Genomic DNA, 114222 nt, shown 5'->3' on the forward strand with positions numbered 1-114222 from the left:
CAAGTACGAGGGCGCCATCAGCTGCATTGCCGGCGTGTCTGTGGTGTGTTGCGTCTTCACGACGAGCCTGCGCGCGTAGCGGCGGCGGCAGCGGGGCCGCCAACTCAAGACAGCCATCGAGGCCACCTCGAAGGCCGCCCAGTCATCGAAGGGCGAGGGTGCGCTGGCGCCGCTCGGTGGGGCCTTCGCCGTGAAGCGCAAGGATGAGGGGGCGGTGGTGCGCCGTGCGCTGACGCAGGTGGTGCCGTTGCATTCCCGCCGCGCGGCGCTGGAGAAGCGGGCGCGGCTCGCGCACGTTGGCCTCTGTGGCTTGGCAAACGCGGTGGATTTCGGGGGGATAAAGAGTTGCGGCGTCAACCAGCTTTATGGTTGCTTTTTGTCGACCTGTGGTTTTTCTTTTAACGGACTGACTGGGCTGCCCATGCGGCGGTGCTGTAGCTGGCCTCGTTGCCATTCGCCAATGGTGTGCATGGTGGCGCCGTTGTGGACATGCCAGTGCTCCGCCAGCGAGAGGTGCGAGAGTGTGCGGTGCGTGAGGCTGCGCCGGACGAGAGACGAAGTGCCCCTAAGGCCTTGCGCACGGCGTCGTGCTGCATGTCGGTCTGGCAAGTGGACGGGACGATGGCCTGCGAGCGGAGGGCGAAGCCTCGGCTTCTCCCTGCGTGCTTGTGAGGATACCGATACAGCTGCGGTGCCTCTGACGACATCTCCCGACGGCGAGCCGTTGGGTGCACACCTCGCCGCACGGCTAAGCACCGCGATGTGGGGGGGGGCCGACAGCTGCGTGCGAGTGCGGGTCTGTTGCGGAGCACTTCTTGCGGGTCTTGTGGTGACAGGCGAGTGGAGGAGGGGAGGAAGGGGACGCTCGCCCGCTGCAGAGGCTCAGCTGGCTGCGCTTAGAAAGCATATGTGCATCCACAGAAAAGGTGCGGCTTATTCACGCGGTGCGTGTGCAGTGCAGGGAATGAGTCGCTGATGCATGCGCATGCGTGTGTGTGTGTGTGCTGTGAAGGCGAGTGCGCCTTCGGCAGCAAATGCTAACGGGCAACTCAAGCCCTCTCCTCCTGCTTGACTCCTCCTCTCTGCCCGACGCCGGCAGGTGAGTGCACCGGTCCCTGCGGAAGGATGTGGACGCACCGCAGCTCATCAGTACCGCATTCCGTTTGACGGCACTTCATTTTGATCCCTTTCTTAGGCTATTAGGAGGTGTGCCGGCGAGGTGTGCTGCGGATGCGGCTGTGGTCTTGACGCTGCAGAGGTGGGCGGGGGGGGGGTGCGCGCGCGCTGAGCTGCGTGGGGCTAATTGCGGAAAAGCAGCTGTGCATGGGCATTCTCGTGCATGGCCAAGCCTCGCGCGGCCTCACATTGGCGGGGCTCCTGGCGGATTACGTCCGCTACCGGTGGCACCTCATGAGCACCGAGAACTGGGGAAAGGGCGGGCGCCCTGCGCACGTGGGGATTCTGACTGCGGATGGCTCGATCACCATACTGCTGAGGGAGGGGTGCAGGTGTCGGAGGCGTGTATCCATCGCCTCGAGGCGACTGTCAGCCGATTCATGGACAACCGCCTGCGCCCGCTACCGGGAGACGAGGCGGATGCTGGCATGGGGCGAGTGGCGGCGGGTCTGGGAAGACATAGATGTCGCCGTCTCTGAAGAGCTCCATCGCCGATCGACACACCCACGGAGGAGGATCCGCGGGTGCTCTTCCGCATTCCCCTCCTCCGTGTTCGACGCGTGGCATGCACGCAAGGCGTCACTGCAGCGCGGAAACAGCGTGCGCCGGCTCATTCTAGTGGTGGCATCGAAGGCCGAGCGGACGGATGCTTCGCAGGCCTGCTGCTGGAAGTGCGATTGCGCTGCTTGGCAGACACCTCCCGCTGTTTGCGCTACTCTGGTGGCCTGATCGTCGGCCTGGACGGCGAGCAGCTGCAGGTGACACTTCATCTGGGGACTGGCTTGTTGACGTGCCTCGCGCAGCGGGCGACCCACTACCACCGCGGCTCCATGCCGCTGTGGGAACTGCTGCGTGCGCGACCCGACCGGCGTGCCGGCCCCACAGAGCACGGCGACCGTGTCGGAGGAAGGTGGCGCAGCGCTCAGGGCGGCCGACATGATGGAGCGCTGCAGCTGCCGCATCTGTGTGGCCGACTGCGCCCTCTCCGTGATGGCTGAGGAAGAGGGTCTGATGAGGAGACGGCTCATGCTGTGGCCGCGGAGGGATACATGGCCGGTGCCTATCTGGACTGCTCGCCGTGGCTCTTCGTGCTGTGCAAAGTTGGTGGAGTGGCGGACCGGAAAGCGTCCCTTTCCCCGGGACCCATGCCTGAAGGGCCAATGCCCTCAGCCGTGTTGGGCGCCGCTGGCGGGAGGGCCTATCGGCTGGGAGCTGTGCCAGTGGCGTGAAGCGTTACGCCCTGAAGCGATGCAGGTGGTGGCAGCACGGTTGGCTGGTGGCCCCCTGCAACGCCGAGCGACGTGCTAGCCATGTGCGAGTCGATGTGTGGACAGACCGCATGCGGAGTGCAGGCACGTGTCGAGCCGTGAAGCAGGCAGCAGGGTCGGTGATTCAGGCGGCATGCCGGTTGAAGGTCACTGTCAATTGGGACGAAGCTGAGGTCGCTCTCCCTCAAGTGTTGCATGGGTGATGTGCCGCCGCGATGCGAAGGTCGTCTGCTTTGGAGGAAAAACTGTCGGGAAGCTGCGCGCGGCGTCACCAGGACATGTGACAATGGCATGGCCTGAGCGTTCTTGCGATGACTGCGGCACAGTGCCGGAGCTGTGATGGTTCGTGCTCACTTATTTTTGGGATTTCTCCAAGGTGCAAGGTGGCTGCCTTTCAAAAACTCGCGTTTTTTTGTTGCTGGGTCGCCGATAGCCGGCCGCGCTGTCCCGGGAGCGCTCAGGGTGAGTTGGACAAGCGGCACAGGTGGGCCGCAGTGAATGCACCACTGCCCACCAGGCCGCCGCCGAGGATGACCGGTGCCGTGTGCGGCCTCTGCGCCGACGCGACATTGGGCGGATGGGGAGCCGCGTGCGTGAAGCGGGCGGCAGAGTAAGCCGCCATGACGGGTATGCGAGGAGGACACGGCCCCGCCGACCGTGTAGGTGCGGCGCCTTTTCTGCTGAAGCTGCAGCTTACATTCATGTGGGTAGCACGTCTGCCATCGCTGCTTTCCACAAAGGCTGTTCACGGAGTCATGTAGCCATTGCAGAGCTTCATGGGTGCATGCCTCTCTTGCCATGCACGATGCTCGGCGCGTTGCATAGAATCCAGCGCGAACTCCGTCGACAGGCCGAACCGTGATCACGCACACCAGGCGTGAAGAGGTACGACGGGCGACTCGTTAGTGTGCGACAGAAAAACTGGACGGACAGCTGGCTCCGTACCCCCGTCGGTACACAAGCACGAGCATATACGCTCATCGATGCTGTTGCATGAAAAGACGCGCTCGATATGTGCCGATATGGAGCCCTCTTCGTTGTTCAGCGGCCTCGATTTCATACCCTTTGGCGATGAGATCGACGGAGACGAATACGGCGACCCATTCATGGCCTTGGTGTAACTCTCTTGCTCTTCCACATCTCTTTCATTGCTTTTCTTCCCCCCTCTTTCTCTTTATCACTCACGTCGGTGAAGGAAACGCTGTCGCCAGCTGCACCCACGAGCAAGAGAGGGACATACACTCATCGACACACTGTCCACCACGCGCTCTCTGGTTCTTGGATGCTCGCCGTTTTCTTCTTCCAAGTAAAGAACAACGAGCCTCTGTGCATAAAGACAAGATTTAGCGCTCCTTACCATCTTCGAGGAGACAAATCTGCAGACCTGTCGTAGGGAGAAAGGATAAAGGAGAAGCAGCTAGGGAACGTCCCTCTCGCGCCGTCATCACCTCAATCGACAGCCACAAGGGGCAGCAACTATTTTCACCATTCATCGCCTTCAACTGGACTTCGTTGGTTCTTTGCCCTTTTTTTCTCGTTCCCGGTCGGTGTGTGTCCCACACCTTTTTCGTTTTCGTTTTCCCGGTGTGCTGCTATTATTGGGTTCTTGTGGTCTCCTTTGTGCGTCTCTCTCTTTCCTCCTGACCTCTTTGTGCTTGAGTGAGCTTCATTGGGAATGTTTGGTTGTGTTGTCCACGAGTCCTACTTCCCTTTCAGCTCCTTTAGGCACTATCTTGCGCTGACGTGTGCACGTGTGCTGCCCCTGTAGCGTGCTCGTTTCACTAACGTTCTCCTTTGCGCTGCTTTTCTTGCTCTTTTCCTCCTTGATCCGCCTAAGCAGGCACCAACATCTTTTCGAATTTTTTCTGTTCAATTTCTTTATTCTCGCCCTTTAGCTCTTCTGTTTTTTTTTTCCTTTCTACGTTGTTGACGCTCTCGGGCCCGTTCCTGTGTGTACCATTTTCTCTCATCGATTGCTACCTGTGCTTTCTTATTATTTGTTTGCTTGCTCTATGCCTCTGTCCGTGTCTCATCCTCTTCCTTCTCCTCCACACCCCTTCCTCTCTCTTTTTGTTAAGGCTACCTTCTTAGTTATTTTGGGTTTTATTATAAGAAGGACGTAGCTCTTTTTTCGTTTTTTTTTTTTGTGTTTGGTTGCTGTCTTTGGTGGTTTACCCGTTTATTTTCTTAGCGGGTGTGGGCTCTCCTCTCTCACTCTCTCTCACTGTCACTGGGCGTGCCTTGCGCTTCGCTCGTCGTCGTGCCTGCGCGGAGTACTTCCGCCTCCCTTTAGGTCTCACGCACTCGCGTATACGTCCGCACAGAGAGACCAGCAATCAAGCAGACTGAGTAGTGGAGTGGCGCTCAAGGAGGAGCATACGGACACAAATCCACACAACAAAAAAGAACAGTACCACACAGTCGTGGCGGCCAGATATCCACCCATCCGCTGTGACACACTGCATCTCTCTCTCTATATAGAGACGCCCTGGCACACACACCTACGCGCAGATTCATTCAGGTATAAGAGTAAAACATCTTTTGCTCTCTGTCTTTGCGCAGGGGAGGGTTTGTGCGACACGGAGTCCCGAAGCTCAACGAAACACGAGATCAACAGGGGACAACAGGAGTAGCAAACCGAAATCAGAATACAGAAAGAAGCAAGAAGAAAAGCCAAAAAAGAAACAACCGGAAGAAGGAACTCGGTTAAGAGCTGAGAAACGCCAAGCGACAAGAAGAAGCTGTGTGTTTTCGTGTGGGAGCACAACCATCGCGAAAGGAAAGTTAACATTACGTTGCGCTTTCCAGATTTGTGTGCTCTTCCCTCTCCCGTCCTTTTTTTTGGCCAGCCTTTTGCTTTTTTGGTTTGAAACTCGACTCGCATGCGCGTTGCGAGTTTGTGCGATAACGTTCTGTGCTTGGGTGTGTGCATGGGTGTGCGTCTATTTCTTGCTCAGCCGTACTTGTACTTGCTTGTATATATATATAGTTTTGCGCCCCTTTCGTTGTCGTCTTTTTTCCGCTGTGAGCTGCGCTCTCGTTTTATTCCTCGTTTGTTTCTCCTTTCTACGTCTCTTTGTTTCCCTACTTCTTGAATTCGCGGTATTTTTTTCTTTTTGGATTACTTGTTGGCCGATCTCTGGTTGCTGTACTTGTGTCGTTCTTGTGTCTCCTTTTCTGTTTTTTTTTTTTTCGGATTCGGCTCGCATCACAAGCGTTGCTGTCTGTTGCTGTTCTACCTCTGTCGCTTGTGATTGCGCCTCTGTTGGGCTCAAAGTGTGTACGAGCCCTCTGTCAATCTCACGCTCTTTTTATAGGGCAGTGTGGTGGAGAGCCTTTCCTCCTCCTCCTCGCTCTTCTTTAAGTTTGTGTTTTCGCCACCGTGTTACCCGGCGTTGGCGTTTTTCCCCTCGTCTTTGTTCCATTTTGTGTATATCTCGTACTCTCCCCCCGTTCTTGATTTCTCCCCCTTTTCCCCACTTGTTTGCGCTTTTCGCCCCTCCCCCCCGTGCCGCCGCTGCTCGTTTTGCACACAACTTTCTCATTCCGCAGTTCCGCCCCTCTCTCTTATATTTTCTGATTCCGTGTGCGTGTTTTTCGTTTGTTTTTTGTTTGGTGTGTGTCTCCCTTTTTCTTCAGCTGTTTAGTTGTGTTTTGGTTCCATTCCTGCCCCCTTCTTCCTCCTTTGCCTTAACCCACACGTACCTTCTTGTTGTCATTGCCCCCCTTTTTTCGTTCGTTCTACGTCGGGTGTTTTTTTGGCACCGATCTACCTCTCTTTTCTTTAGGTCGTTTTTCCCCGATTTGGTATTGGGCTCGCTCACCTCTGACCCCACTGCATCCACTCTCTCACCACCTCGTTTGTTACATATATATATATATATATATGTATTGTGTTGTTGTTCTCGAAACAGAGACCCCCCCCCCCCTGCGCGAGACATTTCTGCGCACCGATTTGGAAAGCAAACAAGCATTCACCAAGCAGGGATTGCTACCACCACCTACCCCACAAGCCGACTTCTTCCTGTACACGCATTTCTCTCGCACGTTCTCCGCTCCTTTTCTCTGCAGCCCCACCGCCTCGTCACCTAGCCCGTCTATTTGCATTCGCTTGCTGACTGCCTATCCTGTTGCTCCTTTGTTGGATTTTCTGTTTTCAGGGGTGGGGTTGCGTGTCGCTAAACCGTTGTGCCCCCACGGTGGCGGAAGAGGAGAGGCCACAGCGGCGCCGCAGCGGTCCTCTTTCAACGACAGCTACACGCAAAGAAAGACTGTGCTGGAAGGGACAGCAAAGTCACAGGGGGAAACGAAAGCAGAAGAATCGGAAGCAGTTTCTGTTTTCTTGTCAACGGGTTTTCACTCAGCGGTTCCGTTGGTATGAAAACTTTTTTTTCACCGTTTTCGAATTTCCTTTCCTTTGTCGTTCTTTCGACTCCTTCTCATTATCTCCACCTCTTCTCTCCTCCCGTTTGCTGATCCGGCAGAGCCCAATATCCTCGACTCTTTCCTGCCCCATATCAGTGGAGCATCGTGAGACGCCGCGAAAAAAAAGTGTGCTTTCTTTTTGCTTGTCTTTACGAGAGTGCCCGTGCTGCGTATCTCTTTCTTTGGTTCGCGTTTCAAAGAAGTCTTCGAGGTGGACGAGGGACTCCAGCAACAGGCGAAGAACGGGCGAAACAATACGTAAAGACACACAAAAAAAGAAAAAACACAAGTAAGCACAAAAGAAAACCCCGCACATAGTGGTGAAGAGATTGACAGCACGCATACCCTTCCCCCTTCTTCCCCCCTACACACACACACACACACACACACACACACACACGTGCATACGGCACTGAAAGACGTCAAGAAAAAAAAAGAACTTGCAACAGTATCACTTGGCCTTGGTTTTCTTTTATATTTTCTCTCCTCTCCTCCTATTCGTGTGCCGCGCCGCATTTTATCTTCTCTGCCTCTTATATATTTTATCGTGTCTGCTCTGCCCTTCTCTCTCTAGTTTTCATTTTCCTATCTATCTATTCATATTACAGCCACAGTACTTTTTTTCTCCTTGCTTGGCCGCTGTTTCACTTTCTTCGTGAGTATCTGTCCTGTATTGAGTGCTCACTCTTGCCCATCCCTCTTTTTCTATTTTTTTTTTCAATTTTGGTTTGCGTGCTTTGTTGGAGGATATTCTCCATCGCTTGTCTCTTGCTTCGCCGCCTCCTTTCGCCACCCATTTCCCCATTTTTGACACGCCCGACTGACAACGCACACCAACCAGACCGGCACGCAAGAAAGACAACGGATAGGCGAAACAAAAAAGGTTCTCACGCAGACGTTATCAAAAGCAGCAAAAACAAACAAACCAATAAACAACCACCTCAGGACCACCTCCTCTCCCTTGTTGATTCTTCTACTGCCGAGTAGCCCTTGGTGTGCTTTATTTTTGCCTTTTTTTACTGTTTTGCTCTTACGTCCTTCCACTTCTCTTATCTGTCTACCCTGCTTGTACTCTTTTTTTTTTTTGACTTCGCTCTGGCCTTTTTCGCTTTCCATTCTCTCTCGGTATTCCGCAGCCACGCTGCACCTCCTTTTTCTTGTTATCGGTGTCCCCTGAGCGTAGGTCTTTTCGTGGTGCAGTGCTTGTGTGCGCGCACTTTTTTTCTCCTTTCGTGTGCCCTTTTTATTTTCACCCTCCTCTCTCATTCTCTCTCACCATGCAGACACACCACATGCATTCGATTGTGACGGCTTCGCCTATTCCCATCGATGTGGAGCAGCAGCAGCAGCAATCGCATCCGCGTAGGCGATCCTCCTCCTCGCCGGGCACCCCACCAATGAGCGCAACAAAGCTGCGCCATTCGCCCGGAATGGCGGTACCCACATCGAGCCAGTCACCGATGTCTGTGCACATACCTGCGGGAGGAGGCGGGGCCCACGCAGGTTTTCCAGGCCTGTCGGTAGGCTACGTGCAATCGGCAGATGTGGTGCAGTCCTCAATGATGGTGCCTGCCAAGGAGCTGGCTCCGCGCCAGTACACGCAGCAGCAGCTCCGCACGGACGCCATCCGTGGCCGTTCCCCGACTAACTTCGGCGCCGCTGGTGGTATGGCGGGCTCTCGCCCGATGCCGACTCTCTCGGTGGAGCGTCTTGGCGAGCCGGTGCTGATGCCAGGACCCCCTGGCACGACGGCCTGTGCGGCAATGGCCATGAACTTTGTGACCCCCCTCTCCGGCGTGCTTGACACACCGTCGACGCCACCGTCGTCTGCCACCACGCCAGGCAACACGAACTTCTCGATGAGCGAATACCCGGGCCTAATATCGACGTCGCCCGTACCAACTCCCGTGACGCCGACGGAGCACAGCAGCACGAACTTGATACTCTACAACATTGGCCCCCACATGACAGAGGCTGCCTTGCACACCTTGTTCGACCCGTTTGGCGAGGTGGTGAGTTGTGCTGTGATGCGTGACATTCACACAGGTGCAGGCCTGGGCACCGCCTTTGTGCGCTATTCAGAACACATGGATGCGTGCCGCGCGCTGGAGGCCTTCAGTGACCGCACGAACCCTGTGTGCGTGCATGAGTCGAAACCGCTGGTGGTTCAATGGGCGCGAAAGCAGCACGACGGTACCCCCGCCGGTGAAGCCCGCAAGAAGATCATGAAGCTGTTTGTGCGCAACATTCCCCTCGACTGCTCCATCGAGGATTTGGAGGAGCTGTTTGGGGCGTACGGCAGTGTGCGCCAGGTGACGCTGCACAAGGACACGTCGCCGGTGCAGGATGAGGCGATGGTGCGGCTGATTGCGTTTGTGATCTACACCGAGGAGGGCGCGGCGGAGCGGGCGGCGCGGGAGGTGCACAACACGAAGCCGTTCGCGTCGTGCAACGGCATCCCCATCATGATTAAGCTGGCGGAGAGTAGCCAGCGGCGACGGTTCTTGAAGAACGCGGAGGCGACTGGGCCGATTGTATCGTTAGCAGGCCCGATCGGGCTCCCGGCTGTGCGTACGTCGCCCATGACGCCTGGCATGTCCAGCTCACCGTTCGACATTGCTGCGGCCTCGCAACATCATCAGCACCTGCAGCAACAGCAGCACCCGACTGCCTCTCAGCAGGGCATGTGTGAAACTTATAGCTTTGAAGCATCCCCGTCATCGTACAGCATGCCCGTTTTCGATGGCACCGCTGCGTACGCGCCGCCAGATCCTCGCGAGGCATCCACGGGCAGCTACCAAGGCACGCCGCAACGGCTGCAGATGAGCGTCTCTGGCGGTGGCACTCCGGCTTCTGTGACTCCGCTGGCGTCGAACATCGTGGGAGGCTCACCGGGTCGGCATCATTATCCAATGCCGACTTACGTAGGTGATAGGGAGGGCCGTGTTAGTCCTCACTCCTCGTCGGTTGCCGCGCCGATGCCGGCGCACTCTTATCGCCAGGCCGCCTCCCTGTCCTTTGACGTCAACGCTGCCGCCGCTCATGGTGGCCTCTCGGCCCCCTCGAAGCTAAGCGGCCAGAATTTGCCTGATGGGATGGCGGGCGCTGGCGGTGCGGGCGGTTGCCCAAGCGGCAGTTTCTTGTATTTCAGTAGTAGCCCGAGCGACGCAAAATTCACGACCGCCACAGCTGCGTCTAATGGTGGGTCTCCGCAGGTGCCGGCCAGCGGCCCGTGGTGCGAGACCACCGGCGATGACCCCAATCAGAGCAGCAGCCTTGTGGCATCGACGCAGCCTACCCGAAAAGGCATGGAGGCGAGCTGTTCTCCGCCAGCCGCTGGCTCAGCCCCACCACCAGGGCCGCTTCGCCCGGGCTCCACCCCGTCAATGACATTCTCCAGTGCCCATGGCAGCCCGCAGCAGAGCACTGGGCTCCATCGCACCTCTCCAACGAGCATGACTGCACCGGGCGCTGTTGCGACAAACCGCCCCGTGCCCGGCGCTTTCGTGCCGATAGGTGTTCCAACGAATGCAGCTCCTCAGTCGGCTACAAGGCTGCCCGTTGCGAGCAGCGGGAGTACTTCCGACATGAACTCTACCCTACCCAGCAACAACTTTGGCAGTGGCACCACGCCTATCAGCGGTGCGGCGCACAGCACGGAGTCGCCGACGGTGCGCATGGGTCCGTCCGAGTCGTGGCGCCGTGCTGTGCGGACACACGTGCACAACGCAAAGCGGCAAAATGAACGCCTCAACATGAGCGGCTCCCCGCCATCCATGCCCTCGATGAGTGCGAGTTGCAGCGTCCTAGCACCGGCGGCTTCACCACCGACGGCAGTACGAAAAGGAAGTATGCTCTCCATCAGCTGCAACGAAGCCTCCGCCCCTAGCACCACACCGCCCACGTCGCCCATCTCGAACTCGACGCTGTCAGCTGATCAGGCTGGCACGAAGCTCACCAGCACAGGTACTCCTTCATCGGGGCGGATGCGATACTACAACAATCCGTACTCCTCTGAAAGCACCAAACTTTTCTGCTGATACCGCCACAATCCACATATAAGCTCCGTGGAGCCTTCGACAGTGAGAGTGGAGGATCGGAGGGGGCGTTCATTGCCAACACCCGCAGCAGAAGGCGGGCCTCAACATGCAGCTCGCTGCTGAGGTGCGTTCATTTGACCACTTTTTCGCTCTTATCTGCAACAGACGTAAGCAAGAGCAACGGCGTGACTTTTTAGCAAACACGACACCAGTGGTGGGATGACCTTTATAGTAGGTTGCTGGGGGCGGGAGGAAGAGTGCGAGGGGAGGTGAGACCGGCGGAGCCGACAGCACCCGTAGGTGAGTGTATGCTTGTATGCATGCAGCGCAGACGACTGCGTCAGCCTGCCACAGCGCAAGGGATGACATGGTTTTCCTACACCGGCACTCTTTCGCGCTTTATACTTGCATCCCAACCCGTGCCCTTCTTTGCCGCAGGTAAAGCGCCGTCATTTTCTTTTCAGAGTACCTTCATGCACTTGATACTTCGTTTTTGGCTCTCATGTGCAGGCCCCTCGCTGCCCAGTCGTTGCTGTCTTTCCCTCGCCTCTTTCTCTCTGTCTGCCCGTCTCTCGGTAATGTATCTTCCGCTTGACATCTTTCGTTAATACGGCCTTTAAGGCTTTTTCGTTTCTCCGGCTCCTTCCTCGTCGTGTGTTTCGTCGCCACCCTCTCCCCCTTTTTTGCTCTTCCTTTTCTCCTTTTTTCTCTCGTTGTTGTTTCCATTACCGTCTTTGTCCTCCCTTCCCTTCCACACCGTGAGCTCGGTGGCCGCGGTGGTCGCTGTCTGAAGACATCCGCGGCCCCCCTCCTTCATCTTTGCTCGCTCTTTTGCGTTTCCCTACCGGGGCAGCTCTCACACGGGGGCATGCAGACATGGAACCCTACTGCGCTCCGCACGCACACACGCGCCTCTTTCATGCAGGGTGGTTGCCTGCGCTTCTAAGCGTCCACTCCCTCACGGGCTGCGGGCGCACTCCCCGGACGAAGAAAAACGAGCGGCATGCAGGCGGCGACTCGCCCGCTTTGCGAAGCTCCGTTGCTCGCTGGGAAGAGATGGCGCGGCGCACATAGACATCCAGCCAGGAGCGCCCGCGATGCGCCACGGTATAGCACCCATAGATGCAGCGACAAGACGCTGCGGCCGCGCCTCGTCTGCAGCGATGGCGCTGAGTGCGAAGCAACGGAGCTGGGGCGCGACCCTGGTGCGAGGACACCCGGATCGGCCAAGGCACAGGCAGACAAGTGTGGCTCTTGCCACGGACTCGGTCATCGGTCTCAGGCGTCAGGCCGACATCCCGCGAAGCCGCGCTGCACGAGGCGACGGGAGACCATGCTCGCTCAGTCCCGTACCGGCGCCTGCCCGCGCCGCGGATCCCTGCAACGGCGGGTGACTGGCAGTGGCGGCATGGGGTGCGGATGGTGTGCTGCCTACTGCTGCGCTGGCGCATGCTTCTCCGCGGGCCCCCTTCCTCTCCACACACCCACGCCTGCGAAAGGCCTGTGGGCTCAGCAGAGAGCGGGATGCCCCCTGCTGCCTTGCCACACACGCATAGCGGCGCCCCACCTGTGGGACGGCACGTGTGGTCAAGCGGGCCAGCCACGCCCTCTCCCCCACCCCCAGGCAGCAGCGTCGTCCTGAAACAGGCACCGAGGGCGCAGGAATGCGAGCACTGTGCGCAGGTGCTGCCAAGCACAGCCGGCATGGCGTATCACACCCAGACAAGGCATGCGCACGTGAGCAGAGCAGGAGCGATGGGCGAACAAGGCGCGAGGAGACCCAATATACGAATCAGCCGCCGCCCCCCTACTCGGCGCATGTGTGCGGAGCGTGCGGTGACCTCTACGTCCGGCCGGGCCTGCGCTGATGAGGCGCAGATGCCGGAAGCATGACGGGAGCACCCTCGAATGGCACCAGCGAGTCCTCCAGACGCGCATGAGGCGAGTCCCCACGCCACATTACGGCATGCCGCGGCTTGTGGCGACCGAGGGAGAGGCATGGCATGCAGGCAGGGCGTGCAAGGTCTCGGAGGGCCCTGGCCTGCGTGTGGCCGACTTCCTTGCTGCGCTCGCCCGGCATGCCCCCTTGATCGCCACCCCCTTCTACCCGCACGGCAGACGCCACGGCCTCCGCCCACGAGCGGGACCCTGAAGGCGGCCCTGCTTGGATCAGGGCATGCGGTCCACCCATGCGCGTGTGCCGCCGGGTGGCGCGGCATGCGTGTGGGGGAGGGCAAGAGAAGCCGATGGGACGCATGGCCCGATTTCGACGGCAGAACTGCTCGTCCTGGTCGACGCGGATGTGGCGGCAGTGCGACAGGGGGGCGTGTGAGCTGTGGTTGAATGATATATTTGCCGACTTGCCCGTGACAGAGTGCCAGGATGACGGTAGAGGGACGATTTGCGCGGCAAGGACGTGGTGTGCGTGGGTGCTTTGTGAACCTGTCTGTGCTTGTGGGGACTCCGATTGTGTGTGCTCGTATCTCTGTGTGGGCTGCGTTTTCGGGTTCTTTCTGCAGCGCTGTTTTCTGTTGTGTTGTCCGCCCAGGCGCATGCTGACCCCCCACGAATGGGCTTGTTCTCGTTGCATTCGCCAGTCCATCTTACTCGTTTTTGGTGTTTTTGTCTCTTTTCGTTCTCGGCTGTTGTAGGCTCGGCGTCGTCTCCCCTTTTCGCGCTTTATTCGCTTTTCAGTGATCTCCCTCGTCTCGCGATCATCTGACGTCTTTGCTCAGCAGTGGCTTCACTAAGGCGGTATTTCTTGTGCTGTGCATGCTTGCACTCGGGATGTTTTAGCCTGTGTTTGTCTTTTTTTGCATTAGTCTTTGTATGGTGCGCTCATTCACTTACTTTTGTGTTGTGCTCTATGCTTCGACGAGGCCCGAGCGTACCTGTCGAACCCGGATATGCTCTTCTCCTTGTTAGCCTCCACTGCCTCTTCTGCGTGAAGCTCTTCTTTCCCGGCGTCTGTAGCTTCCCATGGCCTACGCCCCGCACTCTGTGTCTAGTCCCCGTCATGCGTTGCTGTATTCGGCTTTGCGTTCTTTCCAATGGATACATGTGCTTTATGCTTCTTTTTTTTTGCTGTTCTATGCATACAGACGTGCTTGTGCTCGACCCTGGTGCTCCCCCTTCCGTACTCCTGGCCCATTCGCGTGTGCACAGGGTTAGGTGAGCACGCGCGCGTTCTCTGCCTTCCCTCTCTTTTTTGTTCTTCTTTTGCTTGACTTTGTCGTGTGCATGCGCTTTCGCTCGTTGCCTTTTTCTGTTTCGGGTGTCTGTCTTTTTTTTTTTGTCTGTGTGCGTTCGTTCGCTGTGTGTCTTTCACTTGTGATGACTGTCGATCCTCCTCACGTGTGGGGTTCGTCTCCGGCATCCTCGTCCTCTTTTTTTTTCCTCCTCTTAATCCTTTCCCTTTTTGTTGTCCTCCTTCCTTCTATGTGCTTTCCGTCTCCCTCACTATCTCATCAGGTCTCTCATAGGCTTTTTGTTTTGTCTGTGCTTTTCTCCATGAAATGTGGGTACGGCATCCAAGTGCGCGGATCAGTGTGCTTGTGCTCTTGCGCTTGCGACGACAGCAACAGCAGCCATGCACTTGCAGGCGGCCACTCCCGCGAAAATAAAAACAAAAAGAGACGCAGTCAAAGAAGAAAAACACACAAAAAAAAAGACATGAGCGCACTGCACTTCGACATGCGCACCAGCCACGGTCCTACATGGACTCATATGAGAGACACCTTGTCTTTGTTCTTTTCGTAGCGTTCGCCCAGTCGCTTTACTTCAGCGACTCGTTCTCCGTTTCACTTTTTCCACCCCTGTGCTCCACCCTCATTGCCTTTACAGTTCTCGTTTCCGTGTTAGGTCTTCCCCATCGAGCGCACGCACGCGCATCTCCGCGTTTGCCGGGGTTCAGCAGCGTTCCTGTCTGTCTGTGCCGCGCGCATGCGAGAGCCTTTGTGAGGATGTGGCAGGACGACCTCTTCACCAAGGAAAAGGAAAGTAGGGAAGAAGATGTGAGGAAAGACATACGACGCACCGAAAGCACCCACCGACCACCAGTCAGGAAAGGACACCCTCTATAGGCGTTACTCGTGTATTTCTCGTTTTTTGTTGCTTGCGTGCAAGAGTGCGTTGCAGTCGTCCTTCTTCACGTCTTGTACAAACTGCCCCGCTGCTGTGCAAGAATCGGTAGATTCAGGGATTGCTGCCATATTCTTTTCCTTCTCATCTGACCGTTCTCTACCTTCCCCCTCTTTTTCCGGCGCGTTTCTCTAGTCTTCTCGCACCCAAGTACCGCGATCTACCCCTCGTGCTTCAGTCCTTGTCGTGTCCTTGTTCGGTAAAGCTGAAGATGAGCCAGTGCAGTCCCTACCTCTTACGCCCATTTCCTTTCGAGCGTTCGCACATCAGATGAGGTCCTTCTTTTTCCACTCCACCCACCACACACCACTTACCGCTCACCTTGCTCGCCACACACACGCACGGTATATGTGCATACGGAATGAAGAAATCATTTTTGTTTCACATGTGCCTGTTTTCTCTCCTTTGTGTTGTGCCCCAGTGCCAGGAAGCGATTCGAGCTTGCTCGAATTTGGTGTGCGTTCTCTCTCTCCCCCTCCCTCTCTCTATAAAATGTACATATATATATATATATTATATGTTTCTGTGCGTGCGCCGCCTCTGCTTTTATGCTCAACTGGAGCGTACAAACATGTCTTTGTGGTTAAGTTGTTGCTTTCTCGTTTGCTCGTTTTCCTTGCGTGCGTTGTGCGCGTGCTTCAACGCACACCAGTTGCAGTGCTCGTCTGTGCGGGTGCTGCTTTGCTTCCTTCTTGGTCTCTCTCTCTCGTCTGATTCGTTCTGCGCCGGTATGGCCCGATCATTCATCTCCACGCCGCTCTGGTCTCCTCCGCTCCCTCCGCCTATCCTCGAGAAGCTGATGGCCATGCGCACGAGCGCATACTCAGTCGCACTACACAAGCGAGGTCTATCGCTCTCCTCCTTCCTTTTGTCAGCACTTGTTTTTCTAAATATTCCCTTTAACATGTTGTCCTCTTTCTCGTCAGTGCTGATCTCGTGCGTCGTTTCTCTTCTCCCTTTCCCTTCCAGGGCCGTATGCACGCGTGCGCGTGTAAGTGTCTTTGCTGCACTTTATCTCTTTCAGTTCGAAGCCCTTCGCATTTTGTTTAAGACGTGGAGTGTGCTAGAAGAAGATGCCTTGACCCCCTTTTTTGTTCTCTTGGGCCGCCGTCGAGATGCCTCATAGCGCTCGCTCTTTGTTCCCCGATTCCATGTGCCTAACACGTGCTGGACTGCTTTTTCTTCTCCTTTTCCGGAGTCAGCTGATACGCTCCCTTTGCCGTGTACTTTCCAGATTTCGAAGGCTGTTGGCGTTAACAGCATCCATCTTGCCGGGGTTGCTCTCAGTTTTCGTTGCTCCGCCTCGCTGCATCCACCTGCTGCGCGTTCTCTCTCTTCTGAACTACTGCAGAGGCACTCGCGCACACCAGCGACATGCGCACCCCTCCTTGCTACTGGAGGCCTTTTCGGACCACCTCCTTTTTTTTGTGCTGTATTTGTATGCTTCTGATTTACTTGGGGCATGCGTATGTGTGTTTATGTCGGCGCTTCTTTCCTTATACTTGTGCGTGTGCATTTTTTTTTTGTGCGTGCCTCTTAATTCGACGCAGTCGCTTTTGGTTGGTTGGCTGGTTGCTGCTCCGCTTATTCCCTTCGTCGCTGCTTTCAGCGGACCGAGGGCGAAGGGGAGGGGTGCGACTCGAAACGAAAGAAAGAAGACACACATGCGTTTCTTCGATGTCTTATTGACTGTTTTCTTTTTTTTGCCGGTTCTTCTCTTGTGTTACTCTCCGTTCTCCATGTGTTTATTTTTTTTTGTTGGATGCTTTCTTCGGTTGCCCACGGCTGCTTGTACCGGTCGCGCCCCTCTCTCATCCTCCTCGACGCTTTCCGATCTCTCCCATCCAGGTATTTTATTTTTTCTTTCAGAGCATATTATCCTTTGCTTGCCCCACAGACGTTTGATCTTGTCGCTGCTTTCTACTGTCTGCCAGTCTGCATCTTTGGTGCGTTGATGTCTTTGATCTTGTTTGTGTTGTCATGTAGCTGCTCTGCGATACCGCCCCCTCTTCGCTTGCTTCCCTATTTTTCATTTAGCTTGTCCGCCACTTTTCGTTGGTGGGTCTTATCTCTTGATCGCTCGTCACCGGCCTCTCTCGCTTGGGGCCTCGGTTTGGCTTCTTCCGCCTTCTGGCTTCTATGGTTTGTTCGCGTACGTTTTATTTTTGTTTGCTCTGCGTCACCTTAACAATTCTCCATCATCTCTGGCTTATTGGACCTTCTCGCGCGCCTCCTTTTGATGTGAGCATAATACGTGAGCGTGTGTGTCTCTCCTTGGCTTTATCGCTTGTGTGCATGCGCGCGTGAGTGTGTTCGTGTTGCTCTGATTGCTCTCTTCCGCTTCATGGGTGCGTTGACTCTGTTGCTTGCGGTCTGTCTCCCCTTCTTTGCTGAATTCTGGAGTCTCCTCACCGACGCCACCGCAACCGCCGCCGCCGCCATCGCCAACGCTGCCCATCCCCCGTGCTTTGTGTTGACCCTTTCCTCCTTTTGTTGGAAAGACTGCGTATTGCATTTGTCTCTCCTTTCCTCTCGATTTCGATCGCACTCGTCTTCTTGTTCGCGTCATCCCGGCAGACGCACAGTGCTTTCTTATCTCCCCCCTCCCTCTCTCTCTCTCATTTTCTGTTGGCGCAGCTCTGCTCGTCCTGTGAACGGCAAACGATGCCTGCATGCGCCACCTCGCTTGCATTTTTTTCTGTTTCGCTCGCTTTGCGGTTGTTGCGTTCAACGATCTTGCGGCCCCTCGGGACTCTTTCTCCTTTCTCTTGTTTCTCCCCGGCGCCTCTTTTGCTCGTGGTCGATTCTTTTGTTGTTGTTGTTGTTCGTGCGCGCGTGCTTGTGTGTGAAAAGCATCATTGCTTGATGAGAGGCCTGGAAGGCCAGCTTCTGCTGTATGACCAAAAGCGAAAGACGGATAAAAGGAGTGTGCTGCGTGTGCGGTTGTGTCTGAGAATGTGCCGTGGCGAGTTGTTAGGAAGGCGCAGTCTTACATGGCCAGTTTTCACGGTCGCTTGTTGCGCTTCACACCGTCGCCGGTGTGAAATCGTGGAGTGATCAACACGCGCACATACACACCTTACAACCCTCGAGAAGACGTTGAAGGGGGTGTCTCGGCCCTTTCGCCTCTCGTTTTGCGGCCTTCACTCGGGCCTTTTTCTTCGCCGCTGCTCCTTTGCTTTTCCCCTCCGATTGTGCGCCATTCGGAAAGAATGGGGAGGAGATAGCAAAGGTCATGACAAGCTTGCGTAGTGCATCACAAGTCCCACCTCCAGGCCGAAAGTGCAACGAAAAACAAAAAAGGATGCGCAAGACTCCACACACACACACACACACACAAAGAGCAACACTGTGACGGTAAGGTAGATGACGTTGACTAAGAGGGTGGGGACGGCAAGTATATGTAGGTATATGTGCTCGTAGATGGAGGGCTTTGGGTCGCACCGATTGCTCGTAGCTCTCGTATAATAGACTCTCTGTACCCTTGCACTGTCTGTGTTTGTGTGGTTCACAGGTATTTTGGTTGTCAGAGCGCCTCTGTGCGCGTGTGTGTGTGTGCTGCTTGCTGGTAAGCTATATATACTTTTCCTTCTAAAGTGAAAAAAAAGCGGTGATAGTGCTGGCAGTAAGCCTCCCTTTCCTTTTTTCATTTTGTTTTCGCTCTGATCATTCCTGTGTGTACGTGTGCGTGTGCGGTTATGTGCATCTGCGTTTGCACGTAATTATGTTTGTCTCGAAGTGTTATTATTATTTGGTGTTATTGTTTTCTCCCCTCTTTTTCGGCCACGACTGTGGGTTTCGTTCTCGTTTTCGCCGTTTTTTTTTTGGGAGGGGGGGCTCGGTGGCGGTGTTTTTGCTTACGAAGGAATGCCAGGAAGAATGCCCACACCAAACATAGGTCGAAGAGTAAATCCGCAGGAGAAACAAACAAACAAAAAAAAACGAAAACGTCCCTCCCCCCAAAAAGTCGGTCAGGTATTAAGCGACGCTGGCGAGGTGGCGCACGTGTCAATAGGAGACTCTCTCTTGTAGGGAAGGAGAGAGCGGCAGTGGCCAAAGCAGGCTACTCCTCTATTTTTTTTTTTGCGCTCTTGCCACCGGTGTGAAGTGAGCAGCGGGATGCAGTTGCAGAAACACCTGTTGTGCTCGTGCAGCACTCCAATAATGCAATTCCCCGGCTTCCATTTCTCCCTCCTTCACGATCAAGTCATGTCCGTGTGTGGGCGACTGCTCCTGCCATACCCCTTAGCCATTGCCCGCCTTCTGCGTCTTGCTCTGTGGAAAAACATTTTTCGTTCGCCTTTCCAACCCGACTTCTGACATCTCGTCCTTTTTCTCCCCCTCTCACGCCGATGCACGCACGCACACACATATACATACTCGCGCACATCAACACATCCGTGCATTAATCACCGGCTGGCCATCACCCCATAATAGACCCTGTGATTCGGCTACCCACATCAAAACGCAACAACATCCATATGTCTTTTTTTTTTGCCATTATCTTCGCTCCGCTGCCACTTTTACGGGTAGATTACCTAAAAACCGAAAGCACAAAGACCATAACGCCACTCCCCCCCTCCGGAATCTATTCCTGCCTTGCTCACTCACTCGTGCTCGCTTGTGTATCTTTTTGCTCGTCTTTTTTTTTCCCTGTTGCACCCGTCCCCTTCTCCCTCCCTCCAACGATCACAGAGCCGCGGTCGTGCACTTTGGGATTTGACGGATCTTGAGAAGGCCAAAGAAGCACCAGAACGCAAAAAAAAATGCGCGCAACAACAGCACACACCTTCAGCCAGCAAACAAAAAGGTCGGAGAAAGGGAAGCGGGAATATCAAAGGCTGAATGAAGCCACCCACCCGCATGCACATACAAGCATACATCTCTCTCTATATGTATCCATATATCTAGACGTATAACTATATATATATATAAACAGATAGAGATACACATATACAGATAGGCGCGTAAACTAGGACCAACATATCCCTCTCAGACACTCGCCCCACACACCTCCCCAGAATGCCCCGACGTTTCTTCCCTTAGCTGTCGTTCACTACGGTGTAGGTGTACCCAGAAACGGTGAATCATGACAAATCTCTATTCTTCTGTCTAGCAGCTAGTTGGCGAGATCAGCTCCATCCACTGGAACGAAAAAGGAACCAAACAGTTGGCTTCGTCCGAGTGGTGCCCAAAGGGCTGCTTTGCTAATTTTTTTTTGCTAACGTTGGTGAAACGCGCATGTGAACTTCTTTCTCGCCTTCTAAAACGTTTTTCTCGCACGCTTCAGTCGCGGGGCCGGGTGTTTTTTTTTCTGCTTATTTGTCTCGTCACGTTCCCACTGCGAAAAAAAAAAGTGTCGTGCCCTCTTGTGCTGGGGGTCTCTGCGGTTTCTTTCGGCCGGCCTCCGGCAGCGTCGCACGAGCGTGCGTTCGTGTGTGTCGGTCGTGATAGCTCCTCCTTTTCCTCTCTCTATGCTGAGTAGGATGCGAACTGTTTCTGCTGGCTTGCGTGCTAGGTCGAGTCAGCTCTACTGCGGCCAACCCCTATCATGTCGGCCACCGGGTGAGAGATGATGGATAAGGAAGGGTGAACCCCACACTTGTATAGAATTCATGGAAAAGATAAACAGCGACTTCGTGAGAGAGAAATGCCGATTTCAACTTCTCTTTCCTTATGATTTTCGAACTTGTGGGCATCGCCCATAATAGGCTCGATGCATGGGGTGGGAACTCCTCCAACACGATGGTCATCCTCTGCCCCCCTCTTGCCCCCCTTCTCTCTCTGGTCTCTTTGATTTCGCACTGCTGAGGATAGAAAATATTCATCTTCGTCTTCTTCCATCTTTCCTGTGCGCCGTTGACGTCGAACACGTCAAACACATCAAACACACACACACACACACGCACACACATAAAAGGAAAAGAGCAACAACGCCCTCACCCCCTCTCTCCCCCTTCCCCAAAGAAGAAACACGCGCGGTACATGCAAAGAAAAAGTGCGAAGGAAAGAACGAGAAGAAAAAACAAACAAGAAGACACACCTCACTCCATTTTTTCTGTCGTTTTGGAGGATTCTCTTGTTGCTTCTTTCCCCCTCTAGGCGTCTTCCTTCTTTGTTTTGTTGTCGTTGTCACGGGCTTCCTCCTTCCCTCTCTCTGTCTGTCCTCAACACACGCGTTCTCTTTCTCTCTATCTGGAGTCCTCGGCCACATCAAGAACAGTAATCATACGGACTATTATCTGTCTCCTGCGTGCTTCTCTCTCTGTATATTTTTTGCTTGTAATTTTCACCTTTTTCTTATTTCTTACTGTTCTTTACTGCTTTTCTTTGCGCCCTCTTGATTTTTATTTTATTTTGTGCTCTTCCGTATTTCGAGACGCTTCTGTAGGAAGTGGTGCATCGAAACAAAAAAAAGGAGAAAAGCAACAGCCGCAGGAAAGGAAAAAAGAAAAAGGAAACAACGGCAATCAGAAACGCCGAAGACGAAGGACAGTAAACATAGCACACTCGCGCAGACTCACGCACGCAAACTCGGATCTTGTGCTACCGCTCCTTCTCTTTCCTTTTTCTCTGTTTCCCTCTTGCCCAGCCGTTTCGTCGGTGCAAGCTTTTCCGCCCTTTCGTACGGTGCGCATTTTTTTTTCGCTTTTCGCTCCGTCTCTGTGCACGCTTGCAGTCAGGTGTGTAAGAGTTCGAAGGAACGAGAGACTGGCGCACAAGCACAGACACCCCATTTCTCCGCTCTCGGTTGTTTTCTTTGTTGTTGTTCCTCCTCCTCCTTTTTTTTTTCGTGCCGGGGTTTCGCTGTCTATTGTCTGTCGTCTTCTCTTCCTGCGCTTATTTATTTCTTCTCCCCCTCTCTCTGTGTGCATGTGCATGAGTGTGTGTGCTCTGCTGTGTTCCCGCTACTTTTTCTTGTATCTCTTCTTCTTTTCCTGTTTTACTGTGTTTTTATTTTTTTTTTTGCGGCGTACTGCACAAACCTTTAGTATTTTTTGCCTTCTTTTTTGCTTTTGCGCCTCTCTTCTCATTTCTGTTTTTCTTTTTCATTTTCGAACTGTTTTATCTCCACTTGTCTTCTGCGTGTTTTTCCCCCCTCTCTCTCTCTGAGAGTGTTGTTGTCCTGTTATATGGGTAGTACTGCTCTTGTCGTTGTTAGCGCGTTCTGCTTGTGTTGGAGTTTTCAAAACTACAGCGGATAAGAACACCCTAAACCCTCGCATTTCTCTCGAGAAGAACGAGAAAGGAGCGAAAATAAAAAGCTGACTGACCACGCAGGAGAAGTTCATCTCCACCCCCTAGAAGAAAAAAAAAACAAATAATATTCCAAGTGCTTTCGGGCTTCGGCATCACACTCAGCTCCCCGGACGAGACGTGTCTTATCCTTGTCGTCGCGCTCTTTGTGCACCCAAACCCTTCCCCCCTCGTGTGCTTTTATGTGCTTGCTAGGGAACGAAAAAGCAGGTAGGACAGCACAGACGCCTCTTTGCAGCAGCTGCCCTCTTTTTTTCTACTTCCGACGTTTTTCTCTAACAAAGGCTTCTCGCATATATGTGCACACGTATTTTTATTCCTGCTTATATCCCACTACTTTGATTGTTGCTTGATTGCTCTTCTTCTTCCACTCCTTCGTGCCTTCTCCGTTTCCCCCCTCTCCCTCCTCCTCGCTTGTCGATTTGTGCTTTTCGCTCTCTCCCCCTCCCTCTCTCAAACCGACCCCCCCTGGCTTCTTCCACCCGTGTACTCACCTTTGCAGAGTACGTGCGCGTGTCTTGCTCTGCATGTGCATAACCACCCCCTCACTCCCTACTCGAGTGCACACACGTCTGTGTCTCCCCCCAGCCGCGCTTCGCGTGCCACCCATTCTGCCCTTTTGGCTTGTCTGTGGCTTTTCTTTTCTCCCCTCTCCCTCATCTCCCTTATTTCTTGTTTTCTGTGTTGTATCGTTTTCAGCGCCACCCGTTCGCTGTGCGCAATTTTCTTTGTGTCTCTGCGCGCCCCTCTTGGACTCCACCCTCTTTCTTTCACTTAGCCTGTTTTATCAGCTATTTTTTTTATAGTTTTCGGGCTTCCTCATTTCGTGTCTGTACGCATCTGCACTTTTTTGTTTCTTTGCGCGTGTGTGTATACGCGCGTGCGTGTGTGTGCTTGTCTTCTCCCCTCTTTTTTTTTCGTCCTCTCGTGCCTTTTTGTTTTTCCCACTCAAACGTAAGAATTTTTAGAGTGCCTCCTTTTCGTTCCGTCGGACCTTGCGGCTGGCTGTTGTGCTCCCCTTTTTCTTCGACCCTCTCTTACCCCTACGGGGCCCCCCTCCGCTGCCGCTCTATATTCTGTGAATTCCCTTTTTTTCTTTTTTTTTGTGAGCGACAGGCACTTTCTCCCACGCCCCCCTCCCTCGCTCCTCTCCCCCCCCCACACACCGCACAAAGCAACCACCACATCACGTTTCTCTTGTGCGTGTGCGCGTTTGGTGTTCGCCGCTCCGGACTCGCGCGCGCGCTCTCTCCGCTCGGTTGAGGTTCCAAAGACTACCCCACCATTGATTTATCCATTCGTGCTTTGTTGTTGTTGCGTGACGGCATTTCCTGTTTTTTTTTTTCGCGCCTCTGCGTCTGTGTGTGGTGTGGTGTTACGGAAGTTTCTTCTCTCGTTTTTTTATTGTTTTGTGCTTTACTGACCATCTTCCTTTCGAATCTCTTTTTCTCTTGTGTCCGGGTGCTTACTTGTTATTGTTTCTGTCCTTTCTGTCGTGGTGCGCCTCGCCCGCTCCGAGTTTGCGTTACGGTTTGTGGGTAGATTGTGCTTCTTTTTTATTGCTCTTCTGTTCGATCACCTACAACTTGTATCGGCCTGCTGTTTTTCTATCTTCCGATCTTTTCAGCTATCTGTCCACCCACCTCCATCGTCACGCACAATAATGACCCGCCTCAACTCCTCTTGCGTCTCAGTGCAGAGGAACAGGTCGATTTGCCAGAGTGCTGCTTCGCCTGAAGCGGTGCTGCCGTCCGCTTCCATTCTGCCACCACCTACGAGAGAGGGAGCTTCTGCTGGCGTTGCGTATTCCCGCAGTGACGAAGGGCGCAGCAACGACAATGTGACCCCACAGACACTGAATGCGGTGAACTCGTTCGTGGCAAGTGGCAAGACGAAGAAGATTGCCTCGAACAGCAGCAGGTCCAGTGACTCAAACCTCTACCAGCCGCGCGCCGCCGTGCAGAAGAATCAGGCTCCAGCTACGAACACACGTTCCAGCTGTGGCGCGGCGGCACCGAGGAAAGGCCGCAGCAGACGCGCTTCCACTGCGGCACATGCCACCGCCTCCAACGAGAGCAACCTGCACAACAGCAATCTTTTTATTTGCAACTTAGACACGAGGGTGAGCCAGGCAGAACTCGAGACAGCGTTTGCCGAGCACGGCACCATCCTGAGCTCTGCCGTCATGCGCGACATTCACACAGGCGAGAGTCTCGGCACCGCCTTTGTGCGGATGAGCTCGCACGATGAGGCTCGATGCACGATGGAGGCGATGAACGGCGTACACGTCGGCTCTCGTTCCATCTCTGTTCAGTGGGCGAGGCGCAGTGAGGGAGGGCCAGTTGGCGAAGCCCGCAAGAAGATCATGAAGCTGTTTGTGCGCAACATTCCCCTCGACTGCACGAAGATGGATCTAGAGGAGCTGTTTGGGGCGTACGGCAGTGTGCGCCAGGTGACGCTGCACAAGGACACGTCGCCGGTGCAGGATGAGGCGATGGTGCGGCTGATTGCGTTTGTGATCTACACCGAGGAGGGCGCGGCGGAGCGGGCGGCGCGGGAGGTGCACAACACGAAGCCGTTCGCGTCGTGCAACGGCATCCCCATCATGGTGAAGCTGGCTGAGGACCTAGCGAAGCACTACCGCGAACACAATCACCAACAACAGCAGCAACAGGGCGACTCGACCCCTACCGCAGCTGCCACCAAGCAGCGGCACCGGCGCAGCCACAGCCAGCGAAACAGCTTGACCCTTATAGCGAGTAAGAGCCCCAGCCACAAACAGACCATCAGCAGCGGTAACGCCGTCATGGGCCTGAGCAGCCACACCAGCAGCACCACGCTGAGCATCCACGCTGGTCAATCGGGCGGCGCCGATGCATCGATAGTAGATATGGATGTTCCCTCTGACGTCTCGTTCTGCACAAATTACCCCCAGCTCACACCGCCGCAGTGCAACGTGCCACCGGTGAAAACACCGCTGGGCTCGATGACGCCAGCAACGCTTCTGCAGCAACACAGGATGAGCTGTGTGAGAGGTGCAGCTGCGTCCTCTGCCGCCCCGCTCTCTCCTTCCAACGCTCTTCAGTTTCTGGCGACAGCACCGTCAAACGCTGGCGGAAGGATGCCAGCGGTCAGTACCCCGACATGTAAAGGCGCGGCGGCGGTGCCGTTCGTGGCGGGCTCGCAGCGGCCCTCGTTTATTGATATCCCCAACAGCCAAGTGGCGCAGAGCTTCTTCTTCAACAGCTCGACACCGCAGCTGTCGCAGTACGCGCCGCCTCAGCAGCAGCATCACCATCTGCAGCTTCCCCAATTGAGCGAGCTACCCATCAACGCGCCAGTGACGCCCAGGCTCTACCACTTGCCGACAGCTCACGCGGTTCCGGAGCGTCAGGACTCGCGCGCTGCAGTAGTGCTTCCAAACCCTCGCTGCGAGGCGCTTCCGGTACAGGGCCGCTCTACGGACGATTCGCAGCCCATAGTGGCGTACTCGGGCCCAGGGGAGGAGAGCGACCTGCGGATTGTCGATACCGCACCGGTAGCGCATCCGGTTTCGCTGCGCCCACAGCCGAACGTTAAAACGGCGCCGCCAAAGCTGCCGCAGACGTACCGCCACAACCCCTACATCAGCTGCAGCTTTATTCGCGTGGGCTGAAAAAGGCCCGCTGCTCTCCTGCTCCCTGCCTCTCTCTTTTTGTGTGCCGTACAAAACAGGCTTGGTGCCCGCTGCTCCTGGTCGTGCGGAGAGTATCCATCTGTGGCTTTTTTTTTGTATAGCGGTGCAAAAGCGTGTGGTGGCTCTCCTCGACCTCTCTCTTCTGCTTCGCTATGTTGTGCGCGGGCGTACATTCATCACATGGTGGTGTCTTCAGAGGGGGAGGGAAGGAAGGGCGAGGAGGGAAGACTTGCGTTCCATTTTCCACACACATGTGACATGTTTTTCTGTCTCGCTGACGCCGCTGCCGCTGTATGCTCTCTCTTACCGTGCACATGCGCGTGTTGCTTTGTGTGAGTCTGCCGAGCAACAGCAGCAGCAGACGCTTACGCAGCTCTCGCTCGGGCTTTTTTTCTTCAGTCGTTTCCACTTTTTCTGCTGCCACTCGTTTCTCTCACCCTCCCTCTCCTCAGTGCCTTCATCCCCCCATCCCCACATGCTTGTCTTCCTGTTTCGTTTGCCAGCTGTCTTTGTCTACTTCAATAACATACCCACCAGTGCTCTTCTCTTTTTATGCTTTTCTGCATACCTTCCTTCATATTGCGCGCGCGCAAACGAAAACGGCTTTGATTCTGGTTTCGCTTGCTTACATTCTTGTTGCTCATCACACCATCTTCGTTCCCCCTCCCCCTCCGGCGGGTACTTGATGCGCTCGAGTCAATTTCGATTCTCCTTCCCATATGTGCGTGTCTATGTCTCTTTTCTTCTCTGCGTGCAATAAAAAAAAGAAAGAATCGTTTTTTTTTTTACTTCCAGTCGGTGATTGTGCTGTTTCACTTGTAGTGGTTAATAGCCGTTCAACAGCATCAACTTTCTCTCTATCTTTTTCTTTTTTTTTTGGTACGTCTTAGCTGTCAACATATGTATATATTTGTGTGTCTTCTCTCATGTGCGCGACAGCACACTTATCCGCCACCCTGTTTCCTTGTCTACTGCAAGCTCCCTAAAAGGCATATGGACGCTTCAAAGAAAAAAGAGATAATCGAGGAGAGAAGTCGGTGTGCGTGCGCTGGTGGTATCCATCTGCCACAGGACAAGTGGTCACTGTCCGTCTGCACGGCTGTGTGCGTGTGCGCTCGGGTTTGGATGTGGATGTGCTTTAGTTCTACCTTTTTTTCCTGCCTCAGCCTCTCATTTCTATGTACGACTGCGTGCATGTGTCGCACGCCCGTCTCCGAGTCCAGGGGCAGCGATTTTGCATGTGCGCGGCCTCCCTTGTTTTCTTCCTCTCATGTATTTCCTTGTCTTCTTATGTCAATGCTATTTTCCATTTCTCTTCAGCTGTCGCCGTTGGTCTGTCTGCCTCTCTCTATCTGTGTTGTTTGTGTACGCATACTCGTAACGTTTTCTGAATACGTATTCCTTCCTCTTTACTATTCCCTACAACTTCTGCTGTTTTTCTTCGGTCCCCCTTTTTTGTTCTTGCGCGTCCCGAAGCGCTGTACTTTCTGCGCTCGGCGGTCTCTTCTTTCTCTCTTTCCGCCACCGCTGCCGAAGTTCGGCGCCTGCATTGTCTTGCTTCACACGCAGGTGTGTCTGGAATCATTACAAGAGGACGAAACAGGAGGGAACAGAAGCACCCCCTCCCTTTTGTATGGATTTCGCTTGCTCTTCTTCGTCTCTCAGGAATGCGCATGCTTGTATAATGTTTTTTTTTTTTGTTGTGTCGTCTTTGGCTGTGTTCGAGCTTCTCGACGGCGCAGAGCGAGGCGCTTGCCCCACAGCTGCGTGAGCACCACCAGAGAGACGTGAGGCATCGAAATAGAAGGAAGCACGCAAAACCAAAACAAAAAAACGACGAAAAAACAAAAGAGCGAGAGTCGTGTCTCAAACATGGCTGTAATACGACCAAATAGTAAGCGGTATGGTGGAAAAAGAAAAAGCGGAGCGAATGAGCGTCTTTTTTTTGTTGTGATGGACAGTCTGCGCCGTAATGCGATGGATTGGAGAGGACGCGGGAGCGAATCCGTTACTCTCTCTTCCTTTTTTTTCGTTTGCATCTCTTCTTGTCACCTTCTTGTTTAATTGTCCGGTGTCCTTCGGGGTGTTTTTGGTTGGATTTATCGCTATCATTTATGCTCGTTTCCTTCGTCTCTTCGTCGGGAGCCGCTTCGTCTCTTGGCCTCTCCCGCATGTGCTTCTGCCTCTCCGCTTTAACGAAGCGGAGTTTCGACTCTCTTCTTTTTTTGTTTGCTGCTTGTTGTTGCTGTTGCTCCAAGCTTCACTTCTCTCGCGTACTTGTGTGTATGGGCGTGCTGCTGGAGTGTTTGTCTTTTCCCTTAAATAGCCGTTTCAAGCATGCGTGACTGCTTCTGGGAGACACACTCTCTCTATATCCTTTTTTTGTCATTTCTGTGTGTATGTGTGTGACGCACCCCGTTCGTTTTTGCTTTCGTTTTCGTTACTTATTTATTATTGCTTTTTGCCCCATCTAAGCAATCGATGGTGTCCCGTCATCTCTTACCACGCTATTTTCATTCTCCTCCTCGCCCCGTTTTTTTTTTTTGGCCTGGATGTGCTGCTTGCTGTGCGTATGTGCGCCTGCGTGGTATTACTGCTTTTATGATTGTTTTTTTTGTTGTTCTTTTTGTACCTGCATGCATGTATGGGTGCCCCCACGTCTACCCCCTCCCCTCCCCTCGAAGAAAGACAGTCACAACAACGAACCCCTAGGCCCGCGCGCGCACACATGCACAAGTACCGAGCCTCTTTTACTCAGCTGGCTTGCTTTTAACCCTTGAAAACGATATCTGTCACGGCAGAGAGAGGACAAAAAAAAATAACTTGTACGTTCCTATCGCTCTCCTCGTGTATTGGTCTCATTTTCGTGTCTTGCTTCTCTTTTATAGTTGAGGTGACCATTCGTTCGCTGCATCCTTTCTATGTGTTTGTGTGCAATGGGTGCATGCGTTCGTGCGTGGGCGCGAAGACCTCGCCCTTCTCTTCTCTCCCCTTCTTTCCAATGACCCACACGGTGGGCCACTTACGCACATGCGCTCCGTGCGCACACTCCCTCACGCTTACATTCCCCACGTAAGTTTTTTTTTTCATTTGTAGGCTGCTCCTTCTCATTCTCTACGGTTTTGTATTGTATGGTTAGCTGGTCTCTCTTGATAGTGGTACAAGAATATTTTATTATTATCTTCTGATGTTTGTTTGCTTTAAAGGATGTGTGAGAGTTTTTTATTTTTTTTTCTGCTCACATCTCATTCACTCTCTTCATCTCTTAATTTCTTTTTCTGTGCCATCCCTCTCCCTTCATCTCTTTCTTACCTGTTGGCATTTTTTGTCGTTTCTTGTTTTTCTTTTATTATTATTATTTTTTCCATTTGACCTCCCCTGCCTTTATCTTCATTACCTCCCCCTCCCACACACACACGCAGCATTTGAATAAAGCGCTCTTGAAGCACCAGAGCCACATACAACAAAAAAGGAAAGCACACAAAGCCAGTGAAAAGTGAACGAGCCTCAATAGCCGTCTCACAACGAGTGAGACGCGAGGATGAAGTGGATAGTCGACGAATGTTTTTTTCCGTTTTCATTTTCTTTGTTTTTGGTGTTGCGTGTGAGAAGACCTTGTGGTTAGAGGAAGGACGAAGAACGAGAAGAGGCCCGACACGATACCGTCGAGGATTTGTGAAGGACCCCTGCAATGGCGCGCGCATACGGTGTGCAGCTTATCGGAAGAACACAGCCCCCGTTGTGTGTAGAGCACCGCGCCTGCAGTTTCACGACGACTTCACCAGAAAAAGAAGTCTTCCACAATACCGTTCACCACTGTATACATTTGTATGGGGGTGCGTGTCTCTGTGTCCCTTCCGTCTCTGTGGCTTTCTGTTGAGTTCCTCTTTCGTATGTGGTGAGACTCTCCCCCTCTTCGCCTTTTGTTTCGTGACATCGCGCGCTCTGTCTGCCTCTCTCTCTGCCCTCCCTTTAAACCTTGTTATGTCGGGTCTTCTGTGCTGATGTTGATCACTTCCTTCTTTTTTTTTGTACACTGGAACGAAAAAACAACAACATCACCAACACACAACCCCCTCCCTCCCTCGAAAAAAAAAGAAATAAACAAGGAAATGGCTGCCTGTCTGTTTACTTCCGCCCCCCTTTTTTCCTTTTCTTGTTCCCCCCTCACTTCTGCTTTTCTTTTTCCTTTTTTTTGTGATCTGTCGATTTCAGTTTCGCCTCCGCTTTCATTTTTTTTTGTATTTTTTTTTTCGGCCTTTTCTCGCTTTTCTCTCGTATCTCTTCACTCGCTCTCGTTCTTGCTGCACCTTCGGTTTCTCTGTTTCTCTTTTTTTTTTGTTTGCTCGGTTGTTTTCTTGTGTCACCACGACTTGTCTCCTCTCTCTCACACTTTCGCTTCACCTATTATGCCTCTCCCCTTCTCCGCTCTCTGCTTTACAGAGAGGTATACGATTAGCAACCTATCGGCACTCCCCTCACGGGCACATCTACACACGCGCACACTCTTGCATTATTGACGGCGTGCACCTCCCATATTGGCGTCTAGCATACTCGTGCTTTGCTTATTGTGTACATATATCGATATATATATCTATACATATACGTACGTGTGTGTGTGTGTGCTCTGCCTCGAATGGGATGTGCAGTCCTGTGCGGGTCCTTTTCGCTCGAATGCCGTCTCTTGCTTCGTGCGCGTGCACTTGTGTGCTCTATGCAGACGTCTGCGCGTTCGCGCACACTTTCTTTGTCGATTTCCCCCTTTTTTGTAGTTTTCTTTGTGCGCGTGTGCCTCTCCCCACTCTCTCGGCTTTCGTTTGCTTCTCTCTTCTTTTTTTCTCCTCGTTTGCCGTGCTGCAGATGATGCCGTTGGCGCTTCTTCTTTGGCTTCCATTCTTGATGATGAAGGACACCGTTGTTGCTGCCACTGCTGCGGCGGAAGGGGGAGGGTGTGATCGAAAGAAGCTGCCAAACAAGAAGAAAAAGGCAGAACTGAGAAGCAACACAACCACACAAGCGAACGAGGCGGAGGGTCGAAACGCTAAGGCAAGCAGAAAATGCCATCGAAAAAAGAAGGAAGGCGGCGAGACGAAACGGCGGGAAAGGGCGTATAGAATCTGCCACAAGCATCCCCCCTTTCCCCTCCCCCCTCCCCCAGGCCTGACGGAAACGACAATGCAAAAGGGGAAACAAAAAGCAAAACGGAGCGAGCCACCGCCACCGCCACCGCCCAAGCTCATTAGCAAACAGCTTTGTAGCTGAGGGAGGGGTGGGTGGAGATTTGAAAAAAGAAAAAGCATGCAGTCCAGAAAACGACACCGAAAGATGTACAAGGAGTGCGAGAGTGTGCGCGTGCGTTGGGGCTTGCCTATCTGCTTTTCCTCGTGTTTGGGCGCGAACACAAACGTACATGCACACACACACACACACACACACACACACACACACACACACACATGAGCAGAAGAGGGGTGCCGCGCAACGCCAAGAAACACACGGCAGGACACAAGCACGGTCAAGCGCAGACGCTTCTTCAGAAAGATCTGCACGTTGCGCGGACGTGGCTGTGACCGAGTGCGCGCAGACATGGCGGTATCTTTTTTTATGTTTGCTTTTCGTTTCATTCCTCCCTCTCTCTGTGTTTCACCTTTAGCCCGCCTTTTTTGTTTTCTCGCCTTCTCTCACTTCGGTGCGCTCAACTCCGTGTTGCGTCTTCCGCACAGTCTTCTCTATTATTATTATTTCGCCCGTTCCTTTTCAGGTCGTTTGAGCTCCCCTTCCCTCCCTAGGCCTTCTTCCCCTCGTGCCCCCTTCCACGATTAGTGCGACTGGTACGACCACCGCACGTACGGCTAATGAGTGCGTCTTGCGTTCCCGTTTCCCCATTTTCTTTTCTTTGCGTCTCGCACGATTTTGATGCCGATCTTGCTGCTTCCGTGCTTCGTCTTCCGTGTAGTTGCGCTGATGGTATCTCATGCCATAGCCGGCAGGTGCGTGCGACGGACAGAGAACGCATGAGGCGGATGACTCTCCCTTTATCCGCTCTCGATACAGTGGCAGAAGTTGCGTGTGCGAATGAGCAGCGGCGGTGGCAGCAACGAGGATGCGCACGAAAGACAGCTTTTGTCTCCCGCTGTGACCACTAGCAGTCTCTCGTTTTGTTGTTTTAGTTCTTTTGCACCCCCACGAAGAGCGGGGCACACAATGGCATGGCTGTGGCAACACCACAAACAGAAAGAAAGAGGTGCTTGCCAGGGCCTCAGCTGACGTGTGAGGAACAGAGGGCATCTAGACGAGCCGGTTTAGGGCTGCGATGTCCGGCACAAACACAAACGCGGCTAGCTGTGTGCTCTCTCCCAGTGAGACGAGGCGGATGAGAGTCGATCAGGAGAAAGCATGGGAGCTGCAAAGATCGACGCGATGGAAAGGCGAATAAAATGCGCTCGGATGCGTTGATGCGATCTCTCTCTTCTCCCGCTTCTGCCTCTTTTCTAGCACTTGCTTGCTTGCCATGCGCTGTGGAGTTTCCACTGTGCGTGCGCGCATGCGAGTATTCTTATACAATCGCTCCATCAGGATTGTGCCCAACCTCACTCGTGAGGAAAGCCTCCTCTTTCTTCTCCCATTTTCCTTCTTCACGCAGACGCAGATGTGGGTCTTGCGTTTGAAATTTTTTTTTCAATTTCTCGTTTTTTGTGGTGTACTCTTCCGTTTTCTTTGCGTGTATTGTGGTGAAGGCTCGCTTCGGACAGAGAATGCAGACGTCCGACAGTCGTCCTCTGCCCCTGCGGTGTCTTCTGCTTCAACACTTTCCCTCCCTTTTTTCCCTCTTCCACAGCCAGCCTGCGAACCTTTGTTGTCATCTCAAATTGTTTTTTTTCTTTTTGGCTTCTCATTTCTTCAAGTGTTTATTCTTTGCGTTCTCGCTCAGTTTACTCAGGCAGTCAGAGCGAACGATAAGCACCGGCATCGTGGGCAAGCGCTTACTTTCATGCTTGGATACACCTCCTAACGCTCTTTGCCCAATCGCTGCTTTCTTGTTGGCATTCGAAGTCCCGATCGGGCCATCTTCCCCTTAGCTTTTTAGTGCATCAGAGCCCATCTCACCCATGCCACCCCCCGTTTTCCCATCTCCAACAGGTAAGACAGGTAATCCGGAAGGATGGGTGCTTCAGTACTCTCGTAAGTACCAATAAAAAGAACAATATGCATAGAATACCGAAATACCACCTCGGGTCGTAAGGCTCGGTGTAAACAGCGTGATCGCACGCGCGCGTACACACACACACACACACACTTCCGATTGGATCATCTGACGGTGTGCACACTATCGGTGGCAACGTGTATGCTGCGCTCTCTAACGTTTTCCGCTCTCTCTCCATCCCCTCTGTGCTCTCACGCGGGCAAAATGAAAAAAAACAAAGGAAAGGAAAAGAAAGTTTTATTATTATTATTATTTTTTTCCTTTGCTCCCTTTTCAAGAAACGTTTTGTGTTGTGCCTTCGACGGTTGTCTCCGCGTGCTCATCAGCATGTCGCGATGCGTAGGGACGTTTTTTTTTTGTAGTGATGCTTGACTTCTCCGTGTATTTTGTTGTGTGTGCGTGTGCCTCTCTCTGTGTTGGAGCCTTTGCTTTCCTTCCTATTAATGCCATTTTGTTTGTTGTTTTGATCTTTTTCGGGCGATTGGGCTGCGCTTGTTTTTTTTTCTGACTTTACTATTTTTTTTTCTCGCTCTCGTCTTTTCTGGAGTTGCCTCTATGTGTGCATCTTTGCGTGGCTGGAGAACATTTTTTTTTGCTGCTGTTGTTGGTTTCGTTCTCCGTCTGTCTCCCTCTGTCTTGATCTGTTGCTATATGTACACGTTGGTGTGGTGGCGGAAACTCTCCACTCATGCTTCATTTTTTTTTTCAATTCAACGTGCCTTTCGGCCCATCATGAGCAAGTCTCAGCCGTGCCCGAATGCAGGTTTGCGTCTAGGTGTGCTTGCGCGCGCGTCTGGGCCAGCATCTACTTGTGCGTGGAGCTGACGCGGTTTCTGGAAGGCAGACGAGCGACCAAAGAGAGGTGCGCTCCTCTCGTTCTCTCTTTATCGTTCACCCTCCTTGCCTGCACTTTTTTTGTGCGTGTTGCTTATCAGCTCTTGCCGATCACGCTCGCGCATCTCTCGCTCTGCGTTGTTTTCTCTTAGTGGAGGCTTTTCTTTCGCCTGTATCTTTTCATCTCCTGTGTATCCCACCATCTCGGACTTCTCTTCTTCATCTTCCCGCCTCTTTGCGTTTGCTAATACTTAAACCGACACAGACCGCGAGATGAGGGGAGAACAAGAAAACCAAGAAAAGGAAGTAGAAACGAAACTAAAGCGCATGATCGCCGTGAGCATATTCCTTTGCACGCGCGCGTTATGTATGTGGGTGTGCTCGTCCATAGGTGCTTCGTGTATGTGTTTGCCGATGCCAACTAAATGCATACAAAAAGCGCATCAGCCTTTGTTTCACTGAACCCCTCTTCCGTTGTGTCTTTTTTCCTTTATTTTTTTCTGATTGCTTCTCAAACACGAGAGCTGGATGCTCTTGTGTGTCCGGTTCATAGGGCAGTAAGGAAAGTCAAGAGCAGGGGAATCGAGAACGAAAAAGAGGGAAGGGGAACGTTTTGAAGCAGGTAACCCCTCCGAAAAAAAAAAAACATAAAAGTACGTGCTAACTATCTTCCCTTTCGCCAGCTCTCTTTTTTCTTGTTATTGCTGTCTTCCGTTCACTCGCCTGTTTTTTTTTCCACGTTCTGACGGAAGTACTTAATGCCTTTTTCTTTCACCTCCTCATCATGCTTTTCACATCTCCCTGTACCTCTCCTTTTTCCAGATATCATCCATTACGCACTTACTTGCCCTTCTTTTTTTTTTCGAGGTGTTTGTTGATTGCTCTTCCATTCGACCTGCTATCCCTTCATGGGCTTCCCACTCCCTTCACGCTTGCTCTTGCTCTCTCTCTTCACGAGTCTGTGCCCATGCGCAGATGCGTGCTGTGCGTGTGTGTGCTTGAGGAGGAGGAGGGGGGGGGAAGGGCGATAGGATTGCATTTTATTTGCTGTATTCGCCGATCTTTGCAGTTGTTTCGGGTCCCCTCCCACTCACCCTCCTCTTTCTCTTGCAGACAATACAGATCGCTCACCTGCAGCGTTTTTCTCCCCTCCTCTTTTCTGTCTTCCACGCGCGGTGCGCTGCTACGGAGTGTCTCACAAAGGCTTCTTCAACGCAAAACGTGCCAACATTGTCGTTGTGCACTCTCGCGCTTTTCTCCCCCCCTCCCCCCTCCCTCCCTTGTATTCCTTGTGTATGTGTGCATGTTTTTCTTTCACATCCTGCCTCCAGTTGTTGGTGTTCCTGCAGAGATGGGCAACCTCATTCAATAAAAAGTAAAGCGGTGACGGCAGGTCCTGCAAGAGCCCATACGCATACATATTTGCTTACATTTGCATATGCTCTCCTTCGTGTGCACGGGTGCTAGCGTGCCCTCATCTTTTTCTTTTTGCCGCCTTTCCTCTCACGCATCTTCACCGGATTCCTTGATGCGCTGATCCTCATTCCTCTTATCTGCCCACCTCAGTTTTACTTTTTTTTCTCTGACGTTTTGTTTTGTTTGCTTTCCCCCCATTTCTTCGCGGACCTCCTTCCCTTCATTTCGCTTTTTCGCCTCTCACCGGGTGTTTGCGTTCTCATGGAGGGGTGATGGAGGGTGTGTTCAGTGGATAAGAAAGAGGCGGCAGGGCAACAACAAAAGAAAGCACCGGATACAGGGTTGGGCAAGTGTCTGTGTGGGGGTTCCGCAGTCCCGCGATCTCTCTACTACGCCACAGTTCTCTTATTTTGTCTCTCTTCTTTTTTTTTGTTTTGAGCACTCCCTCGTTCCTCATGAAAGCGCCTATGTTCCTTCTCCTCGCACATGTGTGTGCGTATGCCGTTTCTTTTTTCGTACCCCTTTTCTCGTCTCCTTTTCTTTTTTTCCTATCTCTTCTTGGCGGCTGTGTGAGGGAGGCTATCACCGAGTGCGAGGCCGCAGCCTTTTTTCTCTCCATACTCATGCACGTCGGCGGCGGTGAGGAGAAGCCGGTGGACTGCACCGAAGTGACGCACTACTAAGCATCTTCGATCTACTTCCGTCTCTCTGTCTCTCTTCTTCTTTCACGTGCGCACGAAAATGGGTTTCTCTCAGGCCGCAGCACTCAGTACACGTGCTGCGCTGGCGAATGGGCCGCAAACAGAGGAAGCGACACGGTGAGAGAGGTGCAAAAAGTGCTCCTTCAATGCGCCGCCCCATTCTTCACCATCACCATCTTCTTGTGGAGTGGCTGCGCTGGTGGTGGCGGATCCATGCGTATGCCAGCCCATGTATCTGTGCCCGAATCGGGGAGGAAAAGCGAGCAGAGAGCAGAAAAAAAAGAAACGTGAGCAGGGCTATTTGCTCAAGGGATCATACGCTGGTGGTAAGGTGCCAGTGTAGGGGCTGGGATACCGCGGCGAATGCATGGAGCCAAGCATAAAGCACCACACCCTTGCCCCAACTCCATCCAAACGACCGGACATATCAAGACCTGTAAGTGTGTTCACTATCGGAATGTAGGCTCGACAGAATGCGCACCGTCGAGATTCCTTCACGTTAATGCCGTCACATCTTGTCTTTTTTATTGCTGTGGCGTGCATTTACTTTTTGGTTGCATCATTACTTGGCTCTTGCTATGCTGCTGCACCTGCGCACCTACCACCAGCTCCTTTCATTTTTTTTTCAACGTGCCATCCCCCGAAGAACGTCATCTTGATGCCCTTTCTTTGTACTTTTTTTTTAAATACCCTACAGCTCTGCGGTAGTTGTCGTTTCTACTGCTCTTCTTTTCCTCTTGTTCTGTCAGCTCACTGTATCCGTTGGTCTGTCGCATCCGCACATCTTTTCGTCTTTGCTTGTGGGGAAACCTCCGTCCTGCTTGTGAGCCTTCATCTTCTTCACCGGATAGCCTTTTCCCTCTCTCTGCACAACCCCTTCTCTCTTCTGCCTGCACTTTCGTTCTCGTTTGCCCTTCTCCCCTCCCGCCACTCATTGCTGCAACGGCGGGTGGCTGGCAGTGGCGGCATGGGGTGCGGATGGTGTGCTGTCTACTGCTGCGCTGGCGCATGCTTCTCCGCGGGCCCCCTTCCTCTCCACACACCCACGCCTGCGAAAGGCCTGTGGGCTCAGCAGAGAGCGGGATGCCCCCTGCTGCCTTGCCACACACGCATAGCGGCGCCCCACCTGTGGGACGGCACGTGTGGTCAAGCGGGCCAGCCACGCCCTCTCCCCCACCCCCAGGCAGCAGCGTCGTCCTGAAACAGGCACCGAGGGCGCAGGAATGCGAGCACTGTGCGCAGGTGCTGCCAAGCACAGCCGGCATGGCGTATCACACCCAGACAAGGCATGCGCACGTGAGCAGAGCAGGAGCGATGGGCGAACAAGGCGCGAGGAGACCCAATATACGAATCAGCCGCCGCCCCCCTACTCGGCGCATGTGTGCGGAGCGTGCGGTGACCTCTACGTCCGGCCGGGCCTGCGCTGATGAGGCGCAGATGCCGGAAGCATGACGGGAGCACCCTCGAATGGCACCAGCGAGTCCTCCAGACGCGCATGAGGCGAGTCCCCACGCCACATTACGGCATGCCGCGGCTTGTGGCGACCGAGGGAGAGGCATGGCATGCAGGCAGGGCGTGCAAGGTCTCGGAGGGCCCTGGCCTGCGTGTGACCGACTTCCTTGCTGCGCTCGCCCGGCATGCCCCCTTGATCGCCACCCCCTTCTACCCGCACGGCAGACGCCACGGCCTCCGCCCACGAGCGGGACCCTGAAGGCGGCCCTGCTTGGATCAGGGCATGCGGTCCACCCATGCGCGTGTGCCGCCGGGTGGCGCGGCATGCGTGCGGGGGAGGGCAAGAGAAGCCGATGGGACGCATGGCCCGATTTCGACGGCAGAACTGCTCGTCCTGGTCGACGCGGATGTGGCGGCAGTGCGACAGGGGTAGATAAACTGTGTTGACTTTGGTACATTTATTGCTTTGTTCATGGTAGAGCGGCACCTTAAAACGACAGAGAGAAAAGAAGTGCTCCTTTTTTCGGTTTGCTTTTCTGTCGTTACGGCTCACCCCGATCGCGTGAGCGGTAGTGCATCCTCTCTCTCTCTCTCCCCGCCCCTCTGATTTAGCTGCGCGCGTATTCCAATTGCTCACCCATTCCTCTCCCCTTTTGTTTTTGTGTGTGTGTGCGTGCGTGTTTGTTCTGTTTTGTTGTGCGCATTGTGCTTCTCAGTGCGCCTGCTGCGTGCCCTGCATATGCGATTTTGGGAGATCCTTAGCTTGTATGTTTATGGTTTCGTTTCCGTTTTTAGTTACGCATATGGTTTTTTGTTTGGCACCGGAAAGCCGTTATGAAAAGAAAAAAAAACAGATAACCACACACATACACACACATACACATAGACAAGCGGTTATGGAGGAGTGAGGCCATCATTCCTGCGAGGGGGAGGTAGAGGAGTGCTTGTCTCTCGTTCTTTCGGCCGTTGCGTACTTTCATCTTTTTCTATGGTATTGGTAACGCATACACTGAACCTCTGTTGGGCGTCTTCTCTCCTCACCGTCTTCGTGGTCTGTGAAAGCGTCGCGATGCTGTAGTGAAGGGACGCTCGGACCTATAGAGGTGCCCACCATGTGGTCGAAACCAAGTCTCGCACCGCCAACCACCAACTCTTTTCCCTTCCTTTCTGTACTCTCTACTAGCTCTTGTCTTCCCCCGCCCTCTTCCTCTTTCTATTACTCGGATTCGTATACTGGCGCACACCTTTCTTTTTCTACTTTCTTCGCCTCACAATATTGTCTCTCCGACCCGCACGCATCCACTCACATCCCATCATCCCCTCCTTTCCCCCCTTTTTCTGCACGCGCGCCACTCTTCACCACCGCCACCTCCGTAGAGTCGAAAATTGTTTTGTTCGTATTTTTCTTTCCCCTCCTCCTGCCTACGAAGCACGACGCTTACACGCAAACACGCCGACACACGCATTCGTTTCTCTTTTTGTGTCTCTTCTCGGCCTTTGATCTTGCTTTGCTCTTCTCCTTCCTCTTCAAACCAAGCCCTGCCTTTCGCATCTCTACTACCAAGCGCGCCACCCTCCCACTTCCCTCGGTGGCCGGTACTCTTGCTTCTTTTTTCCCCTTATCTCGTGGGTTCCACGATCTTGCTCCGTCAAAGTCTCGGGGGTTGGAGCTCCACGACGCGCTTCTCTGTCTCGCACGCATCTTACTCGCTCTGCGACTAGTTTCTCTCCTGCTCTTCCTTTAGTTGTCTCGTTTTGTGTGTGTGTGTGCTTCACTTCCTGCGCCGTTCGACGACCCTTTCCTCTCTCGCTCGCTCACGCACCCTCAGAAAAAGGCGCGTCTGCATGTCTGGTGGCGGTGCTCAGAAACAAAGAGAGAAGGTTACCGTTGTCATCGGCTGCAGGCCGAGGCCAACGACACGGGTTTTGAATCGACACACATACAGAGGCTCGCGAATTACCACCGACTGCGCTAGCAACACACCTGCGTACACCAATTCACACGCCTCGTGAGCACCTATCGATATAGTCAGGCACACAGGCGAACGGACCCCCTCTCCCCTCCTCCGCCTTTAGTCCTCCTGCGCTTGCGTGAGTGGGTGGGTGCCGTCTTTGCTTTTGTGGGTCTGCGATCTTGTGTATTTTTGTGCATGAGTACCTGCGTCGTGTGCATCGATCTGTGCGCGTTTTTTTTATGTGTTTGTGTGGCTATGCCTCTGTTACAGGTTCTCATTGTCTAGCTGTTTCTTGTCTCCCTCCCTCCCTCCCTCCATAGTACAAACCATACCCCCTTCTCCCCTCTCCGTCATCCACTGTCTTTTTGTCTTTTCAGCGTCCCCCCTCTCTCGCTCCCTCTTCCTTTGTTGGCTCCTCTGTGCGTGTTGCTTCTTGACTTGTTGCTTGATCTCTGCTCTCGGTGCCGTGCATGAACATTGTGAGTTTGGGACTCCTCGCTGGCCACCCCCCTCCCCACTCTCTCACTCTACCTGCCCGTCCCATTGTTTTTCTGTCTCCATTTTCCTTCGAGCTGTGTCACCCCGCTGCTGCTCTGTGTCTGTCCGCGTGCGGTGGCCGTATTTTTGTATGGTGCCGTTTTGTGTCATCGACACGTCCAGTTCTGGCCGTTGGTGAAATATATACATAAATATATCTATATATATATTGGGGTGCTCGCATCGCTCGTAATTTTGCCTTCTTATAGTCTGCTACCGCTGTTCTTGTTGACGTTGGCGTTTATCTGCGCGTGCATTTCTTGTCGATCTATCTTCCTTGCTCTCGTGCATCGAGTATAGTGCTGTCGATTGAGCGTGCTCGTTTCCGCGTCCCCAAACAGACGGGGTGTGTGCGGACGTTGCGTTTTCGTGCGCGTGCGTTTGTTTGTGCGGACGTTGGTGTGCTGGGCGTGCGGTGCGCTGTGGAGGGATCAACATCGAAGCAGAGGTCTCTGCTCGCACGGAGACTGCCATTGATCGAGGGCAAACAAGACAAGAGGAAAAAAGACCAAAAACATTAGCATCCATAAGTTCATTACTTGCTCCCCCTTTTTTGTCGTCGTTTGGGTGTTGCGTTTTTGCGGCGTTTCTGGTTCAGCTGTTGCCGGTGCTTCTGCTGCTGTGTCCCTCTTCTTCCTCTTGCTCATCTGTTTCCATCTGCTTACTTCCCTCTGCGTGTTTCCTGTTTCGTTGTCGCCACAACCCTTTCCGCACTGACGTTCTCGCGTCCGGTTCTCGTCACACATCTGTTCCCGCTTCTACGCTTGGGTGGTGTCTCCACTTTTGCTCTCTCTCTGGCCGCTGCGTTTCAACATCTTCGTTCCTTCTCTTCTCCGTGCTTGTCTTGTCTCTCTGCCTGTCTGTCTCTCTCTCTCTCTGTGGTTGTTCTGTTTTAGAGCGACGAGGACGCCGATCAGGAACTCCCCCTCACCTCCCGTCGTCGTCTCCTTTGGTGCTTGCTTGCCCATTCCCATTCCCCTTCCTTCCTCGGCAATCCCGCCTTGCCCTTCTCGTTCTCGGTCGGCTTGCGCTTGCCTTGTAAAACCCTCCTTGTCTCACCCCCTTTTTTTTTGTTCCCCCTGAAGGGTCAGGAACAGCGCACAGGCAACTTCTCTGTCACGCACACTCACAAAGACAAAACCGAACACGAAAACGAGTACAAAACACGCCCGCATTTTTTTTTTGGTCGTAATCGTCATTAACGTAAAACCGAACAAACAAGGCTGCTGTGAGTTGTCCGTGTTGTTCGTTTCTGCCTTTCGATTCTGCTGGCTTTGGTTGTCTTTATCGTTTTTTTCCCCCTTTTTTCTCGTTGTCGTTTTTCCTCCTTTTCGCTAAAGACAAACCTCTCTTCCCCTCCTCCCCATCAAAGACGGCCGCGAAGACCCATTTTTTTTTCTCTGTTCTTTCCGCTCTTCTCTGCCACATCCCCAAACACCCCTCCGCTTGTTGCCCGGGCCTCACAGCGCACCTGCTTTTGTACCTCCTCCTCCCTCTTCCGGGCATAGACAACGCACTCAGGCGCAGAGTGCATACTGGATTGCGGTTTACGCTACCTCATCCCTTTGAGACTTGCGCTTGGCCAGGGGCGTATACCGGCTCTCGTGTGCCTGCCGATCTCTTTCCTCTCTTACTTCTCACTTCTGTGCGTTTTTTTCCTTTTCGCTCTTTTTGTTGTGCAACTGCGGCGTATCTAAACAGTCTGACGGATATCTATATATAGATAGATCCATCTATATATGTGTGTGGTTGTTTTCTTTCGGTCCCTCTCTCTCTGTCGTGCTGATTCTCTCTGTTTAACGCCATTTTTTCTTTTTTTTGTTTGCCATTCATGTTGGCCTCACCGCGCAGTCACTCCGACACAGCGTAACGACCGACGAAACGAGCAACAAGAGAGAGAACAAAAAAAAACGTCGCGAAGGGGTTTGGCTTGTGCCATCTCTTTCCATCTTTTGCTTTGTTGCTGTTGTCTTTAGTCGCATGCTCTGAAGGAAACACCAAAAAAAAAAAGAAACGCACATTGCCGTTGACTTCTTCGTGCTGACGTTCCTTTTTTATTTTCCGTTTTGTTTTGCTTTGCCTTTCCTCCTCCTCCTCTTCCGCTCCGTCTGTCGCTATCTTGTACGTGTGCTGTTGTTGTTGTACGAACTAGTTGTATCTTGGCAGTAGCGTGTGACGTTCTTCTATCTGTATCTATATATATATATATATCCATATATCTGTCTCTGTGTGTCTCATTCTCTGCAAACCATCGGCTTCCCCCCGGCGGCGTTGATACCGGGCGCGCAGGAACACCCGAAAAGGTAAAGGGAGCGAAGGGGCGAGGTCGACAACACGGCAGTCGAAGAGGCAGAGAAAAAAGGAAACGAGAGAGAGGCCCTGGCGGGAGACGCAAGATCAGGGAGAAGAACACGAGTCGAAAAAATCGCGCGAATAATAAAACGAACTCAAGTGTGCCAGACAGAAAGGTTGAAAGCAGGAGTCCAAAGACGTTTGATTCTCTCGGCAAACGCTGAACAGATACGGCGCAGTGACAAGAAAAGAGAGGGAGCTATAAACGGCAGCAGCAGCACGCTACACACGTACACGCGGAGCAAGGCGAAACATAAGTTCCAGCCACATTTGTCTGCTTGTTTCGCTCTCTCTCTCGGCGACCACTCGCCCCATTAACGTGTCTCCTGCGAAGCAGCAACAAACAATACACAATACGCACACACACACGCACCAAAAAAAAAGGAATAGTTGAGACACAATCAAAATCACGCACAGGCGCTCGGCTCTACCGCATTCTGCGTAGGGCTGAGAGGTAGGGGCTATCTTCCATCCCTGTTGCACTTATCCTGGCTTTTTGATTTTTTTTTTGATGTTCACTGCTCACACATCTATTTTATCTTGCTCTTTGACTTTGAGGGAAACAAACTCGTTGTTCTCAATTGGATTGGCGTTTTCTTTTTTTTTTCGTATGTGTGTGCGCGTGAGCTTCTCTGCTTGACGTTCTCCTAAAAATTTTGTCTTCGACTTTCCTCGCTCTCGTTTTTATTTTCTCCTTGCGACTTTGTGTGTGCGTGCGTGTCTCTGTGCTGATCGTGCGCTGCTTGCTCGCCCTTTCCTCTTTTTCCCCTTTCCGTCTGATTCAGTTTACGTGTTTTTTTTTTTCGGCTTTGTTGTCCGCGCTTGCTTGACCACTTCTCTCTTTTTCTTCTGTGCGACGTTTGGTTTGTTTCCTCTTGTTCCCTCGACTTGTTTCGTCCCTTCTTTTTTCTTTGTTTTGCTCTTGCCCCCCCCCCTCACGCGACCACCTCCTGCACCCCTTTCCTTGCTCACTCGTATCGAGACGTTGCTGTCTTCGCTAGTGGCTACTACTGGTGTAGCTCCATCTCTTTCTTTCCTTTTTTTCGTTTCGCTCCTTTCCTTTGTGTGTTGTGCATCTGTGCTCCTTACGCCTTTTGCTTTTTTTTTCGTGGCTGTTCGCTGTTGGGAGCGCTTCTCTTTTCGGCCCTTTTCTGTTGTTGTCGCCCTGGCGCTCTCCCTTTCTCTCTTTCTTTGCGTTTTTTCTTTGTTTTATCCACTTCGTTTTTCTTGTGCTCTCCTCTTCAGGCTTCTTTACGCGCTTCTTACGGTCTTTTCTCTCGGGCTGTGTCTCTCACGATTCGTCCGTCAGCCTTCACCGCTATTTTTTTTTGTTTGTTTTGTTCTCTGCTCGTCCTCTCCCACCCCCTTTCTCTTTCCCTCTGAATTACCCCTCCCTTTTTCTCCCCCCTGCATCTTTCTCTCTCTCACACACACACACGCCTATCTCGTCGAGTTCATCGTTTTTTTTTTCGGCTCTCCTCTGTGTCCTGCGTTTATCGCGTGCTTCTTGTTTGCTTTTCGACGCCCTGTTTCCTTTCCTTTCTTTTGTAGCGTTTGTACTGCCTCTTCTCAGCTTGTGTGTCTGTCAGCCAGTGCGTCTCTCTACCTCGCTTTCTTTTTTCTTGATTTTCCGTCTGTGCTCAAGAGAGCATCGAAGGGAGAGGAGAAGGGAGAGAGGGGGGGGGCACAACTCTCTTGTATTCACGCATTGGGAAGGCGACCTCTTGCTCACCAGCCGGCGCAGATACGTCGACTTGCATATTCTTCCCTCCCTCCTTCACACCTACCTCTTGAGTGCTTGCTTGGAAAAAGAAAAGACAGATTTTTGTTCGCATTTTTTTCGTTGCCTCGTCTGCACTCTCTTCCTGAGACGCGGCTTCTCCCCTCTTCCTCCTCGTTTTGTTTGCCTGCGTGTGTGTCCTTGTAGTGGTTATCTCGTCCCCCCTTTTTTGTGTAAGTAGCTCTCCCGTGTCTCTTTCTTTGCGGTGTTGCTATTTTTTTTTTATTATCGGCGCGCGCGTCTCCGAGGGACATCGAAGAAGGCGCCACACTAAAAACAAGCAAAAACAAAACAAAAAGAGGAGAAAGAAGAGCAGAGTAGAAAAGCGCATAGAAAAGTAGAGGGCTGGGGCGGGGCGGCCATTAAGGAACGGCCAACACTGCACTCTCCCTCCATCGGCGTCTCATCCCTTCCTCCCTCCCGCGTCTCTCTTCGCTTCTCTTCAACTTCACTTGCCTTCTTTGTTGGTTTTGCTCTCCTCTTTCCCTCCCCTAGAAGAAGCGTGTGGCCGTCAACAGCAAGAGACGCAGAGGGGAGAGAAAAAAAAATAGAGACGTACTCGACCTTTAGGTTGTATTCCTTTCTTCGAAGCCTTCTCACCCCCTCCCTCCTTTATCGTGCCTGTGTGCGTGTTCTCGTCAGCTTGGCCGGGTACCTCCGCCCCCCTTTCCTTCATCATTTCTTCGTCTTTGCACCTACCTACTTCTTTTTTTTTGTAGTCTTCTCGCGCCGGCATATCGCAGCACCTTTTCATCGTTTACTTTCGCGCTCTTTTTTTTTTCGTTTGGCGCCGTCCGTCACGCGTGTGTGTGGGCAAGTACGTTGAAGGTTTTATTTTTCTTGTTGTTTGTGCTAGCTCTCTCGTTTTCTCTCTGCTTTTCCACTCCACCCCTGCCATTGCCACAGCAGCTCTTGAGCTGAGGTTCTCTCTCTGCTGCCTTGCCAAAGTTCGTGACGACTGAAGGAGGCGTGAACCAGCTATCTTCTGTGCCTTTTCACTAGTTTTCCGAGGTCGAAGACTTCTCCTTCGTTCAACAATCTGTTAGGCCGCAAAAAAAAAGAATAGTGAGACATCTATGCAGTTGGCGGCTCTTGCTTCAACCCACTCCCCTGCAAACGTGATTGTCCCCACCCTCCCAGGCAGCAGCTACAGCAGCAGCGACGTACGGCATCCAGGTCACGCTACCGGGGAAGCTCAGCCCTCTTGACAAGCGAGCGAGCTCTAGCGCCGGTACAACGTCCCTGGAGTTCACGAGGGCGACGTCATCGTCTTCCCCTTCGAAGCAGTGTGCGCCGCTGGCACCCGCCGCTACCACAACGCGCGTCATGGAGCCTCTCTCGAGCAGCGGCGTCATCAGCCGTCGCGTCGACGATGCTGGTGACACAAGCGATCCTGTGCACGGAGGACATCACGCGCGTCTCATTAACGGTGGCGTTGGCTTAGGCCGGCATGGTCACTATTCCTCTCCTGCGTCAGTGCCAGCGGGTTTGCCGTTGCCACCATCCCCCCCTACACCTGACTCCACCGCTCCGGCAGCCTATGTCCCGATGGGACTGCGTCGCACCGATCCTCTTGACCGTCACCGACGCGGTTGCGGCGAGGAAGGCAGCAGCCAACTGAACACAGACGCCGCCACCGATGGCGCGGAGGATGCTGAGGACCAGGCCAGCATCCGCAGTGAGCAGTGCGGGCGGGCAAAGCAAACTGGCCGTAGCACCCCGGGCGCGGCCAACCTCTCTCCACACGCCTTGAGCTCGCAACAACCGCTTCAGAATCAGGTCCAACAGCAGCAGCGCTCCGGCAAACCTCACGACTCTGCCCAGATGGAGTCGTCCTTCAGCAGCAGTCAGATTGGTAGCGTGGTGCTCAACAGTTGCAGTGCAACACTACCGGCCACCTGTAGCGGCGCTACAGGTGGTAACGGTGGTGGCCGTCGTTGTGGCAGCACGCCCGCAGCCGCTGGTAGAGGTGGCGATGGCGCCTCCCCACCGTCCTCGCGCCAACTTCAGCCGCCTGCAAATCACAGCCATGTGAATCTGTTTGTGCGGCATCTGCCGCTTGAGCTGAACGAAGAAAAGCTGCGAGCGATGTTCACCCCGTTCGGCGAAATCGTCAACTCGGCCATCATGCGCAACATTCACACCGGCGTCAGCCTCGGCACCGCATTTGTGCGGTTTGCGAAACACGAGGAGGCGATGCGCGCCATGGAGGCCTTTGCGGGAGGCCGGCCGGTGACGGGTTCGAAACGGGTGACGGTGCAGTGGGCTCGCCGCGAGCACGACAAGGCTCCTTCCGGGGATGAGCGGCGCAAAATGCGAAAACTGTTTATTCGTAATGTCCCAAAGGACGTAACGCAGGAGATGCTCATGGCCCTCTTCAGTCAGCACGGCTCGGTGAAGTCGGTCAGTACCCATCGCGACACGGCAGCCGCCAACGCCGTTTCGCAACCAGGCGGCGGCGGTGCCACTGCTGCGGCGGAGGCGGACCCCTCATCCCACAGCGGACCTGACAGCGCCGCCGCCAGTGGCAGCACCGATGACCGCCGCATCGCGTTTGTCACCTTCGAGCAGGAGGGCGTTGCGGAGCAGGCGACCGCCGCGGTGCACAACACAATGCCGTTCGCTTCGTGCCAGGGCATTCCACTCATGGTGAAGTTGGCCGAGGACACACCAGTGCGACACAACGCTCTTGGCGGCAACATCGCGAGAGCCAATAACGTTGGCATCCCGAACGGCATTGGTACGAATGGGAATGTGGCGCATGTGCCTCACAACAGCAGCGTGAGCAGCGGCGGTAGCGTGGGCGCACACCACCCTGCCACCATGGCCGGCGTCCCCAACAATACTCTCAGCTGGTCCGACGTGCCCGTAACGGACTATATTGTCACACCGATGACGTCGCCGCCTGCTGCACAGCTGCATAGCACCGCTGGACTAGCATTGCCGTCGGGCAGTGGACGCGGAATGTCAATGAGGTGGAGTGGGGCGTCGGGTATCGGTGCCGGTCGAAGCTACCCTCGTGTGCCACAGGACGGCAGGGCAGCCCACGTTCTCTCGCCGCTGCGCTCCTTTGCCGGGACAACGGGCTCAGCCGGGTCACCAAATGAAACCCCACCGTACGCCAGTCTCACTCCAGTTCACAGCAACTCAGCGGTGCTCACCTACGGTGGGCAGACCTCTGGGAGTGCGCAAGCACCCCGGAAGCCCGTTCAAAGCCCCACACCATTCTTGGCGCCGCCGAAGTCTCCGTCGGCCACGACGGCCACTCCCCAGCACATTGGAGGCTTCAGCGCTGCAGACACTATGCTTGAAGGCTCGCAGACACCTGGCAGCTTCGGGCTCGTAGGGGGCAGCAGCGGCTCACACCCAGTCCAGGCTATGGGCAGCGGTTCAACAGAACTTAACGGCTTTGCTGGCGGCGACTACGCTGGCGGCTTCCCGATATCCTCGTACGAGACGCAGGAGTTTTACACGATGCTGCAACGGTGCAGTAGCAACCTCGCCGCCGCCAGCGGCGCCACTGCAAAGTCGCCGCCATCGAGGCAGCCTTCCGCACCAGTGCCAGGCGCCGGTGCCGCCCCACACTCGGGCAGCGGCAGCAATCATAGTAAGAGTAGAGCCAACGCCGGTGGGTTGTCCTTCCGCGTTTCGGGCTCCCACACCGACGCCGCGCGGAGCGATGGAGTGGCCAGCTCACCTCTGCCGCAGTCAGCGCAGCCCTCTTCCACAGCACCGCTCAGCAGCTCATCTTTTCAGCAGTCTCAGCCAAAGACCTTGGTGCTTCCGCAGCCTCGCTCCGGCGCGGTACAGCAGGCGCAACAACAGCGACCTGTACCAGCAGAATCTGAAGGTGGCAGCATTTTGAGTGGCGGTCACGCCCCAGCGCCATATCGACTCATCCCACAGCCACGCAGCAACACGAGCACCAACCCCTCCGTGCCCCTCAGCCGGTCAGCCGCTGCTGCTGCCGCTGCTGCTGCCGCCGCCGCTGCTGTTCCTTCATCCTCTGCCTCTCGGCGCGCCAACACACTGCCGCCAGACGCCTGCCCGCCTTCGTGCGCATCGACTCCGCAGAAGCATCTCCCGCGGGGGTTGCCGCCAAGCACCAGCGCATCCTTCACCGCTGGCAGCGGCGCCCATTCCAGAAGCAACGGCTCATTTGCCCGCCGTGTTGCCCCAGAGGCAGAGGCTGGTGCGATTAGTGGTGCGTCGAACCTGCGTCATGGCCCACGTGCTACTTCCTCCTCCATGCACGCCATTCGCGGCGGGACCAGTGGTGGCGGGGGCGGCAGCAGCGGCGCGAACAGCGCTGGCGCCGCCACTGGCACGTTGGCAGCCCCTCTCAACTCGGAGCTTGCAGCCTCATTTGCGAGCAACAACACCAACGGCTTCCAACCCTACCAAGTCACCGGCACCCTTGGTACCGGCTCTGCAGCGAGCTGCAGCGGGCACGGCACAATCGACACGCGCTGCAGCTCGACGATGAAGTACACTGCTGCTCCCCCAGCGCAGCCGACTGGTCTGCCGCTGCCACCAGGCCGCTCCCCCGCGCCGCAGTCGCCGTCGCGGCGCTTCTCTTATGAGCTGACGCAGTCCGTCACGGCAGCCTTAGGGCCGCCAACGTTCACGACAGCGCCGTTGATGGCAGCGGCGGCCAAGATGATATCAACAGACGACGGTGCGTTGACTTCTGACGATATGAATACCTTTGACTATGGCGCTCACGCGTCGGATGACGTGTACGCAGCCAAGTCTCACTACAGTACCTCATGTGCGGCGAAGGTGATGCGTGCGGTAGGCGGCGTCAACCCGCCGCTGTGTGGTGCAGCCAGTGGCACCAGCAGCAGCGAGAACGTGAATGCAAATATCAAGAAACAGAGCGGCACTAGCGCGATGCGGGCCCAACTAAGCAGCCCTGCTCCTGCCGCGACCGCGTCTTCCGGCGCGGCCGCCTCGACTCTTCGCAGAAGTGGCCAGCTCGGCGACGCGAGTCCTTGCTCCCTCTCGCTTGGCGGTGCCGGTCTCCTTGACGACCACCTGCTTTTCCAGTGGGAAAGTAACTCGGCCGCAATGAATGTCGCTCCCGGTATAAACGACCTCGCAAGCATAGCCGTAGCAGCGGCCCCGACAGTGCTGCCGTTTAGTGATGCTCGGCGCAGCAAGGAAACCGCAGCGGTGCTTGATATGATGTCCATGCTGTCGGAGTCGCGCACGCCAGACCTGATTGCGCTCGCAGATGCGCCGACGGCCGGGTCTGTGTCACACATGAGGTCGCAGCCCGACGCTGGCGACTACTGGAGTGCCGCGCAGATGCGAGATACGGAAAAGCTGGGTTTGGGCGCCGTGGGCGGCGGCGATATGGGAGTGACAGCCCACCAAGGGTCGTCTACGGCGACGTCGACATCGAAGGCGCTGAGCCGCTGCAGCACTGGCCGGACATTGCCCGGCACGACTGCGCAGCCGCCTTCGCGAATTGGCCGCTCTGACGACGAGGACGACGGGCAGACAGGGTGGATGATGTACCCGGACATCGACCTGAACCTCGGCTGGCCCCTCGGTTCCACCATGAAGTCAAAGAAGGGCGGTGGGGTGGTTGGCAGCAGCCTCAACAGCAGCAGCAGCCGCGAAGATGTTGACCACCTTGGCTACTCGCAGCAGCTCGGCCACGCGATGGACAACCTGTACAATCTCATGAGCTACGACGACGCCTCTTATTAAGTGCGATATGGCAGCACATCCGCATGGCAAACAGCGTGCACCCCCAGCTTCTAGCCCCCCCCCACCCGGCATCACGAATGCAAGAAAACAGATGAGAAAAAACAAGCCACGGCTACGCATCTGCGCGCAGCCGGTGATTGACACACAAAGGCATCAAGAGCTAAATCAAACAGAAGAACCAACAAGCAGCGAGGTAAATGCAGCTCTCCTTCGCGGCAGTGTCTTGCTCATGCCGAGACTGGTCTACTTTATTCTCTGCCTTCCCTTCCCTCAACTTTTTCCTCTACTGCGCACACGACCACGACCACTTGCTGATGCCCGCCACATCACCACGGTATCAGGGTTCAGTCTCCGCTCTTTGTGGGGGAGCCAAGAGCCTGCACAGCCTGCCCTCGGGTACGGTTGCGGACTCTTGTCGGCTTCCAGTTCTGGGCTGGCGCCGTACCAAAGGTACGTGTGGTCATGATCACTCTCGGACCAGCTCACTACAAATCATGCCGATCAGTCAGGACAAAAAAAACATCTCTTGCATTCGACCGGGTCTGCGCTGATGAGGCGCAGATGCCGGAAGCATGACGGGAGCACCCTCGAATGGCACCAGCGAGTCCTCCAGACGCGCATGAGGCGAGTCCCCACGCCACATTACGGCATGCTGCGGCTTGTGGCGACCGAGGGAGAGGCATGGCATGCAGGCAGGGCGTGCAAGGTCTCGGAGGGCCCTGGCCTGCGTGTGACCGACTTCCTTGCTGCGCTCGCCCGGCATGCCCCCTTGATCGCCACCCCCTTCTACCCGCACGGCAGACGCCACGGCCTCCGCCCACGAGCGGGACCCTGAAGGCGGCCCTGCTTGGATCAAGGCATGCGGTCCACCCATGCGCGTGTGCCGCCGGGTGGCGCGGCATGCGTGCGGGGGAGGGCAAGAGAAGCCGATGGGACGCATGGCCCGATTTCGACGGCAGAACTGCTCGTCCTGGTCGACGCGGATGTGGCGGCAGTGCGACAGGGGGGCGTGTGAGCTGTGGTTGTTCGCTTGTGCTTGTGAACGTGTTTGATGGTGGAAGGAGACGTTGAGAAGCGAAAAGCGCATGAACTTCTTCCCTTTTATTTTCGTGTTGTTGTTCACTGTGCTGCGTAGGCCGCAGCTGGCGAGGACGTTTGTTTGCTCAGCTTTTCTTGTTGACGTCGATATGGGTTGGAACCCCCTTTTTTTGTTCTCTCTCTGCGTGCGTGGGTGTATGGAGAACGCGAGCGTATTCGGGAGCTGACTTTTCTGTGTGCGCTGCGTTGGTGCACCGCTTCCTCCTCCGTGATCGGGCCATGGCTTGCATTCGATTTTCATGTGTGGTTCTCGGGGGTGTGGTGTCGGTGAGCCTCCTCTGCCGGCTTTGCTGCATTACGACACGCACGTCGGATTAGAGAGCCCCCGGGAACCGTGGGGAGCAGCGATGATGGATGAACAAGAGTCCGTGAAGGCGACTACCACAGTGATGAAGAGGGAAAAGAAAGGAAGAGGGCGCTTCACAAGTTACAGAACAGGCTGAGAGTTGTGGCGACATCTGCATTCGCTGAAAAGGGGGTCGATGTGAAAATGGCCTCTCCTGCGTCTGAATTGTTATTCTCTTCTTTTTCTTGTCACGAATACGCGGGCCTACACTCACCCGCCCTTCCCGCTTCATGCGTATGCCTCTCACGTCGAGGTCTCTCTCTCGCACTTGCTGTATGCTGTTACTCCACTGACTGCTATGACGGGGGACCGTCTCTCTTTTTCTTTCCTTCTGCTATTGACTCGTACTGTTCTTTCAGTGTTCTTATTATTCTTTTGTATTGTTCTCCTTTCTGTGTCTCTCTTCGTTTTTCTCTCCGGGGAAGCCTGTCTGTGTGCGTGTGTGCAGGGGGGGGGGCGTGGGGAGGCTTTCGCCTCTGTGCAGTCTGCGGTGTCGCCCTTCAACCATCGGAAACAAGAAAACGAAAAAGCGCAACCGCTGCAGTCTGACGTCAGGCTTTCCAGGAATCAAGAAAAATGACGTGCCTACGGCTTCTCGGATCTCAAGTGCGGTGCAAGTACTTCTCACGACGCGTAGTCCAAACTTGCTGTCCTGCTCTGCGGCAAAAGCCCACTTAGTGCTATCTATAGTATATGGAAAGGTGTGGAGAGACGTAGAAAGACGTTAGGAAAGAGGAGCGCCATGCAGCGCGTCTCTCTGTCCGACGAACACCTTTCATGTGCCTTTGCAGGATGTCCTCCACGCTGTCGGTTGACCAGAGGCCCCGCACTGAATAAGCGAGGGCACACGGGATGGGGTCTGCTGCTTTGATTTTTTTTGCTGGTGCCTCCTCCATCATGCCGATAGGGGCCTTTACTCACGCATAAGGCTCCAACAGAGCTGCCCCCTTCTCCATCATCCCTCTCCTCTTCTGCTCTCTCCATCTTGCTCTCCTCGATGCTGACCCCCTCTGTGTCACACACCCTTACGCACAATGAGTGAAGCGATTGTGCGAGTACGAGAAACGTGCCAAGGTGGAGCCCAAAGGTAAAGACGCTTCTTCCGACTCTTTCTCCACGCGTGCAGGCAGGCCCGTTTTTTCCCGCGCAACTGTGCGCTTTTTTGTATACTTTCGATTTTTCTTTATTTGCGTGTTGCGTGTGGCCGGCACGCCCACTCTTGCGTGCCACTGCGGCCGCTCCCTTTTCTTTCGCATTCGTGTCCCTGTGTATGTGTGGGACTCACAGCATCTTGGGGCCTCTCGTGAGACTGCTAAATACGTGCACCCTAGCGCCACGAACCCGCGAAGCGTACGTTGCACGCCGCACAAGGCTACCCAAATCTTGTTAGCTCTGCTGAGATGCCGCGCATCAAGAAGCCGCGTAACAAGGGTGTCACCTATAAGCTGGTGCCCCGCTCGTATGGCGATGCTGATGGCGAGGACCAGGGCCCTTTGTGGGTGAGCGAGGCGGAGCTCTTTCGCCGACACCAGAGCGCCGTTCCCGCTGAAGATGAAGACGCGGCGCGACGCCAGTTTAACATGTACGCCGTCGCCGCGAACGCCGAGTTCAACGACGAGCGTCGCGGTCGCCGTGCCGAGGAAGGTGAGGACGACGCGTGTGGCGTGTACGACGATGGAGAGGCGGATGCAGAGGAGCAATCGCATGAGGAGGAGTATTATGACGAACACGGCGAGGAGGACGGTGAGTGGGTCGACGGTGACTGGAGGGACGAGGAGAAGCCAGAGGCCCCACACCTGCGAGTGGCAATGCAGAAGGCTGCGCTGCCGCCCACTTCTGCTGCTGACCCAGCGTTGGCGTCTAGCTGCCCACCGGCGGCTGCCGCTTGCCCGCGCGACGAGGATGGCCATGAGAGCGAGGTGGCTAGTGAGGCCGACGAAGAGCAAGAGGAGGAGAAACTCTTTGATGACGAGGTGGAAGGCGAGGTGACGGACGACTTCCTGCGCCAGCTTGTCTTTGGCAGCGGTGGCGATGGCGAGGGCGACGAGGACGGCGACGACGGCGACGACTGGGACGGACTCGACCAGGAAGATAGCGAGATGTGGCGGTTGCTGACGGACGACGAGAAGGCGGCCGTCAAGGCTTCACGCCGACGCAGCACGGCACGGCGACGTCGTGTTGTCGCCGCAGTGGTTGGCGAGGAGGGAGGACTGAGCCGCACTCACGCGGCCGACGGGACGGAGTATCCAACGCACGACACCACCCAGCGGGCGGTGGATCGGCAGTTCACGGAGATGATGCGCGAGTTCGATGCCGATGCGCGACTCAACGACGCCTACACCGATGATCCTCGTACGCACGGCGCGCTGCCGATGGATAAGTACCTCACTGCCTTGGAGGAGTTCGTGGCAAGCAGGGCCGGCATAGACGTCGAGACTGCAGAGCCGCACAAAAACAAAGGCCTCATTCAGCAGCTCAAGTACCTCTCATACCACGCCGGCGCCTTCGACTCTGACGCGCGTGGTGTTTACATGACGACGATACTGCCAGAAAAGCAGCAGCGCTTCGTGGAGGAATTTCAGAAAGGCACTGAAGAGATCCGCCGTGCCGCGCGCGTGCGTTTGGCAGCACGCAACGCTGGTGCCACTGCCGCTGCTAATGCTGCTGCGGCGGCATCGCCGTCGGAGGGAGACGGCACGACTGGGGAGGAGGAGGAGGAGCTGATTGTCATGGAGGTGAAATCAAAGGCGGATCGACTGGACTGCGAGACGGCCATCAGCGCGCACTCGACGTACTACAATCAGCCAAACGTGATTCAAGCACCGCGCCGCTCTGCGCAGGCGCGCAGGGTGAAGAAGGCGCCAGTATCGCGTCGCGGCGGCGAGCTAATAGACACAGAGGCGGAGAGCAACAATAGTCACCGTAACGGCGACACCGACACCTCCGCCACAACATTGGTGAGGGGGGACATGATCAGCGCCGGGGCTGCCCTTAGCAGCAGCGGCAGCGGCAACACTGCTACTAGTAGAATCAGCAGCTCCGCCAAGAAGGGTGCCAAGACGGTGCAGGTGTGTGAGCCGACCTGCGACTCTGACAGCGAGGGCACTGCGCCGGTAGACAGAGGGCACCGAGCCGTCGATGTGGTGCTCACGGTCCGTCGCAAGGACGAAACCAAAGAGGAGAAAATGATGCGCCGGCAGGCTGTGAAGGCTGCCCAGCGCGAGCGTCGGCAGGCAAAGAGCGCCCTCAAGCACACTTACAAGGAGGTGGAGTCGGAAGAGCTGAGGCGGTCTGCTACCTCGCAGGCGGCGCGTCGCACCGTCCACTTTATGTAAGAAGGGGGGAGATTGAGGGGGAGGTGAGGAGAAATGGATGTCGGAGGACTCGCCGCAACGCCCAGGCAGCACTTGGCGCCCTGCGCGTGTGGATGTGTGAGCACGCGTGTAGGGTTTGCAGTTTGACGGGTAATGCGTCGATAGGCGCGTCTCTTTTCCTTTTTTTTTGTGGGTGATGCCAGCTAAAAAAATGCGAGCCCTTCCACCAATTTCCCTCCGGCCCCCCCCCACCCCCAACAACAAGAAAACGAAAATAACACAGAACTAATTCGACGCGGTAAACCAGTAAAAGGAGAGAGAACATGAAGCGAGGTCGTTGGTGCGCTTCATCCTTCTCTACTAAGCACTACTCTTCATACTGCCTCTCCCTTGCTCTAACACATCTCTCACGATTGTTCGTGCGCACGGTACAGTCCTCAGAAAACAAAAGGCGAAAAGCGAGTGCGAAGTACGCCATTTTGAAGGCACCAACATCAATGCAGCGAACGGATGTTGCGGCCGGCGTGTGCACAGGCACCCTCCTACTAAATGCAGATGACGCCAGCGTACTCTGCTGCACAGCAAAGGCCCCTTTGAAGAAACAAGAAAGCGGTGAGCCGGTATTCTCCCTTCCTTGTACTTGCCTGGTAGAAAAGGAAGCGCAACGTGCGAGTGCGAGGAAGTGAGACAGCGGTGCTAAAATCTTTTCGAAGTGCTACCGCGGCCCCTTTTCCACCACATTGTCAGAGCTTCTCTTTCTCCGCTGCGCTATAATCATCTCCTTCTCGGTCTGCACTGGTTCCATTCTCTCTTCTCTTGCTTAATTTTACCGTTTCACCCCACGCCCCCCCCGGTGAACAGAAGTAATTCTCCAACGATCGCAGCACCCACGTCTGGAACACCGCTACCCCCTCAACCCCCGCCCCGTTCAAGAACTTCGCACAGCGCCCCACCTCTTTCTCTATCTGTCTCACATAAACGAAATACGAAAAGAAGCAGCAGAGCTTTTTTTCTCTCTGTCCTTTGCATACTCATCCCAACTCACGTAGAGCGCCGCCTCCATCCCTTTCCCTACCCCCAAGCTTACCGACTCAGCGCTGCCGCGCCGCCTTTCCCAACTCAGTATCGCCATAAACGGCTGTAGAAGGAGACGCGGGCACCGGCAGCACGGGAACGCAGAGCAAACTCTCACACCCCAGCCATCACCTCGGCCACACAGTAGAAAGCAAGTCTTATTTGTGAGCTCTTTGCCGTTGTGCAAGGCAGATCTCTTTTATTTTCCGTTGAGTGCCCTTCTGCTGCTGCATCCCGTGCGTGCGTTTATTTTGTGCTTGTAGGTGAGAGATTCTCACTCGATACGAACCCGTCCCGACATTCCTCACACACACACACAAACCTCGTCGTCCTCTACTTTCCACATCACCAGCCTCTCTCTCTCTCTTGCTACTCCCTCCGCTGCTGCCTGTTGCTCTGATTGTTTCCTTTCAGATCGTGTCCCTTTCTTCTCTGTGTTTGGGTGCATGTGTGTCTCCTTCTGGCCCCACTTACTCTCTTATTTGCTTCCCGTTGCTGTTGAACGACTGACATCTACCAACACCACCACCAGCACCTTTTTTTCTCTTCGTTCTCGCGCTCTTCCAGGAAACGGCAAGGCAAACACGAGCGCACACCGTAAAGAAAGTACGCGGAAACCCTAAAAAGAGGTAGCAAAAGAGGCAGAAGAGAAAGAAGAAAACAACAACATTGACATCGACCACCACCACAAGCGAAAAAAAAAACAAACAAAAAAGACCAGGTAAACCAGTTGGGTGCGAAGTGTGTGCAACTACTTACCTCGCGTGTGTATTGGTTTTCTAATTTGCTGTTCTACATATATATATATATATTCCATCTTCGCTACCTTGCCTTGCGGGGACATTCCTGTTGTTCTTTCTCATTTCTTGTCTCCCTTTTTTGGACCTTCTGACTCGCTATTTGTGTATACCTCCTTCTACCGGAGCCGCCCTTCCCCACCTCGTTCTTCTCAAGCCCCGCTTTTTTTTTTGCCGTTGTTGTTTCCTCTGTCTTTCTCGTCTCCTTCACCTCTGTGCCCTCATCGCGTTTGTTCTTTTTCTGTGGTGTTTGCCTCGCTCTCGTGTGCGATCCCTTTTGTGCTTACTTGCTCTACAATCACACGAAGCAGCAACACACCATTACCCCCCTCCCTCCCTCCGTCCGACACTCTCTTCGCCTTTTATTGTTTCTTTTATTCTCTCATCCTTCTCCTCCTCCGCTGTTTGTTGTAGTAGTTGGTTGGTAGGATCTCTCTCTCCGTATTTGTATATACACACACACACATATATATATATATATATTATACATATATACATCTATTCCTTTTACAGACGCTTGTTTTCGCGCGCTCTCCTCTTCTTTACCCTCTTCTTTCTACGTCTTTTGGTTTTGACCGTTTTTGCGTGAGGGCCTTCTTCTCTCTTTTCCCTCCTCTCACACGCCCACTTTTGCACCTTCGCGCTCGCACCCTTCTCACGTGCGACCATGCCACAGATGACGGAGAACATCTGCAGCATGCAGGGCGCTGGTAACGCCGCGCCGCAGGCGCACAGCCCATGCCACTCCGTATCCTCTGCCCTCCCAGTTACCAACGGCCTGGTGTCCAATGACCTCACCAACTCGTCCTTGTCGGAACACCCATTAAGCGAGTCGAGTGGCGGCGTCTTAGCCCAGCCGCAGATTTCCGGTAACGTTGCTGACTTCCAGAACTTTCTCGATGAGCCGAGCAATTGGGAGTGGGCAGTGAATGCCCTATCCGTGGAGCCAGGGCACAGCGACCGCAACATCTTTGTCTCGAAGCTGCCGCCCACCTTCAAGGATGCGGATCTGCAGGAGCTGTTTCAGAACTTCGGCCCCGTGGTGTCGGCCAAGGTGATGCTGAACGTGAAGACGGGTATCTCCAAGGAGACGGGTTTTGTGAAGTTCACGAGCTACAAGGACGCGCTGCGTGCCCGCGCTTTCTTTCGACTCCGCCTGGCCTCCTCGCCGACCACGCCTGCAATGCCGGAGGTGGTGACACAATGGGCGCAGAACAAGCACGACGGCGGCCTCTACGGCGAGCGATGCCAGCAGGTGCGCAAGTTGTTCATCCGAAACGTTCCGGCGCGCATCACGCAGGCGGAGATGAGGGTGTTTGTCAGCCAATTCGGAAATGTGAGTGACGTGTCGGTGCACAGTGATACGTATGACGCCGCACCGGCCTCCTCCCCTGGGCGAGGGCGGCGCCTGAAGCAGATTTCTCCTTCCGAGGGCACCGAAGGAGAGCAGGCAGAGGCGTCGCGGTCAGGCACTGAGCCGGAGGAGCACGAGACGATCATCTGTTTTGTGACCTTTGTGGAGGCGGGGGCAGCGATGCGGGCGTGCCGCGAGATTCACAACACAACGCCGTTCGATTCCTGCAACGGAGTGCCGCTAATGGCCAAGCTGGCTGAGGATAACAGCTCTCGTCACGCCCGGCGCCACCACGGTGCATCGGTGGCGAAGACTGTGCCCGCCTCGTGGGGCGCATGCGCACCCTTGTGCGACGGCAGCAGCACCTACAGCAGCGCCTACAGCAGCGAGGCGCACACTCCCCTCACCGGTGCGGTCGGCTATCACCGCGTCAGTCATCCGTCTCAGGTGCCGGTGTCACAGCATCTGCAGCAGCAGCAGCAGCAGTACAGTGCCGTTTCCAACTGCGTCATGCAGCCACACCCGCCGCCGATGCTGTCGGCAAGTTATTTGAACACAGACCTGTCACCTGTGTACCGCAGCCAGCCATCGACGCCGAAATACTCTTCGCAGAGTGCACAGCACGCCGGCTTCGGCATTCCGGCCCCGCGCCGTACTTTTCAGCAGCGCAGCGCTGCCGTGTCCCCAACGTCGGCTGCGCCGCCAGCATCGGTCGTCACACCTTCCTCGCCTTCCATCCTCTCCACGACGATGTCGCCCACTGCTCCGCAGCAGCCCCACTCGATTCGTACTCGCCACGTGCCCCTGCCGCCGGCACTCTCCATGGAAGCGACCGAGAGCGGGTTGACGAGCGTGGCGATGCCGACCACCACCACGCCCGCCCCAAGCTCGCCGCCCCACGCCGCTGGCGTCTACGCGCACACGCCGCTCCGCAGCTTTAGAGAGACACCTGTGCAGACACCACGCCACCGACAAAGCCCCCTATCTGCGACGCAGATGGGCAATTGCTTGAGCGACACCTACACGGCTGTGCACACCCCGTACATCGGGCATCAGCACCAGCAGCGGCGCTTGCCCATGAACCATGGTGACGTCCAGGGTGCCTACCACCCGAACGGCGACTTCTATCAGGAGTACAGCTACAGCGACCCCATGGGCCCGATGGAGCTGAACATGCACCCCATCTCGTCTTCGGCGTCGTCAGAGGCGGTTCACGAGTACGGCAACACTGGCGGCTCTGAGCTCAGTGCTTACCGGGCTTGCAACAACCAGTGCGATGTAGCGCCACTCTGGCAGCGACGCATGGAGCGCCACGGAGCGACAACGGCGTATTCAGCCGCCGTAGCGGCCCCTGCTGGGGTGCCACATCTTTCGCCGTGCGCCGCTTTCGGTGCGCCGTTGGCATACGCGAGCGCCGAAGGCGCGCTCTCCATGGGTGCGGCCTTGCACCCGGAAATCTGGGAGACTACCTCGTCACAGCAGGCGAAGTCTGCGGTGTCCTCGCCGTACGTGCTATGTCCCCAGGCCATGATCGTGAATAGCGGCAGCCAGACCACCACCCCGAGCAGCGGTGTGTCGGGGTCGGTGCGGTACCGCAACAACCCGTACAGCATGCGCCTTGTTCGCACCGTCGCGCTGGATTCATCACCGTGCGTGGGCAGCTGAGGTAGTGGCGCACACCGGCTGTATTTACGATGAGTGTGATGTGCAAGCCTAATAGAGAAGGTGAGGGATGTGAACGCGTTGCTCCGCCCACCTCTGCTCACCACCACCCTCTTCTCCAACCGTGCTTTGCCCGGCACTCTCCATCCACCTCGCACGCCTCACCGTGCATTTCCCTCTAGCTCTTTTCCAAGGTGCATGGATGGCTTTCCTCGTATCTAAACTGCCATAGTGAATGCGCGCAGGCGTATATATATATATATTTGTGCTCATGTGTTTAAGTGTGTATGAACCCTTCTTCTCGTGGTCTTTACCCCACCCCTCTCTGTTGTGGCGTTACAGCTGATGTGTGTATAAGACTTCTTCACCTTAGTTACGCGCTCTTGCTTTATGTTTTTGTTGTTTCCGCATGATTCCACCATGGCTGCTTTCCCCTTGTCGATGCCCCCACTGCTTTGCGCTGCTCACGTGTGTTGGTTCTCTGCAGCCTCCTCTACCGTGTAGTGTCTTGTGTTTGCTTCCTCCTTTTACAGTGAAAGCGCTTCTGCGCTGTTTGGCTTCCACCGCCACCGGCCATTCTCCTCTTCGTCTCCCGAGCAGTGAGGGAGGGAGAACATGCGCGACCAAATATGATTGAGGGCATGCACGTGCGCGCTGGAGGGCATAAGTGAGTGTGTTTTGCAACAACGGTGACTGATCTCTCTCTTACGGAGCACCTATTTTTCTTTTTTTTCGCGATGTGCGTGCGTGTCTATATGGTTTGCGCGTTTTTGCTACCTCTGTCTTAGTGCTTGCCACTCCTGTCCTTCTCGTTCTATATGATCTCTACTACCGATTCCACGCCACCGCCTCCTCTTTTGGGTTTTCGTTTTCTTTGGTCCCTTTTCCCTTCCGTTTTTTTTTGCGTTCCTTTTTGTGTGGTAGCCTGTTGGTCTGCTAATCAGTCTTGCATGTCGTTTGCAGTAGTGTGTTCACTGTCTTTTTTTTTGTTTTCCGGAGAGCTCTTTTTGTTTTCTCTTTGCAGGTCTGTAATTTCATGTGCGTATGCGTATGTATCTATCTGTGTGTGGGTAATGCCATCTCTCTGTCTCGCCGGCTCCCGTTGTCCTTTGACCCGTCTCATTCCCATGGTGGCGCGGGGAAGTGGCACCATCATGTGTGTCTCCGTTTTTTTGTTCAGCTCTTCCGTCTTCCTTCCCTTCCTAATGCTTCTCCCCACCCATACCGTTCTTTCGGTCAACGCACAGGCGAGTGACAGGCAGGATGAAGGGCAGAGGAGGAGATAGAAAAGTGTGCGCCTGAAAGATGGTCGCTCTTTGCTGTTGTGTACGTGCTTCGATGCTTTCTTAACCCCTTTTCGTCCTTTTTTTTCTTCTCTCACTCTGCCGTTCAGGTACATCGTTTGCATTTATTACGCGTGCATGCGCATGCGCACGCTCCTTCTTGTTTGGGGGATGTGCACGCATGCATCTGAGTGTCTGTGTCTGTGTGTGCGTGTATGTCTCTCCCATCTCTCTCTCTCGTGCGTGCCCTCGTTGAAGCGGTGATGGCGGAATGTGCACGCTGTGGTTGGATAGACGTCTATGTGCGTCTCTTCTCTCCTGTGAGTATGTGACGAAGACGTAGTCGTCTTCATGAGCCCCTTACTGTGCCTTCTACCTTGCTATCTCTCTCTTCCTTCCTCGCTTGCTCTTGTTTTTTTTTCTTTCTTGTCTCTTGTATGTGACGGGCCCCTTCCCTGACCCTCCCTCTCTCCTTCTGCTCTAACACGCACGCTTGCTTCCGTCTTTTTTTTTCGTACTTTCTTTACGACTCGGTGCTTTTTTGTTCTTCCTGTTCTGAGCGTCTTGCAGATGTTGACTTCTTTCTCGCGCACACGTACATAAACACGCTGTTCCCTCAACATAGAGGCTCCCTTCTCTTCTCGCGATTCGAATACATACATGTACATATATATATATATATATATTGAACCCTATCGTGTTTCCGTACAACGGGCGAGTTATCAATGAAAGAGGAATTCGGTGGAGCTGATCAGCTTACAATCACGGGGCTCTCTGTTCTCTGCCCCCCTCCTCCTCCTCCTCCCCCCTCCACATCCTTCGACAACTTCCACCAAAGCTCCACTTTTTTTTTCGTGCTCCCGGCTGCTATGTGTTGATGTGGTTTGCTTTTCGACTCCCGCCCTTTTATCTCTCTTGCCTCCGTGCGACACAGCTTCTTCTACAGTGTGTGTGTGTGTGTGTTTCATCTTTCTTTTGTTTCTTGGATTTGAATTATCTTCTCTTTTTTTTTGCCCCTCTACTCTTCACAATGGTTTTTCGTCAAAACTCAGTAACATATATGTAGACCCGACCGTTGCTTTCTTGTGTGGTGTGCTGCGTACGCGTACACATGCGTTCTGTTTTTTTTTTGCCTTGCTTATCGCTTATCTGTTTCGGTCAATATTTTTGTGTGTGTGCGTGTGTGTGGTCATGCTCCAATGCTCTTGCCTCCCCTTAGCTTCTTCTTTTTTGTTTAAAATGTATATATATATATTATATTTGTGTGCCATGTTTCTTTGTACGTTATTTCATGCTTGCGTGTATCACACATAAATGCGGCTTGCTCATCTCTGTTGTTTTTCTTCCTCCCTTTATTTTCTTCTTTTTGCTTTCGGTGTGCTCTTCCCCACTTGCACCTCTTTCTTTCTTCCCTTTCACAACCGCGCGCACACTCTCTTCTTATGTTTTGCGTTCGCTCTCTCTCGGCAGCTTTGTATGTGTGTGTGCCTTGTTCATGACCTCCTCATTTCTTTTTATGCCCCCTCCCCTTCCTCCCTCTTTTAGGTATATTTCTGATCTCTCCCATTTTTCATTTTTCCCGACTTGTTGTTATTGCGCTTCTATTTTTTTTTGTTTCTTTTCCCAACGTGACGTGATAAGGAACTCGTCTTTCATGAATGTGATCCTTTTCTCCTCCCTCACCTTTTTTCGCTTTTTAGGTTGAACTGCTCTTCTCATGCGCGTTGGTGAGTCTACTTCCACCCTCGCCCTTTCCTTCCCTACGCGACTGTTTCGTTTCGTGTGTCGTTTGTTTGCATGCGCGGACGTGGGTACCCTCCCCCTTTCCATTGGCTGTTGTGTATGCGCAGCGACGAGAATGTGCCCTTGTGTGCGTCTTGTCGTTGGGACATGCGTGCTTTGTTCGCTTTGCGGTTGTGCGCGTGCTCTACGATTGCCGAATCGTCTGCCCCCCCCCTTCCCTCCTACTCCTCCCCCAAGCCATCTCCTCCGTGTGCTTGGCGACGGCTTTTAGTTCACTCCCTCATATCGCATGAGGGCACGCGGAAGCGGGAGTCTTTTGTAGTTTCGTGTTTTACTATATGTGTGGTCGGCGTTTTGTTTTTCGGTTTGCAGGCTGCGCTGTGTGCTCTGCGAATATATATGTTCTGCGTCGATGACATATATATATATATATACATGCATAGGTATACATATGTATATGTGCAAATGTGCTCACATATTTCTTTTTCTGCGCTGTGCCGTTTTCCCTTCCGTGGCTTGCCTTGACTGACTTCACTGGGACGTTTTCCCCCCTTTGTTTTGCTTTTCTTTGTTTTTTTTTTTTTGTAATTCAAGGTTTTCTTTTTCTTTCTCGCTCACGCGCGCGTGTATGCTGTCATTGTTTACTTTGTTGTTCTCTTGATTGACGCCCTCCTCCACTCTCCCTCTTTATTTCTCCTCGCACTCGCGCTGTGTGCTTTTCTAAGTCGTCAGAGCCAAGCTTGCGTTTGTATGTTCATCCCTCTAGTTGAAGTCGTGATGTACCTGTTTATCTTTTTTTTTTCGTTGTTTCTTTTAGTGTGCTGGCCTTTTCCCTTTTCTCCACCTTTCGGCTTTGGTGTTTTGTGTATGCGTGGGCCTCGCATCGCTGTGCTACCACGGCTATGTAAACAGGCGATCTCTTAAAAGTAGATGGTGCGCGCGCACTCGACTACCCGCACCTACACAACCGCCCACCGAGAGGCACACACATGCGCACGATTCTGTGTTCTCTCGCTTATGCGACTCACGCCACTCCAGGTATCATTTAATGCGTTTTTTTCATCGTTCTTTGCTCCGTCTCGCTTTCACAGGTATGCTTGTGCGTGGAAGTCCTCTCCCGTCTATGTTTCCTCCTCCCTTTCTCCAGTCTCTTATTGCTTTTATTTTTTCTGCTTTTTTGCCTTTGCGCTTTCTACTTTAGGGGGTGGAAGGGGGGGGACAAACAGCTGTGCATGCTCACTCCTTGTCCTCTCTGCTGTTCTCTGCATCTGCGGATTGGGACGTGTATGCTGTCTGTGTGCCGCAGCACCGCCAATATCGAGCCGAGACCCGGCGAATAGAGACTCAAGAACAGAAAAGGAGAACACTGGCGACGCGAACGCGCCCGCACGCACTTACACACACACACACACTGGACGGAAACTGCAAAATTGTTTTCATGTTTGTTCTTTGCGCGTATATGTGTAAGCGTGTCTGGTAGATCTAGCGCATCTGTCTGTCTGTCACACCACCTCCTTTTCTTTTCGTTTTTCGTTCGTGCTATGTTTCGCTCCTCGCGCATCTCCGCGTCTCCTTTTCAGCCTCTTTGGTATTTCCCGAAGGTAGGCTATGACGGGTGCCCATTATCTGCCTTCCTCAAAACAGAAAGCAAGGGACCCCCTCCAATACGTACAGAGGTAGCTGCTACGCCCCTCCCCCTCTTTCCTGTTTTTCCACTCCCGTACACCTACAGAGCTCTCTGTTGCTGTGAGGTGGGAACACACACGCTGCTGATCTCTCTTTTCCTGCATCTTTTACCTCCCGCACGTGTATTTTTCTTTCCTCCTTTTACACCACCGCCAACACCCTACTCTTACCCGTGCAACAACGCATTCATTTTTTTCACCCTTCATTGTGTGTCTTGTGTACCCTTGGTGGCCCCTTCGACACACCTGTACGCTTCGCGGTTTCTCCAGAGCATGTTTTCCCTTTGATTGATACGGTACATCCTTATCTTTCTCTTGTTTCCTCTTTTCCATCACCTTTTTATATGCTTGTTGTTGTTACTTCCCTCTTCTTTGACTCCACTTCTTTTTCTTTCCGTTGTTAATTTTGGCTAGTGATGCTGAGGAGACCTCCTTTCTCGATTTTTTCTTGACTCCTGTTGTCGCTTGAATGCTCCTTCTCTACATCTCTCCTACGCACGCCCGCGAAACGCTCTCTGTCTGTCTGTCAAGTGTGTGCGTGTGTCTCTCTAGTATTTCTGGTCTCTTTTGTCCTAGTCCTCAGTGTTCTATTCTCTCTTAGCGTGTTTTTTTTTGCTTGTGGACCGTATCGTACTTCGCTCTACCAAGTCTATCACGTGGAAAGCAAACCATGAAGGCGGACGCTCCAAAGGCGCACACGCACTCCCCTGCGGTCCCTCGTCCACCCTCTTCATGTGATTCCCCTCTTCTAGAGAGAAAAGTGCAAAGCCATCACACGCCTCTTTTTCACCAACCCCTCCCCTCGTTCACTTCCTTCGTGCGTCTCAGCTCCTCTTCGTCGTGACACTTGAGCTGACCCTTTCCACCCCTTTTTTTTCGATTCGCGACACGCTTTTGTGTCCCTGAGCCTGCACGATCAAAAGAAGTGGTTGATTGCCGTGTGTCTTTTACCCCTCTTTTCCTGTGCGCGTGTGTGCGTCTTCGCTTCTACTCGTACCCCCTCTCTTTGTACGTGTGCCTGCGTGTGCGCGCACGCATGCGTGAGGATACGGGGCAAGCAAGTGCGCGCAGGGTGCCTTTCTTCCCTTGAAGACCGGGGCGAAATCAAGCCCGCGTTTCTCACTGGCATCAAGTCGTCCTCCCCGCCTCCATTTTCCCCTATAAATGTTTTGCCTCCTTCTCTTTCGGCCTCCCTCCCCCCACACACACGGCCCTTCCCCCTCCCCTGCTGTCTTTTTCCCGAGTCCGTCTATCTCTTGCTTTCCTTTCTTCATTCTTTTTGTTCCGATTTCCACCGTTCTCGCTTCGGTTGTTCTACCCCTCTCTTCGTCTGCTGATTTGCCTTGCCAATAATGTGAAAGGTAGTGGGTGGCAGGAGGTGGTGGTGGAGCGACAAGAGTACCGAGACGATACTATCCAGGCATGGAAAAAAAGTAAGAGGGATACAAGACGCACCTGCCCTCTCCCCAAACTCACCCACACGTGCACACGCAGCTTTTTTATACAGGTAGCGCCGGTGAGAGCGGAGAGGGAGATGTGTGGTAGCTGCTGCTGGCATGCTGTAGGTTCTAGTTCCATCTCGGTTCCGGCGTGCTCTCTCTTTCTTCACTCGCAGATATGTTGACTTTCGTTCTCCCATTTTTGTTGACTAGCTTCTTTTTCCACTGCGTGCCCTTGGGCCACGCTGAACGTCCTCTCTCCCCTCATTTATCCTCTCTGTCCACGGGATAGCTGGAAAGGGAAGAACACGAAACCGAAGAAAACGTTTTTTGTTTGCAGACTGCAACAGCGGTCTAACGAGGACGATGGAAGCAAAACGAAAGTGCACATGGCTGGGTGGACACCGAACGTTTTTCCTCTGTGTGTCTATGCATTGGAACTGTTCTGTCTTGATCCGCAGCTGTACCCTAGAGATCAGCTGCGCCGATGTCTGCGGAGAAGGGGCGCGGAAGACCCCAGAAGAAAGAGAAGGTCAGCTGGCACGTTTTTTTTACTGTATTTTGCTCATGCGTGCACTTTCCGTTCGTGCACATCTACAAGTCTCCCCCGCGCCGCCACTGAACCACAACCGTCATTTTACTTTTGTTGTGTGTGTGTGTGTGTATGTGTGTGCGCGTTTGAATACCTCTTTGATGCGCGCGCCTTGCGTACCCGAACCTTCCTTTTTTTTTCTGGTTGCTGTTGTTGCCCCCCCCTTCCCCATCCTCTCCCCCTTTTTTTGTTTGCTGTTGCTCGTGACAGTGACCTGTGTCCAAAGTACTCCTCCGCTCTTTTTTTTTGCCTTTTCTGGGGACTTTGGCGCCGCCTACTCTGCGTGTAATTTTTTTTTGTGTTGTTTTCTCATGCACACTTTGCTGATCCATCACAGCGACGAGTGCGGTGATGTGGGGGTGATGTGTATGTGTGTTCGTGCTCATCTACATCCCCCTTTGCCTGCATATCTATGTATATGTCTGCATACGTGCGCCATGTGTGGCGGCACTTTTGAATCTCTCCCCGAACACACGCGCGCACAAGCGTTCGCCTTCCTCGCCCGCCCCTCGTCTACGGTGGCTCCTCTCTCTCTCTGTTCCTCTTTCGTTTTGCCTCCTCCTTCGCCGCTTTTCTTCTTGGCTCTGCAGCTGAAGGCAGCCACAGCACACAAGCACATGCACACAGGCATGCTGTCTCTGGTGTTCTTCAACGAGAAGAGCTAGAAGAAAGCCACTGAGCGAAAATCGGAGTGTGGGGGGGGGGCGAAAAGGGGTGCGGGGTGGGCAGAGGCAGCAGAACGCTGGCGAGACGCAAGGGTGGCGGAATAAGTGAAGAAGAAAAAGCGCGCACACACATGCGTATACACAGACGCAATCGGCACCATCCGTTCTCATTTTCTCCCTATGTCAATAAGCGAAGAGAGGGATGAGAAAATACAAACCAACACGGGTAGGGGCAACAGCAACACAGCCGCTTGCTTTCTCTCTCTACCTATCCTTCTCCTGCACCTCCGCCCTCTCTCCTTCGCACCTGTTCTTGTATCTTTTTCTGTTGGCCTGTAATCATGATTCTTTTTTTTTCATCTCCAGCGCTTCAAGGGGCTTGTCCTTGTCAACTTTGCGTTACATTTTTTGTCTTCCTTTCTTGGAGAGCTTACTCTGGGCAACAACAACAAACACAAGAAAAACAAGCGAAAAAAAAACGATATGGAAAAGCCCTTCCTCTCCCTTCACCTCTCGCCTCCCCCTCACAAAAAAAAAAACAGCAGAAAACAACAAGAAACAAACAAACAACCAAAGAAGGACAACAACGACGAGGGATACTTTGTTTCGCATTACAAAAAAAAAGACACGAAAGCCGAACGATGGTGGAATCTGGTTAGTCTTTGGTCTTTTGAAACGTCTCCCCTTTCTTTCCATCTTTTTCCCTTTTGCCTCCGAGGCTTGTGTCGTTTTTTTTTTTCAACTCCTTTCTTTCTCTTTCATCTCTCTTGCTGCGCCATATATATATATATATATGTATATATATGCACTTAGCGCGTGCGTGTTGGTTGTTCCTGCGAGCTCTGCCTTCCCCATCTGTATGTTTTCAGTTTCGTTGTTGTGTGTTGTTTTTTGGCGGGAGGGGATTGCCTGTAGTTCTTCTCCCCATCTTGTCATTGTTCTTCGTACCTCTTCTTCCATCTTTTTGTGCCTTTTTCAGTTTTGTTTTTCCTTTTCCGATGGGGTTCTCTTCCGTTGAAGTTTGCGTGCTTGTGTGTCGATGCTTTTGTATGTATTTATGTGTGGCATGTATGCATGTTCTCGTGCGCGTCGTTAGTAAAGTTTGTCGTGTGCCATGTGTGTTGTGTCCTTAGTATCCCAGTGTGCGTGCATATGTGTGTGTTTGTGCGTGGATTCGTGCTTGTGTCTCTCTCTGTCTCCACCTTTATCCTTGTTTTTGTCTTGTGTAAGTGTGTGTGTGTGTGTGTGTGCGTATGCGCACTCGCGCAACTGCTGATAATCAAAGCCCACGTCCATGCACACACGCACACGCACACGCGCAGGCAGATATGTATGAAGACACACAGAAGCACAAGCAGCCACGGAACAACGTGCACACAACCGAACTCACAACAGAAACAAAGCGTGCATATACAAGCGCGCGTTGACGCTTTTTTTTTCTTGTCTTCTGTGTGCCGCCGTTTTTATCCCTCTTTGAGTTGTTTGTTTATTTTCTTTCCGCAATGTTGTCGTTCACCTTCGCTGTTTTATTTTTCTGTGCGAGCTTGGCATGCTGGCGTTCTGCAGTGCGGTTGTGCTTCACGTTTGGGTTTTGGTTTTGTGTGGGTGTGCGGGTGTGCGGCATCTATGTGCATGTCTCTTTCTTTCTGTGTGTGCTTGCGTATGGTTAGTTGGGCTGGCGGTTTGCTTTTAAAGGCTTTGCTGCTTGATTTTGGCTGATTCTGTTCATCTTCGCTACTCGGATGCATTTTTTTTTTCTGTGTCTTCTCTCTCTAGGGTGCAACAGAGCCTACGCGAACAAGAGCGAGAGCGAGCGGAGCGCGACGCCGCCGTCACAGAGGAAGTTGCCCATGCCGTAGCGCGTGGCCGTTGAGGTAGTGTTGCGGCTTCTTGTCTCTTCTTCTATGTTCTTTGCGTTGCTCTCCGGATGAGGAGAAGGCTGAAAACGCGAAGGCGCTGGTAACACAAGCACAGAAAAGGATGAAATGGCTGAAGGTGACATACACGTCGGAAACAAACAAGCAAACAAAGACATCAGCATAAACATAAGCGGCTTGTCTCTCTCTGTGTGTGGGGAAGGGGAGGGTGTGGCGCTCTTCTTCGAAGCAAAGGTGCAACTAGGGGCCGCTTGCGAGTGCGTGCAGATTGCATGGTCGGATGCGATGGCGTTGCTTCGGGACAGAGAGAGATACAACTGCTGCCTTCCTGTGTAGGCGCGCCGCAAGAGAAGGAAGGGAGTGAGGCTGGCGGGGGGCACTTCGGCCTATTCGGCTGTGTATAGTGACAGAGAGGCGCATATGGGAGCAGTATGGTGCGCGGTCACCTTCTTGTCCTCCTGCGCGTTGCCCTACACGCTCGATGCTACCGCTCTGTAACGATCCCGTGTTCCACTGGACAGTTCTTGACGCGGTGCTTGACTAACATACGGTCACCCTTCGCCAAACAGGCGTGTAGGGCGTGCCTCTCACCTCCCTCGCCTCGACATTGTGGACGTCTCTCTTCTCCATCAAGTGGAAGGCACACCGTGCTCAGATTCCCTATCTGAACTTCACACTCTCCCTCTATCACCTTATTTTCACGTTTTGTCGATGCACTCGCTGCTCTGAACGGGGTCTTTGCGTGAAGGACGAACAACAGCAAAGGTCAGACGAACCTATTCCTACATAAACGCACACGCCCACTCAGGCACACATGAGACACCACCCACTCACCCCCCTCGCCCTCCCATCATCGATCCCGTTCACCTCTATCCCTCCCGTCGTTATCGGTCGATCATCCTTCACAAACATACACGCTAAAACGGGGCAGTAGAAGTTTTTTTTTGCGGTTATTATGGTGTCGTTTACGTGCAACTACTGCCAGGATGTGGTGAAGAAGCCGAAGGTGCAGAGCCATGCATATGCCTGCGGTTGCGATACCTTCACCTGCGTCGATTGCATGCAGTTGTTCGACTTAGGCACCGTCAAGGGGCACACGTCCTGCGTGACGGAGGAGGAGAAGTACCAAGGAAAGTGGAAGGAAAAGCTCAGGAACGGCAGCAAGGCCGCCAAGTTGGCGGAAGCGCCACGCAGCGATATTGGGCGCCAGCCGCGTGCGCCAATGAACGACCTCAGCTCTTCTGATGACAGCAGCGACGGCGACTGGGTGACCCAGAGCAGCGGTAAGGGTGCAGGTGCATCCAACGGACACCAAAAGCCAAGCGCGATCGCGTACCGCAAGCGCCCGTGTCCTGGCTTGTGCCTCTCCTCTTCCGACGACGAGGGGATGGGAAGAGGTGTCCCCACAGCGCCGGTGGCACCTGCGCACAAGAAGGCAAAAACGGTTTGCTCAGCCTCCTCGACGCCGTCGTCGGCGCTACCGGAGGCTGCGCCTGTCCTGACGGAGCGGTCGCCTGCAAACTGGAAGCCTGGAGCGAAGAAGGGCACCGCATCGCCTGCCGCCTCGGTGCCGCACCGTCGGCCCAAGGAGGTGAAGGACGAGGGAGAATGCAAGGTGACACATCCCGGCAAGAAGGATACGCCACTGCTCCTGCCGCGTTCCACGATGTCGAGGGACTGCATGGTGCCCACCTTCCTGTTAGGCACCAGCGAAGAGGTGGCTGACATCGTGGCAGACGTCCTGCGCAACAGCGGTGTCTCCTCCATGCGCACCAAGGATGTTGCGAAAGAGCTCGTGGAGCGGTACGCTAAGCGAATTGCTAAGTCGGTGCGCCACGCGGTGGAGACAGCGGCCGAATTGGGTGCCTTGAAGATCGACAGCGAGGGCAACGTGTCGGTTGCGTAAGACAAACACGTGCGTGGCGAGTAGTGGAGTCGTTTGAACACAGCTGTGCCGTGTGGTATCGGGGTGTGAACATTTTGACAGCGCTGTTATGCGGCGCTGCCTCTGCACTTGTCTCTGGCGCGGTGTGGTACGTTTTTGATTGAGAACACAGAAGAAAACTCTACATTAACGCGTAAGTGTAACGGCATGCGGGGCGCCAGTGGTCGGGGTCACCTTCAACACGACACCATCGTTGTCGTCTTTGACCGTCCTACGGTGGTGATGTTGCTGCCCGTCTCTCTGTCTCTCACGCATATCCTGCGTCACAATGTGTGCTTGCTTGCGTGCGTGTGTGTATACATGTCGAGCACACCTTCGGCTAACACGAAAAACAAAACAAACAATAGTAAGGCAGCGGAGAACAGGCGTAGACTTGCAAGCGTGAGGTCGGCGAGGCCATAAATTCATGCCGACGGCACACGCAAGATAGAGGTTGGAGTGCCTTTTCGACAGTCTCGCAGTGGGCCTCCGTCATTGCAGTGTGTGCTGTCCTTTTTTGTTGCTGTTTTACCTCTGGCAGCATGCATGAGACTTTGCAGCTGCTAGGGAGCGTCGCCGTTACAACGCAGTACTGCCAGAACGTCTCTCTCTTGCTTTGTCGGCCTTATCCCAGTATTCAGTACCACGGCACCGGCCTATTAGTATCACGCAGAACCTAAACGACTCTCGACAGGATGAGGGCCGCCTCTTGGGGGTGGGATAAAGGCGAGAGAGTGGGAAAGGGTCGAGAAGACACACAGTCGCACCGGATAGACGTCGCTGTGGCACCTTTACTTTTTGGCGGTGGGTGGTGGCTGAACGCACACTCGCGGTCGCACGCCCGTGCGCTTGCAGCTTAGCTGAGTAGGCACACTGTAAGCCACAGGCGTTTGTGTGTGCTGTCGCCTGTTTGCTTCTCTTCAGCCTCTTCCTTCTTTTTCCCCCCTTTTCTCTCTTCCTCGCTGCCGGCTGCCGCACTGGGAACTTTTCTTCATACCCGTCCTTCACGTGCCGGCTGATGCTCACCTTAGCATGCACCCACGAACATACTCATGCAGTAAGCGAAGAGGGAAGTCATCCGCATTCACGTGTTCGTCCGCGCGCCTGCCGTAGCTTGCCTCATCATCGAGCGTCTTTACACAGACATAAATAAGAAAGAGGGGCAGCCGGCATCACTCGCGCAGAATCACAGAACGAACATTCGCCACATAAGCGACGCATCCTGGAGAAGAAAGCAGAGCACCGGCTAGGGAGGGGGTTGCCTGCCTGGGCACTCGCATTTTTTTTTCCGTGGTTCCCGAGGCAAAAGCGGAGTCGGAGCAAGTGGAAAGGTGAGCACCAAAGTAGACGCTCACCTGCCCAACGTTCCGGCCAGCACTGCCAGAGAGAAGAGTCACTAACTTCACCTCCCCCCTTTCTCTCCCTCTCACTCCCCATTATTGTGGTTTGACACGAAGTCCTCGCTTGTGTGTGTGCTTGCGTTGTTGGCAACAAAGAAGGAGCATTCAACGAAGACAGTACATCTTCCTCTTCCGCCTTCACGTATTACCCATCCTTTCTTCTCACTGCAGCTCGTTCTGACTCCTTCCCACTCCTCTCTCTTTTCTGTCGCCACATACGCCGACGCACGCATCCCCCTGAGACCCATCATACACGCCCCTAAGCGTTTCAAACGGAGAGAGGGAGGCATACACGTTTTTTGTTTTGTGCTTGCTCTCTTTTTCCCACCTTTTCCGGTTCCTCATTCTTTTTCCTCTTCCTTCTCCGAGCTTGCTTGCTATCACACACATCGATTTGTTTCTTATTAGTGTTCTTTCCTTGTGCATTGCTCTTGACATGTGAGGGGCGCACGTGCTTGTTTTTGGTGGCTCTTTGGTTTCTCTTCTCCCTTACTCACTCCTACACGCCCCCCCCCCCCCCCGCGCACGGGTTCATTACGACGACGACTACACACGCGTGCCGGGTGTCTCACGCAGACAGGCAAGCAAAGGAGACGAATGGCTATCGTCCCTCCCTTTTTTTTACCAGCCCATCTGCGATTTTTTTTTTGCTTCTTGGTGGTGGGGGCTCTCCTTTCCTTTTTGAATGCTTCTTGTCATTGCAGTTTCTCCCCACCCCTTCGTGACTCTCTCATAAGCGTCTATACACATATATCCACATACACATATACATACATATCGTTTAGTTGTCTGACTATCTGAACTCCTGTCAGAGGGTCCTTTCCTTCTCCATACTTTCTCTTCTTTTAGTACTTTGCAGTACGCCGAGGAAAGAAAACTTAAAAGTGAGGGAGAGAGAGGGAGCTTACCTGCAAAAGAGAAAGGCGCGATACGTAAAGACATAAATATCTTGCTTGCGTGTCTTGTGTCTTGTGTGTGCGCGCGCGTGCGTGTTGAGGGTGAGCGTGAGAGAGAGAGACGCAACAAGAGAAACAAAAAAAAACACAACAGGAACGAAGGTTCCGAGCTCACTTGATAGTCCGTGTGCTTTCCATCTTCTTGCATACCCGCACCCGCCGTTCCCCTTCTTCTCTCCCTTCTTTGCTTTCGTTTTGTTTTGCTTTCTTCCTTTGTTGTTGTTTTCCCTCTTCTTTTGCTAACTCACTCTGTCTTGCTCTGAGTGTCTCCCTGTTCTCCGACACTGCCTTACACACGTCATCATCTACGCCTCCTCTTCGTTGCGTGTGCCTTGTCTTTGTGCCTCTTTTGATTGTGCTCCTGCGTTTCGTTAGTTTCATTTTTTGTTTTCGTGTTTTTTTTTGCTTTTTGCTTTTAGTTTTTAATGTTTTAATTTTTTTTTCCGCCTCTCCTTTCTCACTTGCCTTCGTTAGTGTACATTTTTATCGTTTACACACTCACACATATACGTGTATACATGTGTATACACGTGTACATGCGTATGTAAAGGCGTTCACGCTCATGCTTGGACTCATACGCATGCATATGCGTTTGTGAGGTTTGCGTTGTAAGACACAGCATGATTATTTATATTTTTGTTTTCTGCTTCGTCCCTCTCCTCCTCCAGCCTCCTCCCTCTTTTTTTTTCTCTCGTTGATTCGTGTGCGCCGCTCTGGGAACTGCGTATGAATTCGCAGGAGACGCAGTGCAACACTGGCTTGCAGAAGAGCAAGAGCATCTGCCCGCCCCTTCAGGTTTATAGTGGGCATCATCAGAAGAAGTCGCACCGGCACGGTGCACATCACCCATCATCTCGGGCCACAGGGAACAGGCCTCCTGTCATGATACCGGACGTGAAGTTTGAGGTTCGCGACCCCACGTCTTCTTCACCGTTGCCTCCAAAGAGCAAGCCTCTGGAGCAGCCGTCTTCGTCTATCCTCAGAAACATGAGCACACCGAGTCCCTCACACACACTCAATGCTTCTGTGAGAACTGGTGATGCCTCGATAACATCATCTACCCCTGTAAAGGACAGATCGATCAACAGCTTGCACAGCCGCGCACCAGCGTCACAGGAGCAGCGGCAGCACTCACTGCCAACCTTCCGTGAGGCAGAGCTGCCGCTGCCACCGAGGAAGAACAGTGATACTCGCCCCTTGCGCCGCCCAAGCAGGGTGCCGCGCGACGTCGAGGATGTCGTGAACGCACCTCTTCCGCCGTGCCGCGCCTCGCCGCAAGGGCCGACACAGGATTCACGGGGAGCTAGGGCAGGCTTGGATGACAACGGCGTGCATGTGCACATGTCAGAAACTGCCTTGATGTCAATTTTGCCCGTGGAGGCCACGCTCACGGCGGACGCGACAGATAGCCGGGTGTCGGGGGAAAAGCGGAGCTTCCCTACAATCCGCGTGCCTCATCAAAAGCAGGGAGACCCCCGAGCGATACATCGTCGCGACGACATCGGCAGCAGCAGCAGCACCCCGCGCGCCACCGGCGAGCAGAGAGCGCTCGACCCCAGCATCACAGCGCTGGAGTCGGAGACGGTCACTGCGCATGCGATGCAAGCGAGCGCTGTCACTGGGAGCGGCACCGCACTTCAGCCCCATCCCCCCTTGACCTCCGTCCCTCTCGCATCTCGCCATCCAACCGTGGTGGAGGTGCTGCGGCGGCCGCAGCCCGCGCCGTCTGCACACGCGGGCAGTCCGCAATCTCGTGCGTTAGAGGCCCTCGGCCGCTCTGCTTTGGCTGGGCCGATCTCCGATACCTCCCGGATGCCCGCAACCGACTCCGGCGCGTCCGAAGGCAACCATCTACTCGGGCTACTGAGTCCACACCCGCCGGCCTCGCTGAGACCACTCGACACCGAGGAGGTCAACGGGGGCTGCGACGGCGGCTTGCAGGTTCCGCCTCCGTGCTCGTCATCGCGGCCGCAGAGCTCTCTCAGCTGCCTGATTTCAACGGAAGACGGGACGGAGGGCAAGAGCCGCGTCGACAGCTGCGTGATGGTCTGCGACACGCAGCACTTACCCCAGTCGGACAGCGAGTGCCTCTCCACGCCATCGTCGACGTGCCGCCGCTCGGCGTACAGCGTCAACGCCTCCCGAAACATGCTTGAAATGTTGCCCTTCACTGACTCTTTCGTTGCACGCGCTGAGATGCCGAGCGCGTGCGTTCGCGCAAGGCCGACGCGTCCTCTCGGTCGTCGCACGCGCTCGGGCATCGCCGGCTTGCTGACGAGTTTTGGCACTCCAGCCGGCACGACGAGCTCCAGCGCCAGCGTCCTCGAGCACGGCGTCGCGGCGATGCGGCGCGGCAACAGCGCCCGAACGCGGCCGTCGACGCTCGAGCCTCCTCCCACCCGCAGCAGCGGGAGCGCCAGCAGGGCCACTATGCGCGTTGCCGAAACCAGTCACGTATTGGGCACAGCACCCCGGCCACCACCTTCCCTCTCCTCGGCCACCGAGGAAAAAGAAGACCAAGCCCGTGAGCAGCCGCCGAGTCGTGACTCTCAGAAGACCTGCAATGCGCCTGCCCTGACCACGCCTCACTCTCCGCATCACCCGGCTGCGCACACCTTGACTTTGAAAGCGCCAATCAGTGACTGCGGCGTGGCCCAGTCGGGCATCGCGGCATGTGCGCGGAGGAAGTCCATGGAAGACCAGCAGCGGAAGCAGCTGCGCGGTAGTTGTGCCTTGCAGCATCGCGCGCGTCCTGAAATGTGCGGCGCGCCCAACATCGTGGACTCGGTAACAGCCACCCCTGACGCTGATGCCGCCAGCTGCATTGCTACCACCCCGTCATTCACTTGCACGACGTCACCGCAGGGCAACGCGACTCCGGCAAAGCCAAACAGCTGCGTGTCCCTTGGCGCCTCAGTAATCTCGCTGGACGACAGCGTCATGGGCGCTTCGCCAGGAGTTGTCGCTGCGGCGGCCGTGACGACCACGTCTGAGTCCTCCCCGGCAACACCGGCGGCCGAGGGAGAACTGGAGGCTGATGCGCACCACCGAAGCTCGCTCCGCTCGCTGGAGAGGCAGCAGGTGAACCCTTTCCTCCGCTCCGCTTCGATTCTCTCGATGCGCTCCTCGTCCCTGGGACGCAGTAGCCCAAGCACCGCCGCCGCCGGCGGTCGTAGTGGACGCGGTGGGCGGGGGCACCACGGCTCCCTGCCGCTATCGTTTGTGAAGGTGCCGCCGCTTGTGTGCGGTGCGCAGGGGTTGTCCTTCTGTTCACTCACCGCCTCCGGCGTTCAAGCCTGGGTAGAGGAGGGTGCCGTAGATGCGCCGCTTGACGTCTGCGTGACGACGTTGTCGTCGTTGCTCCGCAAGACCGATTCGCAGCTGCGCACGGCAGACAGCAGTGTTTGCGGTGGCAGCAACTTGCTGCGGCTGATCCCGCGCAGCGAATGCGCCGCCGGCGTGGGTAGCATCCTTCGACCACGCAGCAGCTTCTGTTGTTCTCATCTCGGCTTGTCAAGCAGGGCCAAGCGCTCCGGCAGCAGTTCCCTGCAGCGAACGCCACCACCGCCTGGCCCCCCGGTCAACGTCACAAACTTCACCAACAACGTCTCGTTTCACCACACCATCTTTCTCAACTCTTCCACGCGGTCAGTAGTGGGGGCGAGCGAGGGCGATGCAGCGTCGGTGGCGACGACGACAACAACGATGACGACCACCGCAGCGCACTCCATTACCCGCTCGAAAGCACGCGTGCTCCTGTCGCCGGTTGGGCAGAGCAGCGCCTACCAGGATGAAGAGGAGTCCGAAGTGCAGCGCGACGTGATGATCGGCTTCGCTTCCGCTCAGGACGCGACCATCGCAACACGAACAGTGAGCGAGGAGATGCAGCCGAGCCGCCTCCGTGCCATGGGCGCGATGCTTGAACATCCGGATGCGCCGCCGTTTGCCAAGGCTGCCATTCAGCGTCTTCACATGCGGTGCCCCCAACTACCACAAACCCAGTCGCTCGACACGCACTCTTCGCCCGACCTCTTGCGCAGCGGACGAGACGACACCGCCGCGGAAGCGCCAGTGATTGTCACTACGACCACCTCTATCCACTCATGCCGCTGCATGAGTCATTCTTGCATGGCTAAGCTGCAGAACTCCAGCGCTGCCGCAGTCGGCACAGATGATCCGCGGTCCCAGGAGCTCTCGGCAACGCCTTTGGATGAGGAGGTGCGAACCGGGCAGTCCAGCGCGTTTCTCATCCCACGCATTTGCCACGATCGCTGCCACCTCTGCGACGTTCACAAGTACGCCAAGCAGCAACAGCGAACAACGACCGTGTTGTTGGAGTCCGTGAAGGCGATCAAACCGCAACGACAGAACGCGCTTGTGCCACGCAGCATAGTGGATGCGAACAGATCGGTGGCTGGTTGCCTAACAGCGACAGAGGTGCACCTCCCCAAGGTACTGCCGGTCAAGCGGCCCGACCAACGCTTCTCCATCAAGCGCCTGCTCGGCCTGTGATAAGTGGCAAAGAAGGCGAACAAATCAATCGCCCCCGCTTCCCCACTGGGCGCATACGCGATGTCTACTTTTCGTTTCCATCTTGTGTTTGTACAGCCCTTTAGAGACATATATGTGCATATATATATATATATATATATCACCTCAGCTGGCACGCGCATCTCTGCGTGTGCCTGTGTGCGCCTGTGCGGCTTGACTTCTTTTGAATTGTCCCGTTTCTATAGTGTTGGCTCATTCTTTTTTTTTTCTCCTGTGCGTGCGTGTGTGTGTGTGTGTTCTCTGATTGGTATGCGTTGCCTTTGGTTGTATGAGCGGGGACATACACAGTGGAGGCTGTCTTTATCTCCTCTCTATATTTTCTACCCTTCCACCTCTCCACGGTGCCGTACCCTCCCTTTGTTCTTGCCGAAGAGAATCTGAGGGAGGGGGGCTCTCTTAGCGTTGGGAAGATAAACATGGACAAGGTTGCCAACGCGAGGCTAAAAAGACAGAGGATGTGACAACAGGGGACGGGCAGGCTTATAGCTGTGATCACGACCGCCCGCTCGTGGAGACCTTGGAAAAAGAGGTGGGGGCAAGCATGTTGGCCGCTCCTCGGATACAGGGCAAGAGGCAGCCACAGATGAAAAAAAAAACAGCAGGCGAGTAGAGGGAGGCAATGTGGGAGAACGGCTGGTATGCACCATATTTGCATCCAGTCAGTTTCTTCCGTTCTCCGCACCACTTCGCCTTTCAACTACCCACCCCCCACTGCTGCTCCGCCGCCCTTCCATGACTCTTTCGCACCTCAGCTGTAGCCCTCCCACCGCGTCATGCGATGTGTGGTTTCTTTTTGTTGTTGTTTCCCCCTTTTCTGGCCGCTGTTGTGCGTGGGCAGGCGTCTGACGTGCGTGCTCTCTCTTTTCGTGTCATAGGTTGGTTTCCGAAAAAAGAAAAATCAACTCGTGTCAACCCTCTTGTGTCTCTCCTCCTCTGTGTTGGCTGTCCGATGCATGACATGCTTGATTCCTCAGTTTCCTTTTCTCCCTGTGGTTTGCCTTCTTTCTTCTCCCTCTACTCCCTCGAGTTTGCCATCACCATCACAAGCATCTTCTCCCTCCCTCTCTCTCCCTCTATTTTGATGTTGACTTCCGTTCTCTCCCTTTCTGTTGTTGTAAGCCGCTGTGCTTTTTCGTTTGCGTGTGTGCCACGTGCTCTTCGGTTATGGTTGTGATTGCCAGTTTCTTTCGTCGTTTCGCTGTATATTTTGGGAGCGTGCAACAAGGATGTGTGTACAGCTACTGCTAGTGGCAGAAGCGGATCACCATCACCTCAGAAGAACCCTCCCCCTTTTGCCTCGTGCTACTGTCCCTCCTTCCAAAAAAGCACCGACAACACGAGCGAGTGCCACGAGCGTCCTCCCTATCCCGTCATCGACACATTTCCGTTCGTGAGCGTCATCCGCGCGCGTCCTCATTTCTTTCAATATTTCTTACCTAAGTTTCCTCCGCATCCATCTCTTCGTCTCTCTTCCTTCCCTCATATTTCCCTTCTCGTATACACCGACTCCACCTGATGGCGTGCGCAGCACTGAAGCACACCCCTTACAAGGCTGTCCCGAAGTCTCCTCACCTCTGGGCGGGTCGCTGTGTATGTGCCTGTCTCTGTGTGTATGCTTGGTGGGACTGTATCTGAGGGTCTCGTAACGAATGCGTGCATGTGAAGGTCCTGATCTCTGCTGTCCGCGATAAACTGTTTCTTGCCATTGGCTGCAGTTCTCTAGCGCCTCGCGTGTTCAACTTTCCTCCACCTTGCCGTTTCCCTCTCCCCGACCTTGCTTCTTGTTCGCTGGCTCTTCACGTGCCTGCGCGCACCTGCCCTTCTTTTTGCCTGTGCTTGGTTTTCCGTGTCCGCGTCTGACGGCGGAGCGCCGTTGGTATGTGTTATCCCTTGTCTTCCTGTCCGCCCCTTCATCACCCCCTCCTCCCCTCCTCTTTCTCTACGGTCGTTCGTTTTTCGTTTCTTTCGTTCACCTCTTGCAATGCTTCTGATGACATCGCGATGCTTGCTGCATCCCTCCTGCGGTTTCGGATTCCTAGACACGACGATCGGACAGGGGGTCGGAAAGCACGGGCACTTGCGCGAGGCCCTTCCCTCCCCCTCCCCAACCCGCCCCGGATAAGTCTTTTATCTCGTGCCGTAACTCCTTTAGCGACGATGCTGCAGCAGAAGCCAGCGCGATATATCCGGCCGCGCCCCTGCTGCGTGGAAAGAGGGGCTCACTGCGCCGCTCCTGAAGCCGCACAGGCCAGATGGTGGCTCCACGTCCTACCGTCCCTGCAGCGCTGACCAGCGATCCATGCAAGCTACTCGAACGAATGATCGCGTGACGACGGCCCAGAGCATCTGGGCGACAGGCTCCAGCCACGGCATACTGGCTTCGCGTGCTCACCGCTCCACCACGGACCCCGTGGGCCTGCCCCACCACAGCGTAGTGCAGCGGCAGCCAGGTGCCAAAACCCGAGCAGGGCTTGTGAGCTCTACGCTGGCGCGCGTGGCTCGGCAGTCCGCGGCGTGCCACCATCACGGTGCTTAGGAGATCCAACGTAGACCCGTGCCGTACTCGCTGGATCATGGATTTCTCGGGCGGGGAGGTCATACGAGCCACATGGCGGCCCGCCCTCCAGAGGGCGGTGCACACTCGCCGTTGCGCGGCACCGCAACCAGCTGCGGCTCTCCGTTGCACGCGTGCACCTGGAAGAGAATCGCCGCCGCCCACCCCCACCCGCTCGGCAGGGACCTCCAGCCAATGCCAGCGCATTGACCAACACGTCGCAGGGGTTATCAAAGTAGCCACGGCTCGACTCGCCAGGCTGAGGGGGAGGGTGCTCGGAGGAGCGGGGCCCGTGAAAGTATCCTCTGCGCTCCTCCTACACAGCACTGACCGAGTCAGAGCTACCCTACGGCGCCATCGCGTGGCGGGACGGTGCCGGCAGAAACTGCCGGAGGGACCTTGAGCACGCCTACGTCAATGCAGCCGCAGCCATGGTTCGGTACCCGGACATTACACAGACAGCGGAGACCTGCTCGAAGAGGCGGGGACCCACTGCCCCTCGGCTCCACGGTGCTTCTGCGCCGCACCCGCCTGCCTGTGTTCCGCACTCGCGCGAGGAGGCTGCCCTGTGCATTCGGCGTGGGAGGCGTACGCGCCGGGCCACGGCGTTGCCGCGACGCTCTGGCAGCCCTCGCCGGGGCATGCAGGCGGCGACTCGCCCGCTTTGCGAAGCTCCGTTGCTCGCTGGGAAGAGATGGCGCGGCGCACATAGACATCCAGCCAGGAGCGCCCGCGATGCGCCACGGTATAGCACTCATAGATGCAGCGACAAGACGCTGCGGCCGCGCCTCGTCTGCAGCGATGGCGCTGAGTGCGAAGCAACGGAGCTGGGGCGCGACCCTGGTGCGAGGACACCCGGATCGGCCAAGGCACAGGCAGACAAGTGTGGCTCTTGCCACGGACTCGGTCATCGGTCTCAGGCGTCAGGCCGACATCCCGCGAAGCCGCGCTGCACGAGGCGACGGGAGACCATGCTCGCTCAGTCCCGCACCGGCGCCTGCCCGCGCCGCGGATCCCTGCAACGGCGGGTGACTGGCAGTGGCGGCATGGGGTGCGGATGGTGTGCTGCCTACTGCTGCGCTGGCGCATGCTTCTCCGCGGGCCCCCTTCCTCTCCACACACCCACGCCTGCGAAAGGCCTGTGGGCTCAGCAGAGGGCGGGATGCCCCCTGCTGCCTTGCCACACACGCATAGCGGCGCCCCACCTGTGGGACGGCACGTGTGGTCAAGCGGGCCAGCCACGCCCTCTCCCCCACCCCCAGGCAGCAGCGTCGTCCTGAAACAGGCACCGAGGGCGCAGGAATGCGAGCACTGTGCGCAGGTGCTGCCAAGCACAGCCGGCATGCCGTATCACACCCAGACAAGGCATGCGCACGTGAGCAGAGCAGGAGCGATGGGCGAACAAGGCGCGAGGAGACCCAATATACGAATCAGCCGCCCCCCCCCTACTCGGCGCATGTGTGCGGAGCGTGCGGTGACCTCTACGTCCGGCCGGGCCTGCGCTGATGAGGCGCAGATGCCGGAAGCATGACGGGAGCACCCTCGAATGGCACCAGCGAGTCCTCCAGACGCGCATGAGGCGAGTCCCCACGCCACATTACGGCATGCCGCGGCTTGTGGCGACCGAGGGAGAGGCATGGCATGCAGGCAGGGCGTGCAAGGTCTCGGAGGGCCCTGGCCTGCGTGTGGCCGACTTCCTTGCTGCGCTCGCCCGGCATGCCCCCTTGATCGCCACCCCCTTCTACCCGCACGGCAGACGCCACGGCCTCCGCCCACGAGCGGGACCCTGAAGGCGGCCCTGCTTGGATCAGGGCATGCGGTCCACCCATGCGCGTGTGCCGCCGGGTGGCGCGGCATGCGTGCGGGGGAGGGCAAGAGAAGCCGATGGGACGCATGGCCCGATTTCGACGGCAGAACTGCTCGTCCTGGTCGACGCGGATGTGGCGGCAGTGCGACAGGGTGGCGTGTGAGCTGTGGTTGAATGATATATTTGCCGACATGTACGTGGTTAAGTGAGATTTAAAAGGAGAAAGCATGTCTTTGTGGAGCGCGGCGGCTGTAGACATCCGCTTCGTTCAATGGGAATGCCAGTATCGCGCCTCTCTCGTGGGTTTGTGTCCATGCGCCTCTCCATCTCTCTTCTTCCGCTGCTTATCGGTGATTTCGCGGCCTCGCCCTTCGCTCGCCATTTCGGCGGCTTCGCGCATGTGTGCGGTTGACGGTCCGCGGCCCAGGCGGGCTTTCCCGCGACAGGGCGCCGGGCCCCCCCCCACGCGGCCGCGGCCCCCCCACCTGGCACGGCCCCAGGGCAGCGGCTCGGCGACCGACGAAAGCGGGTGGCGGGAGAGAGGAGCGGAAGGTTGGGGGAGCAGGCGGCCGGGGGAGGGCAAGAGAAGCCGATGGGACGCATGGCTCGATTTCGACGGCAGAACTGCTCGTCCTGGCCGACGCGGGTGTGGCGGCAGTTCGACAAGGGGGCGTGTGAGCTGTGGTCGTGTGCTCGTGTTTGTGTACTTGTTCACGGCAGAGTGACAACTTAGAAATAATCTACAAGCAACAGTCTGTTCGCCCCCCATCCCCCAATAAGTCCGCAAACATGGTGTTCGGCAGGCAGCAACGAACACCCATCAGACCCCTTTGATGGCGTTGGTCATCTGATCCACAAAAGAGCTGCCCTCGAGCTGTGCCTCGCTACGCTCTGCAGCAACATCAAGCCGGTCGATGTAGGCAAGCGTGGCACGCTTGTTGCTCAGCAACAGCTCCCCACCAAGCAGCACCTCGTCAAGGATGAAGTACGCACGGTGAAAGTTGAAGATCAAGTCGAGCTCGCATACATTGCCGAAGTACTGATCCAGCACCTCGACAAAGTGGTGGATGATCTCCAGCGTAATCAGCTCATTGTCTGTCTTGTCGACGCAGGCGATGAAGTACAGAGAGGCGTAGCGGCGGCAAACGTACTTTCGGCCCTCAATCTCGAACATGTTCGACAGCCGAGCAGAGCGGCCAAGCGCCGCCTGGCACACTTCGCGGATGATTTTTGTCTGCTCCTTCTGCGAGAGCGTCACGTACCATTTGGAGAGTCTTATCTTGCCTTGGCGGCTCATCAGCAGCAGGAACTGAATCATCTCGCCCACACGCGGGGCAGGCATGCGACAAAGGTATTCCTTTCGTGTGTATGTTGCTTGCCCTTGCCGTGCTGTGCTTCCTTCTCCGTTATTGATTGCGATGCACGCGCGCTTTGCGGCTCTCTCCCTCACACTTTCGCTCTCGAGCGTGCGAGGATGGTGGAGATGATGCGGGGCGGGGTCGGGAGGAACAAAGGGCATCAGAATGGTGTGTAGGTAGGCGTGTTCGAGGGTGAGACGTTGCATGGGCCATTTGTTCGCCGCCGCAGAAGGAAAGAGTAAACCATGCCAGCCACAGTAGGTTGGGGAGGAGAGGGTCGGAGACGCTGAGGACGCGGCTTTCGGCGAGCCGGGCAGGCGCCAACGGCATTCTCGCGGTCCCTCGCCACATGGCTCACTCACAAGGCATTTTTCGTTTCGCTTGAGTTTGCTTCTTTCTACTATCGGCATTCATGCGAAAACTCGCAGCGCATTGTTGCGGTCCGCCGCCGCCTTTCCGAAGGGCTCAACACACGACTTTCAAGGCACCACAAGGACAAGACAAATGCCCTTACACGACCCCTCGACAGGCACTAGGCCATGCACGCCGCGCGGCATCCCCACTTGCACCACCAGCTACGGCGAAGCCAACAGTGCGGCGCTGCAAGTTCGCTCCGTTCGCCACGTGCATGTCGGCATGCGATTCACTGTTTTTGGAGCATGCATCACACCGCCGCCGAAGCGGCGGCGTTTGACCGTCTCACCGAAAGCGTACATTGCGGGCCAAAGGGGAGCTGGGTGGCGCCTTCAGCAGTCCGCGGCGATTGTGCATGCGCGCCTTACGAGCCTCGTCGTGCATCCGAACGGCACACTCAGCCGCCACGGTGCCGTTAAGCCCATGAGCGGCGAGCCCACCATTTGTATAGGCAACAGTTCCCTCGTTCGACAGTGTAGGGGTAATGCACTGCTTGCGCAGCCAGCGCTGCGAGGCCGCGCGGCCGCTGGCCTTGTCCGCCGCTCGATGGGCTTCGTATCGATGGTTCAGATACTCGCGCCCGAAGTCTGTGCGCAGAACGTACTCTAAACGATATACGTACTCGGAGATGCGCTCAAAGATCAGCTCGGACATGAGCAGGCGTGCCGCGCGCGCTGCCAAGGTGGTCAGGTAGGCGTTGTGCTTGTGGTCCTGAAAGATGATCGGCGGGGGGCTCGTATCCTCTGGAGCGAGGGCCCAGCGGAGGGAGCCGAGGATGGCGCGGGGCATGGCGGCGCTCAAGGAGCGCATTGCCATGGATTGCCCGGTCGACAAGGCTGCATCGCTAGCCCCACCTTCAGCGCCTTCGCCGAGAGTCTCTTCGCCGCCGGTGCCGCCCGTCGCGTCATCGCTTGCCGCAACGCCGTCGAACTCCTCTACCGACGATAAAACTGAAATGAGCTCTGGGCTCAACCCTCGGTGTTGCAGCAAGGAGACCGGCACCAGCCGCTCCATCCCACACGTTTCATACGCTGCTGCCAGCCCATAGGTGCATGTTATCATCTGCGACAGTGCCGAGATTCCGCGCACCTCCCCGTCTGGGAAGATGCGCGTCAACACCGGTACCACTTCGCTGTGTAAGAGCAAGTGCCCTTGGAAGATCGCTGGAGGGAACACGTCGGGGGTGAGGCACAGCATCCCACATTCCTTCAAGTACAAGAGCAGCAGATGCAGCTCCTCCCGCCGCGCGTACGGGTCACCACGGTCGAAGGCGTCGTAGAATATGCCAAGCGGGTGATCGGGACCTGGCACGTAGAGCCCCTCCTTCAAGAGGCGTTGCACAATCGGCGAAGGCGTTCGTGGCTGCCCGTGTGGCCGCTTCGTGTAGTGACTTCGAAACAGCTCAATGCTGTCCCACACTTTGTCGGATTCCCAGAGTCCTTTGCTGCCGACTACGGAGTTTAGGATCATCTCGAGACAAATATGGTCGCGCTTGCCCATGTGGTTGTGCCAGCTGTTAACGGGCTCACAACACAGCTCGCACCAGTGTGGGACCGTTTCCCACACCGATTCCGCTGTTAGTGTGAGGCTCGCGGTTTGCACGGACTGTCGGGGGGCGGCAGGCGGGTCCTGCTTGGGCGACGGGGACGAGCTCGGTGATACAGGAGTCGAGAGGGGCCCCGACCTCGGCGCTGCAGTAGACAGACAGCGGCACACACCTGTCAGCCCGGCCACGGTCGCCGTCCGCCGCGTCTGCCCGTGTAGGAAGTGCTGCGGTGGCTGCCGTGGAGCGGCGCCGCACATCAAACCGTGCTGCCGTACGCAGGCCTCTGCCACGTCGGCGACAACCCAGGACATCCGTGGGGTGCCCGCGCTGATCTTGGCGAATCGAACAAGATTCGCCATCCATTCCTCGCTAGGTCATGTTGACGCATGAGCACATTGAGGTGCGTGTGGGAGGTGGAGGCGGGTGCGCACGCGGTGAAGAACGTGGAGTGGAGAACCCGAGAGAGACGAACGAAGAGCAAACGGAGTGAAGGCACCCTCTGTGCGCGCTGTGCGTGGGTTGTGTGCTTACGACGAGTGACAACGCAGGGGAGGAAAGGGGGTGGTACACGGGGCGATACTGACCATCGGTTGCGAACCTGCGTGAGCGCGCAACCGAGCAACAAAGACCCGGTACACGGCAAAGATAGAGCAGGTAGCACTGTCACACGTTGCCGCCACTCACTCAACGCCTGCACCCGCCAGAGCACGGCATCATCGAAATCGTTGCGGAGAGATTCCTCCCGTTCGTCCGTCGCCCCTCCCCCGCCTTGTCGACTGTGCCGCTTGGCATGTTCAGTTTTTTGGGGTGTGTGCGTCGCTTTTCTTCTTGGGATTGCCTCGGAGGCACTCATACCGTAATGGCGGAAGCACAAACACACACACGCAGAGACTAGAAGCAGCAGCATGGTAGGCAACAGCGGAGCGGAATAGGTTGGCCACTCCCCAAACCACAAACATAGAGAGAGAGAGCCATACAAAGAGATAAGATGCGTGGGGGTGGGTGCTGAAAGAAGCAGCTCCATCGGCAATCGAACCAATGAACAGCATCAACAACGAAAGAAACGAGAGACACACACTCAGGTGAGTCGAGGTTATGTAACTGCCCAGCAGCGTGGTAAGAACGAAAAAAAAAAGAACGTGGAAAAAGGAATACACACGCTGCCTACGCGCAATCATGCCTCCAAACATTTTCTAAATGAGAGAAGCGCGACGGCTCTTGGGTCTGACGCTCCTCTCCACCCTTCTACGAATGAGACGTGGAGATCTAACGAGTGCGTGTGCACGGCTGCAACTCGAGCTCGTTCGCCTCATGTGTACCATCTGCGACAGCCAACACATTCCTTGAGCGCTCTGCACCGGAAACCTCCTCCCCTCCCTTCCCCCCTCCTCCCCCCAAAGAAAGAGAATATCAGCAAATAAAAGAGAAGCAGTGAGGGAAGGGCGCGCAGTGCGCAACGCGCACAAGAGACGCACACAGAGAGCCGTAAGAAGGAGAGAGGGTGGCGCAGCTGCGGGACGAGGATACGCGGCAGTGGGAACAGCGCGTTTGTCGGTAGGAGAGCGCTTCAGAGAAGCGGTGCAGGACGGCAGGCGAAGACGCTCGAAAGGTGCGCTGCCGTACACGGACAACAGCTGAATCAACGCCGCTAAAAAAAAAGAAAAACAGGAGGATTAGCACTCCTCCGCCAAGGGAGCAACAGAGCATCAATGACAACGAATCCTGCGTGTGCACGATTATCAAAGTGCGCTGTTGACGAGACGGCACACCTGTCGGTGCGCATCTGCGGTGTGTTCGCTGGGACTCGTTTTCTTCTGGCAGAAGCGTCCCTGAAGGGCAGCGCACATCCATATGTCGATGTCCGCGCTGGATGCACTTTCTCTGTCCATGCACACATAACTTTTTACGCCGGTCACGACGCATCTCTCTGCCCCCCCCCCCCCCCCCCCGCGCGGGATCGTACGTGGGCATGTGTAGGCGACTGTGAAACCCAAAGCGCAACGAAACGAACAGGGCAGACCGACAGCGCCAGGGAGCCAAGGGTGAGAGGAGGAAACGCCGGAGAACGGTGGCACGTGCACAAGGGCGAAACAAGAAGAAAGTGTTCATGATACGCTCGCGCAAGGTGCGAAAGCGAGCAGGTTCAACAAAGCAAGAGAAGGACCAACAGAAAAAAAAGGGTGCGGGCAACTGGTAGAGAAGACCAGCCGACAAGTGTTACGCAGTTGCCGGTGCGCTTGCGAGGAGACGAAGCCGGAGGCGCGTCAGTGACTGTGCAGAATTGAGAGGGATCGAGAGACAAAAAGGAGCAGGACTAACGTCGGTACCGTAGACCTCCCCCACAAAGGACCGAGCAGAATGGTACAACAAAGTGCGGATACCTGCATGCACGCCTGCACGCCAATCCAGGCACATGCACGAACAGAAAAAACCCCACGGAAAACTGCTGAGCATTCACAGGCAAGACACACACACACACACACACGAGTTGAGAGGCAGAGAGGGAACTTCAGTACAAAGAAATAGAGGGGAGCACGATACGGTGGGGAGAGTACAAGGGTGGAGTAAGGTTACGGTGAGCACCCAAGGAAGAAAAAGGAAAAAAAAACGAGTGTGGGACAGGTGATGTGGTCCAGTAACCTGAAGACGTCAGCCAAGCAAGAGAAGGGGTACCTACGGGGCTCTTCTACCTCCATCTCCAACACAAACACACACACGGATAGAGACCCTCAGGCACATGCACACAGCCCACTCGAAAAAAAAACACGAGAGAAGAACGCATCCAAGCCTCCAGATAATCACATGCATTGCGAACTCTATCGAGCACCACGGACGCCTTCCATATTAACCGCCTCGTACCACCCACTGCCTTTCCCTTGCTTCAGCTAGCAGAGGTACTCCTTGATCCAAGCAGGGCCGCCTTCAGGGTCCCGCTCGTGGGCGGAGGCCGTGGCGTCTGCCGTGCGGGTAGAAGGGGGTGGCGATCAAGGGGGCATGCCGGGCGAGCGCAGCAAGGAAGTCGGCCACACGCAGGCCAGGGCCCTCCGAGACCTTGCACGCCCTGCCTGCATGCCATGCCTCTCCCTCGGTCGCCACAAGCCGCGGCATGCCGTAATGTGGCGTGGGGACTCGCCTCATGCGCGTCTGGAGGACTCGCTGGTGCCATTCGAGGGTGCTCCCGTCATGCTTCCGGCATCTGCGCCTCATCAGCGCAGGCCCGGCCGGACGTAGAGGTCACCGCACGCTCCGCACACATGCGCCGAGTAGGGGGGGGGGCGGCTGATTCGTATATTGGGTCTCCTCGCGCCTTGTTCGCCCATCGCTCCTGCTCTGCTCACGTGCGCATGCCTTGTCTGGGTGTGATACGGCATGCCGGCTGTGCTTGGCAGCACCTGCGCACAGTGCTCGCATTCCTGCGCCCTCGGTGCCTGTTTCAGGACGACGCTGCTGCCTGGGGGTGGGGGAGAGGGCGTGGCTGGCCCGCTTGACCACACGTGCCGTCCCACAGGTGGGGCGCCGCTATGCGTGTGTGGCAAGGCAGCAGGGGGCATCCCGCCCTCTGCTGAGCCCACAGGCCTTTCGCAGGCGTGGGTGTGTGGAGAGGAAGGGGGCCCGCGGAGAAGCATGCGCCAGCGCAGCAGTAGGCAGCACACCATCCGCACCCCATGCCGCCACTGCCAGTCACCCGCCGTTGCAGGGATCCGCGGCGCGGGCAGGCGCCGGTGCGGGACTGAGCGAGCATGGTCTCCCGTCGCCTCGTGCAGCGCGGCTTCGCGGGATGTCGGCCTGACGCCTGAGACCGATGACCGAGTCCGTGGCAAGAGCCACACTTGTCTGCCTGTGCCTTGGCCGATCCGGGTGTCCTCGCACCAGGGTCGCGCCCCAGCTCCGTTGCTTCGCACTCAGCGCCATCGCTGCAGACGAGGCGCGGCCGCAGCGTCTTGTCGCTGCATCTATGGGTGCTATACCGTGGCGCATCGCGGGCGCTCCTGGCTGGATGTCTATGTGCGCCGCGCCATCTCTTCCCAGCGAGCAACGGAGCTTCGCAAAGCGGGCGAGTCGCCGCCTGCATGCCCCGGCGAGGGCTGCCAGAGCGTCGCGGCAACGCCGTGGCCCGGCGCGTACGCCTCCCACGCCGAATGCACAGGGCAGCCTCCTCGCGCGAGTGCGGAACACAGGCAGGCGGGTGCGGCGCAGAAGCACCGTGGAGCCGAGGGGCAGTGGGTCCCCGCCTCTTCGAGCAGGTCTCCGCTGTCTGTGTAATGTCCGGGTACCGAACCATGGCTGCGGCTGCATTGACGTAGGCGTGCTCAAGGTCCCTCCGGCAGTTTCTGCCGGCACCGTCCCGCCACGCGATGGCGCCGTAGGGTAGCTCTGACTCGGTCAGTGCTGTGTAGGAGGAGCGCAGAGGATACTTTCACGGGCCCCGCTCCTCCGAGCACCCTCCCCCTCAGCCTGGCGAGTCGAGCCGTGGCTACTTTGATAACCCCTGCGACGTGTTGGTCAATGCGCTGGCATTGGCTGGAGGTCCCTGCCGAGCGGGTGGGGGTGGGCGGCGGCGATTCTCTTCCAGGTGCACGCGTGCAACGGAGAGCCGCAGCTGGTTGCGGTGCCGCGCAACGGCGAGTGTGCACCGCCCTCTGGAGGGCGGGCCGCCATGTGGCTCGTATGACCTCCCCGCCCGAGAAATCCATGATCCAGCGAGTACGGCACGGGTCTACGTTGGATCTCCTAAGCACCGTGATGGTGGCACGCCGCGGACTGCCGAGCCACGCGCGCCAGCGTAGAGCTCACAAGCCCTGCTCGGGTTTTGGCACCTGGCTGCCGCTGCACTACGCTGTGGTGGGGCAGGCCCACGGGGTCCGTGGTGGAGCGGTGAGCACGCGAAGCCAGTATGCCGTGGCTGGAGCCTGTCGCCCAGATGCTCTGGGCCGTCGTCACGCGATCATTCGTTCGAGTAGCTTGCATGGATCGCTGGTCAGCGCTGCAGGGACGGTAGGACGTGGAGCCACCATCTGGCCTGTGCGGCTTCAGGAGCGGCGCAGTGAGCCCCTCTTTCCACGCAGCAGGGGCGCGGCCGGATATATCGCGCTGGCTTCTGCTGCAGCATCGTCGCCAACAAGTCGTCGGCTTGCTCTTCCGCACTGAGGAGGTGGCCGCCATATCAGATTGCGGATGCGTGTAGGGCGGGCGATTATCGATAGCCCGGATGCGTGCCGCTGACCGAGGGCCGGTGGTGGTGAGGGGTATGCAGGTCTACAACCATTCCTCTAGGCAGGCTCTTCGGTAAGCATGTCCGAGAGAGCGCGATCAGCGGGCAACGTCCAGGGCGTCTTCTCGAGGCCTTCCTCTGATCGCGTCCGTTTGGGTGCCCCGAACTGCGTATAAGCAGCCTTACCAGATGGTACAGTTTACCCGGTGGTCGTCGCGGGGAGTGTAGTCGTGGATGCAAGCTCACCTTGAATGGCAGATGGTAGCTATGCATGTGTAGTGGAGCGGTGGCAGGCGTGATTGCATGGGCGATTCGTCGTTGCTCCATGGTGCGCTTTCGGGTTGTGGTGATGGCCGAGGTCAGTGCGGCACTTTGATGCGCGCGAATCCTTGCTTCGGTCTTCTTGTGGTGTAGGCGCGGTCTCTGCGGAGCAAGTTCGCAGTCAGGACACAGCACAGTTTCCTGTCCGCCTCGCAGAAAGAGTGTGATCGGGCCGCAGTCCTTGATAGCAGCACCGCGTCATATTGCCTCCGCAAAGCAGGCAGTGGGCTTGATCGCGCAGTGGTTGCTCGGCGGCATTGTGATGGTGCCCCAATCAGAGATGCGGGCAGCCGAGCGCCATGCTGACGTCTCCTTAGCGTGTCCGTGGTCCCCCCCCGTCTGCGCTGTCTTATGCCAAGGTGTCTTTTACCGCGTGTGCAGGCCTGTTTGTCATTGAATCAGTCGGGGTAGAATGACCCTAGTCCAGTGGTGTCCCCCCTTTCCGTGTCCCGCGTCGGGTGGTGCCAATTGGTATCCATTCTCATAACGTGAGGGCTGAGAGTGACGTCGTCTGGCATCTGATTGAGAACTTGCCGTGCCACCAGATCCTTCTCAGGTGCGTGGCGGTGCGTAAGGTTTATTCACTGAGTAGGGCTACCACAGCGAAGCCAGAGCGTCCCTGCTGCAACCGCGTCCTGGGTAACGGGAGGGAGGGCGTACACCTGTGCGCATGTCCTATTGTGAGAGCAGCGAGACACGAGCGCCACGCTTCTTTTCGCTTGCTACACCGGAGTGCTGAAAACCAGGGAGAGCATATGCCTTGGTCGACCTGTCGCGTGAAAAGGGTTTCTTGCAGCATGCTGATGTGTATCGAGGGTTCATGAAGGAGCCGGGCGACCCAGCATCACTGGGCGTCGTTCAGCCCATTTCGGTTCTACTGCATACCGCGTAGGTTTGATCCAGTGTCACGCTCCACATCACCACAACGCAATGCAAGCAGAAAAGAAATCGGCGGATGCATATATCTGTTGGTGAATCCCCGACACGATGCGCAGTGAGTTAGTACAAGACATGATTATGACCGCGTTTCTCTGCGATAGAGCGCGAGCATAGACCCCTTCGCCGAAACCACCAGCAGGGAGCAGGTTGCAGGTTCTTGGCTTCGACACCAGATGAATATACCCACATGACGGGGGGGGTGGAGGGGGCGGGACACACCCCTCAGCGCGTGGTATCCCAGCGTCCCGTGCCCCCACTCTGTGTGTGGGGAAGCTAAGCAAGCCCCCTCATCCCTGCCGCATGCTGAACCGCTTCCGGTGGTGAAATGGTAAGGCACCTACGACGAGGGGGGGGGAGCAGGTCAGAGCGATGCATCGCTGCGGACGTTAGCGGTCAGCTCCTGGGTCTCGTTGCGTCGGAGCGACCTGCGACAGTGAATATGTTTGCGCCATCGGTGCATTAGGCAGAGTGTCGGCGTGGCTTGAGCGTGTGTCTCGCCCGGCCCTCACTGCCCTTGCTGGTGAAGGGAGCCGGAGCCACCCCGAGGAGGGGATGCGCCAGGGGGGCGGCCAGCACGGTGGAGGCGGCTGTGAGGCGACCTGCGAGGTGGGTGGGCGGCCAGCGTTAGAGGCAGGGGGCCGCGCTGAGGTGGCGGAGTCGGCGCATTGCCGTAACGCGCGTGTCGGCTGCCGCTTCACACTACGAGGATGGGGCTCGTGACAGGCTGGCTAGAGGGAAGCTGAAGTCGTGTCGCATGGCAAAGAAACGGTCACGCGGCGAAGAAGAAAAATTGAGCGGGCGCTCCCCCTTGACATGCGACGGTGCGGTCGCCGACGTCTTCCTTGAACGCAGCCACGGGGTGTAACACAAAAAAAAAATGGTGAAGGGGGGCGGGCGGGGGCGAAGAAAGCGGCATCACCACGAGCGCTACGCTGCGTTAAGAGGGTTGTGGAGCGAAGGCGTGGCACACAAGCACGAGTGCACAGCTGCGACACCCTCACATTTCAATACCCTCGGCAACCTTTTGGTAGTAGTCGTAGAGGACGGTTGTGAAGTTCTGCCGCGACTCGTGGATGAGGCGACGCATATAGTCAGCAGCCTCAATTTCGTTCTTGTCGACGGCCAGCCGCTGCGCGAGGTCGGCGATTGTCTTCTTCGGCTTAAAACACGGCAATCCGCTGCGAAGCATGAGCTCCACCATCACGCATATCTCACGCGCATACTGCCGCACGGCGAGGTAGCAGCGGTTCACGAGGGTCTTGAAGTAGATGTAGTTTTCCTCGTCCACAAGAGCGCGGGCAAGGGTCTTGCTCTGCAGCGTCGATTCGCCACTGACGTCCATGCCGATGAGCTGCACCATCTCCGTCGTCAGCTTGAACGGCGAAGACTCGAAGTTAATGTCGCCGCCCGGCGAGGTGTCGAACAGGAAGCCGAAATCGATGTGGACGAGGTTGCCGTCGGCGTCGATCATGATGTTGCCGTTGTGGCGGTCCTTGATGTTGAGGATGAAGGAGACGACCGAGTACGCGGCCGTGCTCCTCACGAAGTTTTCGCGAGCGCGGCGGAAGCCAGCGGACTCGGGATGGCCAAATGTCTGCACGAAAAACTCCGCGACGTTCGACTCGACGAGCTTGCCGATCTCATTGCGACTTCTTGACCGAGGCACACATTCGATGATGCCGCTGCTCTGCCCGGTCGTGATGACGCGGTATGGGTAGAGAAAGGACGGCACGCCAACGGAGTTCAGGATGCGCTGTATGAGGCCGATGAGCTGCAGCGAGATCTGGTCCTGTCGGCAGTCGTCACCCATCTTAAAAATGCACGCCTTCACGACCGGGCGCGACACAGGGTCGCTGTGGCTGTTCCCAGCACCGTGCCCGTGCTCGTCGGCAGCCGCCGAGTCGACGTCGTCTGGCGTCAGCGCGTCCTCCGCTGTACGCGGGACGCACGTGAACTGCACCAGGATCGGGCACTTGGCAGCGCTCTGCATGGCCCCAGCCGTGTGCGGGATGACGTCGGTGATCCGGTAGTTCGGATCCGTGGGGAGGTAAAGGTGCCGCAACTTGGGCAGGGCGTGGAAGACGTCGTCCTTCAACCTCAGCCGCAGTTGCGCCTTGCGCTCGGGCTTGTCGAACTTCATGATCTCCCCCGATAGCGATGTCATGAGGTCCACAAAAGCGAACTCGGACCTGTAGAAGGCCTCTTCATTCGGCGTGAATGCTGCCTTGATGCGCCTCTCCACCTGCTGGCACTTTTTCGCTAGGGCACCGCTGCCCTCGCTCTCGGTTTGCAGACTCCAGAGCAACTGGTGCGCGAACATGGTGCTCCTTGCACTCGTGCGCACGAGGAAGGCCTCGATGCTGCCGCTCTCGTCCGTCGCTAAGAGCTGCAGCAGCTGCGGCAGGTAGAAGATGAGCTTCTCGCTGCGCTGTGAGAGCAGGCTGCGGATGGCGTAGCTATTGACGGTCTTGTACGCGGCGTAGCGTGGGTCAAGCAGGCGGAGGGCTTGGATGATGGTGCAGGAGCAGAAGAGAAACAGCCGCGGTGCACCAGCGCGCAGCACGTCCTCCGTGAGGTAGAGGTCCACCGCCTCCGCAACGTTCGAGTACCGCTCCGGATGTGCCACGACACGCTGCGACGCCGCCAACCGCACGGCTGGGATGCTCGAGAAGCGGTAGACCATGGCGACAACAACCTCCGGGTTGTGGTGATCGGCGCACTCGATTAGCTTTCCCCAGCCAACGGAAGGCGTCGTGTTGGGTATCTTGAGCGTGCGGCGCGGCGTGCGCCAGACACTTAGCCGCAGCACCTCGTGCTCCACCAGGACGCGCAGCAGATGCAGCAACCCCTGAAGCCTCAGTTTCTCTCGCACGATCAGCTTCGGCAAGCCTGCCTCGCCACCGTCGGTCGCCTGCCGCACCGCAGCCACGGCCTCGCGCACGACGCTTAGCGACTCCCAGTGATGTACATGTGGCATGTCCCGCTCGCGTTGAACACCACTGCTGAAGTCGAGGAAACCGAGAGTTGTGCGGGTGAGCAGGTCAGCCTCCTCCTTTATCAGCTGCGACAGCGAGCTCAACACCTTCGCCTCCTCTCTGGCCAGCACCGGATCCTTGGCGTAGTACCAACTCGGCGGTGTCTTGGTGAACCACCGCAGCAGCGCCTTGTACCACCGCTGGCGCAGCGCACCAATTGCGGGAAAGGGCACTAACGTCAAGAGGCCAGCGCGCAGCTGGCGCACGTTGGCCTCCCTAAGCAGCTGCGCGATGCTGCCCACCACGAGAAAGCAGCGCATCGTCTCGCCAAACATGTCGTCTCGCAGAGACAGCACCGCGGCGAACTGCATAATGTGCGCCGCGACAAGGTACAGTTGGCGAAGCACCTCGGGGCTGAGGCACAGCGGGCTGCCCTCCTCCACGTACATATCCGCGAGAAAGGAGAGGAGCAGCTTGTGCGGGGAGGCGCTGTCAACGTTGTCAGCCACGTACACAGCAGCTTCCTCGGGCACACGGGCTCCTCTCTGCCCCCTCGCAGAGACGGTGTTGTGGGGGATCGGCACGTCGCCTGTCTGCACCTGCCGGTTCTTGGAGGAGCAGTAGCCGTCAAACAGCCCTAGCCGATTGGCCGCCGTCCATACGAAAGCCGTGTCCAGCTCCTGCAGCATCGGCAGCAGGTAAGCCTCACGGTTCTGGCTCAGCAGCCACTTCCAGCACAGGATGGCTTCGTACAGCACATCGGAGCGGAACGTTTGCACGGCGCCTTGCACCAGGTACTGCAACAGCTGCCGCCGCCCGATGGGGGTGCCGCTGCCCGTGACGAGCAGCGCCACGGCGGCTGCGAAGCTCGCGGCCGTCTCCGCGCGGGCTGGGGCGCCGAGCGGCACCCGCGTCACGCCCATCTCTTGCGCCGCAGCATCCTCGTCGGCGACGGTGGAAGCGCGAGGCGCCAGCACCGTGCCCACGGAGTAGCCAGTCTCCACGAAAAGGGCCCGGGCAGGCCGCAGGAGATTTGACTCGAGCCGCTGCGCCACCGCCGACGCCAAGGCACGTCGGCAGAGGCGCGTGGCTGCCCACAGCTGCGCCACGACGGTGCTTTGCATTTGCCCAGCGGACGCGTACCAGCTGGAAGCTTGCATCGCACCCTGCGCGCGGCCATGCAGCAGCAGCGTCTGCGCGTATTCAGTTTTCACGACATGACCAGCCGCCCCAGCCCCACGCATGACAGTGATGGCACTGTCGTCCAAATTGGGTGGTGTCTCCTCAACCCGGTACAGGGAAGCCAGGACGGCAAGTCGGGATCCAGCGTGGTGCCTGCCAGCCTGCGTCGTTGCCTGCTCCCCGCACTCTTGCTGCTGGATGACCATGAACTTGATGGCTGTTTCAAAGAGGGCTATCGGTGCCTTGTCCTGCAGTATGGCAGCCCACCGCTCCGCGACATCCGCGACGAACAGTACGTGCTGCTGGCGCTCCACGCTGTGCGGGTCGGCGGCCACCGCAGGAACAGTCGAAAAACGAACATGCTCGCAGAGCGACTCGATCTGCCCGGCTGTGCCGGCTTCGAGGAGGTCCAGCATGCACCACAGGAGCGGCAACGCGCTGGCATAGGCGGCGTAGGTGGGAAACGACCTCACCACGCACAGCACCAGCTTGCTCGCCGACTCGCGTACCGACCCAATCGCGAAGCCCACCAGAAAGACGAGCTGCATCAGGTCAGTACGAGTGACCTGGAAGGCGACACCCGGCAGCATGCTGCGCACCGCTTCGATGTAGTGGTCGCACGCTGTGCTCAGGATGTGGCCTAGCGCTTCCGGTATTGCAGCGCTCGCGACAAACTCACGCACCTCAAAGTGACGGTAGAGCGTCAGCTGCGCCACTGACCCCGCCGCCGCTCGCAGGATCTCTAGCTCCGCCACGCACTGAAGAAGCATTAACTCCCCCATGCTCAGCCGCTTCCAGCACTCCTTCCTGCCGCCGCAGAGCCGCTTCAGCGACTTGTACAGTGACGCGTGCACGATACCGCTCTTTGCGGTGACGTCAGCGACCACCATGGGGCAGTGAAGCGCGCCGGCCAGTGTGTAGCGCAGGAGCACGGCGACGTCCGCCATGGCCTGCTGAACGTCGGACGAGCACATGCGCAGGAGTGGTGCCGCCGAAGCGGCGATGAGGCGCAGTAGCTTGCACTGCTTCGTCGACAAGATCGGCGCGCGGGCAAGCGCGGCCGCGGCTGCAGCTGGGTTCGCGCTCTCCATAGGCGCCATGCCCCCAGCCCTCACCGCCATAAGGGCCTCTGCAGTATACTTGTAGTAGGAGAACATCATCCAACATGAGCGAAACAGCGCCCAGCACTCAAGCTCTACCTGCTCCGCAGGGCCAGCTCCAGAGCCGCCGCTGTCGTCCGCCTCGGCCGCCACGAGCGCGCGCGATAGGCGGCGGTAGTAATAAAACATGTATTGATCGCTCGTGCTGGGGTCCTCGAGGGTGAGGTAGCGCGCGTACTGATAGTGCGTGCAGAGCTGCTTTAGTGATCGGACCGGAAACAGAGTGGAGAGGTGGAGCAGCATCGTTAAGGGTCGAAAGAACGGCGACAGAACCGCCAGCGCTAGCGGCGCCATCACAGCGGACGTCGTCTTGTTCAGGGGCCTCTCCCAGCCGCATGCCGGGTCCTGGTACAACACCCCTGACGACGGCCACGCCACGCTGAGCATGTTCTGGATGACACCACGCAGGAGCAGCACAACGCTCATGCGCTCCGCGTTGAAGGCGTGCAGCAGTCGCGCGCGATCCCTCGCGATTACCCCCGCAGACCGCCGAGTCCCCTTGCCTGGTCCCTCCCTCGCCGCCTCCGCTTCCTGCACCAGCGCGAGCGCCATGCTCGACATCCCGCGCAGCCGCTCATGCACCCGAAGCACCAAATTCACAAACGCCTTTACAGCCACAGTCATCACCGGCGTGAGCAGCTTGTGGCGACTCACGCTCCCCTCCCCGAGGCTCCAGAGATGCTCGCGCAGTGAGTCCACGTAGGTGTCGCACAACAGCTGCCCGTAGCGTGACAGTTCCTCGCGCTTGGAGTCACCACGTGCGCTCGTCGTTGTGCAGCTCCGCGCGAGGCCGGCTCTCTCCTCCTGCTCCTCCGCCACGTGGTGGTAGCCTTCCACAACGACAGTCGGCACCAGGATCGCGGACAGGGCGTCGAAACACAGCGCCAGCTGGCGAGCGCGAAGGTGCGTTGCATGCTTCCGCTCCTCTTCCGGGTCTGCGGCAGCGGCACCGACGACGGTTCCCTGTGGAGCTGCTGCAGGACTCCCATTGCTGTTGTTGCCGCTGGCGCGCGCTGTGTGGCTGCTGCCCTTACGTCCCAGAGACCCGTGCGTGGCCGTCGCCGCTTCCTCAGCGCCACAGCGAGCAGAGAGGCGCACGACGGCGTCCATCACCTCTGAAATGGCAAACGAGCGAAGATGTTGGTTTGTGGAGCACATGTATTGAATGCACACAGCCGCCACCATGCCACGCAAGATCGCGTCGCTGCTCGCATCCGAGGTAGGCGGCGTCGGCGGATGCACATCTGGCACGCCCCCGAGAAAGCTTCGGTTGGCGACGGCTGTCGCGTCGTCCGGCACGCTTTGCTGGAGAATTGTGTGGATAAGCTCGTGTATGAGCTCCTCGATGCAGCGGTAGAAGTTGTTGGAAAAGTGTGCTCGCCTCTGCGATATAACAAACAGATCGGTGCCGGCAGCGGCAGCGTCGGTGCGCCGTATCCTCGGCATCGCTGCCGCCGCGCTAATCGGACTGATGGAGCGCGGTGCTGCGGAGGTGGTGGCGCGGCCGCTCGCCGCTTTCATTACAGAGGTGTCGTCGCGGCTCTTGAACTCCTTTGCCGTCACGACGCTCAGCACGCGCGCCGCCGCCTCTGTGAGTGACGCACGCAGCTGCTTCGCTTCCTCCGTCCTCGGAAGCGCGTTCATGATGCTAGTGGGGAGCAGGAGGAGCTTGATGATGTTGCTGCAAATCAAAATGCGCAGTGACTCCTCTTCCGCGGATGGAACATAGGGGGCCGCCGCCGGCGCATCGCTGTCGCGCCGTGTGTTACCATCCTGTCCGCGAAGGGTGTCTCGCCCACGTTGACTCGCCCCCCGCTGTTCCTCCCGTCCCGGCGCGAGTTGTGGCACTGCGGGAGGGCAGCCACTTTGGTTTCTGGTCGTGCGCGTTCCCGCTGACATCCCGACGAGCGACTGGTGGTAGGCGGCCGTGGCGCTCGTAATGATGTAGTAGCACCGCAGCCGCTCCACCTCAGTCCGGAGTAGATGCTGCACCACCATGTCAATGTTGTGCCGAAACAACGTCAGAGGGTGCTTCTCAGCGGTGGTTACGGCGTCCTCCCAGGACCCGATGGTGTCTTGCAGGGCCTTCCAGACAAGCTCAATAAGCTGATCGCCCTCTGTGAAGTCCGGCATCGAGCCGAGGTCGACCACTTTGGATGCGCACTCCTTCGCCATCTCCTGATACTGCCGGATAAGCATCGTCAGCGTGGCGGTCACAACGTGGGCGTGCAGCTCCTCTCGCTGGAACAAGCCGCGCACGACGTATCTTTCCTGAATAACAGCCGTGATCCAGTTGTTCGTGCGCTCGTAGTCGATGACGCGAGAGCAGCTGATGGCCTCAAGCAAGACGGAGAGGACGCGCTTGTACGACAGCTCGCGCCGGTGACTAGATGTGGCGAAGGCATCGGTGAGGTCGTGCAAGTGGTTCACGAGCTCCGGGCCTAGGTAGAAGAGCTGCTGCGAGTGCGTGAGTGAGATGCCGCGTAACACACCGAGCGCGACAGGATCGTGCACGCATTCGTCGATGTTGCTCGGGATACAGCGCACGAAGATGGCGTCGAGGGCGCGGTGGCCAAAACCGACAAGGCCATAGTTCTTGTCACGTCCAAAAGACGGCTGCGTCGGCGTTCTGACACCGGCACCGCCGCAGCTCCCCATTGGCGCTGCGCCAGACGCTACAGCGCTGCTGCTGTTGCTGCGGCCGCTGCACGGGATGCCCGCTGTCCCCGCGCCGGTCACGCCAGCCTCGTTCGTGCCGCCGTGCCCGTCCTTCTCGTCCCCTTCGACATCCTCATCACAGCGCAACTTCAGTCCACATGCCACGAGCGCAGCGGTGAAGTCCTCGAGACTGACACCGCCGCCGAAGCGGAGCGAGCGCAGCTTCGAAAGCAGGGTTGTGTAGAGGGCACTGCACTCTGTGAAGAACCCTTTTGTGCGATCCACGGGGAGCCCGCTGTATCGGCACGACACGGCAAAGGCGAAGAAGGACACCATAGCAGCCGCGGTACGCCGCGAGATGAGTGGCTGCGCCGCCTCAGCGCGCGTGAGAACATCGTTGAGCCGCGAGAGCCGCAGAAGTGTTCGCACTCGTGGATTGCGGAGAATATCAGGGCTGGCACCGAGGTTGCTCATGCTGACCCCGCCGTTCTGCCTAGTAAAGAGGACGCCGCTGCCACGGGGCCAGGACCCCGCGATAGCCGTTTGCATGGCGGTCGCAGGAGCAGTGACGGCCTTCGGGGGCAAATACGTTGTCGCAGCAGCGGTGGCCGCCGCGGGCGGGAGAGAGTCAAGCTCCTTCGAGTTGAGCTCCAGCAACCGATCCACCATGCGTAGGTAACCTGTGTCTACCCCACCACCGCTGTGCATTGCATCACGGTCAGGATCATAACAGCCTTCACATTCGCTGGCATCCGAATCGGATAGATCAACCCCTCCGCCGCCGTCACTGCAGCTGCTACTGATGTCCTCGCCAAAGTTGTGGCGGGGCCACCGCTCCCTGCCATCAGGCACGCACGCCTCGGACGGAGGCCGCGGCGCACCAGCTGTTGCAGATGAGGTTGCCTCGGCGCACTCATCCGTCAGGAGCTGCGCAAGCACCGATGCCATCACGAGAGTCGGGCTGCTCTTGATCCAGCCCGGAAACCGGATGTCGTTCATTGTGCCGAGACCCGCTGCAGTGAGACTTTCCAGCGCGCAGTTCAGTGAGTAGAACACGCCAACTCAATTTTCCTCCACGGTGCTGTGTTTTGGATGGAGGGGAGAAGGAAAAATATCGTCGCTTGCGTGTGTGTGTGTGTGTGTGTGTGAGCTTCCGCGCTCCCGGTAACAGTTCAGAACGAAAAGGAGAGAGAGAGGGGAGCAGAAGGCCGCTATCAACCGGGGAGCTTCTACCGCGACGCACAAACACTCAGAGAGAAGAAAAAGGCAAACCTAAGAGATACACAGAGAGGGAGAGAGACGGGCAAGAGCGGCCGAGGACGAGAGAGGAATGGGCCGCGGGAGGGGCCCGTATATGTGTATGTATGTGTCTGAAGAGGAGGGAGGGAGAGGGGGAGGGGGGATGTAAAAACAAAAGAACACATGCATACACACACACACACACACCAAACAAAAGCGTGCGTTGCTCTTTCGTACCGATCCAAACAAGACGTCATACACAACGGGGCTTTAATGTGTATGAGAGAGAAACGAGCGCAAGCCGGATTACCATACAAGGGACGTGGAGGAGAGGGAGAGCGAGGCAGTGAGGCGTGCCTTTCCTCCTCTCTCGCGTTTTTGTGTTATGCGCTCTTGCGTGGATCGTTTTGTTTCGCGGCTGTGCTTGTGCGTGCGTGTGTGCTGAACTAATGACAGGGCATTACACGGAGACAGCACAGATGTTCAATCAAAATACAGCGATGGAATGTGGAGGTGGACAGAAGGAGACTCCGCCAGTGGGCGTGCACGCAACTGAATATGTGTAGCCGCGGGAGAGAGGAGAGAGAAGGGAAAGCTGACGGAGTGCATGCGTGCTCATGTTACGAACACAAGGTAGGGGGCAGTCGTTTGCATGCCCAATAACCAAAGGATGCGGCGCCACTGACCAAAGTACAAGCAGCAGCAGCCCACCTCTGTCAACCACGCGCCGCAGTGAGCTGAAAAAAGGTAACAAGAAGTACTCGCGCGCTTGCAAGAGGAAGCCGAGTGAGGAAGAGGGGGAGGGGGAGGGGGAGAACACCACCGTCGTTCCTTCTTCATGGCCAGCGCCATATACGTCTTATTTTGCTGCCCGTTTCTCTCTGTGTGTGCGTGTCTGTGTGAGTGTCGCCAGTGTCCTCGTCGAGACCGCTTTGCGCGCTGCCCGTGCTCATTCTTGTGTCTTAGAAGGATTGGGAGGGGCAACCAGTGGGGCTGTCGCTCGTCATTCTCTCGTGTGCTTATGTGTGCGCGTGCGTGTCGATGTTCCGTGCTGCACTCCGCACAGAACCGCTCCCCCTCCTCTCTCCACCCCTCACACGCCTATACGCACACACGCAGAGAGAGAGGCGCTGCAAACCTTCTTCCGACTTCGTGACGCACGTCGCCGCGAGCACGGCTTGAGCAAGGAACACACGACTGATGATATCGGAGTCGGTGTCCAGGCTCCAAGAGAACTGCGACAGCGCTCTCCGGTGATGATGAGGAGGGGGGAAGAGGAAGGAATGCCCACCTTGCGTCACCCGTTGATCCCCGCACCCTCGCCCACCTGATGCTTATCACCACTATGTGCCATCTTGGTTTTTCTTTACGGACTTTGAGGGTCTGACACACTTAGCGAGCGGTAGCCCGGCTGCATTGTCTCCGCTGCGTGCAGGGCTGTTTCGAAGAGGTTCTCCAGCGCCATCACGGCGGCGCGGTACAGTGCCTCTGTCTGGGTCGAGGTGGAGGCGCCGTATCCCACCAGCTGTGTGCTGCTCTGTCGCACAATCAAGCCACGCTGGAGGTAGAGGCGATACTGGAAGCCGTGCGTTGTGTCGTACGAGCTCTGAACGCGGATGCGGTGGTCACGCATCGGGTATGCCGACTTCATGCAGCGAAGTAGCAGGCGAAATGGCGGCGGCGGCCGGTTGCGTCTGGCTTTGGCTAGCTGAGCCAGCACGTCGCGGCATACCTCGGGCGGGAGCTGCTCGATGACAGGCTCGGAGAGAACTTCGGTCGCCATCGTTGCTGATGCCATGTCGCGCTTGATAATGTACTGCAACACGCGAGGAAAGCTGCGGCGAGTTGCCAATGTGAGGGCGTCGCGAGCGCACCGGCGCTTGGATGTGGCGACCGCTCTGGCAATCGGCAACATACCGAAGCGCGGGAGGACGACAGTGCCAAACCAGTAGTTTCCCACCCCAGTCACGATGACGTTCACCGGCGCGGCGGGGTCGTTCATCACATCCTGTAGATCGGCTACCCCGAGAAGGGGTGCGCCACCTGCTCGCGCTTGCTCGCCCCCCGAGCTGCTTGCGGCTGGAGTCGCTGCCTCCACCGTGGCATTCGCATTATGCCCAAAGAACGCCCCAAAGAGAGCGAGGCACAGCTCGCGGTTAGAGCTGGCGCCAGTCACCGGGTAGGTTTCGTACTCCGTCCATAGCGTCTCCGCGTCCGCGCCGGCGAGGTGGCACGAGGCAGACTTGAGCGCTGTCACGAGTACCGGAACGGCCTCCGCATCGGCCGGCGTGGTGGCGCGACTAGAGTCGTAGTCAGCGATCAGGACGTTGCCGCGCTCGCCGAGGACTTGTGCGCTGTACGACAGGTTCAGGGGACGCAGCAGCATCTCCGGCTGCTGGCTGTGCAGAAGGCTCGTGTCTCCATCCGAGTAATGGATGTCGAGCTCCATGTCATCAAGGTCGTCGCCTGCTATCGGCTGCCCGCTCATCGCATCAGTTCCGTGTGGGTCCTGCTGGCGCGCGCGCGCCTCTAGGGTGATCTTCACCGGGGCAATCGTTGCATGGTCGCGCTCCATCAGTGAGGTGACATGCCTCAGCATCGACCCGTCAAAACTGCTCTTAGGGTCGTAGAGTCTTGTGCGGCGTACGTTGATGTCCATCTCCGGGTCATCGCTATCGCTGCGGTTCAGGGATTGATACACCTTCAACTCTTTCGGAAAGTACTGCTTCGCCAGTCGGAAGAACAAGGACTTGCGCGCCTGCCGCACCTGCAAGAAGGCTGGCGAGACGGCCACCACGCGCCGCTCCTCCTCCCCCTCCACCTGGGCCTCCATCTCGGCAATCCACTGCGGTAGGCCAAGATCTCCGGACAAGTTGCGAAGTCGGACACGCGGCTGCCTCCACCCCAGGTCCTCCTCGGCGAAGGTCATTATCATGGGTACGAAGCCACCCATGTGCGCGATACGTTTCTCTCGAGGCAATGCGCGGTAGCGCTGCCCGCGTGCCCCGTTGTCAGCGGAGAGATCCACGTCGGGGTGCTTCTCTAGAACAGCGGCGTATTGGCGAGGGAAGTTGTCCCGGATGGCGGCGAGACACGCATTTCGCCACGCCTCTCCTTTCATCTTAGAGCGGCGCTGCGAGAGAGGGTAGCTCGAATGCCGGCCATTGTTGACGGTCACCGTCGACACCCACTCCTTCGTGGCGAGGTCAAAGTGATAATGGGTGTGGAAGGGGCAGCCAAGCAGGTGCATAGTAAGCGAGCCCAGAATTGCGTAGCAGTTCCACTTGCCCCGGTGGTGATTCAGGATAGGGAATGTGTCGTGCCGCAACACCTGCAGCTCCAGCACGCCAGCACTGGGGAAGAGCAGGCCCTCGCCTTGCCCAGCGGCCATGCATGGGAGTGCGGTTAGGCAGTCGCCATACTGGTCCAGCAGGTAGTACACAGCCTGAACATAGGTGTCGAACTCCACACGATACCGCCCCTTCCCGGCCGTCTGCCACGCCAGTGCATTGCTTTCGACAAAGAGAGATCCGGTGAAGACGATGGGGAGGTCGACAGGGGTGTCGAGCTGGGGGCGGGTGGGAGCCGCACCGCTGTCATTAATTGCAGTGTTGTTGGCTTCTTGCTTCGCCGGCTCGGCGTCACCGCCGTCGTTGCCCGTGCCGCCCAACTTAATCCAAGCAACCCCCAGGGGCGGCTTGCCTGTTACACGGCAGATGTGATCCACCAGCATGTCGAACTGCCACCGCAGCCGCCACAGCAAAGGCGCCGGCTCCAACCTCTCAGATAACAAGTGTGTCTCGCTGTCCCACACGCTCTCCGAGCGAATGGCACTCATCGCCGCTGTCTGGTATCCGACGTACGGCGAGGCCTGGCGGCGTGCGTTGTACACGGCGGTGTTCCCTCGCGCGTCGGTCAACTGCAACTGGGTACTGTACGTGGGCGGCTGCGTCAGAGAGGTGAACGAGTTCGCATGCGCCGTCGCCCGTGTCGCGGATGCGCCGTCTTGGGCCTCCTCCTCCAAGCTGCTTTCTGCGGTCGTCGCCTCCGGCTTGCCACCGGCAGTCTCTTCCTTCCAGGTCGCTGTCACTGTCTTTCGGTGTCCCTGTACTAGCGCCGCCACCTCACGCACGCCCTCCTGAGTCACGCTTGTGGAGTCCATCTCTTCCCTGTACTGTCGCCGAAGTTCTACGACACAGCGGACGAAGGCGTCGTTCGGGCTGCTGCCGCATGCTTCGTAAGCAAGGCGAGCCTGGGGTGAAGTACTCCACTCCTCCTTGACGTAGCAGCGGCAGCGCCACGGCCTCGCCATCACCTCCGCTGTCGCGGCACCCACCCTCTCCGCAGGGGAGCGCGACATGCTCGCCTGCAGTGGTGGCTTCACAGAAAACTTGACGGTGCGGCTAAAGTGGGTGCAGAGCTGTCGCAGGTCGTTCATGATGGCCTTCAGCTCTTGCTGGTGCGGTGTAAGTCGAGAGGAGGCTCCGTCGCTGCTGCCACCGTGAGTCGGGAACCCTATTGAGTTGATGTTGCTCCGTTCATGCTGCTGGTGCCTTCCTCGCCCCCTACCTCTGCCGAAGCGACGCTGCTGCTGGTTTGCATGCCCATGGTTGCCGCTAACAGAGATAAACTTGACATCGCTAGACAAGGCTTGCTGAAGACACACCTCAATCGTTTCTCTTGCATGCAAGCCGTTCGCGACAGCCAGTTCGACGGGGAAGCCGAGCTGACGGAAGGTCGCGGAGACTCGGTAGTAGAACTGCTGCTCCTGTTGGTGTGGGTGAGGCAGCGCTGGCGGCGCTGCCGCACTCCCTAGATCGTTCATCGTGGGCGCCTCCTCGCCCGCATCGTGACTGTGGTGCATCACGACGTCGTCTGCCTCGGCTTGCTCGTCCTCAGTTGCTGAGCGCGTCTCGGCATCTGCCGCTGCCGCTGCCGCTGCCGTGGCTGGCCGACGACGATGTGGGATGCGGTGCAGGACAAGTTTCGCCAGCGGCCCAAACATCTCTCGCAGGACCGCCTCGGCATTCTCCACGTGGCGTTCTGGCTTGTACTCCTCCTCAGCTGCCTCGCCCATATCAGCGATCACACCGCTCGCCTTTCCCACAGCATCGCCGTCATACAGAGCGGCGTGCTGCGCCTCACACTGCTGGCCCTGGCCTGCCACCATTGAGGCATGTCGCACGTACGACGCAAGGGCTGATGTAGCGTCTGCAGCGGCCGCTGCAACGAGGGAGGCAGATAATGCACGTCGTACTTGTGGCGCATACTTGTCGCAGCTACCACAACCGTCTCTCACCAAGCACAGGTGAACGAAACCCTGCCGCTCAGCGAGCGGCGTCGAGGATTGCACCACGGCACCGAGTGACGACGATACGGGTGCAACGGGTGTCGCCGCCGCGACACCTGCGCAGATGCCGAAGAGGGCTAGGAGCCGCTCCATCGAGATTGTCCTCCACGCACCAGCGATGCTGCTATGCGGCGGAGGGCGACGCTGATAGCGCATGATTACGCTCCTAGAGAGTAGGAGTGGCTTTAGTGCGTAGCGCACGTGCTGGGTCGTCCAGCGCGAATGCCCCCCTCCTCCCTCCAAAATGAGGTGTGCCTGTGTGTGTCCACGCCGACACCAGAGCGTGTTTGCCTTGACGTGTACGTGTGCGTGCCGCTGCTTCTTCGTTTTCTACGAATTCCTGTGTGCAAGGACGTGTGCCCATGAGAATGTGAGAAGCTCTTGCTTGCTGTGTGTGAGTGCGCGAACGTTACTCAGTTGCGTGGTGGCTGAAGATACTTCACAAAGTAAAACACAAAGAAGAAAAACTGTCGGCAACACGAGGCTTGCGCGGTTGGCCACACGTACGCGCCGCCCGCAATACAAAGGGGAAGAGGGGGGGGACAGAGAAACACCCACACAGATGATGCGTTGCTGAGCCATGTCCCCCAGCGAACGGCACACATTATGGCATATGCATGCACACAAGCAATGAAAGGGAAAAGACAGTACAGTGACAGGGGGAGAGGTGAAGGAAAAGGAAGGGCGATACATCATCACAAGAGAACGGATGTGCGCGCAGGCCTCGAGTGAGGCGGAGGAGGGTTCGCGAAGCCCAATGTAGATGCTCACGCTCTCCAACGGGCTCACCGGCACGTGCACACACTCGTGAACAAGACTGTTTTTTTAGCAAAGCGAAGCAAGCCACAACGACGGGCAAAAGGAGTAAGAAAACGGAAGAGAATGTTTCAACTTCTTTGCCATCAGTGTGAGCCCACTCTCCGCTGTACAGCATGAGCCCAATGCCCCTCTCCCCACCCCACCCCGTCATGAGAGCAGCGCGAAGCGGCAGCCGACACGCGCGTTACGGCAATGCGCCGACTCCGCCACCTCAGCGCGGCCCCCTGCCTCTAACGCTGGCCGCCCACCCACCTCGCAGGTCGCCTCACAGCCGCCTCCACCGTGCTGGCCGCCCCCCTGGCGCATCCCCTCCTCGGGGTGGCTCCGGCTCCCTTCACCAGCAAGGGCAGTGAGGGCCGGGCGAGACACACGCTCAAGCCACGCCGACACTCTGCCTAATGCACCGATGGCGCAAACATATTCACTGTCGCAGGTCGCTCCGACGCAACGAGACCCAGGAGCTGACCGCTAACGTCCGCAGCGATGCATCGCTCTGACCTGCTCCCCCCCCTCGTCGTAGGTGCCTTACCATTTCACCACCGGAAGCGGTTCAGCATGCGGCAGGGATGAGGGGGCTTGCTTAGCTTCCCCACACACAGAGTGGGGGCACGGGACGCTGGGATACCACGCGCTGAGGGGTGTGTCTCGCCCTTCCTCTGGGATGAGGGAGCCAGACGAGCAGAAAAAAAAACCAAAGCAGCAGACATGCAACGCGCGGTTGCCGAGCTCAGTGCTGCCGTTCGTCGTATGCCAGGTCGCTCGTTCGTATCTTCCTCTTTTGCGCAGGCCAGCCTCTGTTCTCCCGTTGTCGCTGGGTGTCCAAACTGGACGCCGCAGCAACCACCGCCGCCAGCACACACAGACACGAACAAACGAAACACAGCGTTGCAAACGATTAAGCAGACGGCTGAGGCGAAAGGTGGGAGACAGACATGGGAGGAGGGTGCGCGTGTGTGTGTGCGCGCGCGGAAGGGATTTTCACGATGGCGTGGCTACCATCGCCACAGCAATGGGCCCATCATTCACTTTGCTCTCGTTCGTTTCTTCGGGTGGCTGCACCACTACCACTACTTCTTGCGCTGAACAGCTCAAGTTTCGAGCCAGAGAGAGAGGCTGAGGACATTCGTTAGAGAAGAATTACACACAGTGAAGAACAAAACACCGCAGGCAACGACGATCACCGCCACCAACACCGCCACAAGAATGGGCCGTAGGATGTGTGGGCGCACAAAAGAAATAAGATATCACACACAAAGGCAACCAGATGAGATCAGGAAAGAGAATAGAGAGGGATCGACGACATGAGGTACACACACACACACACCGCAGAAGATGATGTACGGCAGCCACGCACCGTCACAAACAGATACACATAGAAAAAGGGATGCGGCTTCAGCGACGCCCACGACCTCTTCACTGCCTCCCTTTCACCGCAGTATGAACAGCGGTTCCTCAAAGGCGCCTCGACAACAAACAGCACCCCTTCCAGTGTCGGCACCTGTGACGCCACCACACGACCGGTTGAAATCTGCCCCCACCCCCACCCCCAGGCGAGCATCTGGCTACTGCAGACACAGAGATGTGTATTAGCGAATGCGCGAGGATGCAGGGACAGCTGAGCAAGGCGAGGGCAAGGAAGGAGTGTCAGCCGGCGATGCGGGGGTCGGAGAGTGACAGGGCCCTCCTAAAAAAAAAAGAAAGAAGAGACGCGTGCATTCAAATGGTGTAGAGGGGCAGCGACAACTTTGCTGCAGGCATCGGCCCGAGCCCGTCCACCTCGCGCCGGGTTGCCGGAGACACCGCGTAAATGTACTCTCGGTCCGCGACGACCTCATCAAAGTTTGCCTTGGCGAGTTCGCTCTCTGTGATGCCGAACATGGTCGGCACGAGCAGCAGCTTCGCGGACAACAGCTTCCACGCGAGCAGCATCATGTGATCCGCTTTCGCCTTTCCGGCGACGGTGGTGAAGAGGGCGTACACTACCTCAGCCGCAAAGACGCCAGCGTTGGCATCAGCAGAGGACTCCGATTTGCGCGTGTCGCGTGCCCGAAAGACGACGAGATCCGTCACCGAGCCCTGCGCGTTAGTTCGCACGTAGGAACGGTGGTCCGGGTGGCCAATGTAGCTACGACGCATCTCCTGCACATCCTCTGGCACGCAGGCCAGGTCCACGTTGGACTCCTCGCTGCCTGCCTTGGCCTGCATGAAGCTCAGCACTAGCGCACACTGTTCATCGGAGGCGACTTCGAGATTGCACCACGACGGCAGATCCGCCATGTACTGCTGCACGAGCGACGCGGGAATGGCACCCTTCAGCACCGCATCAGCACGTAGCACCTCATCGTAGTTGTAGAAATCGGGGAAGACATCGTAGGCACTCTCCGAGGCGTAGACGTACGCCGCATCAAAGGCGCGGCGATACCACTTCACTGTCGCCACAGCCGCCGGCGGACGGCTGAGTTGCGTTCCAGAGGCAAAGAAGACGGCAGCGTTGTTGTTGCTTCCAGTCAAATCTCCAATGCGAGTACGCAACGCGTGTAGCAAGGCGGCAGCGACCCCGGTGTGATGACTGTCGCTGCGCACCGCCAAGTGAGCCGCGACTGCTACTGTTGCGGCGCTGATCTTCTTCGCCGCCGGCCCTTTCAAGGAAACGTTCGGCAGCACCTGTACCACCACTACTCCCGTCGTTGCTGTGGCCGTCGTCGCTGCAGTCGCGTCTGCTTGCGATGCCACCGCAACTTGCCAGTGTTCACACGGCATCAGTGCACCTCGCGTCACGGGCCGCAGCCACTGAAGCCTTCCATGCTGATCCAGCGAGCATACCGCATCGCTGACAGCTTGCCGCTCGGCATCGGTCATGTCGGCACCGCTGCTGCACTGTACACTGATCGCTACACTTCTGGTACACGTAGAGGACCAAAACGTGCGTGTGCCGGCCGCCTCTGCTGCCTTGGAGACCGGCTTGCTCATCACGAACTTTGGCGGCGGGGGAGCGTGTGCCTCGAGCACGCTCTCTCGTGTCTTTATACCTCCCTCAGTGGCGCTCGGGTTCCCGTCAGCGTGCCCCGATGCCTTCGCTGCCGCTACGAGCGCCGCGTACACCTCATCGCTTTCGGCGCTAGAGTGCCCATTCAAAATCGCAATGTCGAGCGGTGTCATTCGCTTCTCATCCGCCACGTAAGGGACGTGCAGGTCGTCCGCCACCTGCCGAATAAGTGCCGCCGATCCGGCATCGGCGGCGTAGTGAAGCGCATTGCGGCCGTGGTTGTCCGTAAGCGTCCTCCAGACGACACCGCACACGGCACCAAAGTCCTTCATGGAGACACTATCGCCCATCTTCGCCAGCCGAAGGGCCTCAAAGTCGCCTAGCTCGCGCGTACAAGGGGTGCTCTTGTCTGTCGCGACAACGCTCACACCCTCATCGGCGTGGCTCGTGGCACTCACCTGCGCAACCGAGGCGGCGTTCAGCTCGTGTGATGACACCGGATGCACGCCCTGCAGCCGCTGCTGTTGGGCGATGAGGCGCAGAAACTCGTCTTCGAACTGCTGCCCGGCGCTATCCAGCTCTGCTTCTTCTTCGTCATCGTCATCGTCATCGTAGGCATACCCCATCTGCGGCGGGGGCGGGGCTGCACCACCGCGAGGACCACCACGCGGGTTCGGCGCCGGTGTCCCTTGCTGGTCCGTCTGCTGTGCACCGGTGTTGGCGTGGTGGGCACCGTTTGCAGTACCGATAGGCAGCCTAGCAGCCCTCTCATGCCCACTTGCGGACGCAGCAGCTTGGGCCGCGCGCAGCCGAGCGAGGCGCTGCTCCAGCGCTGCTCGCTGCTCATCGCTCATTGGTGCCCCGCTCATGATTGATGATGGTTCACTGTGGCCTCTGGCGCCCTCGTATTCCGGTTCCTTGCACGAACAAGCGGTGCGGCACGTTTGTGTGCGTTGATATGAAAGGGAAAAAAGAGGATGGGCTCGCAACGTGAAAGCCTCGCCTTGCCCCCTGGTGTAGCTACCTGAGAGACACGCAGTCAGTCACGGACAAGATTCCAAACAGCACGCTTGCACGCGCAAAACCGACAACGAGCAGTACTAAGAACGACAATCGACTCCTCAGTGGACGAAGTTGAGGCGGGCGAAGGACGGCGAGCACGAAGAGATCGTACTGTAGCACTGAAAGACTTTCAAGGATGCCTGACCGACTTCCTCGCTTTGTGTGCGCTAGTCGCAAGAGCGTAGATATATGCGCGTATGAGCGTAACGGCCCTCTATCTGGACCCAAGGAGGAAGCAGAAAAAAGGTGTTGTCGTCGTGGATGAAACTCACTTGTGCGTGTGCGTTCAAGATCGGGGGCAAACAACAGCAACAGACCAACGGCACTCCAGTGCGAGGGGAGGGGGGGGTGTGTGTGAGGGAGAAGCCACAAAGGACGACAGACGCACAAGTGATATAGGAAGAGAAGAGGGGCGCAGGAAGCGAGGAAGGAAAGCTGACGAGGGGTGCCGCCCTCACCCCCCGCATCGCCGTCCCTCCGCCAGCCATGAGGCGTGTGTACCCGTCCGTTTTCTCTTTGCTCTCACGCGAATCGGCAGGTAAGCGCACGTTAGCCATGTGTGTTGAAGGGTGGGCGATGGTTGACACGATGTGTGCCATCACCCTTGCTCTTTTTCGAATCTGCTCTTTTCTTTTCGGTCGCATGTGCCGACCTGCGCTCTGCGGGTAACTATACGCGTATGTGTGTGGGTGTGCATTCGTCTACGCTCGACACAGGCGAAACCACAAAGAAGAGAGCGTGAGCGAGGGAAACACGTCACGGCTCAAAGGATGAGAGGTGACAGGCAACGTAAGTGGGGGGGGGAGGGAGACGCCCGGACCATTCGACGCCTCGTAGAAAAGCCTGTCCACCCCCTCCCCCTCCGCGAGTTCTCGTTCTGCCTCTTACATCACTTCTTCGCCCAGGGCAAGCGCCACACAGCGGGCTTCCATCTGTGCTTTCTGCCTAGCAGGTATCTCCTCAAGTACGTCTCGCGGGCCCCGCATCACTCAACGGCGCCTGACCCGACTCCGCCATCGTATCGCTGACGTTGGACGCCGGCACCACTGATTCAGTGTAGGGGACGTACTCGGGTGATGGATTCGGCTCCACAAAGGCAAGAATCACGTTCAGTCCAATAAGCAGCAGAGCCGCGCCGATGGAATAGTTGTAGACCAGACGCCAGTCCGTGAACTTGTCCTGCTCAATGAGCTCCCTCTCCTTTGCCTGCTGCTCGCGAACCTTGGCTATGTGACTTCCCAGTTTCACCCCACCGCGGAACTGCCGCTGCACCTCCTCCTTCTCTGGGTTGCGCCACCGGTGCACGTCGGTGGAGTGCCCGATGTGAACCTGGCGGCAGCACGTGAGACCGCTAGTGGAGGTTGAACAAATACCCGGAAGACGAAAGAGCCGCTGCGAAGATAAGCTCGCACGATAGGATGGTCTTGCTGCTGATGAAAGTGGCATCGCCAACGGCACCGCAGTCGGTCTAGTCCTCACCACAGAGATTGATGGAGATACGGTAGCCCTCACCAGAGGTTGAGGCGCGCTCTGTCGTTCTCTACTCTTTTTTTGCTGTGTGGTGCCCTGACGTGTGTGCACGCGCACGCAGCTTCGTTTTCGCCACAAACCCAACGCCTGAGGGGGACGCGTACATGGGCGCACAGGTGCCACAGAAATGCTCGAAAGGAAACGATACGACGTGGAGACGGGGAAAGAAAAGACCAGGAGATGCGGCGGAACCTGCGAGACTGACCACACCCGCATCACCGAGGAGCGGCACACCACAGACTTAAACCTGGAAAGGAGGGCTACGCGTGCTGCTGCGAAGGGATGCTCGCTCCCCTTCGTCGTACACTTCGCCTTTGCGGCGATGCCGTTACACATGAGTTAGTAGAGAGAGCGAGGCGCCCATGCATTGAGCGCAGTGCTCAATGAGGGAACTTGGCAAGAGGAGAGAGCCAGTTGGCAAGATATAACGCGGGGGAGAGATGGAGAACGAAGTAATCGCAGCACCCGCAAATGAGAGCCCACCCTCACAAAAGGAAGAGTCCCAAGCCGACCGCGCCCCGGCAGCCACCTCCACACCGCGCGAAGCGAGATGACGATACAGAGAGAGAGGAGGTGAGAGCTGGGAGGTGTAAGAAGAGGCAAAGATGACATACCACAGGTGAGTAGGTGATCGAGGGACGGAGGAGGGAAAAGGCGTGCATGCCCGTATGCACAGCGCCACACGAAAACGAGCGCCTTCACGTCACCGCAAGCGCATCGGGCAAATCGCGGTGCACGCGCATGTCTCTTGTTTTCGTTCTCTTACCTTCCACGGCGCCGCTCCTGGAGCCAACAGCTCTCCCCTTGCTCATTCTCGCCGACGTCATGGCAATATCGCCGACCTCCCGGTCCGATACTACACCGACGATACAGCAAACAAGTACCGTATGGGCGCACGTGCGTGCACGCACGGGAAGGCAGCCGAAGAAGACACCGAACAGAAGAAACACTCGCGTTTCTTTGCCATCAGTGTGAGCCCACTCTCCGCTGTACAGCATGAGCCCAATGCCCCTCTCCCCACCCCACCCCGTCATGAGAGCAGCGCGAAGCGGCAGCCGACACGCGCGTTACGGCAATGCGCCGACTCCGCCACCTCAGCGCGGCCCCCTGCCTCTAACGCTGGCCGCCCACCCACCTCGCAGGTCGCCTCACAGCCGCCTCCACCGTGCTGGCCGCCCCCCTGGCGCATCCCCTCCTCGGGGTGGCTCCGGCTCCCTTCACCAGCAAGGGCAGTGAGGGCCGGGCGAGACACACGCTCAAGCCACGCCGACACTCTGCCTAATGCACCGATGGCGCAAACATATTCACTGTCGCAGGTCGCTCCGACGCAACGAGACCCAGGAGCTGACCGCTAACGTCCGCAGCGATGCATCGCTCTGACCTGCTCCCCCCCCTCGTCGTAGGTGCCTTACCATTTCA

The 114222-nt window shown here is 56.5% G+C and overlaps 13 protein-coding genes across 13 annotated transcripts; 7 read left to right on the plus strand and 6 right to left on the minus strand.

Annotated features, from left to right (window-relative positions):
* Window positions 1-8146: 8146 nt before the first annotated feature.
* LINJ_29_1460 (putative RNA binding protein) lies at window positions 8147-10909 on the plus strand (the record flags this gene model as incomplete). The annotated part of the gene is made up of 1 exon (XM_001466627.1): window positions 8147-10909. One exon carries the CDS (start codon window positions 8147-8149, stop codon window positions 10907-10909), a length of 2763 nt encoding a protein of 920 aa, XP_001466664.1.
* Window positions 10910-23969: 13060 nt separating this feature from the next.
* LINJ_29_1470 (putative RNA binding protein) lies at window positions 23970-25961 on the plus strand (the record flags this gene model as incomplete). Its single annotated transcript, XM_001466628.1, has 1 exon — window positions 23970-25961. The coding sequence occupies one exon, from the start codon at window positions 23970-23972 to the stop codon at window positions 25959-25961; it is 1992 nt and encodes a 663-aa protein (XP_001466665.1).
* Window positions 25962-45761: 19800 nt separating this feature from the next.
* On the plus strand, window positions 45762-49931 carry LINJ_29_1480 (putative RNA binding protein; the record flags this gene model as incomplete). Its single annotated transcript, XM_001466629.2, has 1 exon — window positions 45762-49931. One exon carries the CDS (start codon window positions 45762-45764, stop codon window positions 49929-49931), a length of 4170 nt encoding a protein of 1389 aa, XP_001466666.2.
* Window positions 49932-52775: 2844 nt separating this feature from the next.
* LINJ_29_1490 (conserved hypothetical protein) lies at window positions 52776-54710 on the plus strand (the record flags this gene model as incomplete). Its single annotated transcript, XM_001466630.1, has 1 exon — window positions 52776-54710. One exon carries the CDS (start codon window positions 52776-52778, stop codon window positions 54708-54710), a length of 1935 nt encoding a protein of 644 aa, XP_001466667.1.
* A 2517-nt stretch (window positions 54711-57227) lies between these two features.
* LINJ_29_1500 (putative RNA binding protein) lies at window positions 57228-59579 on the plus strand (the record flags this gene model as incomplete). Its single annotated transcript, XM_001466631.1, has 1 exon — window positions 57228-59579. One exon carries the CDS (start codon window positions 57228-57230, stop codon window positions 59577-59579), a length of 2352 nt encoding a protein of 783 aa, XP_001466668.1.
* Window positions 59580-69815: 10236 nt separating this feature from the next.
* Window positions 69816-70766, plus strand: LINJ_29_1510 (putative RNA binding protein; the record flags this gene model as incomplete). The annotated part of the gene is made up of 1 exon (XM_001466632.1): window positions 69816-70766. The coding sequence occupies one exon, from the start codon at window positions 69816-69818 to the stop codon at window positions 70764-70766; it is 951 nt and encodes a 316-aa protein (XP_001466669.1).
* Window positions 70767-73866: 3100 nt separating this feature from the next.
* LINJ_29_1520 (hypothetical protein, unknown function) lies at window positions 73867-77652 on the plus strand (the record flags this gene model as incomplete). The annotated part of the gene is made up of 1 exon (XM_001466633.1): window positions 73867-77652. One exon carries the CDS (start codon window positions 73867-73869, stop codon window positions 77650-77652), a length of 3786 nt encoding a protein of 1261 aa, XP_001466670.1.
* Window positions 77653-82872: 5220 nt separating this feature from the next.
* Window positions 82873-83370, minus strand: LINJ_29_1530 (putative clathrin coat assembly protein ap19; the record flags this gene model as incomplete). The annotated part of the gene is made up of 1 exon (XM_001466634.1): window positions 82873-83370. The coding sequence occupies one exon, from the start codon at window positions 83368-83370 to the stop codon at window positions 82873-82875; it is 498 nt and encodes a 165-aa protein (XP_001466671.1).
* A 739-nt stretch (window positions 83371-84109) lies between these two features.
* Window positions 84110-85729, minus strand: LINJ_29_1540 (conserved hypothetical protein; the record flags this gene model as incomplete). Its single annotated transcript, XM_001466635.1, has 1 exon — window positions 84110-85729. One exon carries the CDS (start codon window positions 85727-85729, stop codon window positions 84110-84112), a length of 1620 nt encoding a protein of 539 aa, XP_001466672.1.
* A 7110-nt stretch (window positions 85730-92839) lies between these two features.
* LINJ_29_1550 (putative phosphatidylinositol 4-kinase alpha) lies at window positions 92840-100816 on the minus strand (the record flags this gene model as incomplete). Its single annotated transcript, XM_001466639.1, has 1 exon — window positions 92840-100816. The coding sequence occupies one exon, from the start codon at window positions 100814-100816 to the stop codon at window positions 92840-92842; it is 7977 nt and encodes a 2658-aa protein (XP_001466676.1).
* A 1606-nt stretch (window positions 100817-102422) lies between these two features.
* On the minus strand, window positions 102423-106562 carry LINJ_29_1560 (conserved hypothetical protein; the record flags this gene model as incomplete). The annotated part of the gene is made up of 1 exon (XM_001466640.1): window positions 102423-106562. The coding sequence occupies one exon, from the start codon at window positions 106560-106562 to the stop codon at window positions 102423-102425; it is 4140 nt and encodes a 1379-aa protein (XP_001466677.1).
* A 2379-nt stretch (window positions 106563-108941) lies between these two features.
* Window positions 108942-111080, minus strand: LINJ_29_1570 (conserved hypothetical protein; the record flags this gene model as incomplete). The annotated part of the gene is made up of 1 exon (XM_001466641.1): window positions 108942-111080. The coding sequence occupies one exon, from the start codon at window positions 111078-111080 to the stop codon at window positions 108942-108944; it is 2139 nt and encodes a 712-aa protein (XP_001466678.1).
* Window positions 111081-112233: 1153 nt separating this feature from the next.
* Window positions 112234-113139, minus strand: LINJ_29_1580 (conserved hypothetical protein; the record flags this gene model as incomplete). The annotated part of the gene is made up of 1 exon (XM_001466642.1): window positions 112234-113139. One exon carries the CDS (start codon window positions 113137-113139, stop codon window positions 112234-112236), a length of 906 nt encoding a protein of 301 aa, XP_001466679.1.
* Window positions 113140-114222: the final 1083 nt, after the last annotated feature.

The sequence above is a fragment of the Leishmania infantum genome, chromosome 29, assembly GCF_000002875.2.
Source record: "Leishmania infantum JPCM5 genome chromosome 29".
NCBI lineage: Eukaryota > Euglenozoa > Kinetoplastea > Trypanosomatida > Trypanosomatidae > Leishmania > Leishmania infantum.